Source organism: Squalius cephalus (genome assembly GCF_949319135.1).
Source record: "Squalius cephalus genome assembly, chromosome: 4".
NCBI classification, from domain to species: domain Eukaryota; kingdom Metazoa; phylum Chordata; class Actinopteri; order Cypriniformes; family Leuciscidae; genus Squalius; species Squalius cephalus.
Window position 1 is genome coordinate 50,795,703 of NC_137125.1, and position 144,179 is coordinate 50,939,881.

General features: G+C 38.4%; 1 protein-coding gene and 2 long non-coding RNA genes across 4 annotated transcripts; 2 read left to right on the forward strand and 1 right to left on the reverse strand.

The window, feature by feature from the left end:
• Positions 1-25,637: 25,637 nt before the first annotated feature.
• On the reverse strand, positions 25,638-27,480 carry LOC307156810. The gene is made up of 3 exons (XR_013820816.1): positions 27,430-27,480; positions 27,167-27,194; positions 25,638-25,709 (listed from the first exon to the last, which is right to left on the reverse strand). It is a non-coding gene; the product is annotated as an uncharacterized lncRNA (long non-coding RNA).
• Positions 27,481-49,785: 22,305 nt separating this feature from the next.
• LOC307157895 lies at positions 49,786-53,614 on the forward strand. The gene is made up of 3 exons (XR_013821112.1): positions 49,786-50,012; positions 50,417-50,581; positions 53,140-53,614. It is a non-coding gene; the product is annotated as an uncharacterized lncRNA (long non-coding RNA).
• A 23,658-nt stretch (positions 53,615-77,272) lies between these two features.
• Positions 77,273-91,493, forward strand: lrrn3b (leucine rich repeat neuronal 3b). 2 transcript variants are annotated; one of them, XM_079869486.1, is made up of 2 exons: positions 77,273-77,588; positions 86,337-91,493. In XM_079869486.1, exon 2 carries the CDS (start codon positions 86,680-86,682, stop codon positions 88,798-88,800), a length of 2,121 nt encoding a protein of 706 aa, XP_079725612.1. In that variant the 5' UTR covers positions 77,273-77,588; positions 86,337-86,679; the 3' UTR covers positions 88,801-91,493. The 2 variants fall into 2 exon arrangements, with proteins under 2 accessions (XP_079725612.1, XP_079725613.1); XM_079869487.1 differs by having other exon boundaries at positions 86,341-91,493.
• The last annotated feature ends 52,686 nt before the right edge of the window (positions 91,494-144,179 follow it).

A 144,179-nucleotide genomic window follows, 5' to 3' on the forward strand; every position in this document is an offset into this window, starting at 1 on the left:
CTACAACATGAAAATGGCGTTTTCAGATTCATCCACTTTGGAGAGAGTTTTCAAAAAGCTTGGTTTTCGTTCACAAAAAACACGTCTCAGTGTGGACGGAAGGCCAAAACGGAGAGAAAACATAATAGTGTGGACGAGGCCTGAGCATCTGTGGGATATGCTGGACCAACAAGTTTGATCCACGGTGGCTCATCCCACAGATGCCCATTTGGTTTGAGATCTGGTGAATTCGGAGGCCAGGACAACACCTTGAACTGTTCCTGCTGAAAAAGGACACTTCCACCAGGGAGCACCATTGTCATGAAGGGGTGTACCTGGTCTGCAACAATGTTTTAAGTAGGTGGCACACGTAAAATGTATGTCGGACCCAGGGTTTCCCAGCAGGACAGAGCATCACACTCCCTTCACCGGCTTCTCGTCGTATCACATTGCATCCTGGTGCCATCACTTCCCCAGGCAAACGGCACACACGTACACAGCCATCCACATGATGTAAAAGAAAACGGGACTCATCGGACCAGACGACCTTCTTCCACTTCTCCAAGGCCCAGTTCTGATGCTCACTTGCCCATTGTAGGCACTTTTTCGATGGTGGACAAGGCTCATCATAGGCAGATTGGCAGAGCGCGATTCACTTTGTTCTGTGACACATTCCTCCCATAACCATAATTAAAATTTTTGGTGACTTTTGGTTCTGTTGGCTCGGACCAGACGGGATAGCCTTTGTTGCCCTCATGCATCGATCAGCCTTGGATGTTTAACACCCTGTTGACGGTTAGTGGTTTGTCCCTCCTCGGACACTGTTGATAATTCTCACCACTGCTGACCGGGAGAAACACTCAAGCCTTTCCGTTTCAGAGATACTCGGACCTAGTCGTCTTGCCAAAACAGTTTGACCCTTAACAAAGCCACTTAGATCTTTATTCCTGCATCCAACGCATTGACTACAAGAGCTTATTGTTCGCTTACAATTAATTATTATTTCGTTTATTACAGAATTTGACACATCGAGTTGTGAGTCGCAAGTGTTCTGATAGTCTTTAGGACAGGAGGGAAAAACAATGCTAAATGCTAAACATAAAATGCAGTTCGCCATATAATTGTGCATTGGTTATGACAAAAATAAATACACTCACCAGCTTTAACAATGGAGGAGGCTTTCTATTTCTTCTTCTGCTGCTGCATTTCTGGTGAAAATTCATCTGTAAGCTAGTCAAGATTGCCAGATGCTGGTGTGGACAGGTTGTGACATACCTTTATCCTCAAAAACTGTAAAACAAAAGCATACAAGTTAAAAGATAATACGTCACAGGATCACTTGCAAGGATATGGTATGCATGTGTGTTTTTGAGGCAAATTGGTGGCTGCCAAGGGCAAGAAACTATTTGCAAATGAAGTTGGTGCAATGACCCAAACCACAGATGAACGTAAACATTATTAAATCTTCAGTCATCTCAAAGGGGAAACCAGGGTTTACTGTATATGGATGATTTTTGCATTTTCTACAATTAAATGGATGATTGACTTCCAAAGCAACATATGTAGAGTAAAGCCCAATCTTGCCTTAATCAACACAATTTTTTTAGTGATTGCACCAAGTTCTTTTGATAGCCTGACCTCAGCTTCTATATGCAGGGTGCATCTTGAGCCCTGTTGATGATACATTACGTTCCCCAGAGCGCAGTAATTACCATGACTCTGTTAGAGCGGGGTGACATATCACCAAAGCAGAAGATCACATTCATCTAAATGCCTGTCACAACAGGAAATGATTGGTCATTCCTGAAAGGAGACTGGACAAATGCCATGATATCACGGGGAGCTCAAGGGAATTACCTTGCTGAATGATATTGCGCATAATGAAAAATCACTCATACTGTATGAGCACCACTATTATCATGTTAACATGCTTAGGAAGATGACTGAAGTAAAGCAGGAGAAAAGTGATAAAAGCAACGCTCGCAGATTTGTAAATGTGCCAAATTCCCATGATGCTTCTTCCTCATGTCTATCTACAGATGCAAGCACTTTTTTCACTTTCGTAACATCTGGTAATGTAGGATAAAGATATGATTAATTCTGTTGAGACTTGGCGTATCTCTAGATATAGAGATAGAATAAGATATTACTGAAAGATATGATAAATTTAAGTTTTGTTAACCCAATAAACTTGAATAGTCAGTATCATGATGGATGTCCAATGACAGAATTATACTATTCTTAATCTTTCATGCCCAACGCCCTTATCAGGGAACAAATACATTCTAATTCATTTGATTTATATTCTTGATGGTGTATATTTGCACAGAATAATATCTTATTACAGTACAAAGTTAAAAAGCCCTTCAGAGTGGGGAAAGTCACTCTGTGACCTTCTTTTTCGCACACTTTTCATTTTTAATGCATAATTTAATCAATCCCCCCACTCTCTCTCTCATCTGCACAAAGGAAATTGCCATCTCTAATGAATGAGAACAAAAAAAAAATGACTAAGTTAGTTTTTAAGCCAAAGTAAACACTGTTTAATTTCTCAGTTAGATTAAGGGGAAGTGTGGACCTGCATCACAATGGAAGAGTGACTGACGGTTAGCATTAAGGTCTGAGGTTCAAATGCAATGCTTGAAAGTTATGCATAATACGGATCAGATTTCAGAATATGCATTTCTAGGCTGGCACTGTGTCACGGTTATGTTTAGTTTCTTTGTGTTTTAGTATGGTTTTCCCCATTTCCTGATTTCCTGTGGTTTTATTCCTTTCCTAGGTTTCTGATTAATTACACATGCGTATCATTTAGCTCCCATGTATGCTTCTCTGTTTATATACTGTACTGTTTTGTTGAGTTCATCGTCCGGCGTCGTCAGTGTTATACGTGGTTGTTATTGTTTCCTCCTGCGATCTCCTGAGTTTTCTGTTTGGATGTAATAAAGTTTTTGTTATCTTTCGCCGTGCGTTTCATTGCAACAACCCACTGTGACACACTTTGTGTGGGTTTGAAATAAATTAGGAGAGTTAACATGAAATTTCAAGCAGTGACAGAAGTATTGTGTTGTATTTTAAACAATATGTTTCTAATTATTAGGATAAAATTAGGTAAATTAGGAAACTTTTAGACAGTCATCACAAGGACCATCAAAAGTGGTACAATTAACCTGAATTCATTATACTTCATTATTTAAATTACTTTCGTGCTTATATGCCTGCATGATAATTGAAAGTCTAGATGGAATGTGTCTATAAACAGTTCATTTAAATGTATTTTCCACACTGCAAACTAATCAAGTACACACAAAAAAAAGTAAGAAAAAGATTAAAAATAGGGAAAGAAATGATGTCAATGCTTTTGAAAGGTTTGAAAATGCAAAAGTTTCTCATGGTAAAGCAAATGTTTTACAAAGGAACACAATGTTTCTTGAGGGAACGCAAATATTGGTTACAATTTATTTTAAGGTGACGTAGTTACATTGTACTTACTCCAGTAAGTACTGAGTAATATTAATTAACTAAATGTACTTACTGTGTAGTTACGCTTAGGGTTTGGTTTAGGGTTAGTTACTTGTAATTATGCATCATTTCTGTTATTACTAGTAAGTAAGTACATGTGAAAACAGTTTAACTACGTCACCTTAAAATAAGGTATTATATAGCTCATATAAACATAGTAAATAAAATAAATGAATGCATAAATATAAAAGGGTTTTTAAAAAAAGTTCATGTCCATGTTTTTCCATTAAGATTAGCAACAGCAGGAGACGTAACTCAGGGACTAGACCCGACAGGTGTCCCATGATGTTTGATCCTATGATCTTCGCATTGTCCATCATTTCAGCATATCAGGTAGTCTGCCAATTATTGTTTGATTTCAAAATCCTTTCTCATAATTTCTACGGCAATAAAGACAAAAGGTAAGTGTTTTTCTCACCCTTGTCATAATCACTACATTCATCCTCATGCTAATTAAAATCCACACAAGCTTCAACACAGACGGAGAGTCCAAACATCTCCAGTGTTCAGCTGACTAGCGATACTGACAGTTGGCTGTTTCAGCTCGGACTAATCAGTTAATTAACTTAGAATACAGATGCTGAAATTTACAGAGGGTGTTGAAGAGGCGAATAAGTCCTTGTCCTTGTGCGAAAGCGTTTAGCATGTTTCTCACAGCTGTCGATTTGCATAGCTGGTCCTGTTGCGCCTTTTGACCCTATTCTATTCGCTTGACGTGCAATGCTTGAATTCAATATGCGGCGTGGTAAAACAGCACATGCAGAGCTGACGGATACCGCATTTCTGAGATCAGCCATGCGTGCAAGGTTTACTTAAAATTCAGAGTAACATTACAGCGCTTAGAGGTTTATTTTACCCTCTTTGCATCTCCTCGTGAGCACGCTGTCATTGCCGAGGGGTTTGAAATATTTATCAGAAGTTCCTGTTAATTAAAACAGAGAAGGAGGCTTCAAATGTCCTTAATGCTAATCCAATTCACTGAACCTCTGCCAGTGTTACAGCATCTGTCACTCAGTAGTAACCTAAAGCATCATGGGTATCAGCTACGTCCTTCCAGCTGAGCTTGGCAAGGAAAGGACGGTTTGTTCTGCCTGTCGTTTGCAGTAGTTGTGCTGCAGAGAAAAACAATTTTGGGGTGAAATGGCAGACTGGAACGCAAGTCAAACAAAGTAAAAACAAACTGAACAGACTGCAGAAAACAAAGTGTTGACTAAGAGCCTATTAAAGGAACGTTAAAGGGTTCAGTGCAAGTTGTGCTGAACTGAAAGCACTTGTAGCACAATGTTGACTATATATATATTTATATGTACATACATATTGAGCTTAACCTGTATCGAAACCAAAGCATTTGTTGTGGGCTGAGAGGTCATGTTTACCTTGCACTGTATATAAAACCTACAGTTTATGTTTTTTTTCCCCATTTCAGTTTGTTATGTAACTTATTTACCACCCATAAACCTGCACAACCCCCCTGCAGTAACTCCGCTATAGTGTGGAAAAAAGTAATTATAGATAAAGACAAGCTATGAACAAAAGGTCAACACAGGATTATTGGTACAATTATCCCTCTTTTGAGAACAAAATGTCCCTTCAAAGGTGAAATGGCCATTTCTAAAGTTTTAGTCCAGGCAGACAGTAATAACCTCTGGACAAAATACAACTACTGATACTGTATATGTGTGAAAGAGGCAGAGAAAGAGAAGAGAGAGCGGTTTACTCATATCCTCTAAGCTAATTTGTGCATACATCCATCTCTACGCTTTGTTAGATACGCTGCTTTGATGAAAGAATGGTCAAAGAAAAAGCAAATCACATTAACTTAGTTTCCTGCACCTCATCTTTAGAAAATGTGTGTGGTGTGGATTATGAAATACTGTCATAAGCAATTTAATTTTGGCTCTAACTTGCGCTGTACTCTTTATGAAGTAATTTAGATGATATTTACTTTAATGCAAGCATTGTGTGGTGTAAATCTCAAAGCCTGAAAGCAAACAGGCTAAAAATTCAGAATATTCTCAAGCTCCCACAGCAGATGTGGAGCTCAGAAACAGTTTCAAAAATTGAGATGGGAAAAAAACAAACATGAAAAGCTCATTTCAACTGAAATATAGAACAAAATGAACGTACTGCTGTGAAGCCACATCTGCCCATCTGTCTCGCTGCATCTGTCCGTCCATCACTGATCTTCCACACTTGTGCTAAATAAAACCCTGGTCTTGGATCCATGAATGTTTCAGCAGTTCTAAGGACAGAAGAGCATAAAACAAAAAAGCGTTAATAAAATACAACATGAAAGAGTCTACTGAGAACTTTGTTGATTTGTCATTCCCACACTATGTTCTTACAAGGCGTGCCGCAATAAAACATCAAGCAGTAAATCACTTCCACATTAATTTCAATCATCCCTGACCACCAACAAGGTCATGTGTTATGACATTTTGACAGATGTTTTAGATAGATAGATAGATAGATAGATAGATAGATAGATAGATAGATAGATGGATCTTTACTTTTTATAACTGTTATTCTATTTATTACAATTTTCTTGTCAAAATGTGTCTGTATATCTCCCAAATGCAAATTTATTACTTATAAAAACTTACTTACTTTAAATTTGAACCCGTTTATGGGCTTCCAAAATCTAAAAATGTAGATTGTATAAATTTATACTATGGTACCACAGAACTTTCATATTTTTGGATACATACCATAGTTATCACAGTTATATGGACTTATTCATCTTTAGTTTCACTTTCATGGACTTTCAGTTTTTCCTTTGTTTGATTTTCCTGCCACTCAGCAGTTTTCATGGACACTCATCAGATCATCACACCTATTGTAACAGTTCCACTTAGCACAATCAAATATACTTAAACATATCTTTAGTTTAGTTGCTGAGCACTATTTCCAGATAACTAAAGTGCATTAAGTACAAAATAAGTTGTTCGAATTTAGCAGACTTTACCAGTATACCAATTTAGTATACCAAAAGTACAATTGCAGGGTATTTATATTAAGTACATAAATATGTAAATATATTAGCTGTATACTAAAAATAAATGTATTTAAAATACATTTTGGTATATTTATTTTTCAGTCAGTGCATGAAAAAACAATGATTTTGCTCACACATGTCTTGCCTTAAAGTAAGTTTGAGTAACCTGTTGACCTGTTGTATCATGGTATATTAAACAGTCTAGCCATCATTCTATGCACTTCCTGATTTTGCCGAGTTAGATGCGTTCCTGGGTCAACATATTTGGTTGATCCTGAAACAACATTCCTGTCTGAAAATGTAATAATAATCTTCCCTACCCCTAAACCTAACCCTACCCATAACTCATTCCTAAAATCAGAGGGAAATTATGGGTGAATAACACTGATGTAGAAGCAACTAACCCTGTTTGTAAGCCTAAACTTGAAAAGTCTCTCAAATCTGATTGGTTTATTGAAATGTTTCTCCAGGATCGACAAAGATGTTGATCCAGGAATATGTTGCACTTGGCCAAATCAGGTTCTGCTAATTGCACCACTTTTTTTTTTTTTTTTTGTAAGGGACTGAATCTTTCTAAGTTCCTGTGATGGTCATCTTGTGGTCCAATCAGACTGGAGGTTATGCTAGGCGATAGTCAAATGATAAATGTCCTTTGAGTAGATCATCTGTTGCAACATACTATATTCTCAAACCTACGTTTTCTTGGACAGCCAAGTAAAAGAAAGTCTTCAAAGTCACCCGTTTTCACCCACAGTAGCATTGCACCCTTGATGATTCACATCGTGGGTCGTAATTACTGCTGTGACATTTCCTATTAATTAGGTTACTGGTGAGTCCTTGCTCGGATTTCTTTGTAGCAAAGGTCAACTTTGGCAAAAGTCAAAGGACCGCCATGCTGCACTTTGCAACGGAGCGACTATGAAGGTAATTGCTTCGATTGCCAATAGTTCTCGCAACTGCATCACAGGAACAGTCCATATTATAAACCATCTGCAAGCCACCTAACGCTTCAAAGAAGCCGAATGTTTGGGTTTAATACCCTCATACGAAGGGTCCTGCTCACAGTGAGATACAATTACAGCATACATCCACACTAACACAAATATATATAAATAATGTCAAACAAACAGCAGGCATAATGTCTTACGCACATGAGCAACTTTGAGACACGGCTTTCATTAGCGCCATCCTGCCGCGATCTAATCAAGAAATGGTATGTGAAGATGTCTCCATCGACAGCATTTGTGTGGCATGTGATTAATGAATTTATACTTGAAAGCGCAGAGTTTGTCTTTGTGATGGGAATCGAACAGACTGCGATGATCAACGCCACTCCATCTGGCCATTAGTTATTCTCAGTGCTCTGATTCAGTCACACTAACTGGAGTTCAACTTGGACCGTAAATATCAGATAACGGAGAACTGTCGCTGGTCTTGTTTTGCTGTCTGAATATCCCTCATTTGCTCTTATTGTGAACAGAGTTACATGTCTGTGTGTAACAAAGCCCAGTTGCTATGGAGAACCTTCTCAAGGGAGCGATGCTGCTGTACAGGCAAGACCTTTATCAGGTGAAATTACAGGAGTGGACTGTTGGCTGCCACCAGCTGAAAGCATCTTGATTCAAATAACATGGATAATGCGCTCTTCTCACCGGTCATTAAATTATCTGTCTGCATAGACTGAGTATATTTGTAATTTGACTGTCAAGAACATGTCAAATCATAGCTTTGTGGGCAGCGATTCAAACATATGGCGACCAGAGTTTATATTCCGGCTCTTTCTTCCCTATCATGTTCCCCCCTTTCTCCTCTCCATTCATTTCTTGTCTCTCTTCTCAAACTGTCCTATAAAAATAAAGGCAAAAATATTCTTTAAAAACATAACATGTCTTCACCCCTAAATTCAAAAGACAGAAAACGGCAATCACATTTTTCCAAAAACAAAAATAAACCCTATTTTTAGTATCATGAAGATGTTTTGCATTGTGATATCATACTGATGATCCTTATCGGGTTAGGGGTTATGTTAAGAAAATGCAGAAGAAAGATATATTAAGTTTTGAAGGTAATATTTTTGCTGCATTCACGCCATATCATAATTACCGTAATTTCATGATGACTACACGTGACTCATTCAGAATTATGCATTTCTATGGCAACACTATCAATAGCCAAATGAATCTGCAGTGGTCAGGTGGTACAAGTAGGAGCTCTCAGAAATTTCCCAGGTTACAAGTTGTATTTACGAGTTCTATGAGGACTTGAATGCTTTTTACAAGTTGGAATCCCGTCATTACAGCAGTTACGAAAGACAGACAGACAGACATACAGACAGATACAGTATATAGATAGATAGATAGATCTAGACAAAAAAAGCAATTGAAAACAAATAAACTAACAAACAAACATTGAGGAGGATGCACTTAATTGTCATGTAAATAATACAATGCAAAAATGTATAATGGCCTTTATGCTTTCTTTGTTGGCTGGTTTTAGAGACACTTTGGGCACTTTTCAGTTGGTCACTCTGTAAGACCGGCTGGACCAGCTGTTTTTAATGAAGCCATTTTACTGTACAGCTCCTGTGATTGGATACGTCCAGAAAGTGGGTTTGTGGTGCCAGGTACTTGCACCATTTGCCTGATTTTTCTGTCCTGGGTAGTGGATTTGGTGATTTTACTCAACATTTTGTTTACTTACACAATTAACTAATCAGTACAGCAGCTGTGGGAAGCGACCTCAAGGTGTTGCCTAGCAACTTGTGCACTGTGGTCTGGCTTCACGCTTGATGTGTGCGACTTACTGCAGCAGTAAAACTGTCTTCCCAACATCTCTGATTTGTGCCTCGCCAGGCCTTACGAGTGTTTGCGGTTCATAACAGCACACAAACAGCAAACAGTTCGACAGCACACTCTTAAATCCAACAGCAGGGCGCACACACATACACACGCACGCAACCTCTGCATTGTCACAATTTTCCAGATTCAGCTCTGACCTTTGCATTAATAATACGAAACAAAGAGATAGCTCGAGCCGAGATGATGTCCTCATATACCGGCGAATGATTTCAGTAAGCAGCACATAATTCTGTGTTATGGAGCATAAAAAATAAAGAGCTATTATTGCATTCCCCGCAAGCCGTAATCACATTTACTGGGCTTTGCTCGCAGTTGGACTTGCTTACAATGCTATACGCTCAAATTAATGAGCAACTGCAGAATCAAATGATCTGTAGATAGATGAGGTTTCAGCGCTTGGCTAAACGACTCATAATAAATAACCCTAGCCCACAGGTTAACTGAGAATTAAAGGGCTATTTTATTGCATTTGGATGTTATAGCTGCCTCTGTCAATAGAAAATGCTTAAGTGATGCACTGTTGACCTTAACGCTTTTGCTGAGATGTTGCCCATGTACGTTTGGATTCAGTAAGGTCACTTCACCTAATTGAATTCCCTGGAAAACCTTCTGAGAACATTTACGGTTGCCATTTCACTCAATTTACCGCAGAACGAGAACGAAAGCCCCTCGAGCGATCCAGAAATCCAAGGAGATTCATTTTGAAGTTTGCATTAAGTAAGAGAGAGAGATGAAGAACCATACGGATTCATGCGGTTCAAACCCTCTGTTTCCTGTCTGGAAGCTTCTCCTTCGATGGGCGTCCCTGCTGTGACTGGCACTGTGCGCGGACTGACAAATGGGAGTCGTTCGAGAAATTCCTTCTGGCTTTATCCCCAGTCAGCCTCGGCTGTTTTATTTGGAGATTACAGCGCTTGTTGATGTGATACTCTGTTCCGACATCAAAGTTTGACTGATCTCGCAGGCAGTGTTGAAATCATCCTGTTAAAAAACTTTCAAAAGCTCTTGAAACACCAGAGTATTGCTCCGGCTGTAAGGTCCCAGGCGGTTTTGCGCCTTCTTTTCTTTTGAGGTGTTCCCACGTACAAACATCTCATCTTTGATGAGAACAATTACGAATGGACCGCAGCGCTCATAAACAACAGCAAAATGATGAGTGAGAAGACAAGAGTTTGAATAGTCTTATTCACACTCCCATGAGTCATTGATGTTGTATAGAGTCAGGACTGTTGTAGATCCTCCCTCAATGCCAAGAACAAATTATCTGAGCTATATACCATTATATCCTTAATATGTCGATAATTGTTTCATTTGTGTCTATTTTTATTTCTCCTGTAAGAAATTTAGGAAACATTTCATAATTTTCTTATGTGAAACATAAAAAAACCAATGCCAATACAATGGATGTCAATGGAGTCCAAAACAACATTGGACCCCATTGACATTCATTGGATGGCCAAAAAAGAGAGACATTTTTCAAAATATCTTTTTTTGTGTTCCACAAATTTTTGGGAGAATTATCCCATTAAACGAAACATGACTAGAAATGACAACATAACGACTCCTGAGCCATTAAAGAGCAACATTTGAGCAATAGAATTAAAATCTATTTGTGTGTCTTTAACCCAACATCCCTGTATTTATTGCCATTGAATTACAACACAGAGAAGATTACATGCCTGTTGATCCTCTTCAAAACCGCTAATCCCAACAAACGTGCTGATACAATCACCTTGCTGTGATCACTACAAAAATCAAAGCTGACTTATCTTTCTGTGGCCTAATGCATGAAGGATCAGGGGTCTGTATTAAGAAATAATCAAATGAATTGTTGTGTAAAACAATCATTTGATGCATACTGACGGTATGACGGATGAAACAAATCCCGTTACTGTCGGTTTGCCAGCGCAGTCGGTACATCTCCAGATTTGACATGTGTCATGCCGGTGCACTTTCCTCTTGTGTCCATAGCAACCAAGCACATCGTAGGATCCACTGCAGTGCTGACAGCTGATTGGTGATAGCGCTCTGATGTTGCGTTGACTCCTCTCATGATTTGAACCTGAGAATTGATTATCATCAGTGAAGTGGATAGAAAACATCAGCTGTCAGTTTCCACTGTACTGGAAAAATTGTGATTTCACATGTAAGTCCTCCTCACAGGTTATGAAAATATATTTACTTTATTCACTTGAACATGGCATGAGGTCAAGACTGTTTCCAGAATCATTTTAAACGCTACATTAAATGCTAATGTAATTAGTTGTGTTTGCTAAAGCTCATAATTTGAGTTAACAAACCATACTTATGAAATCTGAATATCCCCGCCCCCCCACCCACCCACCCACCCCCACACACCCCCACACACCCCCACACACACACACAGACCTTAGCAACATCATACCAATTTGCTAAAAACCATTCAGAACACCTTTGCGACCACAAAGCAATGCCCTGCCAACTGCCCACAACACTAGCACTGCGGCAGTGAGATTTGTGCAGGCAAGCGCCACTCATATTTTGGGCATAAAATGTAAAAGTCTAGTTAATTATACAGAAATTCCAACGAGAGGCCAAATGCCAACCCTTCCCTCTGAGATATGACCTGTGTCTGCTGCAGACCACTATTTTTACATCATTTTCAATTATCATCTAAAACAGGCCAGAGCCCCTGAGGAAAGGAGCCCGATTTCCATGCCAAGTCCTTTTTATGGAGACACATTGCAGTTTTCCACTTTCCCCTTTTTTAGTGACTGATGCAAGGGAACAGCATGGCATTCATGAATGTGAAAGGTAAGCAGAGTAAAATGAAGTAACATTAACTCTAGCATCACTATTATTATTACGCAGAACATTGCAAAGTAACGCCAAGGTCATGGGTTTGATTCCCATGGAAAGCATGGACTGATAAATTGTATGAAAAAACATGAAAAACTATGAAAGTACTTTGGATAAAAACATCTTGCAAATGCACAAATTTTATTATTTAAAATTCTTAAGTTTACAGCGTATCTACACAAGATGTGAATGGCACGATGTAAGCAAATAGAACCCATTATAATCAGTGATGCTGTCTACACTAGATTGGTGTGGCGTGACATGAAAAAATCCAGACAGTATGAATGAATGAATTAGGTTAGTGTTATACTACTGTATGTACTACTGTACACCCAAAGCGCTTTACAATCATATCTCCCCTCAACCACCACCAGTGTGCAGCATTCACTTGGATGATCCGATGGCAGCCACAGAACAACGGCGCCAGTGCACTCACCACATGCCAGGAATAGGTGGAGAGGAGAGAGCCAACTCAAGGGATGGGGATTATTATTGATTGATAAAGGCCAATGGAGGGAATTTGGCCAGGACACTAGGGTTACACCCCTACTCTTTACGAGAAGTGCTACGGGAACAAATGGATTTGCAACGGTCCAGTGTACACAGCCTCAAGCTGTTGCGGCATGGTCCGACGCACGGTGTCCAACGCAATATCTAGAGACTGTCTATACTGGACGCGACAATGCAACCATTGCAAATGAATTTGTCCTTCCTATGAGAAGTATCGCGAGTGGTTGGAGCGCTTCATAAATAGGACGAGGCATCAGTTTACTGTCAGGGATTTGTAATGTCGTGCAACGACAACATCACAGATTATAATGGGTTCTATTGTCTTTTGTCACATTGCATAGCGCCGCTCGCATCCGGTGTAGACACGGTGTAACACTAATTATCAAACTTCAATGTATAATTGAAGCCATCTGACTTATGGTTTAAAAATTATTTAAAACAATTCAAATGTAGCATGTAACTAGCCATATATCTAAGGACCAGAATACCATATCATCTCTTTGACTTCGTTCAGTAAGCAACCACCTAAAAACACCCAGAATATCCAAGTAACTACACAACATGTTAGTAATCAGATAGCAAACATCCTGCCAACCTCCCACAACACATAAACCCCTTTTTTTAGACAATGTAATCATTACTTCTGCGTATCTAGTATTCACATATTTGCCATATTTCAAACATCAATGACAAGTGAATATGGAGGGGACGGGCCCTCAAATCCCTTCTGCTAAATGTTTTTGAATGCTTGAATGCATAAAGGCATGATAAAGTGCCATTGTCCAGGATAATTATTTTAGAGAAGTGCTCTTGTTATGCACTAAATGCTGCAAAGTTTAGTGTGACACTGCCTTAATGATTTGAGACACAGGGCCTGGGCTCACTGAATGACTGACAGATAAATTAATGTTGTCAAGTCTAGGAGATGAATGATACAATCCCCTTTGAGCCATCACTGCAGGGCTGAAGGATGAGACAGCCCTCTTCTGAGGTTTTGGCCTTTCATCCCATCAACTCGACATCCGTGGAACTCACTCAAAGACAGCAACAATGCTTAAAAAACAAACACAAGGGAAAAGGGACTTAAGAGGTTTTAGAAGGTTTTGCCGAAGTACCTCTGAAGTGGAGCTGCAGCTATTAAGACATGACGCACTGACTTTTGAAAAACCCCATCGATACATAAAAAAAGAGATTTCGGTAGTAGGCTCGAATAGGTCTATGCACCTTTATTAAAATTCCACGGCTTTCTCAGTTGGAATACTAAGCAGTTACACATGGGAAATCAGATTGTGAGAACTTCCTTTTAAGAGAATAGCTGTGAAGATAATCCCAGTAGCTTCTAACACGGCTGGAAAAGTTCATCAGCTACATGCTAGTTTTTGCTAATCAAAGTGCTTGCTGAAACCTCTCTCTTCTTAGTTTTAGAGTTCATTTTTCCCACTGCATGGTGTGATAGCGCTTCTCGTTGATTTTTAATTGTATTTGGACTTCCTTCCTTAAGAATTTCATAAGGAGCTTGCTAGTAATGTTGTGCATGTTATTCTAATCCATCTTAAAGAAACAGTTACCCAAAAGTTACAAATATTTTTATTCACCCTCATGTAGTTACAGACCTATATGACTTTCTTTCTTCTGTGGAAAACAAGGGGACAAATTCTGAAGAATGCAATTCAACAAATGGGAAGCAAAGCTTTCAAACTTCATAAAAAGACAAAAGTGGTCCAAATGACTCAGTCATGCAATGTCCTGATTTGTGAATGAATCATTCTTTTGAGGCAGATCTTTTCAATGAATCATTTGATCAAGTTCACAAAACAATTCTGAATGATTCATTCATGAATCAAGAAAAAAACAAAACAAAACCAAAAAACAGTGTTAGTTTGGAATGAGACTGCCTGTTTGTTTTAACAATGGCAGAAGTGGAAAGTATTTTGGAAAACGGAAAAAAATAATAATACACAGTACAGCTTTAAACAGCTGAATTCTATTGAGTTTAGGTTGTGTTAAGTTTTACATTTCCATTCCTCCAAGTTGAGAGTTTGTATTCTCCAGCACCAAGGTGGATAAGCAACAGTGCATTACTAATGCAATCTTGTAAAGATTGAAAAATACACATTTCTCCAGACAATTTCCTCATGCCTGGTGCTTCCCTTCAAAAACAAACCATTCTGATCCACTGAAAAACCCAAAGGGCATCATTTCAGACTCAGCACAAACCCTACGGTCAGTCCCCGAATGCTCCATTTGTCCCGGATGGCTGGAGACTTCCTTGGCGCTCCCTGTGAGCCATGTGTTATCTTTATCTAATTGCTAGTTTATGTTTTAACACTTGAGTCAGTCACAGCTCATTCCAAACGGCTTCGCCTCTAATGACTTTACACCCCTCGATGACGACTGAGTTGCACTGCGTCGTAAATCACGGTAATTAAACTTACTCGTCATCACATATGAGATGGAGATGGAGGTTGAGGAGATGGGGAAATGGCCATCATTTGTCGACATTTGCTTTCTGATTTACAGCGTGTCAAATGTAATATTGGGCGTTGATGATGCCGTGTCAAATCCAATTGAGTGTCCATTACCTCACCATAAACATAATAAAGGGGGCAACACAAGGAAATGGCTCTTGACACAGAAACATAACAATCAGTCATGGTTAAATTGGCTTGTACATCCATGTTCTGTATGTGTATTAAATTACGAAATATTTATCTGCCAGTATATAGTGTGATTTCATCAGGATTAGTGTTCGGGGGCTCTCAAAGGCAGTTCTGCTCTCTGCAGCTGTGCTGAAGCCCAATATTGAAGTCCCACTGGCTCTTGGCAGGCTGGAGAGAGAGCTTGTGGCTAAATCCCTCCCTGGGCGACCGCAATGCCCTCAGCCTGACACAGGACGCCATGGTCATAATACCCTTTATATGTCTACTGCAAAGGGAAATCGTTCCTTCCAGTCCCAAAAGAATGTCTAGTGAATTCACACTTGGTTGCTTGGTCCAAACTAGAGTTCAATTCCATCTACTCCATCCCTACCGGCCTTGTTTCACATTGACATTGTACCTACTACAGTACATTCTTAAAAATAAAGGTTTCAAAGGGGATTTTGGAGCAATGCAATTGAAGAACAGTTTTGCCTCCCCAAAGAGCCTTTCAGAGAGCAGGTCTTGAGAACCGTTATTTTCTTAGTTCTAATGAACCTTTTGTGCAATGGAAAGGTTACATGGAGGTTTTTTATTAAACCATAGCTGATAATAAAGCACCCTTATTTTCAAAAGTGAAAAACAGACGTTATTGTGTATGTTTGTCTAGTAAATTAACACTTGGTTGCCTGATCCAAACTAGTTCAATTCTATCTACTTCTCCCTACCGGCATTGTTTCATTTTGTACCTACATTCTTTATAATAAAGCTTCCAAAAGGGATCTCGCAGTGAGAATAATAACCTATCAGTGAACAGTTCTTAAAAGAACCGTTATTTTCCTAGTGCAAAGAATATTATAATAATCTACAGAACCTTTTTCCACTATAAAGAACCTTTTGTACAATGTAAAGGTTCCATGTATATTAAAGGTTCCTCATGGAAACATTAATGCTAATAAAGAACCATTTTTTTCAAGAGGGACTTTGAGGTGTTTGACAACAAATGTACCATGACAACATGACATGCACGGAAGGGCCCTTGCGTTTGTTTTCCGCAGATGCTCTGCGAGAGAAGCTAAGCTGATTATGCTATTCGCTAATTATAGTCATCAAAAGCTTCACCTTTTCAACTGGACTTGAGTGCAGAAAACTGCTTTCATTGAACCAAATACATTAAGCAAAATCTTTGTTTGCACACTGTATAACGTTTTACTATCTCAAGTGCATTTTTGACTTTAATACACAAAGTAAAACTCAAGATGTTGAATGTCAACTGAAGTAAATGTAAATTATTAGCACAATAATTACATGTGAGAAGAGTCTCACAGCTGCAGAAAAATCACATACTGGAGACGCAAGAATTAACTAGTTACTTTTGTCCAAATTAAATGAGCACAATGACGCCAGGGGCGATTTAATCAAAGCGAAATAAAAGACAACTCATTTCTTGCATTGCAATTTCTCCTTCCCACCCACAATGCTAAACTTCATAACAGCGAGCCAAGCCAAGCAGAACAGACAGCTGAGATGAAAGTGACATAAGATGAAATTGAGTTAATAGCCTTTGCAGTTCCCCAAGTTTCTGGATCTCATTACCTCCTCCTAGTCAGTGAGTGTAAAAGTTAGCTTGAGTCTTGTAAAGTTAAACTGCTCTTATTGGTGTTTCTCAGTGGCTGCTGGGGATTAATGGCCAATTCCTGCTGCGGGATACTGACCCGTGTTTCACTTCCTCTCAGCAATGTCACTTCTATTGAGGGTAAAGTGAGGACGACTGTGCTAATAAGATTTTATCTGAGCTTCCCTCATCAAATACTAGATCACATCTTACAGTCTTCACCGAGGTAGAAGTACATGCAATGCACCTATATATAAAGTACAAAGAGAGAAAGGGAAAAAAAAGATCAAGAAATGAGCGTCATAAACTGAGAATTACGCTTTGAGATGTCCTTCCAATGTCCGCAGCGTTTCTAATGATGGAGCGTGCTTGTAAAAAGTGAAGAAACATTATAATTAATTATAATTATAATTAAAAATCATAATTTGACATACCTAACGTTTCAAATAATATGGTTATGTTGGTACTTTTAATAGAAAGTGACACAATAGTTACTTTCACGTCACTTACTCTGACTATCACATTCTCTCTCCTTCAGAACAGCAGTATTTTTATTTACAGTGTTTTTTGACAAGTGTTTGTTCCCAAACAATAATTGCATGTAATGACAATACCTCTAAAGATGTCACGTCGCTTGCAGTACAGCTTTGTTGCAAAGTTACTTTTAGTCAGTAGAATGTCTGTTGGAGGACCATCAGAAGTTAGCAAACATTAAACAGAGAGTCTGCTAAGATTCTAATGAGAGTTAGTTGACATGTACTTAGTAGATTGGATCATCGAAAAAAAAGTGTTACCTCTGAAGAAACTACCAATCTAAAACAATTTATTTATACAAACACATTAGATAAAGGGGCTTGGAGGAACTTATGGCCGTGACACACCAAACCGACATAAAAGAACTAGCGGGGACAAAAGCTGACTGTGCTGTTGCCTCATGTCGGCCTAAAAAAACTGGGCTAAAAAGCTGCTCTTGAACAGACCAAAAGGACTAAATGTGTGCATGTAAGGAAATAACTGTGTGCATCAACAGGGATCAATAGTCTATGTTCGTCATTCAAAAAGGGAAACCAAAACCAGGACTTCAGATATACAAACCGTAACCAAAGCAGTGCTTGCTTACCATTTTGAATTTCAATCATGCTGATCACTTTCTTCATTCCAGACAGCTCATGTTGTTATGACAATATTTGCATATTGGAATACTGGTAAGATGACACAAAATTCTGTGCCGTCTTGACATCTTTGCTCTTTCATAACATTTGCTTTTATTCTCGTGCACTGACATGTTGGCTAAGCTGAACAGCCAATCAGAGTTTTGTCTCTCACCGAAGACGTAGACACACACCAATTCGACATGCTAAATCGTCCAAAGTACCCCAGATGATGTGCTGATGGTGCAGAACAAACCGCAAAAACTGGTCCGCCCGACGCTCAACAACGGCCGACCGTCGGCTTGGTGTGTCATGGCCTTTAGAAGCTCTCTATTTAAACCAACATCTAGACAAGAGCTGATATCACAGCCAGACTGTGTTTGACCTGTTGAAGCATCGTTATCATCATTCTGATTATGCTTTGGCCAACCAAATGATTAGTCCTCGCATCTCCAGATGGCATCATGCTCTCTGTACACTGAACAGAAGAGCTTGACCAAGGGCAAACCAGCTTCCTCCACTTCAACTCACGGAGAAATCTATAGTACTGTAACTCTGTGTAAACCTTCAAAGATGATCACATTACTTTTGAAGTCCTGATCTAACATCACTCACAGTCTTGTCAGCCGGTTGATTCGATGACAAAAGCTAGCGCTGGCTTTTAATTGTCGCCATCTGCCTTTTCAGGCCTCATTAGAATGGCGTTCGATCGCACCGTGATACGCTGCATCCCGCCTCTCTCGCAGGAAAATTCAGAAGCATTCAACTCTTGGCCTGCTTTCAGGGTTGTGGATATCATATCAAATTAAATTCCTTAATTAACATCCTTTGGGGGTGAACAATTAAAAATCATTTCAGAAGCGACCTCAGTTGACTTAGCAGGAAAAACTCGACGCCAAGAGCTCAAACGCGGCCTGCTGTGTTGTACCCATATATTTCAACATGCTAGGACTCAAACAACGGTAGGGGGTGCGGTTTTGGCTGGTTGTGGAGGTTTGTCTGGTGTGACATGCTGCTCTATTATCCCAGAATAGAACACTTGAAGCTAATTATCGCTGTGTGAGCACAGTGGGCCCTAAGGGGCCGGTCCCTCAACTTTGGATATGTGAGTAATGTAGAGGAAGGCTTCAGCTAATCTCTAAAGAACTGATACTCGGATACAGAGTAGCAGTATTTTGTGATGCTCAGCACAGCCAAACTGGGCCACAGGCGGACAGGGCACTGAAATGAGAGGAGCAAATATGTGTTCACTCGTACTTACTGTAACCAATTATTCAAACCACAAGATAAAGCAGGTTATAAAAACAGAGAAATTAATAAGTTATTGGAGTTCAAAAAAGGCAAAACAATGTAAATGTAAAACTACAATTTAAATGTGCAAATTAGACTGTGGCACTGTATATATTCACCAGTTAATTTATTGATTTTGGTAAAAACATGGAATAAATTCCATGCGTTATTGTGCGGGTGTTGCCCATTTCACATACAAATGGGGATAGCCAATCATAAAAAGTAAATTACATATAAAAGTGTTAAGGCCTGAAACACTCTTATGCAAGCTCAATTTTGTGCTACGCTGCATTATAAATGTGCCTGATTTCAATTCATAATTCAATGCATTCTCTGTGTGGCCACAAGGAGTGCTAGTTAGCATGTTTCTGGCCTAAATCTTTAAGCAAATGCAAGGCTAAGTTCACACTCGTACCTGTCAGGTTTTGGGATGGACAACCACATTTACTTACAGGTGTGAGTCTTATCACTTTTGACATGACAAGAGTTCAATCAAGCTGAGTTCATCCATCAAATCTTTATTAACCGACAGCCAGTGTTATATAATATCTGGTGGACAACGGAGCATTTGAGTCACGCATAGCACACAAAATTTACAAGAACAGTGACTGGATCTAAAACCTTTGAATGAGTCCTGAAAATATACAGGTGTGAGTTCGGTTATAGAGTGCGGTTTTCAGTCCCGTAAATACCAAACTGTGTGTGAACGTAACCGTATGAAGGACTCAAATACCACTCTTGCAAATACCACCCTATTCTGTTGCTGTGTGAACATCGCCAAAGTAAGGAAAATATAAACAAAACTGTGTATTGTATTTTTTAATAAATACATATTACCTGTATTTATGTTTGGATGACCAAATTTTGGTCCCACTTTATTTACTATGTAATAACATTCAAATTTAATTATTTAAATACAATGCACTTATTGCATACATACATTTTTTACTTTGTCCTTATATTTAAAAAATACAACATAACTTGTAAAAACTGAAACTATAATAAACCACTACAAAAATAACTGCCACTAATTATTGTTAGTTTTTGGTGTATTATAAAACATGAAACCTTTACAATCTGCCTTAATTAAGCATGATAGCAACACTAAAATGTGCTGAGCAATTTAAAGCGTTAAACATTTTTAAATGTTAGCGCATTAACTTTGGAAGCCCTAAAATACTAAGAGTAGTCTAAAACTATAATGAATATGACAGTGAAAACGAACTAAATCAAAACTAAATTAAAAAGACAAATTCTAAATAAAATGTATCGTGACGCGAGTGTGTTTTGCTATAGTTTCAGCCCGACGCAGTTATCATTTTCACATCCTGTGCCACTTTGTTTAAATAGCAAATGCATTTGCGCCCATTTGTGCGCCCATGGGTGTGCTGGTCTGAAAATGAGGTGTGTTCTGGCGCATTGATGGCGTGTTACTATTTTGAGGCAACTGAAATAGACTGCGACATTGACCAACTGAAACCTGGTCTAAAGCCAATTGCGCAATATTTTTGTTATTTAAAGAGCGCGTTAGTAATGTGCGCCTATAGGCGGGCCCACAAAGCGCATACACTCTGCTTATTAAACACACAGGGACAAGCAGCAGAACACAAACATGCCAAATATTAGAAATAAAAGGATTCAAAATGTAAAAGATTATTATTGTGTACATAAAGATATGGTGGAATCCGGCTTGTCCCGTAGATGGTCTGCTTGCACACTTTAACCTCACGCACGAGCAGATTAGTTTGCGCTCTGGAGACGCGTTCAGTCTTTCCACTATAAAATTCCGTCATGTAAATAGCAATCCGCCACCTGCCATTTAAAGGGAATGGGAGATGAGACAGACTCTGATTGGTTTATTGCATGTAAAGCCCAAAACACACTCAATTACTCATAGGGACCATTTTAGACCATGCGCCTGGCGCGCCAACCATTTTTCCCATCGTTAAACTATCAAAAGTGGATTCGTACACGACCTAGGTGCACTTACGCCCTGCGCTTTAGACCATGCGCTTAGATCGTTAAAATAGGGCCCTGAGTGTGTAATTTTGTCTGTGTTCAAATATTTTTTCTCATATGCCAGATTGATTCCCCTGAAAAATGTAGGTGGGAACAACAATTTAAACAAACGTGTCTTTTTTAGTACACTTGTTCTAAAAAGAGACAAGTGAAAGAGAAGGAGTGTATATTTGAACTCTCTCTCTCATCCAAGATACAGAAGACCTCTGACTGGTAAACATTTTCAAGAGCTCTTTGTCCAACGCAGGCCTTCCTAACTGTCCACCTCGCTTCTATTAAAGAGCAGGTATGATATGCTTTTAAGCCTCATTACTCCAAGGGTGAAGAGCGTTCGTGGAGTAGTGCTGCGCTGACCCTCAACTCCACTTCCATTAGCATAATTGCATTTCAAACGATCGGGATGTCCAAGAGACATAACTATCAAAATGCTCTGAGGCGCCGAAAAGTGTTCAGCTCACCTTCATAAACGACATCTGAACACGAGAAGGAGAAAAGTAGAGAGAATCCGGCCGGCCACAGATCACCCCTACGGCCCAAAGTAATGGAGAATCCTCCATCTCTCCGGGGAGTGACGTCGCAGCCTTCCAGCCCTTCTGATGCTCTTCGGCTGCTAGTTTTCCTCTCCATCCATCTGTCCATCCGTGTTCCCTGTCAAAACTGTCTTTCCGATGGAGTGTGTTCTCCCACCAACTGTCCAATTATCTCTCAGCCTCCCTCTGTGATGCATGCCTGCTGACCGGTCGCAGTTTTGTCCGTAGAGCACCATCTCTCTCTTTTTTTTTTTGCTGGTGCCTCCATCTTTCTTTCTCTCGGAGAGTGATTGTGATAAATGGATCCAGAGGCGTGTCTGTGGGTAGGGCATCTTTTTCCCTAGAGCTCTCAGCCATCAATCAGGCTTGTCTCCCGAGTCCAGGTGTCCATAAACATGCGCATAAAATAGGATTTTTTTTCAGCAGGTGGTAGTCTGTCCTTGGAAGCAAAAGAAAGTCAAATTGGCATCCAGTATATTAGAAACATGTCCCTTATGTCCCACAGGACACAGTGTTTACAGTTATCTGACAGTCGTTTAAAGACCAGCACAGTCCATCATTTTGTCTTGAAATTGCTTTGAAAGCAAACAGGAGGCCGTTCACATTATGGCCATTGTTCCTCGTTTTGTACAGAAATGCATGCGTGATTTGCTGAAAATATTGTCATGAATAAAAGCCCAATGACGTTGTTGCAATACAGTTGTGTACTGTTGACTTTGACATTTCTGTATCACTGATCAAAACCGAATCCCTAAACCTTACGGCTTTGTTCCAGGGAAAGGGCAGCTGGTTTTGAAGCTGCTCATAAACAACATATGCTGTGAACAATCCCGGAAACCCTAGAGGCAAATCTAACCTTGAGGCTCTGGAGCAGATGTTGGAATAGAAAATACTGGGGAAAACCTGATCATAGCCGCTTTGGAAATATGACGGCATCTACCAGCAAACTTTTTTTTTTTCTGTGATAAGAATAAAGCGTACAGGTCTGAACTATGAAAATATATTAAAATTATATGGTCTGAACTATGAAAATATATTAAAATGATATGGTAAGAAATGCCAGTTTGCAATATCAAGCATCATAACTTTAAAAATCATTTTAATATGCTGATCTGGCTCTCAATAACATATCTTACTATTATCAATCTTGAAACAGTTTTGCTGCTTAATGTTGATTAACAGAAAGTTCAAAAGAACATCATTTTCTATTGAGATCAGCAAGATTATATATTTCTTTTTTTAAAGAGAGAGAAATTCATATTTTTATTCAGCATTAAATTGATCAAACTGTGATGGTAAATACATGTGTTTACATTTTTTTGTTACAGTTTACAATTTGGTAAAATTTTAAATGGCTTTACCACCAATTTAACGCTGAATAAAAGTATTTTTATAAAAGTATCTTACTGACCCCAATAGAAAATACTGGAGAAAACTGGATCATAGCCGCTTTGGAAATATGATGCACATGCACATGTATGATCTGTGTTTCCCGCCTTCATTGTGTTTTTGGTTCAGTACTGTGTCCTAGTGTTCCATGATTGTTCTAATTAGTCATGTCTATCACCTGTGCATTGTCAATCACCTCATTGGTTATCTTGTTAGTCTCTGTGAATGTTCTCTTTCAGTCTTGGTCTGTTATCGTCAATGTAAGCGTGAGTGTTTGGTTATTAAATGTTATTTCTACATATTCCTCATCTCCATGAGCTTTGTCCTACGCGTAACGTGACACATGCAGCAAGGCATCTACCAGCAAATATGATTATTTGGTGGTAAGAGTGAAGTGCACAGGTCTATTCTTTGTGAATTTTTAATAAACCTTTTCCAGAGGGTTCTTTTTTATTGTTGGGTGTTAAAATTTCATGTCACGTTATTACAGCTTTCAACTGACAATTTCAGTTGAAAGCAATGCATTTTTAATGGAAATTCTCGAACTGAAAAGGCATTCAGGTGTAAACATAATATTGTGCAAAGAGTAGGAACTATGATATATATGAGTCTTTAATTTCATGCACATTATGTTGGTCACATGAAACACTAGCTGATTGAAGGTCTGCAGTAAGAGTAAATCTGTGCTTTATATCTCAGTTGGTGTGTGCAATATCAAACTAAAATAGACTCCATGAGTATATTCACTGTGAAGGTGAAACCTCCCCTCAATGCCAGAGATGTGATAGATGGATAATGACAGATCCAATACAAAAAAAAAAAAAAAAACATTCAAAACAACAGCACAGCTGACTATTATAGAATGGCACAGGGCCAAGTGTCCATACTCACATTTCCATTCAGACTCCGTCTCTATATTTCAGCATATATACTATGGGTGAAAAAGAACCACAAAGTTCACTACCCACAGTTTGTTATGCATTTTGTATTCATCTCTAATTTATTGTCACTTTTGAAATATAATAACATTAAAGAGAAATAGATAAACACACACATATAGTACCAGTCCAAATTTGCGGTCTGTAAGATTTTTACAAATGTTTTTATATTTTTAAAGCACTTCTGCACACCAAGGCAGCATTTACATATTGAAATATTAGTACCATTCCAAATAATTTGAATATATTTTGAAATATAATTTATTCCTGCGATGGCAAAGCTGAATTTTCAGCATTGCTCCAGTCTTCAATATCACATGATCCTTCAGAGATCATTTTAATATGCTAATTTGCTGCTCCAGATTATCATCAATGTTGAAAATAGTTGTGCTGCTTAATGTTTTGTGGAAATATATATATACACACACAAACCTGAATACACTTGATATAAATCTGTGACAATCAAATTATTCATGTATGTATCCTATATATTCCAATAAAAGTTTACATTTCACAAATAAGTAATTATTGTCTTTGTAATTTTACAATGCATAGCCCTGCTAGTGAAAGTACATTACGCCATTTACTGCTGAAAGAACTTTTCTGATAGGCTGTGGTTTCCATTTTCACATATGACGTTGATAGAAAAATGGCTTGTTATCTTAGTACTCGGTAAAACAGTTCCAAGGATGTCATTGTGTCTCATTCAGCACTGACACTCTCGAAATGGCACTTCGGTCATTTGTATAATTAGGTTGCTTTCTCACTCAGGCTCATAAAAGCCAAGAGAAGGAAAAAGTGAATCTACCATCATTAGACATCACCTAGTATGCAAATGTCATCTTGAAAAACAGTGTATTTATATTTCTCTGTAGAGCTTTTGTTCATCTCAGCAGGTGTTTGGAGGAGCTCAGTTTAGAAAGGTACAAACATCAAAAGATGTTTAGCACACTATTATAGAGCCTCTTTACTTTACATATCAAACTCTACTTTCAGTGTTCAAGTCCAAGTCCCTGTAATCTACCGTGTTCTGCCTAGTCATGATCAAAAACGGCTTGGTTTGTCGTGTGAGTAAACAGTGTTGCACTAACCGGTTTGCCAAGGCGCAGAGTTGTTTGCTTCTCCTCAGACATGGTCATTTATCCATTGCATGATAGATGCGAGACAGCTCTGAAACCCTGATTTGCCGCGTTGCAGAATCCACCCATGTAGCTGAGGAATAACATCCTCCATCTCGCGCTGTCGGCACGCCAGACTGTTTGGCCTGCGGGCGATGTATTAAATGGTATATTGATAATTGAAATCTTTTCGGCTGACTCTGTTTTGCTGACGGAGCTCTTTGGAAGCAGATGGCCTTCATTACTCAAGGGTGTAGGTTGCTGAGCGGGGACGCGGATCCAGCCTGTTCCCCAGCTCCGATACTCACTCAAACATGGACCCTGATAGGAAAGAGGAACAAACAAGTAAAATGTCCAGTCAAGTGTACAAGAAAAGAAAAGATAAGCTCTCATATCTTTCAGCACTGCAACCGAGTCGTGCAGGTTCCCTGCTTTCCAACATCATGAAAATCAGACCCTTCCTGTCAGAGTATGTGGTGCAACTTCTTGTCATTTCAAGACTGGATTACTGCAGTGCTCTACTGGCAGGCCTTCCAGCATGTGACACTAAGCCTCAGAAGATGATCTAGAATGCGGCAGCACATCTACTTTTCAATCAGCCAAAGAGAAACCCATTTCACACCCCTCTTGATCTCACTCCACTGGCCCGTTGCGGCCAGAATCAAATTTAAGATTGTGACGTTGGCTTTCAGAATTGCCACTGGAACTGCACCTTCCTACATCATTTCAGTCCTACAAGTGTACGCTCCCTAACTCAAGCGGAGGTCACTGAATAAGCGACTCCTTTCTTTCACACTCTCCAAAAACTTTCACCCTCTGTGTTCCTCTTTGGTGGGATGAGCTGTCAACCTCCACCTAAACTGCTGAGGCATCTTTTATGAAGCAGCTGAAGACAGGCACTTAACCACCCCAACACCCAATGCACTTAAGAAAAAAAAAAAAACTCTGCATTTCTTCTCTTCTCTAGTTTGATTCCTAATCTAGTTGTGAAATTAACCTGGCATTATAATAATATTGTTGACTCCTTGTTGAACAAACTGCTTTAGTTCCCCTCTTGCATGTGCTAAATGCATATATGTAAATGTACATCATTTAAGTTTTTCCTTGAAAGCCACCAAAATCACCAGTGAACTTGAGCAGGTGTTCTGGGGTTCAGTTTGGTGTAGTTATTGTTAATTATAACTTTAATTGCAATAAAGCTACAATAAAATAAAGTATATTTATGTTTAGCTTATAGGTTAAATTTGTTTGCGAATAAAAAACGAATAAAATGTAAGCTAAAATGAAAATAAAAACTTCAAGCTAATTCAAAATATTAATTAATACTATAATTGTAAACAAAGTCAACTGCAAAAACATATTCACAAAATATGATTCATATATGTAATCTAATTCATATTCCCAAAATAAAATGAATCTATTTATGAAATATGACTCACAAAGGTGTATTCAGATAAAAAAAATATATGATTCACAAATGCAAAACACAATTCATGGACGCACAAGCTATTTTAATTATTTATTTTTTACATTTATTCAAAAAAATATATATTATTTGTATTATTATTAACAATTAATTCATAAATGTTAAAAACATTAAAAACTATTTGTTTTATGTGAAATTGGTTACACATTTGTGAATATATATATATGCATGTTATTTTGTAAATGTTAATTAGGTTATAAATCATGTTTCACAAAAAATTATATATATATATATATATATATATGAACAAAAAATTTGCTAAATTGCATATATAAAACAGCGTGATACTCACCATGTTGACAAACGTATCGGGTTCGGACCTAAAAGTACAAGATGAAAAGAGAACAGCAATTAAGTTTGATTCCCCTCAAACTTAGCTTCACCCAAAGTAAACATATTTAAAAGGCACTGCACTTTAAAATAACTCTTACTTGTCATTTCTTTGATTTACAGAGTCTCTCCTTTAGCATTGCACTGGATGCAGTAAAAACAGTGATAAAGAAAATGTCAAGCAAACTGCTTCTGAAGGACAAACATCAACAACCTATTACCAACCTGAATGTCCTCAATTCATCTGCCATACACAATCCCAGTGGTCATTTTACCTCTGCCCTGAATCACAATGCTGAGTGAACAGATCACAAGAAAATAGGACAAGTGTGACTATCATAAGACTCAAATCTGGAAATGAACACAAGCCTGCAGCAACGTCCGGCCCCAATTACCTCCTCCAAACAAATTTGCCGTTCACATTGTTTGAAGCACTGGTATGATGAGCAGTAATAAAGCATTCTTCTAGTTATATTGAGCACTTACTCACCATCAAGTGACACTCACTCAAAGGCAGGAAATGAAGTCACAACGCAGCTTATCATTACAGCTCAGTACAGTACACTAATTGGTCAGCTTTCCCGCCTTGTATCTCAGTGACATCCACTTTAAAGTCTCTTCTCCAGGAAGATATAAACATGCCATATTTGGTGCTCCATAATTGCAGTGCCCACCAGGGTGAAGTAAACGTTCATTTCCAAGCCGCCTGAACAGAGATCAATGTTAACGTCCCGTCCTAGACCGCTGATAATGGTAGACTAGAGAGACGCATGCGATTAACATCTCTCAAGTGCAGAGTCACTTTGAAAGGCTAAAATGAGGCAAGTAGCAAACACTCATTGAAAATGATATGATGGAGTGGTAGGATTCGGTAATTATCTGTTTTCATTGGAAAGGCTGGAATCGATGAGCCTTCGCTAGATGGCTTACGCTAAAGTCAAATGACTTTGCTAGCATGCATAATAAACAGCTAATCTCAAGGAACTTAAAGGGACACGCACAAATGAAAATGTAACTTTCCTTCTTCTGTGTAACAAAAAGAAGATATTCTGATTTTCTTTTGCCCATGCAAAGAAAGTCATTGGCGTCCAATATTGTTTTGGACCCCATTAACTTTCATTATATGGGCAAAAACATGCTTAATATTCCATTGAATAAAAGAAATCATACAGGTTTGGAACAACAAGAGGCTGAGTAAATAATGGCATAATTTTCACTTTTACGGTGAACTATCCCAATAAGATTTCTTGCTCACAAAGTGCAAACATTTGAATAATCATACATTTGCATTTCCTGCCACCAAGGGCGTAGGAATGATCTGAAAAAGTGGGTGGGAACATTATCACATTGGTCATGAATATTAATAAGGGACATGACATTCAATAGAACAGCTTCTTCTTGGTTTCTAAAGCTGTCTTTTTACATGCCTGGCTACAATTTTTTATTGCACCATTACCAAGCAAAATGATATGATTACTTACCGAAAGTAGGGGAAACGTTCAGCCAGAATTTGGATTTGTACGTTCCGGGAGTCTGGAAAATAGTACCCTTTCCTACAGTCATTTAAAACAAAGTTTTCGGTTCGTAATTCACGCTGCAGCTATCATTTGTGGGATCACATCACTTTAACTTCTGAAAGCGTGAGTAAACATTGGGATAGCAATGTTATTAGCCCATTTATTTTAGCAAGGAGGCACAATTCCAATTCCCGTCATCTACCCTTGAGATATCATGGCGCCCGGTTGTTTATGAGCCCACCCAATCTCCAGCAAAGTGGCAATGTGAGAGATTCGTGCAGATGGCAATGAACTGTGTGCTTTGCCACGATGAGAAGAGAGAAGGATGCAATCTCTGGAATGATGGCTGACTATGCCGTTGCCCAATATGCTTCACTTCGGTTAAATTTACAGCCTCTGTGTCTTCCACGTACGGCTTGGGAAGAGAGGCTGTCCACAATTTCTCTCCTCACTGCTCAATTCTTCCCTCCCTCCCTCCCTCTTACTCGCTTTGAGACGTCCTTGGGAGCAAGCGCACTTTTATATTTCTCTAGAGATGTTTTTAAATATACCGCTGTCATTGTTGGTCTGCCAATAATACCATTTTTACCTGTTCATCTATCATCGGTGACATTGCAAGTGGAGGATCTGCATTTTGTTGTAATAGCAGACAGATCTGCCGACGCAGAGCATGTCAAGATTTATCAAGATGAATCAAAGGCTTTTCGACTCTTAAGTGCTCTACTGGGGAGTCAAATGGGGCGTCTGTGCTAGGACAGTACCCATGGATACTTAGATTTGTCTAGAAGCAGAACCTAAATAGGCAGAAACAGGTTTAAAAGTTTTAGCATCAGGACTGGCTATTGAAAACTTTCACAGGATATGATACACTGTCACAAAATCATAATTTGATCGTGTCTTAAACTGCAGCAAATGTGTGGAAGAGAGACTCAGCATTAATAAGTAAGCAAGCAAGCAAGTAAATAAATGAATAAAAGCACCCTTAATGCTGAGTACAATTCGCATACTATCTGTCCTAAATAGTATCCAAAATTAGAATTAGGAGTCCCAAATCGTAGTATGTTGAAATGAGTATTCCAAAGATACCCGGATGGTCTACTTTATCCAGTAAGAATCCAAAGAGTAGATCCACGCTCACTATAACGGCTAATACTGCCCACAAAACATTGCACATTGGACGGGGATTCGATTAGAACTACAAACACGAATAAAAAAGTGTTAAAAAACGACAAACATGGTGGATGTGCGAGACCGACGGTTAAGAAGAGAAGTTTAGATAAAGGGGTTTGAGTGATTAATGATCAGTATCAAACCTGACGAAAATATATTTATTCAGTGTTATCCACATTATATTTCATCTGCATCAGCTTTACGAACTTTTATATAGATACGAACATCATTATGCAAACACATGAGGAGAGTCTCCGCATGAAAGACCCACGACTTGCAGATCAGCGTGCTAATACATTTATCTCCAAAACGGTAGGAAATGTAATTAAATTGAATGTAGAGGATGACAAGATGATTGACAGGGCAGTTTAAACGGTGACAGGATGCAAGTAACTAAGCGACAGAGCGGTCCGTTATGACGAAGTAGTATGTCCCAAAACTTGCCCACTCTTCTGATCCACACTCAAAAGAATGTACTTTTTCTTCACAAAAACTGTACATACTTTTAGGGAATAGTATAAGTAGGCGAATTGGGATGCAGCATTAGTGAGAAAAATAATAATGATACATGATTACATTGAAAAAAAAAAATGTACTAGTGTACAAAAGAATAAAAATTAAATATATAATACGGGTGCCAAAAGAAAAAAAAAAATCTATAAATTATAAATATAATTCAGACACTATATTATTCTACTGTATAAGTGTCTTCCACCCTACGTTATTAACATACAAACAAAGCAAAAACAACATATTTCCTGTACCCCTGGTTAGGACTGAATTTCCTGTAAGGTGTGTGTTCTCTCTAATCCTTTGGGAAATAAAGACGACATCCTGCTAACTCCCAGCATCCCAAGGCTCACCTAAATTGGTGTAAATGGTGACAAATTTTAGAATGACAATGATAAAATCATTTACCATCATAGTTTAATGGCAAAAGGAACAGAAAAAGGCAATTGCTTGCATTGTGAAAATGACTTACCCTGTTTATTCACAGAGTGTTATAGCAGGCCTCATTTATCAAAACAGGAGACACATTTGAGTGTGCTGTTCCAGTGCAGATATGTGTGTCACTGAAGCACTGCAGTAACAGTCATTCCCCCGGGACGACATCTCATGGGAGGGCATATGTACGGAGCAGCACGCTTTCTCTGCCCAATGAGCAATGTCGACCTTTCATGAAATGCACAATAAAACGTCTAAATGACATTTAAGGCTGTTGAACCCAGAATGAATGGCCGGAAATCTTTCTCACAGCCACATTTTGTCCTTTAACACTTAACAATGTTTTGTAAGGAGATTAAGAAAGTGGCCCCAGGAGGGCCCCGGTTAGAGTGAATCATGACCGCATAGACAAGAGAAGCCTTTTCAGAGAGCCCCGCTTTCAAAGTCATCACATCTATGTTTCATAAACCTGTTTTACATGACAGCACCGCTGCATTTGTCCTGCTCGATTGTTCACCGCAGTCAATGGAGAACGCCTACGAGCTCTTTTGATGAAAGCCGTGCACTGAACTGAGAAACTCAAGGCTAAACGCACATTTTAGTTCAAAGGGACAAGCCGTTCAATTAGGATCTTGGCAGAATACTCAAGAAAACCATTTCATTTTCACTTGAGGTTTTCATGGTTTCTTGTTTTTGCATATGTAGCCTGATTTATATTGCATATGTATTACAACAGTTTAATCTAGCAATATTATCCACATATCAGTATTTAACCTTAAATAAAATAAGATGTTCTGGGTGTTTTTTAGCACATCGCTAGCATGTTTAAGGAGGTCAAATAAGTCTAGTTGCAAGAAGAAAAAGTTATATAAACAGAACATTAAAGGGTTCCTTCAGGCACTTCATATACAGCCTTTTATGGGTTTTCATCATCATTTTATGGATTTAGTTTTAATCAATTCATTTAGTTTTAAATCAAATTTTATAAAATTTTATGAATAAAACAGCTTGTAAAAATACTTTATCACAAGGAAAAAGCTGCTAAATATGAAACTATTATGCAATCAATTTAAGGGTGCTTCCACGCTTGGTTCGATGATGCAGGAGAATGTGGCAAAATGCATAGCATAGCATTGCTCGTCTCATTTTATATTTTGGTTGTTTAAGTGTTTTGTTTCAGCACAGTGTCAATACATAACGGCACTGGCGTCTGTCTGCTGCGAATGTACTGCAAATGTTCAGAAGAACGCAGGAGTACATTTGTGCTTAAGGCGAGCATCAGTCACGCTTGTCAGGAAAAGTGAGTGAGAACACATACAAAAAACATATACAGCAAACCGTATCAGAGTTCACATGAACCCGTATCACACGAGTTCACCCTTTTTACGAGGACTCGGGTACGGTTCACGGGTGCGCACCAAGACCCCTGAAAAGGTAGGTCTCGGTCCACTTCCAACGAACTCTGGTGCGGTTCGACTGAAATATGAATGCAACACGGACCAAAGACATACTTTACCACTCTACAGATAAAGCGTTGTCGGGAAAATTCGGTGATTTTGAAAATTCAAAATTCGGAAATTCTACCCCGAAGTGATACAATTCTGTATCAAAATGTTAAGTAGTTTTTTAAGCCTTGGTTTGTAGGGAATTACAAACCTGCGCACATATATTCAAACGCGCATACCAGTAGACTGAACCCGTAATACGCATGTGCACGCCATCAGCGTTCTCACAGGTTTTGCGTTTATAGTCTGTGTAGAGTTTCCTGTTAAAACGGTGTTGTGTTAGCGGCCCCTAAGTTAATAACTAATGATCGTTGCGACGGAAGTGAATCAATCAAATTAACTTTAGCTGGAAAATAACTTTATTCAAGAACTGCTATAAAGCCAAAACAATCTCTGTTAATTTAAACTATCCTTGCATCTCTGTAAAGCCGCTTTGGAACAATCTAGAGCCTAAAAAGGACAGAATGCTGAAGTATATTTCACTGAACCTACAACTTGCTTTGATCAGTATGACTATAAAGTGAAAAAAAAAAAAAAAAAAAAAAAAAAAAATTCTTGACGACAAGCACTTTTGACATGGGCCAATTGGAAAACAACTAGCAACTACCCAGAACACTTTATTAACCACATGGTGAAAACACCCTGGCAACCATTTACAGCACCCTAGAATCATAGCAGCGACTTTAACACGACACACACCACTAACATTTTTTAGTTACCATAATCATAGTCTCCATAACCATCACTTCTCTATACATTAAGCAACATTTCAAGACTGTTTAACACATTTGCATATAAAAATTCATAATTTTCATGCTTAAAATTCACTGTAGCTTCAGTGCATTAATAGCTTCATTATCATCTTATATAACTGCATTTCGAATACATTCTTATTAAGGCATGTATGAAATGCATTTAGTCACTTAACATGTTTGTTGCTTTTGCATTTGATTGTAATCTCTTGATTAATCACTGTATATTTGCTGGTTATTTTGTAAACACTCTTTTATGATGATGTTCTGACTGCATTTCCTCTTGTACACAACTGAGAGAAATCATGTTTTAATCACAAGTAGCACATTACGTTTTAATTACCTGAACAACGTAAATCTCGACACACACCACAGCTTGCCTTGTTCCGTCCTGCGTGCAGAGAAAAGAGACAACTGTCACTTCCTTCACAATCTGAATAATGCATTTAGTGTGGAGTGTTTGTGATCTCTCTTTCTCGAGCACATCACTCAAAGTCAATCAATCATAAAAAGTGGTACTGCAGCATATGAAGAAGAATATTATACAATCCTTCTACACTCTCTGTCACTTAAGGCAGTGAAGTATTAAAACACAGCTTTTGCATACAGTATGGACATTTGTGACTGTTGTGTTACCAGTTGTGATAAATTGGCCTCATGGGATAGTAAAGTGTCCATCGTATACACACTTCAGAATCTCACCGGAAGAAGAAATCAAGGTACTTTATGCCTTCCCTTTAATGAGTACTGTGAATTCAGACATCTTTTGTCACATACTGTTTTTCGCCTGCTATTTTCAGTTGCAGTCATTGTCACTATACAGAGAGATTTTTACTCGTCATCATCGGTGACATCATTTCCTGTTCACCAGCAGTTACCATAGACACAAGAGTCTTCCCTGTGACTCAGAGGCGAGCGTCTGGGGTAAACCGTTCTAATGGAAAAGCATCTTTGCAACTGATTGGGATGATTCTGCGCTTCCAAGAACAGTGTGATACTGATATCCCGAGCCCACATCATTTTCTAAAAGCCCTCCTGAGTGTACTAGACTTAATTAAGTTAGTTAGGCTACAGATGCAATAACATTTAACTGTGATAACTCTTGCAACAAAGTTAGACACTTTTCAAGGCGTTTAGTTCAGTTTGCATAGAAAACAAGGCAAACACAAACATGATAGGTAATTGACTGTACACTATGAATAAAACATATGGAGTAGGAAAAAACTTTTAAGTAACAGAAGATGGAAAATAATTTTCTCCGATTAGCATGATGGAAACCACACACTGTCAGATTAATGCAGCAGCAAAAACAGTAATGTTATTACTTGGCAGTGAGCTCCATGCCACAAATCCCAATAAAATACACACCCATATCAGCGGCTGCACATTGACTTGCCTTTATATTCAGGTGGGAAAATGTACCAGCAGATTTATAAAGAGAAGAAACATTGCATTAGCAGGGTATTGAATTATGGCACGTAATATAGCTGAATGGCTTTCAGTTCGGCGCGGTGACAGAACAGGAACAACGCACCACTACTGTAGGTCGGACTCGTTTTCATTTTTCATTACACACAAAGAGAATCTACTTTCCAAGGTTCAATAGTTGTGCACATCACACTAGCATGGATGAAGGACAATAAAGTTTTGGCTTACACTCAGTGTTATTTTAGTATTGTTGAAATACTATTATAGTTTGTATACACTATGTAAGCCCTGCATAAGAAGAAGAACAAAAAAAAAGAAGCATTTTGTGGAAGAACATTGTTTTGGCTGTGCTTCGCCTCTGTATGACTGCAGATGAATATGGTTATCCCACTGCTCATAAAATATTATCTACTCAGCTTAAGAGATAACCAGTTTAGATGGAAAGAATCTCAAGCTGACGATGTTATTGAAGCTAATAGACACTATACTTTCTTGAAAATAAATTCCAGCAAAGCACTACAACAACCATAATGAAATGACCCTTCACAATAGATAACGCTTCAGAATGAACTCTGTTAGAGAGCGACATGTGGCATTCCCCGGAGGTTCGAGATTTAGCAGCTCCATGTCAACTTTTCTGGCTCGCTGTGACGACTTACCTCTGCCACTCTCACACCAGACACACGTCAAAGTAGCCGGAGAAACTTTTCTCTATTTACGGATATGACGTATGCTAAACCGTCACGACAGGTCTAAAATATAAATATAGCAAATCAAGGTAAGACAAAAACATGGAAGAACGATTGATGATGTATTTTAAATTTGGTTAATTTTGAGTTACATAGTGTACATTTAATACTTTGAATCAGTTTTTATTGTTATATTTTCAGATTTCACTTTTAGTTAAAGTTTTAGTAATTTTTTTTTTTCTATATAGTTCTATATAGTTTATTTTTTAAATTTGTTTATTTAGTTTTAGTTATTTAAGTACATTAGTAAGTTAAAATAAATTAAGATGAGAAATGGTGCCTTGGCTACTAACCAAAATAAAATAATTAAAAAAAAAATGTTCATATTATATTGTATTTCAGTTAATGTTAATTTTTTCAATAACACATTTTCTTTTTATGGTTTTATTTTCAGTTTTTAGTTAATTTAAATATAATAACCCCTGCTTACAGTTTAATTGCACACGAAAGAAATTAAATTATTTGTGTACTTTCCCATTGCAATATCTCCATAAAGAAAGTGAACTAAAGCTGTCCAAAGCTGACACATGATTAGTTTCAGTTCAGCGCTGTCCCAAGAGGCTTCACTCACTGATTAGCTGTTGAAAATGTATGTCTTGTGATCAGCTATCTCCCTCCTCGCACTTTGATTTTCCCAATCTTCAACAAAGCCTGTTGAGAAACTGCGGTGTGAGGTGGAGATGAGCAATGCTATGTTAATATTATACAACAACCACATCAAAAAAAAAAAAAAAAAAGCCTCAGATACCTACTAAATCACCTACAATAAGCTATTGGCTGAAGGGCTAGAAAATGCCAGAATGGGTTTAGGATATTTGAAATAAATTATTGTCTGACATTTCAATGTATATACATGTCTGACAATGTTTATAACTGATGAGCATGATGATAATCAAATTATATGGGTTAATGTGTAAGGGAAGGGTCAATAGTGTTATGTAATTACATAGTACATAGCAGTAAAAGACACTTAAAATAAAGTGGGTCCGCTTATATTTAAAGTGAAAATCAAGTTTTTAATGTTGTTTCTATGTGATGTTTTTAAAATGCTTTAAGACAAACAATGTGCAAATTCAAATTCACCAGTCAACATCATTGTTGAGTATTTCCTCCTTAAAACTGCAGTTTACCAAACACACTATGAAACGCCCCTGTTTCCGTAACACTCATGTAGCCAATCCCGTCGGCATGTGGGCGGGGCTTTTCTCCATTGACTTTCTATGATGTTCAAAGCATTTCTAATGATGCTGATTTTTAGAAGGCTGCTGTTTGATTTTGAGATGGCGAACGGGAACATGATTTGTGTAATATTAGCAACACATTATTAGCTGTTTAATAAAGTAGACAGGCTAAAGGCTAATCATATTAATTACTCTTATGTGTCAGACGTTGTAGAGAGCGATACATCAAACGCATTACCATTCTGACACATCGACTTTTAGACAATTTGCTCTTCTGCTTCTTCTTAACAGTTTCTGGTTCAAACATATATGGTTGAAATAAACCAATATTTTCACTTGCCCTTGTGTAGCGTTTACTACAGGTGACCAAGTGGATCAGGTAGTCAGAGCCGCTGTGATTGAGTGGAGGCAGGGACTAATTTGTTTCTGTTATATTATTTTTATTATGTTTTTTTTTTCCATCTGATTAATTATTTCAGGTTTGGCAGTCTCTCCAAAAACACTTCACTGGAGGAGCCAATTGAAAAACACACACAATAACATCAACATGCACATTGCCCGAATCCTTATTGACATTCTGTCATGAAAATGCTTCATAAACTGCCCACTCAGTCAACAATTAGCCTTTGCTAAATCCCTAGTGCCGCAGAACGCAGAAAGACTAGAATCATAGTCAAAGACTGACCTTGGCGCAGACGCAGGATCTTTGAGCAATACTAATGTAAAGACGCACTCAGAAATGAATGAGCCAAACAAACCTAGTGTTTTATTCCCAGGCATGAAAAATAAACCTTTGAACACAACGCTAACTGAATATATTTAGCCTCTATAGAGCATTTGAATAATAAATATTACTCCTATCTTTGCCAAGATGACAGATTCTTCAGTATGTGATTATAAAGTGGTTTTAAAACAGGGTGAATGAGAACACAATCTCAATGATTGGCATGTGATGGACAGAGTTACAATGGGCAAGGCGGATCCTGCGGCATACAGAATGATTCTGACTCAGTTTCGCACGGTGGTTTGTTGATGAAACATTACTTACTGATTTTTAGGAAAGTGCTTGTTATTTTGTAAATCTGTGGTAATGGCCAGCTAGGAAAATTTACCTCTGGCACACAATAGATATGAAAAATGAAATCAAAACAACAAACTGGTGAGGGGAAGAATGAAATCAATGTCAGACCATTTAAATGTTCACAATGAAATAGATTAAATCATTTAAAAAGTGCCACTTTTAGGTAAAATTTGCTTGAGGTCAGTACGATTTTTTTAAGCAGTACAACTGTTTTCGACAGATAATAATAAAACAATTTTCTTGAGCCGCAAATCATCATACTAGAATGATTTCAGAAGGATCATGTGACGGTGAAGACTGGAGAAATTATGCTGAAAATTCACTTTGCCATCATATAAATAAATTATTTGAAAATATATTAAAATAGAAAACAGTTATTTTAAACGGTACTAATATTTCACAATATTACTGTTTTTACTGTATTTTTGATCGAATAAATGAAGCCTTGGTGGGGTGACCTCATCATTTTGAAAAGTAATGTAAATGCGTAACTTACTGTAAATGCACTGTAAGTAATTTGAAAAACTGGCCACTAAACATCTTGATAAACCACTTTTATGAATATGAATATTGTTTCAATGTTATATTTATCACCACAGAACCAGAGCAAACCTTCTGGTTACAAGCCTAGAACCGTAACCGCTACACCACATATTTAAATGTACATAGTAGTCTAAAATTAAACTGTTTACTCAGTCATTAGACAACCTTGGTAAATAGATTTAGTCGCTGGCATCAATTACACTGAACCCTTTAATAGGTTTATCCTGGGCCAGCAGTGTGGACTAACACCTGGGTTGCTTTGTCTCATGTATCTGCGGGTGCAAAAGGGGTCTCAGAAGAGCTTCCTTCAGGCTGTTCTTTTCTCAGATTCCCTTCAGTCACAGTAAACACCCAAAACTCGCCTCGTCGGCTGCTTAATCTCCCCGACAGCCCAGGCATGACATCCTTTCCCTCGGCTCTCGTTCCTGACATTCCTGTCAAGCCATCCGCTCGCTGTTCGCACAGCTCAGGAGTTTCAGGCATTAGAAAAGAACTCTCGTACACCGTCCTGCCTGGCCCTGTGTCTAGAAAAAAGAGAACGTCCCTGCCATGACCTTATTTGGCAGATGCCGTCATCCAATGTACCCCCATGTATCCACGACAGGCTTTGAAAAGGGGTTGTTTTGCCAGCAAATGGCCTGCTGTTCCACTCAGCGATGTGAAGGCCCTGATCCCAGGCTGTGGCTCTTGGCAGACGGTCTGGCAACTTCCTCACCCATTTCCAGTGCCTTTCGGATCAACATCGCTCCTTTGGCTGGGATACAGAGCTGCTGAGACCCCTTGCTTTCACGCACCGTTAGGCCGATCCCTGAGAATGTCCAAATCTCTTATTCCCCTACTGTCCAAAGAGAGTCTTCTGGACTCATTCAGCCTTGAAAGGTACTGAGAACAGTCCAGTGGGACCAGGGCTATATTGTTCTAACCAGCCGGTTTATTTGTTTTCTTCTTCATTACTGATTCGGCTGACGTTTTTTGAAAACAACAAACTGGCATTGCTGAAAATCTGGTGCTATTATGAATAATTTCTGAATTTATTTAGACTGGTGGCAAAAACAACAGCAACATAAAAAGGAAAACTAGTTTTTGAGAAACTGTTTTTTTTGCACACAAAAAGTATTCTCGTGGCTTGATAAACTTAAGGTTGAGCCACTGTAGTCACTTGGACTATTTTAACGATGTCTTTACTAACTTTTCTGGGACAGCAAGTTTCAATAACATAGAAGCCTATGGAGTGAGACAGCTCTCAGATTTCATCAAAAATATCTTAATTTGTGTTCCTAAGATGAACAAAAGTCTTACGTGGTTTGAACAACATGAGGGTGAGTAATTACTGACAGAATTTCCATTTTTGGGTGAACCCTTTAAAGAAGCACCCTTAGATGTCCCTCCATACGAGCATGTGTGCTGTTTCCAGAGAGATCATGTATCATAGGTATATGTATCATTGGATCATTGGTATGTATCTCTGGTCACCCTGACTGACAATACGAGGCAATACCTTTGATCCTCCAGCCATCAGGACTCTTACACACGGACAAAGACACAGGACTTATACGATGCCTGTCTGGAGGACTAGCATTTCAAAGGAACACAAGCTCATGAAAATGCAATCGTATTAAATGTAATACAGCAGTTGTAAGTCTGCTGTGGCATCCAGTATCCAGGTAACAAGTTTCCAGGATGGATTTATTTCCTAATGTTACACAGCTATCTTGGATCTGAAATTATTTTATGTAATGTCCTACTTTTTTCCACTTCAAGAACACTTTTAATCAAGCAGACAACCAGCAGAGTGTCAAAATTACTGCCAAGAGAAAGGACATTAAGAGGCTTTCTTCGGAAGAGGAAGGAAGAAAAGAAAATCAATATTCAAACACAAAATTAATCTGACTGTGAACTTCTCTTCAAATGGCGAAGGAAATGGGATATGAAAGATGACCTGCCATAAAAACCGATATCCCACAATGCCATCTGTCAGAGCAGAGGAAATAATGACAGCGACTAATGAAAGTTGAAGCTGGATTCAGCAGAGGTTTATATTAACAGAGAAAAACTTGATGGCGGTGGCTCTGCTGACTCAGGGGAACAGCACAGTCCTGATTAGCTCTGTGTTACTTAAGCACCGCTGGCCGTGAGAGAAACAATTGATTCCACCAGAGCTAATGGGGAACATGAACATTCTGAGGGCTGCAGGTAATCAGACAAACTGGAAATCTATTTTTATGTAGCGCCGACCCATTTGCATTATGACATAAGAGTCTACATTTCTCCAGTCTGACACGGCGATTGCAATACTCAACCCTTGCGCAAAGAGGACAACTCTTTAGACCATAAAGAAGAGAATGAATACAATGCAATGAGTCAATGCCAAATTATTGATTTAAATGAATAATTCAGACATTGGTATTGCGCTAAACGCTCAACCCCTGCGAGGAGAAGACACCTCTTTTGACCATTTAGAAAAGAAAGAACAAAATGCCACATATCAAAGTCAAGCCTAGTATAAAAATGTAGAAAGGCGTTGATTTATACGGAATGTAAAGTGAGGTTTAAAAGTCTAGTTTGTCTTAGGATGAGATACTAAAAACTAAACTAGAGATCTATTTTTGTAAGACCACATAGCAGGCTTAGATTAAGCCAGGATTAGGCCTTAGTTTAATTAGGATATTTAAGTAGTTTTTATAAATGTGCCTTGGAAAAAAACATTACTGGTGTGCATCTTGAGACAAAACAATGGCACTGACGTATTTTTAGATATGTCAGTGCCAGTTGCTTTCAGTTAAAGCAGCTCAAACATGCATTTTATTCTGGGTCTAGCCTTCAGTCTTGTCTGTGAAACCGGGGGCAGATGTTCTTTGTGCTCAGACTAACTTAAAGGCCCCAATATACTTTGGACGAAATCTAAGAATGAACTGGTGTTATGTCATTCCGAACAAAATCAGGCCAAAACGAAGTTTGCTTGGAAAGTTCAAAAGCAATCACCAAAGCAAACTTTCCAGGAAAGTTTTTTGTTATATGTTTATTTTGTTATTGAGAAGAAAGCATGCAGCACACATTTACATATTCATCTACGGATGTCTGGATGTTGGCTGACAGTATAAACTTCTTTTTACCCCTAAGTGAAGAACAAAAAGAACTTGGCAGTGAGTATGTTGGGGCCTTAAAGGGATAGTTCACCCAAAAATGTCCCTTTTTGCATTCAAACTACAGTATGTAAACTCATCCATCCACCCTGTCACAACAGTAAAGTTAATCACCACGCTTTGAGAAAAATACTCGAGTCTCCTGTCTGACATTATACCGGCTGTGATAAGGTGATTCTGAGCAACGGTCCTCCAGGGTCTTCACTAAAAGCTCTATATTTCATTTTCCAGCTGTATGTAAAGTCAGTGGCCTCTAAAATAAACTATCAATCCACAAAAATCTCCTATGTCACACTGCAGCGAACACAAATCCTTACTCTTTCTTTTTTGTTTTATGCTTTTCCTCAGATGGAAGATAAAAAGCACCTTGCATGACCCTTTTCTTCCTCCTCACCTTCCTCCTTCCTCTCTGCCACCATCAGAACAGCAGATTTCAAAATTGATCCATGTCATCCAGACGATTTCCATTTCAATCTATTTTTACACCTCATGGAAGGAAGGCCATTTGCACCAGGGAATCACTCATGTGCTTTGCTCCGAATGATGATAAATTGAAGGGCCGCGGTGAATAACGATAAAAAGTTACCATTCTATTCACATTGGCTTTCCTGTAATGCTGTCAGGCTGAATCATGGCTCTGTGTTTTCCACTGAGTCACATATGGCATAAGTTTGATTTAATCAGTGCATTGGATATTAAATATTTGTGATTCCAAATCGGCTTTTACAATGTGGAGGGTAAAACGCAGATGCTAAGTTGCATGCAAAGTTTAAATCCCTTTTCCTGATGCCTTTTCCAAGGAATAATCTCATCTGTGCACCAAGGTCAAGGTTATAACAGATTTTCAAATACACAATCACATCTATGAATAATAATATTAATAAAAAGTATGATGGATGAGCGTTTGTACAAACCCAGTGTGGGCTCACACACCTGGTCAAAAGATTGAAAGATTTCCATTACAAAGATTACATTTAGACTGCACATGAAATAAATATTCAAACCATCCCAGAATCATTTACCCAGAATCTTAAAAGCAAGAAAATGCCAAATACATTAATATTGTAAAGGTAGTGAATAATTAATGTAACTGTAACACAGTGGCGCCTTAAAGTGAGACTTGTTAAAAAAAAAAAAAGGTAAATATGATAAAGAATGTATGAGAAGATTATTATCTAGGTCATTGTAGAAGGTCTAGTTAGTTTTCAGTTATTTAAGTAATCTCAGTCTAGATGAATGTCTCGATTGGAATGCAGTTAAACTGAGAAACATATAGTTCAAGCAAGAAACTACCATGCAAAAGAAAAATGCAATAACTTCACAGAACAAAAAAAAAAAAAGTCACAAATTTCAAAACGGAGAGTGCAAAAGCCACTCAGTTTCAGTGTTTGCTTTGTTCAGAGTTTCATTTGTAGGGCAGTGTAGTCACAACATACCGTGTTCTGTTGGCTTAACTTGTAGAGCCTACTGGTAGAAAGACCAAAATATGACTGATTTTCAGTGAAAACATATACTAAATGTCCACCTTGAATGCACTGTGTGTTGCGGTTACCAAAATAAATTAATTCTTTGAGAATAACCGTCTTGCAAGAACACTTCCTCAAGGGTCACTAAAAGACATGGTCCAGTTGAGTATCACTGCTGATCAATGTCATAACTAAACTGTCTGAAAGTCACATGGCTCAAAACATCCTGGCAGCAAGACTGAGCATCCATGAGCAAAAATATAGTAGGCTACGTTTCAAAGTACACTGTAAAACTTTACTGTAAATTTACAGCGAATTTCCTACAGAATTGTACTGTATTTCCATAATACAGTATTAGGCTGTATATTTTACAGAACAGCTGTAAATATACAGCACATTTCTGTTTTCAACCCGATAAATTCGTAATACAGTATCATACTGTAAAAGCACTGCATTGTGGGATTGATTTCTTTCGCGCTCAATTCAGTTCAAATGTGACGCGAGCCGACATGTAGCTACTACAGGCAAACTTGATTTGTCAGCGGGATTCAACTGAACAGAATAATCATTCCTGTTAACAAGATAAACAGTGTCTGCGAATCTGTGAGCAATTTTTAAGCTTTTGTGAGCTTCGGTTCGTGTTTGAAACATTAGTTGTCTGTAGCCGCGTTTCCTACCCTTCAAATTGCGCAAATTGAAATTGCGAATTAAAAATACGCTCAATGGAAACACGTCAATTTCGCAAAAACTCCCGTTTATCACAAAAAAGTTTTTACGCTCTCATGAGGTGGTTTTTCAGGCAATTCGAAAAAGGAATATTTCGCAAAACTGCAATGGAAACAGTTTTTGCGCATTTACAGTCACCTGACTTAGAAGACGCGGTGTGTTTGAGGTCTATGTATAGCTACGCAAATAGGCCTAATAATTATTTTATATTATTTTATTTTAACATTTAATAGGCTATATTTAGAAGACGCTTTTATGCAAAAAAAGAACAAAGCTGAGTGTGGAGCGCGCACTGCATGGCACGGAGGCGCGGGCGTGAACACTTGCATTTTCCTATCAACAGTGGAAACAACTTAAAAATACTCTATCATTTCTGGTCATACAGAAAATAATAATACATTATTCTCAACCACTTTTATTTGTGTAAACTCACAATAACAAAATAAAACGTTGTGCTTTTGTAAAGTAAAAGAAAACAATCAGACGCACTTTCATGATCTCCGTAAACTGGAGCGCGAGAACTGAAACAAAATATAGGCTAAAGCTTGAAATGTTCACTTTAAAACGAACAAATTCGAATCGAAAGCTAATACCTTCTGATTTTGTAATTCGTATGAAAGGTGCATTTCTCTCTAAAAGCGCATCTGCTTAACAGCGGAGCGGAGATGGAGATGTGATTTTAGCCAAGAAAAACAGTTTATTAATAGCCTAATATTAATGGCTCTTCTCATTCAGCACTGCGGGAAAACATCAATTCCAGGTTCTAATTTGGTCTTAGAAAACCAGTAAAATCGACATGTTTTCCATATTAATTTGTGACTATTTTAAATGTTAAGGGGCAAAAAGTCATAAACAAAAATCTGAAAATTCGTCGATATTTACTTTTTTGCGCAGCAGTTGGTGTAGCCAGTTCAAATTAAAATTTTGGTGCTCAACTTTGCGTTTTAAAAAGACAACAACCGTTCATTTTCGTTTTTCAATTACGGGTTAAAAAAGGAAAAACGAATGGACACAAAATAGCCCCTATGGATCGTTTGGACAGAATACGAGACAGAGTTCTTTATTAAATTCATTAAAAAAATAAATAATTAGACTATAGGAATTCTGGATTCTAAATCTCAAAGAAATGCCACAATCAAAACCTCGGAGCAGAAATGAGGGCGAAACACCCAGAAACTCCATGTAGTCTAGTAGCCAGCCCATAGAGCCCCATTGTGAACCCGGAAATGTTGAGTACACCAAAGTTTTATTGCAGAAATGTGAAGTATGGGTCCCCAGCATACAGAAACTGCCGGATGCTAATTTACATAGGTTGAGCAATTTGCATAATTTGCATAATTAGCATTATTAGCTTAATCGTCCATTTTGACCACATAATTTGCACTGTATGGGCAATTTCTACAATGTGTGAGTGGTTTTAGAGGATTTAGAGGATGCTGATTTCATTTCTGGCACTTTCAGACTTCAAAATGGTAATTCTATAACAAATTTGGATAAATTTAGACATTTTTTATTAATTTCGGCCAAAATTTTTGGTTATTTTCATGGTAAACACAATAATCTCACATTTCAGAATCACAAGAGCTCTTGCTCTTTGATGTGAATGTTGCTAACCTAAATTTGTTTACATTTCTTGAGGTCCAGTTATGTTTTTATGCAAATAAGCTGTTGCAGCGAGCTGGTGTAGTTGTAATAAGTATGTTGTAAAGCAAGGGAGCATAGTCTAGTTTTAAAGTTGAAATTCACCTTGCAAATATTTTTTTCTTATATCACCTTAATATTCGTAAAAGTCAGTCAAGGGAAATAATGTTGACATTTTAATGTTGATATTACTTATGTTTTCACATTAAGATAAAAGGTGGACAGAGTTATAGTGACAGTATTGTTCAATACATTGTAAATTTCTAGTCAGATCCATTTTGTGGGTGAATCTGGTGTTCTAAAATTAGTTACCATTATTTAAAAATTTCAGATTCTTCTTTTTTTTAAAGACTTCTTGTGGTTTGATAAGGAAAGGATTAAAAACATTCGATATTCAGTGTTATTGCTGCTTTCTCAAGTTGTTGTGGAGGATTATTTAACCATTCAACTCTAGGGTTAAGTACTTTCAAAACAAAGAGAGATGGTTTGATCAGGTCGAAATGTCGGGAAAGAAGTGTCTGTTTGCTCCATGCAGTGGAAAAGTTGGCAACTTTAAAATATCTGGGTCCAAAGGAATCGCTACTATGCTAATTAAGAGCTCGGAGACACAGCCATACATGAGACTTTGTCAAACATTATTGCTTCTGATGGTGCTTCATCAGCTTCTGTGCTATGTCACAAATCTTGCTACAGCTCATATACTACTAGCTCTAGAAACGTGAGCAAACGCAAGTCAGACTCATGTCAGAGTCAGCCAGGAAAGCGAATCATTCGTTCGCAACTCTCTGCCTTTGAGTATTCAAAACAGTGCTTGTTCTGTGGTCTTATTTGTGAAGAAAAAATCCTAACAGGTGGAATCCAATTAAAAAATGTCAGACTTTAGATAGGCCAGGCCTTCCACCCTTGAAAGATGTGATTTTGTCTAAATGTGATGAACGGCTAGCCTAGAAATCTAGATGCACCCTAGCGGCAGCAAAATTTATTTTGCAGCCAGTGCAGTCTAGCAACTCTCCGTTGACTTTCGAGCTGGAAAAACCAAACTCTAGTCAGGCCAATCAAATCATGTATAGAGTCGGTGGGCGGGCTTAACAATGACGGCAGAGTTGTGATGGTTCTGCGTGAATTCCCTGCTACTTGGAAAACAAAGAATGGCGGCTGCTGCTGGCGAACAGCGGTCTTTCCAATCGGCTTTGGCCGCGACTCTGGAGGACTTGGAGTTAAGCTTTTCTTTGAGAAAAGAACAAAGTACGACACTTAAGTCATTCTTAAAAAAGGAAGATGTGTTTGTAGTTTTGCCGACCAGATACGGCAAAAGTTTAATCTATCAACTAGCTCCACTGGTGGGCAAACACTCTGGTTGTAGCACTATCCTATTGCGTGAAGAGGGAATTTGAAAGACAACCATTTATCTCGCCCCTCGGATTGAGCCGTGCCAATGGTGAGTTGCCAGACCTAACATCTTGATGTAGGTCTGGCTTTCCAGGCTAATGAACGGCAGGATGATTGGGCAGAAGTTGTGAAGCTACGGGTGAATGGCATCATGGACCTACCTGCAACTGATGCTCAGTATCACTCCAAGTGTTACAATGCTTTCAGAAAGGTACCTATTGACTCTAATGCAACTGCTAGTAAACCAATTGACAGCTGCCTAGCTTCGGTCATAGACTACATGAGTGCAAACAAGTCAGTGACTTGGACTGTCTCCAAATTACATGATGTTTTTGTAGCTAATTCTGGGAGTTTGTGCCGGAAACAAATGCTAGCACACCTGTGTGATTATTATGGTGATGCCGTTATTGTACTGAGAGTTGAAGGATGTCAGACGATTGTTGGCTTTAGGCCGTACATTGCTAAATAACTCAAATTAGTAGGACAAACTGGCCTCTTCAATGATGACGATGATGATGTCGACAAGTTTGTCAGAAAAGTGCGGTGAGAGGTCCAGAATATTCCATTGCCTCGTGAATACGACCGTGGCAGCTTTAGGCATGAATGGGTCATTCAATATACAAGTCCAACTCTCCTAAGACTTGTCTCCAGTCTTGTGTCCAGGGTAGAAACGGTGACCAAACCAGCACTCAATGCATCAGCACATCCGTAAAATCTGGAATCACACAACTTTGGGGCTAGCTGTAAAACTTCATCATAAGGTAGTTCAGAACTGTTTCGGGACCTAAATGAGCATGGTCTTGTTGTAACATATGATGAGGTCCTCCGGGTTCCGGAAGTCAGCGGCCAAATACGCCTCAGATGATGCAGATACACTGAAATAAATGATTCGTTGAATTTAATCAATTTTTTTATCGTAAGTGGTTGCATTCAATTTATTTGACCTACATTTAAACAAATGTGTTAAGTTGAACTAAAATTGATTAAGTTCAATGAATAATTTTTTTCAGTGTAAGTACCTGTGGGTATGGACTGATGAGGTGCATTGGCCCTATTCACAGTTGGGGTGATAACTTTGATCTTGTAGTCTTCACACCCAATGGTTGCCACACAAGACATGCCATGGCCACTCAGTTTGTGCAAAATCCTGCAGGGATCCTGTTCCCTGGAGTGGCGACTCCAGACAGTGGGATTACGTCACTAAAAGTTCCCCGTCTGACAAAGCTCCAAGCTGAGAAATTCTGTCCGGTAGCTAACAGCAGTCTTGCCATTTAACATTATACAGGCCCTAAGAAGCTGACTCCACCCGCTCTGAAAGAAGTGCCAAGAACAGCTACTGTCCAAGAGAGCATCCGAGAGAGGGCTTCTAGAGCACAGAGGAGGGATGATGCTTCCATTCTACTCCTCTTCCCCTGGACTGGTCAGCCTACAATGTTGTGCACAGTGATGAAGGTGTGTCTAAAATGAAGAATATAAGTGTCTTTGGACCATTGCTCGACTCACCAGGACAGACGAGGATAGTGAAGATGATGAGGCTGCCTTTTGTTAATTAGTTGTGAGGCATAGCAGTTTGCCTGAAGGTGGTAGCCAGTGTGTGCTTTGTGTGGTGCAGAGGTGAGGCCCTCTTGGTTAGCTTTTGGTGTGGCGGGCTGACCCGGGTTGGCCAGACTCAGTTTTAACTCTTGCATCTGGCGGAGTTTTAACTGGGTCCCCGTTGGATCTTGCGACTTGCGGACCAACCTGGACAGCCCTTCTGCCATTCGGGAGTTGCCCTAGCGACTTGCGTGGCCTGTCTTGAATGGCATGTATACAGTGAATATTTGTACATAGTTTGTTGATCACACATGGTGATGGGCTTAGGTGATGTCATCTCATTGGGTGTCTTAAAGAGCTACCCCATTAATATGTATCGTACAGTTGCAGGATCCAAGTTATGTCAAATACCCGCATTGCTTTTCCCTCCAGAAATGCATAACATTCAGCCTAACAAAGATTCATCGTTTATCCAAAAAGCAATTTTGAATCTTCAAAAGTGTCAGGAGGGGATTCAGCCTCACCACACCCTAAACAATGCATCAATATTCACAAGAGCACTCAAGATTCTGAAATGTAAGTTATTTTGTATACCATAAAAATAACCTAAAATTATAACTGAAAGTAATCAGAATTTGCCTAAATAAATCAAAATATGTAATAAAATTAGCTCTTTGAAATCTGAAAATGCCAAAAATGAAATCAGCATCTTCTAAAACCTCTAAAACCACTCACATATTGTAGAAATTGGCCATACAGTGTAAAATATCTGCTAAAAATGGACGATTAAGCTAATAATGCTAATTATGCAAATTGCTCAACATATGCGAATTAGCATCCGGCAGTTTCTGTATGCTGGGGACCCATACTTCACATTTCTGCAAAAAAACTTTGGTGTACTCAACATTTCCGGGTTCACCTAGTTGGCTACTAGACTAATGTGTCGTTCGCATTATAAGGGTCTTTCCCTGCCATTAATGCTTGGATAACACGCCACGTGTTAATAATAATGTTCCATTAATAATAATAATGTCTAATGCGGTGGCTGTGATATTATATAAACCAACGTCAGTTGCCGTGATTTTTGGAATGACTTATCGCGAGAGAAAAAATGACGTTTTAGTCGCATAACATCGGTTAATGGAAACGCCGTCATTTCGCAATAGTTTTTTATCGATGTTTAGATAATAGCGCAAAACATTTGCGCAAATCTGTAATGGAAACGCGGCTTGTGACGCAGCAGAAAATGGGCGACATTAATGTTACATGAAGACGGATGGAAGAATTTGTCATCTGAATAGCCTGCGCCTGTGACGATTAGTGGGATTTAGAGATTTAGGGATTTAGGAAATTGTTCAACTGAGTGATACGGTAAGCCAATATATTTTGTTTTTTTGCGTTCGCATTTCTACATTGTTTTCACAAATGCTTATTTGGTTTGATTTTGCGATCGCGGTTTTCTACCGCGGCCGCGCAAACAATTCACTCTGTTCCACCTGTTTACCAAGTAAGTTAACGTTAACTTCGATATTTCACATAATAGGCAACATATACCATGTTATTTGCATGACCTGCTTTTGATATATATTTTTCGTTTCAGGCTTTGTAATCTGATGACGGTCCAGTGCTAATGTAAGTGCTTTTAGTGTTACAGTTATAGTCTATGTGGTAAAATAAAATAAAAAATGCTATCAAATGCTGTCAGTTCTGTGATCGTGCTTTTGAATCGTTGTCAGAATTTTCAATTTTGCTAGCATAAAAAAATCCATGTTAATGCTGTTTTCAAATGTAGTATTCCTGATTGCCATGCCATATGTTCCTACAAATTGCCTAACAATTCAAAGAGAAGTTAGACGGTGTTATCCTTCAAGCAGATAAGTAGATGATATTCAACAAATCTCATTAATCTGTAATATATGTTTTATGTTTTGGTTCTGTTGATCATGGTTGTGCTGTCCTTTTTAAAAATTGTTTCAGGAATTTGCAACGCTGATGTCCAGCAATCTACATTTGCCAGAGAGTCCACGCCTTATTTCCTGGTACATTAAAGGTTTAAGTTTAAACCTAAAATGAAAAGCCATCATTTACTCACTCCACTGCAAAATATGTTTTTCTTAATTAGTGTTTTTTTCTTGTTTCCAGTCCAGATATCTAAAATTCTTACATGAAGAAGCATTTAATTGACAAGTAAAAAGTGTCTTGTTTTCTGAAAGAATAAGTAAAAATTTAGTGAGTTTATGCTTAAAACAAGCAAAATAATATGGCAGTGCGTTTTAGTGTTCTTCTAACCCTAATCAATTTTAATTTTTAGGTGAAAATTTTAATTTATAGAACTATGAATAGATAGACAACTACATCGAACCACAGTGGAACCCACAATAGTTATTTAAATTATTAATATTATTTATTAATTCATTTTATTTTTATTTTTTTTCAATTACAGGTCAATCTCTAAGCAACCAGTGCTGGACATTACGTTTGGAAGGTCAAGGTGTGTGTGGAAAGGATCACAGCCTAACTTCATCGCTGGCCTGGCAGCGCTGTTTGCCTCCTCCTATAACTTCAGCTTGCAGTACAGGAAGAGGCAGCACCTTGAGTTTGTTCAGAGGTTAGTCATTAGCATATTTGCCATTCATATAAATATTAGACTGAATTGTGACTTGTCTTGACAGTATTTATTAAGCTGACTGACTACTGGTATGAACAATATGGCCCTGGTTTCCATACTGGGCTTAGCTTAATTAGTTCACCCAAAAATGAAAATTATGTCATTAATGACTCACCCTCATGTCACTCCAAACCCGTAAGACCTCCGTTTCTCTTCTGAAGACATCTTAAGATATTTTAAATTTATTCCGAGAGGATTTCTGTCCCTCCATTGTAAGTGAATATATACATTTTGGTCCAAAATGAACAAAAACTACGACTTTATTCAACATTGTATTCTCTTCCGGTCTGTTTTCCATCCGCGTTCACGAGTCCACATTGACGCTGCTGACGTGTTATCTGGTGCGTCAATATGGACTCGTGAATGCGGATGGAAAACAGACCGGAAGAGAATACAATGTTGAATAAAGTCGTAGTTTTTGTTCATTTTGGACCAAAATGTATATTCGATGCTTCAAAACATTCTAAATAACCCACTGATGTCACATGGACTACTTTGATGATGTCTTTATTACCTTTATGGACGTGAACAGTGACACGTCCATTGACTTACAATGGAGGGACAGAAAGCTCTCGGAATAAATCTAAAATATCTTAAGATGTCTTCAGAAGAGTTCAGAGGTCTTACGGGTTTGGAGTGACATGAGGGTGAGTCATTAATGACATCATTTTCATTTTTGGGTGAACTAACCCTTTAAGACAGGTCTAGGCCTTAATAAAATTAGGGTATTTAAGCAGCTTTTATAAAAATGTCTAATAAAAAAAAAAACATTACTGGTGTGCATCTTGAGACAAAACAGTGGCAGTCACATATTTAAGATATGTCTGTGCAAGTTGTTTTCAGTTGAAGGATTAGTGTAAATTCTATCATTAATTACTCACCCTCATGTTGTTCCAAACCTGTAAGACCTTTGTTAATCTTCAGAACACAAATGAAGATATTTTTGATGAAATCTGAGAGGTTTCTGAACCAGCCATAGACAGAAATGTCTTTGCAATTTTCAAGGCCCAGAAAGGTAGTAAAAACATTGTTTAAATAATCCATGCAACTACAGTGGTGCAACCTGTTTTGTGCACAAAAAAAAAAAAAAAATAACGACATTATTCAACAATCTCTACTCTTTCACGTCATTCTCCTACGCTGTTGACGTAGTGTAAACAGTGTCAAGTCACCTTCATTTATATAGCGCTTTTAACAATATAGATTGTTTCAAAGCAGCTTAACAGTGATAATAGGAAATTACAGTAACATAGATTGTTTTGGCTTTACAGCAGCTCTAGAATAAAGTTATTAGATCGACTATTTTTGACTGTCAAAATGCAGGCGGACACAGCTTCCGTGAGTTGTTCAAAATCTTTATTTTTGGTAAACTCTGTGTACACAAACAATGTTCTCAATGCTCTGGAGTTCATGTGTAGAGCCCCTGGTGATACTTAGAGCACAGTTTCATGTTGTGTCGAGCCTCCTTAGTGTTTTAAAAAATAGCGATTTTTAATGCTATCATAGTCCAAGCACTCCCATTCAAAAGGCAATTAGACCGAAAACGAAAATACGGTCAAACTTAAGTGGCGTTTCCATCCTAATTATGCTTTTAAATGAAAGTTTGCCTCTGGTAGATTAACAAAAAGACCCTAGGTTGCATTTTGGCGAGAGTTACCCTTTAATACACTCCGGCCTACTCATCCTCACAAAACAGTGTAGGAGAATGACATGTAAGAGAAGAGGTTATTTTGGGGTTATTTTGCGCACAAAAAGTATTCTCGTCACTTCATAATATTAAGGTTGAACCACTGTAGTTATATGTTCTATTTACCAATGTTTTTACCACCTTTCTGGGCTTTGAGAGTTGCAATGACATTGATGTCAATGGAGGGACAGAAACCTCCCAGATTTCATCAAAAATATCTTAATTTGTGTTCCAAAGACGAACGAAAGTCTTAAGGGTGAGCAATAATGACAGAATTTTCATTTTTGGGTGCAAACATGCATTTTAGTCTGGTAAATGTCATGTTTAACATTATCATGTAGTCATGTATGCAATAAACATTGCAAGGCTTGCAATTAAAGTTAAATTATTTCTGTCACAAAGGTTTGGGCTGGATTCTGGCAATGTGTGCTCTATATAAACAGAGTCTATGGCTGTCTTTCCACTGATACTCTGATGGGACCTGATGAGGGGATGATATTAAAAGTTGTAGAATAAAACTTTAAATCTGGCAACCCCACTTCCAAAAGTTTAGTTAGTTGACAGTGCGCATGTAAACAGACACATTGAGTTGATGTATTTTAACCAGGGCAGAAAAAATATCAGTTATTGATCACAACATCCAACATTGCATTTTTTTTTATGTTGTTCAGTTTTATCCAAACAGATTAGTCGTTAAAACCGATATCTGTTTTTTATTTACACATCTTTTGTGCTGTCTCTCTCTGTCAAAATATATAAACTCAGTCCATAATATTTCATTGTTTTTTTTCCTTTCTTTTCTGCCTTTTAGACGATTTCCTGACATCAATCCTGAACGTGGATCAAAAACAAAGAAAGGACAAGTAACTTCAAACAAAACTGGCCAAGTTGTGCAAAAAAAGAACACTGTAAGCCTACAGGTGTCCTCACTTCTGCGAAAACTTGAAGACTTTGAATGGGATTTCGTTTGCACTTGTATGGACTTCAAAACAGAAACAGCAATTCACTGCCATTATAAAGCTTGGAAGAGCCAGGACATTTTTTAATATATCTCCGATTGTATTCGTCTGAAAGAAGAATGTCATATAGACCTAGGATGACTTGAGGGTGAGTAAATTTGAGCTAATTTAATTTTTTGGGTGAACTATCCCTTTAATTAAGTGCTAAGTGTTACCTGTTTGTTGTTAAGTGTTAAAATTGCATTTTATGTTTAAAAAAAATTCAGCCAACATGTTCACAGAAGGCAATTTTCTGATCTTTGCTTTTAACCAAAATAAATGTTTTAAAACCCAGAAAATGTTGTTTTCTTTTTCCTAGTGTGACTACTATACAATTTATTGCTGTAGACAAGTTTAATATTGTAAAAGTATGTGGTGTATTTGGTAATTACAGTGGAGTACTGTAAATGCTGTTTACTGTACTAGTGCTGTAAAAATACAGTATGTGGCTGGCAACCCAGCTGCCAGTATTTTACTGTAAATTTACAGTACAATGTTTTACAGTACAATACTGTAAATGCTGTCTACAGTACTAGTTCTGTAAAAATACAGTATGTGGCTGGCAACCCAGCTGCCAGTATTTTACTGTAAATTTACAGTACAATGTTTTACAGTACAATACTGTAAATGCTGTCTACAGTACTAGTTCTGTAAAAATACAGTATGTGGCTGGCAACCCAGCTGCCAGTATTTTACTGTAAATTTACAGTGAAAAGTTTTACAGTGTATGTACTTTCGTGGAATCCTGTGCAAGTCAAGAATCTGCCATAGAAATGAATGGGAATGCTAATGGATAGCTTTCTCCAGGTATTATAGACCTCCTTGTGCTATATTAAATCATGTCTCAATTACGGGAGGATGAACAAATTCTCTTCTTACCCATCTGAGCACTATAGTCTCCCCAAGGACTGAATTCAAAATCCACTGCAGCAGTTCCTCAAATAGCTAAAGTAGATGATAATTGGATCCAAAGTTTGCCGTGAGGGGGGAAATAGTCTTAACCTGTTCAGTCTTTAAAGCATTTACTGTGTCTTTCTGACAAAAAGAACAAAATTAAAGTGAGAATAAGATGGAACTTAAGACAAAGACAATGACAATAAGACGCAACTTGCTAGTTCCACAAAAAAAACAAAAAACAAATGAGAACTTGTCCCATCAAGATTACCCCTTCAAAAGTGACTGCCCTCCAAATGTTTTACACAATGGCCTGCCAAAAACTGGCAAAACACCTCAAGCGCAAATCAGCCTTTATGCTGAGATGCTTACAGAAACCGTGCCAGGTTTAACTGCATAGCAATGAAAGGAAGAGTTTGCCAACATCATTGACGGTACACAAACTTTGATGCATCATCCTCTTGTCTGTTTGGAAGCATTCAGAGAAAATGTTCCCATGCTCTCTGTTTGCATGCTGAACGGATCGTACGTTGTCTGGTTAAATTAATGAATCCACATTGCTTCATTTATTGGAGGAAATAACTTTGAGTGCTCCTTGCAATAACCCTGTAATTTTTCGGAGTTGATGTAAAGTTCAAATGAATAATGAACACATCAAACCATAAATAAAGTACATCTGGATTATTGATAAACCAAACAATTTCAGAGTTTTCAGAGATTCCTACAGTACATACTCTTCTTCTAGGCCTGTTAGTGGAGGCTGATTGTAACGTATTGTCGAGGAGGAAGGAATATAAATAATGGGTAACACTTCAAAATAGACTTTTGAACGTTCAGTATAACACATTACACAAAACAATAACTGCCAAAGGACTGAACAGAACGGGGAGTATAAATACACATAGAAAGTGAGTTAACTAAACAGGAACAGCTGGACGATTAACTAATCTGTAGCCATGGAAACTAATGACAACTCATATAACAGACATGACAGGAACAAAACAGAACATAATCGTGACACCCATGCCAGTTGTAACAAACAAGAGTGATTACAATTATTCACCACATGCTCAGTAGAGTCTTCTAAATGTACATAATATTAATATATTTAAACATAATAATATTTAAAACATATTTTTTTTAATTAAAAAACACTGTACAAAAGTAATTACAAATTATTTAACAAATTAAACAAAAATACATTACAATTAAAAATTATTAAAAAAATGTAACATTTATTTATTTTAAAATCTATTTAAAAAAAAAAAAGAGAAATATTTAAAAGAGTTGAAATAAATTATATTATTATTCAGTTTCTACCAAAAGATGGCAGGAGATTTAGTAGTAGTGTGTAAGATGATGTATGAGATGATGAAAAATGTAAAACATGTTACAATTGCCCCCGGTCTCACGTCCATGGTAAATAACTGTGACAAACGAATTCACACTCTGCCAAACAGTTCTGCTGAAGTAGACAACATCTTATTTGAGATTATGCTCAAAAACTGTCACTATTTTTCATTCTGTATGGGAGAATGGGCTTGTTGAAGCATCTCTTATTTCAGTAATTGTTGAATTGGTTTTGCAAGTCAGTTTCTTAAAAGGCATGAAAAGTTTACATACATGAAAGTCTTGTTATATTGAGTAATATTGACTATTAAAGGGCCTCTATTATGCTATTTCAAAGGTTCCTAATTTAGTTTAAGGGTGTCTAAGGTTAGTTTAAGGTCAAAAAACACTTTCATTTCTCATAATATACATTGCACATCACCTCATTTCTCAAAGAGTCTGAAATGGTTTGTTCAAAGATTCATTTGCTCAAAACCCCTCCTCTAAGGAGCCTACTCTGCTCTGATTGGTCAGATGGCCAAGTCTGTTGTGATTGGTCTACCGCTAACAGCGTGTATCAGAAACAAAACACACATTACCATATCTTGATTTCACAGTGATATGAATAATGCCTTTCTTTTTTTTCCAGATCAATACCAGAGCAAGTCCTCATCCTTTGGAAGCGCATCAAAGTGGAATCATAGCTTCTTCTCGACATGTCGACATCACAAACCAAACACTTCCAGGCATCAGCAACAAATACAGTGTTTGAGGGAGGGTCAAAGTAGATGTTGTTCATGGCAGCCAATTAAGACCATAGGCGGGCATTATGCAAATTTATTACATTGTTACATAGACTGGAATTGCTGACGACTCGTTTCAGCAGTTCAGAATCAGTTCTTTCTTTAAGGAGACAATAACTTTATTTGTACCTTTACCTTTAAATCTTTTCAGACCTTTTACCTTCACGAACAGCTATATTACACAATGCATGAAAGGTAATATCCGAAAAAGCATAATAGGGGCACCTATTATGTTAAATACATTAATTAATTAATTAATTAATTCTTTAAAAACCTAATTTGGTGCGGTTTTGCAACACACATTACTCCAATGTGATAAAGTACATTACCAGATGTTTGCAGTGTGTGAAAATTTTCAAATGAGGACACAGGCCTTTAAATAAAATGTCCAATGGAAGTCTAGGGAATGCGTGACTATTTATTCTGCCGGTGTGGAAAGTTTGCCGCTAATGAAGCTGGGACTAAAGCCTCTCTGGACTGTGAACACCTTCTCTTTTAATCTTTATTTATTTAATGAGCGCCTATACCCTGCAGTGTTAGTAATTAGCCCTCTTTCTCCTTCTAACTCCTTGAACATGAAATCACAGAGCAGAGGCCACACTCAGTGCTGAGGGCAGGGAATACACAACAGCAAAGGAGAGGAAGAGAAGAGCGAGCGTTCTCTGGAAGGCAAAAACAACGTGCCGAGATTCTGGCGAGCAGCTTGTCTGATTAGTGCTGATTAGGGTCTAATTGTAGTTCTCCAAAACAAGATGACCTCTGCTTTGTTTACTGATGGGATTAATCGTGGCCTGGCAGAATTAAAAATCCCAGCTGAATTAATTCCTTCCTCATTAGATTGAAGCTTTTTAAAATGCAGACTGCATAAAATGTGTTCCATGTCCCCAAGGAGTCCGATTAAAGTTCAGAGGTGTTTTTGAGTTGTTCTGATACTTTTTTGCCATTGACGAGTAAACATTTCACAAATTCACAGGGGAGGACTATGCCTAGACCTTACATGGCACAAACAACATCAGAGCAACCGCAAAAGAAATAATTCGAATGAGAACTAATGAGATATTTTGGGATGATTTGTATCTCTTGGCTATATAGTGAGTGCCAGTACCACATTTCTCATAGTTACAGTACGCTGGACAGTGTGTCGTCCACGGCCTGCGATTGTGAATATGACTGAAATAGGAAGTTTGAATCTGATTGGCTGGATTCAATTCAACAGAATGCAATTATTGTGACCATGCACTTTTTAGCAGCATTGCTGAAAGCATTTCTCCTTTTAATTCCTCAGTCTTAGTTCTTGGACAAACCTACGTAGGTTTGTCACAAATTTGCATAGTTTGGTTTGTGTTGCCGATAAGATGCTGTTTTCTTTGCATGCACTTCCAAAGGACGAGGACTCGGGCTCAAATTGATTCAGTAAAACCGACACCATCTTTACTGTTCGTATCACTGTGTATCAAGCGCTGAGGAAGCCTCCGGAGCTGAAAGTAATGGGCATTTTGTTTCTGACACATGCTGTAAGCGGTAGACCATGGTCACTGTGATTTTGCCAAGAAAGACATGTTTCTGGATCAACCTATTTTGTTGATCCTGGTACAACATTCCGGTCCGAATATTCTGTCCATATCCCTATCCCTGGTTGATTGGAATGTTGTTCCAGGATCAACAAAGATGTTGATCCAGGAACATGTTGTACTTGGTGAAATCATGTTCACTGTAGACCAATCACAACAGACGGGGCCATCTGACCAATCAGAGCAAAGTACGCTCTCAGAAAGGAGGGGTTTAGAAAGACCAGATCATTTATCTAACTGTTTCAGACACTGTGAGAACAGAGGTGATGCTGCAATGTATATTATGAACAAATTGAAGTGTAAACCAATTGTAGCAGACCTCCAAAACAAAATTAGGAACCTTTAAAATAGCATAACAGGGGCACTTTAAGCACAGAAATCCTTCCTCAGCAGTACACCACCAGTAGTTCCTTTAAGCTACGGACATGGCAGTCTTCTCCTTCACGGTGCATAAAAGATCCCCGTAAATGCCAGCAAAAGGACCTTAATACTCTTACTATATCTTTAAGTCCAGCTGTTCCTGGTGAGCAGGGGGGGATTGTTTGGATCAGGACAAGTGCTTATTGTCAAGGTTTAAACCGCAGACAGGTTTGCTGATTGCCATTGATGTGTTACACTACGGGGACCCAGTAAGTGAGCTGTCCTCAGCCCGAAGAAATGTAGGCCTAAGTTGTCTAAAAGATTCTCTGTAGGGATATGCTGTCCCTCAGCATGAGGCATGGATTTAATCACTTAACCTGTCAGAGCACGAGTAGTAAATAAAAACCTCTGCTCCCACAAGCCCATTCTCTGAAACACACAGAAACACACACACACACACACACACACACAGGAACATATTCCCATTAGCACTGACAGCCTTTCTTAAATGTTTAATTTCACTTCCCTCAACTAGCATGAACACTCTGACCTAAGAGCTTGAGAGAGTTTATTACTTCATGGCTAATGGTCTAGCACAAGCACAGCATCTTTATCTCGGCACATCAGCATTAAGGACATAATATACAAACTCCAAATGTGACGAGACAGTTAATAATGATGTTGCAGCAGCCACACAGATGCACATTAATAATACAGTTGGCATCAAAGACACGGTACCAGAGCAGACGCCAATGACACAATTGCACATTCCTCCCTGTAGCCTACACAGATACCCACTACATATGACAATGTACTCTGAAGCTCACCTTTAAGATCATTAAAACCACCAAACCAGTGATTACTTTGGAAACATGTTCGATTTATATTGCGATTGTGTGATTTTAATTACTCCAGTCCAAATCACATTATCTGTAGCTTACTGTAACAAGATGGGAAAATTCATGTAGCTGTCAGCACCTGGGGCTCCTGCGATTGTTGCTGGATGAAAAGGTGGAGACAGAGTTTGCTGACAGGGCATCCAAATAGCCGTATTTGCTCGAAATCACAGGGGAACTATTATTATTCTAGCAACAACAAATCTAAGTGACAGCCTTCAAATGCACTGCGGCTCACTGAAGAACATTTCATCATGCATTTAATTCAGACTTTTACCAAAGAATTTGCAGTGTGGTCACAAAGACTTTGGGAATTTAAGTTGTCATTCTGAAAAACCAACCTAAAGTAATGTAGTGTATTATATATTAAATCACTGCTTTGTTAACTTAATTTTGTGACAAAATACAACTTGTTAACACTTTATAGAAAGGTTCAAATTGTTTTAACATTTCAATATGTACATATTAACATATTAAGATATTCTGAATCGACATGAAGGAACATAAATATTTTTGATTAACATTACGGCATTACAAATTATGCATTAACAGTCATAATTTATCAGTTTAAATATTAAGTCCAGGGCTTGATTGCTGAAATCGAAGCCAATAATTGTGCATTTTAACATTTTGTCACTGCAGCGGTATGGGAACTGCGTTATGGTGCTCATTAGATGCCCAGCATGACATTAATCTTCATTTAGAGGGCCAGCGAGACAAATGAACTGAATATTTCAGGCTTCAGTAAAACAATGCACAAAAACAACACAGAAGAAAGCAATATTGCAGAAATGAAAGTGTAAACTCTCCCGAGTGGCTTTCTATTAGTGGAACTGGTTGTTCTGTTTATGCATATGTAAGTTTTCATTGACTGTTAATAGTCAGTGTATTCTGGATGTGAGCAATCTAGAAATTGTATTCATGTTCAGTCCTAACATAATTACTGCTATGACTACTTCCTGTGTTTATCTGGGGGAGAGGGAGGGGGGTCTATTCTTTCTTTAGTTTTCTCTAGATACAGTGCTGTATCTATAAAAAAGACCTGCGATGTACAGCCATAAACAAAACCATTAGCTATTGGAATGCAACGCATTTTGTAAAAATATCCATTAGTAGGACAGCACTAACATGTTATTGCAATAGCACTGTTATTTAGCTGTTAAAAAGCAATGACATTTTGAAGAAAACATGTTTTTGTGGGCAATACTGTGCCTCTGGGATGACAAAGACTTTGTGTGGCACAGATTGGACAACAGCTCGATTCGCGGATGCCTGCGATTGGGAACGAAGGAAAAGAGAAACAGATTGAATTATCATCACATCTGAAAACAATGATTTTCTTTCCCCATTCCTGTCAGGATAAGTATCCCAGCGTGAATCTGGGCCAGATGCCCACTGTACTCGAGTTCATTTGAAAATTTGCACGCCATATTAGTGGCGCAGCTGCGGTAAACATCAGAGGTGATGTCTTGTGCCACACTCTCAAAATGAGAATAGCTTGAGTAATTGGCCTTTAATGCGAAATGATTACTTATCTTGGTAATCATGTCCTCTTGCAAAGGCTTTTGAAATTTTAGATCAATGTAAGTGCATTTTGATCATATTTCATTCTTTATCAGAATCTCAATTTTTGGGGGTGATTTTTTTTTCTTTTTTTCTAGATTTGATCAATAAACAATATAATTTAAGCACATTCTTGACATTATTTATTTCACACAAAATAACTCTCCAATGCTTAACCAGCTCAAATGATCTCACATTGGGTCAATTTTGGTGTCTCTGCCGACCTCTTGTAGAAAAAAATAATAATATAACATGATCTTTCATGACTCTTGCCTCTAGATGGCCTCTAACTTTATATGAAGCAAATAAGCTCTTCCGCTGGGTCCTCAAGTCAGTTCTTGAGTTTCTCTCGTCAGTATGCATTCAGACACACATGCAGACATTATAAAATTTGGTAAAGGTTTTGATAAAGTTTTAACATTTTTAGATTTAATTTAAATTTAGATTTTTTTTAAAAGGTTTTTATGTATACTGAAGTATTCCTAGCATTCCATTCATTCCTAAGGGGGTCGAACTGATCCGCGAGGGAAGGATTTGTTACTATTTTTATTACAACCACATAAACTCCTCGAATCCAGTCAATTATTATTTTATTTTTTTGTGTATTCATGCGACAAAAGTCCTAAGGTCTTAGACCACTCTAATAAACACAAAACATTTATTTCGGGTCAAAATGACTCGAGGACGCAGAACTGCAATTGCTGCAACTACAAATTCAAATTCCAGCTCATGAATTCAATAGCTAAATTCTGAAATTTGCCCAAGCATGTCAATCACACATCCCCAGCTATGCCATCACCAAGAGAGAATGGGTAAGTGCGAAGGCCCTGCTGGCTGCTGCCGACCTCAAATCCACAAGCAACCCAACCCAGCATGATACTCGGTGCTCTACGCTCTGTATGTCACTGCATGCTGGGCTAGCCCTCTTTTCTTCTCTCCTTCCAATGCAACACTCAATCTCCATCTCCAACCTCACGGCTGTCTGTTCTAACTCACCCACGCCAAACTTGCCAGAAAAAAGTCTTATTTATCTGTGAAATGAGGTAAAGCCTCACGGGATTCCACTGCATCATCATCGGCTTATTAAAAAATAAATTCACGCTGTCCCAACCACACAGATGACGGCACATGTGCATCTCTTCAACAACGCACACTCTTGTTCTCTATCACAGCTGAAACATATCATGTGACTTTCTTGGGTCGTGGTAAATGAGGCAGTACTTCATGCTGTCTCTCTGAAGAGCATCTTACTCTGCTGTTGCTGAACTATGTAACCATAATGTGTTTCTTCTCCATAGGAAGGAAACAGGCTATGTGAACATATTTATCACTTATCTTTCTACCATGCTGATACAAGACAGCTAATGAGAAAATGCTGGACACAGATACCAATGATCTATATATATTTGAGTGGTCTGGCACATAAATGCAGCTAAAGTGGAAACATTTGTTATCTGTATTTAATATGTCTTATTTATTTATTTTTTTATCTCTATAGAGAAAGTATACTGTGCACACTACGCACATTTTGCTGATATATTCATTCTACTCGAGCGCACTGTATCCCATAATAAACTTAACTTGACTTTACATTATCTGTGATTTTAAACGTCTTTCTTGATTAAAATCATTTGATTAGACTTCCAAAAGATTGGATAAAAAAAATCCATTTTTTGAAATAAATTTCCAATTATAACTGAATTCCACTCTAAGTGTGGTGAGGTAATGTGACAATACTGATTGAAAAGCGGGGCTGTGTCCGAAATCGCACCCAACACCCTTTAATAGAGCACTATTTGAGGGGACAGCCATTTGGCGTCAGAAACCAAAGTGGATGTTAGTGCACTCATTCAATTCCATAATGCACCACAATCACGAGTGTACAACTGATGTACTCTCAATGGCTAGAGAATACCCATAATGCACTGTGAGGGTGGCGCCGAATGAATTCCTGCACCTCGTCAGAAGATGGCGCCCTCAGCTGAATCATTCATCCTTCTATTTTCCAAACCGCTAGTCCAATGTGGGTATAGTGTAATACCATACAGGTATACATTCCTTTTTAATTGATTATTAAATTGTTTAATTAATGTTTATAGTTTCCATGACAGAGTTTAAGATCAATCTTTTCATTACTACTGGTGCTGACAGTTTGCTAAATTTTAAATGAATATTAAACAGCAAGCACAAACTACGAAAAAGTGGCAGGCCACCCAGTATTCAAATTCACTCACTCGTTTTCATTCACTTCTTCAAGTAGACTATATTAGTGGAGTACTGTAGGGAATAGTGAATGAGGGTATAGGGGCCGATTTCAAACACAGCTTGTATCATTAAATACGCCATGATATACATACTATTTAGACATATAAATTAAATTAAATTAAATATGTTAAAATGTCTTAACTTTGGGCAGAATTGATCAGTCAAAAAAAAAAGAAAAGAAAAGAGTTGACTGATTGTGGCTGATTTTACTTCCCGGTTCATCTGTCACACAGGAAACGAAGGGTCAGGTTGAACACAATGCATTGTGGGGTACGGTTTTAATGGCAGTATGCTTTGTCTAATACTCAGTGGATAAACTGTGATTTTGGAGGTGGGGGAACCCTAAAAATTAGAATTTACCAACAGCCAAGTATACTGCAAAAATAGTAAGAGTAGTATGCCATTTTGAACATAATCTCATCTTTGATAATAGCACAATGAGCATGTGAAGGTGGCACATTTTCTCCAACATGCCTAGCAACAACTTAGCAGGAACGCAGCAAGGAGGTGGATTCAGCTCATGTGCGGTTTTAGCCATCTCGCTCTAAAGAGCTGATAGAGAAGCTCCTTTATCCAGCCTCTTAAGGGGTTCACGAAGGACGTCTTCTCCTACCATGTTTGAGCTTTGCTAGGAACCATGATAATGACTTCATTTTAGGGGCCAGCTCTGAACAGAAGATAAAGGAGGAAATTACACACTCAAAAGGCAGCGCTCATCGGGATGAGTTTTTAGGGGGTTTTTTCTGACTGAGGATCGAGTCGGTACGAGATGAAGGCAGATGGGTGGTGAGCGAGAAGAGGATCTCTAGAGGGATTATGTTGTATTTCTGATTCTCGTCCCTGGTCTCCCCATGGTTTAATATGCGCCAGAACTCAATCTCACACTCTGAGTGCTGTTGATAAGCCTGAGCATGGTGGCATCAGACCCCAGAGAGGAGTTTATGTGGAGCTGGCGCATGGCAGAAAATCGAATTTCTCCATAGACAATGAGGTCCATTTGTACAGTCAGGCCGGATGAAAAGAGTGTGTTCTGTAGTCACTGTTTCCCACAGATTCACACATTGTTCTCCCTAGACTGAAAAACATTTTTAATGGAAGTTGAGGAACTTGTTAAGGGCCGATTTAATTAAATGGCAAAACCTGCCGCATGTTTTGTGACTATCTTTAGTTGGAGAGCAGACTCTTTTTTTCTCTTTTTTTCCCCTGATGTTTAAAGACAACATGCTATTAAAATAGACCCTACTTCCTAATAAAGATTCCTGGTCTTTCTGTGAACAATGCATTAGTGCACATTTTTTAAATGAGAAAAAAAAAAAAATTAATTAACTTGCACAATAATCAAGTCCCAAGTTTTTCTCCTCATTATCATTATTATTTTTCAGTATCATTTATTATTAGCTTACCTAAAGTTGACGTCATGTTCACATCAATCTCAGCTGTGAGAACAGATTGGTTTCTGTGGGTTTTCCATTATGACTGCTGTTTTCTCGACGCATGGGTGGCTGTCAATGAAGTCGGTGCCAGTGACGATCGTCTCCAAACAGTCACTGATACATTTTTTCATTACCGTGGACATCAGCTTATGGAGGCGGCAGACAGTGTATCAGCTCACTTGAATCTCTCTGATGATTGGAAACTGATTCCATATTATTCTGTAGGTTATTTGCAAATGATTTACTATAGGACCAAAAATGATGCCAATCAGCTTTAAAATTACTCATAAACATAGACCTGAAAACAATTTACTCCCTCAATTTGTTTGTTAGACTCAACTCAAATAGAGCATAGGTTTCATTTGAATGAAAATAACAGTTTATATGTGCTGTTATTTAATTTAATAGCAAATATAAACTGAATGGCAACATCTAGATGCATTTAATGTATGGGGGAGACTATGGCTAGTTGTCACACTTTTAACTCCGGGTACTATTGAAAGTCAATTCACTCTTCGCAGGAAGTTTGATTGATAGGCGGTCTGACCAATCATAATCCGCCATCACCCGAATCAGCCATTTTGTCCAACAAAGCAGGTGAGTTAGTAGATTAACGTCGGTGGACTTGAACTTGAAAAACGGTGTGTACTGACATCTTTCCGTGGTTGAAACAACATTCCTTCTGATGTTCATTCATGTTCATTTGATTCTATAATTTAACTAGAAGAAAGAGATGATCGGTTCGCGAGCAGCTTTAACTGAGGCACTACATCGATCTGTTACGACACATTAAAGAGCCAAAAAACAGTATTTATTGTTTAATTTCTTTAAAAAATGATCAAATTTGAAATTTTTCATTGTATTGTCAGTGTCCTCTTTGCTCCACAATGTATTTTTCACTGCGTGAGAACATGACGTGTGGCATGAGAGGGGCAAGGCTTGTCGGACATAGCAAAGGTAACTAAAGTGGGCGGGTCTTTGCGAAAGGTCAATTTTTGTAGACATAGGCTATATCTTAAAGTAAAAAACATTTTTTCCATTGAAACTGTCCATTTAAAAAAATAAAACAATTCACTCAACACACTTTGACTTTTGCACCAATAGAAAAAAAAAAATGATACCATAGAGGGAAGGTTGTCACAATAATGAGTTCTCAGCTAAATTTAAATAGCAAAACAATTACGTAGTACAAAACGATGAAAACATGGAAAAGGAAACCTACAGCCCTTGTGAAAACTTGCCCTAGTCTCCCCTGCTGTGTAAAAACTGCACTGAGAAAACTTAATGCAGCTTTATAACCCTCTGCAACATCCTTTTTTAACACATTTGTTATTCAGTGTAAATTTTTATCTCACACATCCTCCCCTCTTCGCACAATAAAAAGCGAAAAAATAAAATGTGTACACAACATAGAAAAATTGAGTACGAATAAATGAAAAATTCACAGATAACAAAAATGGCCTGTGCAGCCAAAAGAAAGTCGATTCCCAACACTATGGCTTGTGTAAATGTGCCTGTCCAGTCGGACTCCATCTCTGAGCTGATGGATTAATAATAACTAAACCCGCTGTTTGAGAATCACTGTGGTATAATTGCGTAGCAACACAATCTGCTTTCAGGGATGACGTTAATGGGCAAAGAGCCTCGGCCATCCTTTTATTTGGCTGTCAGCATGTAAAAGGTTCCCTACGGCGCAGACCCCTCACTGAAAACCAGTCACCACTGTGTCACATGGACAGACACCAGAGGTTCACAGTTTTAACAGCCCTGTGAGTCGCCAATGATTCAGATCAATCTCTCGAATGTGTTTTACCCGCGCCTGTGTGAAGCGTGGGTGTCACACACATGGCATTATGCAAGCATGGGTGTCTCTGCCGTAATCCAACATCTGAGATGGCAAGACTCGCAAAAAGAAACAGCCTAATTTTATTATCATTGATTTGAACATTATGCTGTGGATCTTTGGGAGATTATTGCATTAAGAGGAGCATGTAATTCAATTAAAAATGCAGGGCTGAGGAACGCACAATGTCATAATCCCATTTGATATGCGATCAGTCGCAAGAGCTGCAGCACAAGACTCTGGCCGCCTGCCCGTGAGCTATGAACTCTGCTGACTGCCCCGACAAATGCACTTTTATTTTCCTGAGGGAGCTGCTTTTCAGGACATGATTTATGTGAGCATGTTCTCCACAGAGACCCGCACGTGTGCTTTTCGGAAGGCCTGCACCGTCGTCTCTTGTCACTCGGCGCAAATCTGCAGCTATTGTTTTCCACGAACAATGGGGGATATTTTTAAATCAAACTTTACTCTGCAGAAAAACTGTTCAATTTCCAGCAGCCGATGTTCGGTTAGGTGTGCAGCACAAGAGTCAAGGCTAAATGCAGAGGGCCAATTTCAAGAGGTTGCAGTTTAGCTTTAGCTACTCTTCTTATTGACCTTCATTACAGTAGATTGTACACAGTAGGACCAGGTCCAGGAGACTCTGCTTTCACCAGAGGCACTAAACTTGCTTTGTAAAATAGATTATCATGTGTTGATACCTGCATTCTTTCCCACCTCCGGAAGGTGAGTCAGTTCACTAAGCGGCTATTTCCAGTGATGCCAATACAACTTAAAACGACCTGAGTGTAGAAAGAAATATACAAACTTTGTCAATGTTACATTTAAATGACATATTTCAAATAAAATATAACAACAATAGTATGATAAATTGTGGTTCTTAAGTTCAAATTACACAAAAAAAAAAACACACTTTTTTTTTTGGGTAGGGGTCCAGCAAATGCACATGCACATTTGAGCAAGGACATACACTCACCTAAAGGATTATTAGGAACACCATACTAATACTGTGTTTGACCCCCTTTCGCCTTCAGAACTGCCTTAATTCTACGTGGCATTGATTCAACAAGGTGCTGAAAGCATTCTTTAGAAATGTTGGCCCATATTGATAGGATAGCATCTTGCAGTTGATGGAGATTTGTGGGATGCACACATCCAGGGCACGAAGCTCCCGTTCCACCACATCCCAAAGATGCTCTATTGGGTTGAGATCTGGTGACTGTGGGGGCCATTTTAGTACAGTGAACTCATTGTCATGTTCAAGAAACCAATTTGAAATGATTCGAGCTTTGTGACATGGTGCATTATCCTGCTGGAAGTAGCCATCAGAGGATGGGTACATGGTGGTCATAAAGGAATGGACATTGTCAGAAACAATGCTCAGGTAGGCCGTGGCATTTAAACGATGCCCAATTGGCACTAAGGGGCCTAAAGTGTGCCAAGAAAACATCCCCCACACCATTACACCACCACCACCAGCCTGCACAGTGGTAACAAGGCATGATGGATCCATGTTCTCATTCTGTTTAAGCCAAATTCTGACTCTACCATCTGAATGTCTCAACAGAAATCGAGACTCATCAGACCAGGCAACATGTGGTACCCGGTGGGGTCTTCTGCTGTTGTAGCCCATCCGCCTCAAGGTTGTGCGTGTTGTGGCTTCACAAATGCTTTGCTGCATACCTCGGTTGTAACGAGTGGTTATTTCAGTCAAAGTTGCTCTTCTATCAGCTTCTCCTCTGACCTCTAGCATCAACAAGGCATTTTCGCCCACATGACTGCCGCATACTGGATGTTTTTCCCTTTTCACACCATTCTTTGTAAACCCTAGAAATGGTTGTGCGTGAAAATCCCAGTAACTGAGCAGATTGTGAAATACTCAGACCGGCCCGTCTGGCACCAACAACCATGCCACGCTCAAAATTGCTTAAATCCCCTTTCTTTCCCATTCTGACATTCAGTTTGGAGTTCAGGAGATTGTCTTGACCAGGACCACACCCCTAAATGCATTGAAGCAACTGCCATGTGATTGGTTGATTAGATAATTGCATTAATGAGAAATTGAACAGGTGTTCCTAATAATCCTTTAGGTGAGTGTACATTCTACAGTTTATTATTATTATTATTATTATTGCATTAACTTAAATAAATTAACTGGTTATTGAATTGGCCCAAAATATGTGGAAAAAATATTTTTAACCCTCATTCTGACCCGATGATCCGTTTTTATGGGGCGGTTCCTTGGCTAACGTCATTGCATAGGAAACAGTATCAACACCCACTTGGTGTTGCATGTGAGTGTTTTGAAAACATTGCGAACTCTCCATTACACTGAGCCTCGTTTACAAAAAGAAAGGCTCTAAACCAACATATGGATGCAATCTAGGACGTCACAAAGATAAACCATCCACTTGTTTTTGACATTGGGATCATTCTGATATCTGTACAGAGACGCAAAAGAGCTGTTTAAACTGGACGCATCAAAGCAAACGTTTCTTTTACTCTTCCAGTAGTCCTGTTGCTGGCAGACTCAAGCGTGTTGGATTATGTCAGAAACTGAACGTGCATCTGTATACTGTATCCAGTGTAGACAGCATCAGTGATTATAATGGGTTGTATTTACTTCTGATGCAACACAATGCTCAAATCCAGTGTAAGCAAATGTCAGCCTTTAAAGGAACACTCCACCGTTTTTTCATATTAAACTATGTTATTCCCTTAACTAAGACGAGTTGATACATACCTCTCTCGTCTCAGTGCGTGCACTTAATCGCTCTGGCGCGCGGCGACACTTTGATAGCACTTAGCTTAGCCCAGTTCATTCATTAGGATCCAAACAGAGATGAAGCTAGAAGCGACCAAACACCTCCACGTTTACCCTATTTAAACACAGTTACACGAGTAGTTACACGACCAAGTATGGTGACACAAAATAAAACGTGGCGCTTTTCTAAGCGGGTAAAAAGGATAACTATAATGTATGGCGGAATAGCACTTGGAACTCGGTGCAGTAAAAAAGTCACGCCTGAAAAATCCTCTCCCCTTCTCCCTCTCACTTCTGTCATAAGAACCAACGTGACTTTTTACTGCGCCGAGTCGAAGTGCTCCCAGTGCTATTCCGCCATACATTATAGTTATCCTTTTCACCCGCTTAGAAAAGCGCCACGTTTTATTTTGTGTCACCATACTTGGTCTTGTAACTACTCGTGTAACTGTGTTTAAATAGGGTAAACGTGGAGGTATTTGGTCGCTCCTAGCTTCATCTCTGTTTGGATCCTAATGAATGAACTGGGCTAAGCTAAGTGCTATCAAAGTGTCGCCGCGCGCCAGAGCGATTGAGTGCACGCACTGAGACGAGAGAGGTATGTATCAACTCGTCTTAGTTAAGGGAATAACATAGTTTAATATGAAAAAACGGTGGAGTGTTCCTTTAAGCAACTGAATGCCTATAGTGCGATGATGTGTAACTATTCAGCAAAGTCTTGCTCTGGAGGCAGTCAAATTCAAATGTATTTGCCCATGTAATGTCACAGATCCCGCAATAATGCTTTGTTTATATATAGACCTCTTATATGTCAAAAGATCAAGGCAAATTTGATTTCTCATGCCATGGCCCCTTTAAATGATTGAATGGATTTTTATTGAATAGATAGGATATGGATGGAAACCCATCAATATAGTACATAAGGAGACCACATACAGCTTTCCAGTAGCTCTAAAGCTGTTACTGTTGCAAAGCCGTGAGTATTTTTCTCTTCTTACAGTGTCTCTATGGCAGAGGGAGTTTTTTTTCCCCCCCAAAGCCTATCCACAACTGTGATAATTACCCATGCTTCTTTCCTCTGGCTCATTTGCATAATCAGCACCAGTCATTCACTGTGGTGGCACAAAGGAATATAATGAAACAAAAGAGTAACAAGGGAGATTTCAGATGCCGGCACAATGCTGCCACATCTCCGTATTCATTTGTTCTTATAGTCCCAAAGTCATAAAGATTTTCATTTCACAATAGCATTAATGCAAAAACTTTAGGATGTTCCCACACATGTTCTGAAGTTTTATTGTTATTCTTCTTACTTTTTTGGTGAGCTTGAATGGTTTTTGTCATAAATGGACAGTCTGAGTGGCATTTTTCCAACACATTCAGTGCTGAAGTGTAATAAACAAATCTGAAGGTCATTGCCATGTCTGTTCACTTCAGACATGGTCTTTATAGCCATTTTGTCTAAAAAAATGTTGCTTATTCCAACACATCAAAGGGAATGGAGAGAGCATTGATCTGCAGGGTTTCAACATCCAGCCTGAGTGTCATACACAATGCATGCCCATTTTCATGTATCTATTGAGCAAACTGACATACGTGCTGAAGCTGGAGAGGGTAAAACATATAATAGTTTCTATTGTTCAATAGACTTCAGAAAGACAAACATGCATGCGTATAGTCAAATTTACGAGATAAAGATCAGCATGTTTAAAACAACAAAATCCAAAGAAAAATAAATAAAATATTTAGCATTTCTTTAAGAGTGAGTCACTGAATCAATCACTTATCCGATTTGTTCAAAAACACTCTGAAACGCTAACACTTATGAATGAATGAATGAATGGATGTGTATGGTAACATAACATTTCTTTTGATTTCTCAAAGTATTTTATCAGACGTACTGTAGTAAAGAGAATATTTAGAAATCTTCTAAATGATAAAATAACTACTTAGCTTAATAAAGCTGACATTTGATTTACAACAGGATCATGGTTTTAGTTACCTCAGCTAAGAAACATACTGTACAAAATGAGATGAAATATAAAAGAACTAAGAGGACATAGATAACAGTAAAGAACAGAAAAAATTGAACTAATCAAAGAGCAGATATGAGAAAAACATCTAGAGATAAAGAAACGGACAAAAGAGAACTGCAATAAGAGAACTACTGAGTAATATTCAATATCGTAAAATTGAATATTGGATTTGAACTCGGGTCGTCCATGCATAAGCTGCGCAGGGCAATTTATGAAAGCACAATTCAACATGCACCATTCCATCAGGCTGTATCTCTTCCAAAGAAATGGCTGAAAAAGAGGTAAAGGGCCCAGAATTTCAAGCTATGGCCCTAGGTGGAAATCCCAGGATTCAATTTAAAAATCATTCTGCATCTATTGCACACAAGCATAAAAAAAAGTTTTCAACAATGGACAGCCAAAGCTTGTCATGAATCTGTTATTGAGCTTTTGTAGTCTATGCTTGCAATAAAATGTGGGACTCGATCAGTCATCACACTATCTTATCTATGCTCTTTTCTGTCTCGGTTTCTTATGTATGTCACCCTATTCTCAACACTGAAGTCATATTTCAGTGGAACGGAAGCTCCGGTACTGTATATGCGGTCACCCTCTCCTGGAGCCTGGCCTCATGATCGGCGGAGACGAGAGAGGTTAACCTCTACACTTCAGAACTCAGAACATCTCAGAACAAACAGAGGAGACAACAGAACTCCTCAGAGAGGCCCTTGAACATCTTGCGGCTAAAACTGCAGTCTCACTCTGCTTTTTTGTATAACAAAAAAGAAATCTATCCTTTTATCCAGTCAACTTTTGTAGCATTCAGAGCAAAGCTTGAAAAGATGGTGTTACACAGGTGCTGGAAAGAATACTAATAATATTGACTTTAAACTGAGGGAAACTGGATGTGTATAATGACTGCCTCTCAGGACGTTTGCGCTTTTAACAAGGACTTTTAAAGAGCATTGAACATCCGTTTGGATACATAAACTAAACTGCAAGCATAGCTAGTGTGCTGACACAAGCTTCTAATCACCGGCTAATAAATCTCGCCTTTCTCACTCTTTTACTTACAAATTATGCAGCCTTTAATAGCTGAAATAAATTTTGCAGTCCACCTGGCTCGTGAAAAAGAAAGAAAGAAAGAAAGAAAGAAAGAAAGAAAGAAAGAAAGAAAGAACAAAAGACCACTCAAATAAACAAATGAAAGAAAGTATGAAAGAACAAACGAACAAAAAACAAACAAATAAACAAACAAATAAATGAAAGAAAGAACAAACGAACAAAAAAACAAATAAACAAACAAACAAATGAAAGAAAGAAAGAACAATCAAACAAACAAACGAAAGAAAGAAAAGAAACAAATAGGCTAAACAAACAAACAATGGATAAACTAATGAACAAATGAAAGAAAGAAAGATCATGCGTAAAAATAAAATATGAAAGAATATGAAAGAAAGAACAAACAAACAAATGACTGAAAGAGCTAACAAATTAAAGAAAGAACAATCGAACTAACAAACTAAAGTAAGAAAAGAAAGAAAAAAGAAAAAGAACAAACAAACAAAAGAAAGAAAGAAAAGAAAGAACAAAAACCAACAATGAATAAAAGAACAAACGAACAAAAGAATCAATAGAAAGAATAAAGAAAACAAACAAACAATGAATAAACAAATGAACAAACGAAAGAAGGAACGAAAAAGAAAGAACAAGCGAGCAAATGAACGAAATAAATAAATATTAAAGTAAGAAAGAAAGAACATAAACAAAAAAAGACTGAACGAACAAATGAAAGAAAGAACAACTGAACAAACAAATGAAGGAAAAGAGAAAAAAACCCAAAAAACAAATAAACAAAAGAGAGAAAGAAAGAAAGAAAGAAAGAAAGAAAGAAAGAAAGAAAGAAAGAAAGAAAGAAAGAAAGAAAGAAAGAAAGAAAGAAAGAAAGAAAGAATTTATTACATGACATACAAAAGAAAAAAGAAAAAAGCATGTTCTCTTATGATTTCCATAGATTATTACTTGGCAGAAGAGTAGTCTTGTTCATTAGCCTGGTGGCCGGCAGTTTATTGCTAAAAAGCACTGAATAAATGTAACATTAATATATTAATCAGAAATGAAAATATGAACCGTTTAATAATACTTACAACTTTGCAAACACATATAATAATGTTTTTTTTTGTTTTTTTTTCAGAATCAATATGCATGTAGCTTTAAAATGACTTTTGTTAAAGGCTCTTCGGAAAACTTTACAGGTTCTATGTCTTTGTCAGAGGCTGTAAGAGCATCTTCTCTAAGTTTCTTGTGAAGAAATGTACATTGGTAAAGTAACTTGAACATCATGGGCGTGTGGAGGCCTAATGAGGAGAGCGAGATGTTGTGTGTGGTTGGCTGCTGGCAGAATGTCTCTACATCAGTCTTAACTAAACGAACCCCCAGCTGGGCGGCCTGTTTACTGCACTGCAGGCACAGACAGCCCCTTACTGCAAAAACTCGACCGTTTGAGAGACGCATTCCCAGGAAACTCACACATCTCTGCAGGAATGCCACTGTCACGTTATGTTACAGAGAGTCACTTGTCCAGCAACTCCACCAAACTGAAAAGAAATGTGCAGATGCAGTGACTATTGAGAAATGGGATTATGTCAGTGGCTTATATGGAACATTGCTTTTACCCATGTTTTATTGTATAAAACAGCATTTTTTTTCATGAGAAAAAAGCATCTCATCATTCGCTTACCACATGAGTTGGTTGGCAATGAAACTGACCACATGTTCAGAGTCCGTGGAGTGTCTGTGAAAGTTGTAGGCCGCTTCGGACACTGATTTAGAAACAGTCTACCACTGACGGACATAGAGCTATTTCAGCTTGGGTGAGTCCCTGATCAAAGTAAAAATGAATTCGCTCATCCGTAATGCAGGTCTAGATAAATGCCTTTGTCATTTCTAGACCAAGCAAAAAAAAACAACAACAAGAGAAAACAACTTGAGATCTCTAGAAAACAACTTATGGCATGTTGAGTTCAAGAAATAAGTAGTAAATTTTTTTTTCAAAAAATAGTGCATGTTCTGATTTCTGAAGATTATTAATTGGCAGAGGAGTAGTTTAGTTGATTAGCCTGGCAGTGGGCAGTTTATTGCTGACAAGCATTGTGTCACGATCACCTTCACCGTCACTGCCTTCATCATCTTCTACGTCGCTGTCATCGTCACCTTCACTGTTTCTGTCACTGTCTTCTGTTAGTCTCTGTCCGCACTACAGTTCCCAGCATCCTCCTTAACCCACACCTGCATCTCCTCTACCATTACCTACACCTGCCAGCGATCATCATTATCATCACAGCTGTCTGTCATTGTCTAGTCATCTTCCGTGTATTTAAGTTCCTGCTTGTCCTGTCATTCGTTGTCTGGTCTTGAATGTATTAAGTTGTTGACTGTACTTATCCTAACGGTTTAATAAATTATCTTCTTCATCGTCTTCGTGCCTCCATTACAGAGCAACCCTTACACATTGACTAAATTTGACATTAATATATTAATCAGAAATTAAATTCAGAATCATTTAATAATACAACTGTGCAAGCACATCTATATTGGCCATAATGGAATAATGGTGGTTTCAGAATGTAGCTTTAAAATGACTTTTGTTAAAGACTCTTCAGAAAACTTTCCAGATTCTATGTCTTTGTAAGAGGCTGCAAGAGCATGTTCTCTACGTTTCTTGTAAAAATATTTATAACAGTGGAACTCCAGTCAATAAACTGCACTGCCTCCAAGTCCTTGTCAGAAAACAGATGCTGTGAAATGCCACGAAGAAACCACCTCACAACTTGTGAGTATTCCTCTACATTTTTCATAAACAGGGGCATGGACTGATGAAAAACGCGGTACTTGCTGACATCAACCAAAACCCAGATTTATGCTTTCATAGTACATGCACATTTTTCTTTGGCAGAGCAGTCTCTTAATGCCAGATGTGGAAAAATGGACCAGTGTCCGACCCTATCGGGAGTCTTTTATGAGTTATATCCCTGTTTTCTCAAGGTGTCTGCAGTCTCGAGGGTGAGCTGTGAACGACCTGGGCATAGGCTTCAGGAAAGCACCTTCACAGTGAATTCATCCCTGAAAACAGGGTCAGCTCACTGCAAAGAGGACGTACTTCAGTCAAAGTCCCTGAAACAATGAAAGGATTGGATGCATGGAAAGAGTACCTTCTGCTTCTTGATTATTTTCTTCCCAAAACACTGGTTGTTGGGCAGTTCTGGTCCTAAAATCAAGCCACTACACCTCATCTGCAATGATATAAAATATATATTTAAAAAAACACAGACATTATTTAAGCAGTATCATACAAGTAAAGAGCGCTAATTACACTTGCATGTTCTGAATCTGTGTGCCAATACAGAAATTATCTTTATAAAAGTACACCAACACTCAGAAATATCGCGTTGGAGTACCTATTTCCGGGTTTCTCAGAAGCGGAAGTCGTCAGAAGCCGCGTTCCCATTACCCTTCAAATTGCGCAAATTGAAATTGCAAATTGAAAATACGCTCAATGGAAACACGTCAATTTCTCAAAAACTCGCTTTTATCGCAAAAAAGTTTTTACGCTCGCATGAGGTGGTTTTTCAGGCTATTCGAAAAAGAAATATTTCGCAAAACTGCAATGGAAACAGTTTTTGCACATTTACAGGTCACCTGACTTAGAAGGCGCGGTGTGTTTGGACAGAATAGGAGTCGGAGCTCTTTAATTCATAAAAGACAAAAGAATGACAGAAATACTGGATTCTAAACATCAAAGAAATGCCACAATCAAGACCTCGGAGCAGAAATGAGTGAGAAAAACCCAGAAACACTTCATATGTGCCGCTCACAGACACAGTATAAAGGTCTTTCCTTGCCATTAATGCTTGGATAACACGCCTATGTTTCCTTCCATTAATAATAATAACGTCTAGTGCGGTACGTGGCTGTGATATAACTTACCAACGTCCGTTGCCATGATTTTTGGAATGACTTCACGAGAGGAAAAAATTACGTTTTAGTCGCATAACATCGGTTAATGGAAACGCCGTCATTTCGCAATAGTTTTTTTTATCGATATTTAGAAAAAAAAATCGCAAAAGTTTTGCGCGAATCTTTAATGGAAACGAGGCTATAGTTGGGTAAAAACTTCTGTCCACCTTATTTTTCAAGTGGAAGTAAGGTGTTTTCTGTGAATATGCGAGGCTTCCGATTTATTAGCTGTTATGGAAATAACAAGAAGAATATATCAAAGTGCAGTAAACTGTAAAACTGTTTGCACTACAAACCAGTGTGTAGCCTACATGTTTATAATTAAGAAAATACATTAAAATAATATGGTAAGAAATACCTGTTTGCAATATAAAGCAGCATAACGAGCTGTTTTGTACAGCTAAAAATAACTGGAAGCAAATGACACTGGAAGACACATTAAAATTACAAATGGCCACACCCCCTCTTACCTGAAAAATAAGGTGAATAGTGGTGAAAGAGAGACTACATTAAATATATGTTTCGGGTTCCCATTTTCTCAAATAGCAAAAGAAAAACTCCACAATAGTTATTTCACAACTTTCGAAAGAAGAAAAAAATAGAGAGCGATTGATAACAGTCGGAAGGGAGAAAGATATCAATTTTACTGACATCACAGCCGCTGTTTTAGAAACACCCTCACAGCAGCGTTAACTAGTTTTTATTTTATTTTATTATTTGTTGTAAATGTAATATAATACAATGTAGGCCTAGGCCTATTGTGTTATAAATGTAGCCTACATAGCCTACTAAACGTTGCAGGATTTACGACGCTGATGACCGTTAAAACGCATCATCAGTCTGTGAAACAATTTAGTTGTAAGTTATTGTAATTGTGTGTGACTAACTAAAAAACTAACCTTATATTTTGTTGTAGCCAAACAAAACTTCAGTTAATTACTGTACAAACTTTCTCATAGCCTACTCCCTGTTACTTTTATACATAATGTCCCAAAAGACAACCCAACACACTACGCAATCAGAAATTAATACCAGCATATCCATTTTCTTAGTCTCTCTTTATTTCTCCAACGGTTCCTGTCTGACAGACGTTGCTGTTTAGCCAATCAGATGCGAGAGTTTCTCTCCGCCCCGCCGCTATTGGTTGTTCTCTGGAGACTCGGGGGCTGTTCCGATATTAATGACCGCTGGGCAGAGAGACAGCGGCATGTCAATGTGACAACCGAACGAGCGGCTGCAGATGCGCCTCTGAACGCGGAGGAAGGAGGAGGTTGTCAGTGCGAGGGACTCTAAAAAGCTTCCACACGGCTCTCACCTGCTGGATTTTGCCTCATTTTCAAGGCAAAATCTCAACGTTAGGACCGCTGTTATTTCTCCATCTGCGTTAAAAGAAGAACACGCGCGCGTATTTTCATTTGCGTGGCGCGCGCTTCCCGCTCTCTGGAGCACTGCGCTATAGATGAACGGAATACATGTCGCTTTATCAACCGGAATGACATACGTTGAAACGGTAAGTTGTCATATTTGTCAATTCAACCTCATCTATTTTGTTCATAAATATACATTTCAGTCGTTTTACTGCATGCCTATCCACATTCAAGTTGAGAGAATATGCGCCAGAGTGAGATAATATGCGTCAGAAGGAGCAGAAATGGAGGGGAAATGGATAACAAGCACGTATGGTAGTTGAATAAATAGTCATGTCAACCTGGACCACTGCACAGAATTCCTGTTGCTGATATCGCGGTCGGAGAACCAACGCATGTGTGCATCAGCAACAGGAAATCTGTGTTCCAGCTTGGCATGCGTATTTTTTGGACACAAGGCACGTCCTGGACGGATAGCCACAGGCATTCTTGCATCTGGCTGTTCTCAATCTCACTTATATCACCCTGTTGCCGTCCAAGATGTTCTACAGCACCCCTATAGCACATGCATTTAAAATGCAGTCGCCTTGAGCATCCACTGTACAGTAAGGATCGTTAAATGAATCGTTGAATGGAGGCATTGTGATTCGGATCCATTCGTCTGATCTGCATTCACTGCTTCAGTCTACTTTATACCATGCACAGCACAACATCTCCAATGCAGATGATGACATTTTTTTTAACCCAGCTGTTAATCACACAACCAGGGAGTTTGTCCTCCCACATCTTTTTGTAGACGGAGGCGGAGGGGAATCGTTGCACACGGGCATCGTACTTTCTGATACACAAGTCAGAGATTGCAAATAGCATTTTATGAGCTTGCATCATTGTAACAAATATTTTGGATAGTGCATCAAATTAAAATAAAATTCAAAGGAGATTGCATGCAGTGCATGATGCATCCTTATATGTAAATATCCATATGTGACCCTTATCTACTAGTAAATAGATACCAAGTAGATCAACTTGTTTCAGGGGCAAAAGTAACGTGGCCTGGAATAAAAAATATGGAAGGTTTTGGCTAATGAGTAGGTTTTACCATAGAGGACCTTGTCCTGCGTGACAACCATTACCGGGCCTGGGGATTCACTGACGCTTTACAAAGCAAAAATGTTGAGCAAAAATATTGTGTAGGCTATACAGTAATATATATAGTATATATATATATATATTATTGTGTATATTTGTGTCCTTGGAGTCTCTTTCATGACAAACTCTACAAACTTAGGCCTGAGTGGGCAATTTTTAATCAAAGATGTAATCACATGGGCCATTTGATGGCTGCTCTAATTAACAGACAATAAGTAAAACCCTTGATATAAGGATCTATTAGACATGGCTTTTGTGAGCACATTGAAGTCTAACTGATTTTAGTCCCTCTTTATATGATGAGGTGCTGGAAAATTGCTTTCTCTGATCGTTACATCGTACCAGTTGGAGACACAAAGCAATGGTCGATGTGCGGTTTTGAAATGTTATTTATGCATTAAATATGCTTGATCTGGCAGATCATAATGCTCGTACACTTATCATAAAATTGAGCAAAGACCATTTATCTTGTTTAACACATTTATTTTGTCATTATATGCTATATTGAGGAATGTAAACCCATCAGATTCAACACTTTCGATTACCAAAACTAAGCTTATTTTTCTAGTCAACATTTAACCAGCTGCTAAGACATACAAGTTTACTAAGATAACAGGTGCCAGAGAAGCCCTCTTCTTGTGCACTATGTGTGAGTGAAAATGAGTATCTCACATGGTACAGTTGAAGCAGGAGTTGCTAGATATTTCTGTGCTAGAGATGAAACGTATGAAAAGTTAATCACGATTATAGTAAACAAAAAGTTCACGGTTATCAATATAATCACTGTGTTGTTAATGTGCTGGAAATATTCAAAAAGTACTGATATACATTCTCAAACTGAAATCATTTCTCAAACTTTTACATCGAAAACCAACAAACTGCAAATAAAATTAGGAGCTCTATGCACTTTTTGTTTGCATAAACAAGAAAATTCTACAACACCCATTAACAACAACGGCCGGATTTTAAATGAACAATCAATTTTGCTTGGGTGCCTGTGTGATATTTTTGCTGACTTTGCTTAATGGTGGACAGTATTTACCGTGAGTTTTTCAAATTGCAGGAATCAAATCATTTCGGCCTACCAGGGTTACAGGTGCTTGAGCCATTGTAGATGCTCAGTGTGATAAATTCCCAACTCCCAAGGTCATCTAACTGTCTAACTGTGTTCAGTAATTTATTTGCATTATTTTTATTAAATTATATTAACGCATCAAAGATTTAGAATTACGCGTTAATGCGATAATGTTACACACACACACACACACACACACACACACATATATATATATATATATATATATATATCAAAAAAGATAACTACCTATGACTTATCCTAAATTTCTGTCTATTGAATCCTAAATTTCTGTCTATTGAAAAGGTCACCACACTCCAGATTCTTTCATTGTTTCAAAAGCCTCGACTAGTTCTTTTTCAAACTATAGATTTTGATAAGAGAATATGATAGCAGCATATGCTATCTGTGCTTTCAGGAGTAAACAGAGCAGAACCATCTGAGGAGCACTGCTGTGCTCTCCATCTGTTCTTAGATAAGAATGATACCTGTAGTAGAGGTATCCGGTGCGGTATAAAGCACATACTGGGAGAACTGGGATCTCATTATGCAAAAACAGTCAAGCTAGAGATGTTAAGAAAACACTAAACCATGCACAGCTACACCAATAGATCGACTGACACTTGCTATTGGGAACAAGCTTTCAATCAATCAGGCCCAATTAGAGTGAAATGCTGTATTTGTACCCTGGGGAATTTTATTGGTTTTCATAATTAGGTTCTTCATATAGAGTGTAGCTTAGTGATGCAGTTATCCTGTGCGTTGTGCACGGTATCCTTCCCTTAGGCTAGGTTATGTACAGTATGTTAGAGCAAACAGCAACGTTTCATGTCTCTGTATGAGCAATATGCAATAACACCGTGGATCAACTGTTAGGGACAGATGAGTCCGAATGTTCTTACAGCATATTTAGAACTCAGTGGAAAATGCTGGAAAACTACTGAAAACTAAAAGAGAATGCATAATTAGAGATGTAAAATTATGAATTATCTGATTATTAATGTCAGTGTGTTATGTGTTTAACTACAAACTACATTTGCACCCAGAGAATCAGTTGAACCCGACTCAATACAAGCAGTAATGACTCAGTAAAGACTAGGGCTGTAACGATATGCGTTATGAAACCGAAATCGCGACACTCAGATCCATGAACCTGTGTCGTGGTGTGAGAAGGCAGAATCGCGACACACTCCTTCCAACTCCCAGAGTTATCCTTCCCGTCCAGATCCAATGCGACCCCATCTTTAAATTACTCTTAGTATCATTTGAAGTTAACATTATAAAATCAGAGGCCTAGACCTACACCAGAAAACTAGTTGAGGATAAATTCTTTAAAATTGGGCAATTCCAGCGTTATGGAAGTGACATGTGCAGTAAAAACTTGAAATATAAATTCTCAGAAAATGCATTTAACACCAATATATTGAAACGTCTGTTTATATATCCATACTTCCTTTACAAAGGAGTCCAGACATTAGAAAAATATCAGTCTAAATATGTGTTTTATATTTAATATGAGGGAAATACACATGCGTTACAGAAAAAATCTTCAACTTAGGTGGCAAAATATTTTTAGTAATTCTGTGAATTACTAAACGCAAACCAATACTACCCACCAGATGAAGAACTTGGCTCTCCACAGAACATAAGTTAAAAAAAATATATTTTATTTTTCTTGTTCGTATTTATTAGGAAAAAACAATGTTATGGACGTGACAGTTCTCCGTTACGGACGTGACCGCTCTGAAAGTAGCACTAAAAGACTGCTTTAAAACTTTCACAGAGACCTCAAACAGAAAGCACAAAGCCTTTCATCAATTGCCTGGACTTAATAAATAATAAGTAAATATAGCAAACAATAGATAATCAGGACACGGAGGCGCCGGCGCGTGGACTGGAGCTCGTCTCATAAATGAACCGAAACTCAGCGTATAAGGTAGACTACTTGCCTCACAGACCTGAGAAATATATCTATAGAAAGCTTGAAATGTCTATTCTATTCAGTTCAAAACAAAAGAAAACAGACTGCTCTCTGCTTATGTAATCCGTATGAAATGTGCATTTCTCTCTGGTGCGTTCACTACTGCGAAGATCGCGAGTCAGCATCGTCAACTTCATATTTGCAGCCGACACTGACACAGAAAACACTTGTTTATTAATAAACAATTAAAATGTCTACTTGCTATATTTGACATATTCATAATCATTACTTTTGCCGGTTCTATGTGACAGCTTTTAGGTGCTTTATTGGCAGCGCCACCCTTACATGTTATATGAACGCATCACAACTGCATTAGCACCGAAAACGTGGAGGTTTTTTTTCAACCCCCACAGTTTATGTTCACTTGAGACATAACTGGTTGTGTTTATGTAAACCATGTGTGTATTTTAAGTCCAATAAGATGCGAAAGATAACTTAGTTTAGTACTCAAGGGCTGTTTGACACTCTTTTAGTGTTCGTGTGGTTGGGGTGTACACGCTTAGAAAAGCATGTGAATAAAATGTTTAAACGACAAGGCTTTAAAACACATGTAAAGAATACACTTTCATGATTGTGAATAATTGCAATGTCACGTGTGCGTAACTCTACCTCTAAATTAACATGTGATGTGAATGTATGTCGCGTTGTACAGTATGTGGGACGGAGGCGCCAGAACTGCAACTGATAGAATGCACTGTAGCTTGATACTAGCATATTTCTTCAAAAGCAGATTGTGGAGACATTTCACGATCAAAAGTCATGATATCGCACACCCCTATGTGTAAGCATGAATTTGATTTTCTTAAAAGAGAAAATCAGCATCAAACAGTCAGTTACACATTTTAGAAACTGTCATGTACACTTGTATTCTTTGAGGGAAAGAAAATACGGCGGTGGAAAAGCTGAAACCTGTGGGGTCCATCGGTTAATTTGGAACATTGATTCTACATTAACCGTCGACTCTGCGCTGATTTTGTGAGCACATAGGAGCAGGTGCAAAGGGAAATGTTCCTTGTGCATTGCACTGGAAACAATATGCACACACATTGCATAGCAAAGCCTATTTAATGGACTCGTCCCTTACCTTTTAATCGCAAATCAATGAAGTAAAGGGCAGGGGGAGGAACAGCGAAACAGACTATGCCTCCCACTGAGAGGTCTATGCAAATTGGTTGGCTGCTAGGCCCTTTGCGTCTTCTCCAGGCCTGATTGAACAACTTACACTAAACATACGAAGAGAGGTGGAAACAAAATGAAAGCTGCAGTGAAATACAAAGAGGAGACAGAGCATGGGTGTAAGAGTAAGAAGAGGGGTGTCTTTCTGTAGACATTTGTGTGAACCGTTGCCCTACTTTCTGTACGTGATCTGTATGACACAAGTTTAACTAGAAATGAAATTCTACAGCTACAACATTGTATTTATTAAAATAACCCATGTAAGTTTGCTGGTTACTTTTATGTTCTTGGCAGATATGTTCTAATCCAAAAAAGTATTTTGTGCTTATGACAATTAACAAAAAATTAAGTGAAGTAGTATAATGGCTAGGAAGTGGAAAACTAGTTGTTTGAGACCCGTAAAAAATAAAACATCATAAAATCAAAATACATAAATGCACTTTCTAGAAAAGTGTGCTTAATGTGTATAAAACTCCAATTTAATGCCAATATAACTTCTTAACAGTGAAAAAAAAAAAGGGTTCTAGGGGTAGATATCAGTTAGGTACAAGGACGGGTCAATACTACTTATTTCAACACATCTAACAGGATTACCACAAATTAAAGTAAAAAACAACAACAACACACACACATAATGAAGAAACAGATGCAAAAAATAAAATAAATAAATAAACAAAAAACAACAGCATAATCCCAAGAGCAGTTTGCACTGAGTTGCTACAGCTATTTTCCAATACCCAGTGGGGCTAGTTTGAGCTTTAAGAGGACCTCAAGCTTAGTAATCAGTCCCCAGCCCAAGATTTACAGCCCATCTCAAATAGCACGGCCCAAAGCAAACATTGGAGCCGGGCTGCCACCGTTCAGCCTGAGTTACTTCCCAGGGTCAGCAGGCCTTCTGCCCACCGGACACATTTATTCAAACATGCCCCTATATTTCACAAGCCCAATCAAGATGATGCTAGCTCTGTGATATCAGGTCTGGCAAATAACGACGGGCAACGATTCTCCAGCTCTTCTCCCTCCAATTTCGTTGACTTACTCTGCAGTACATCAGGACGGTGATTAGAGGCATCCATCTTGAAATTCCATTTTCTCTGGTATTAGTTGCATTTCTCTCTGTCTCTGAAAGTGTGCCGCACTATGCAAGGTATTGCCACTTACGCTCTATGAGCCACGGTGTTGTTCCAAGTCCTTAAGTGTGTACGTTCTCACCTACACTTAACTGGGTTAGGCCTAATTTCCTTCATTTGTCTTTGACTGGAGTTTTGAATGGGTGTGCAGTACCTTTATTGCTGTTACACAGTTATTGGAGGTTAATACATGTTTAGTCGTATTAGTTTGTCTCCTCTCCTGGGATTTTTTTTTTTTTTTTTGTGGATACTTTAACAGAAACAGCCTCTGGAACACAATCATGCCAACCATTACATGCAAAACAAGACAGTATTTACCATTGCAGAATCTAGAGCTTTTACATGGTTATTTCTGGAGGATAGTGTAATGATTTTGTAGTCTTAAAATGAATAAAAAGTTCTTTGATTTTTTTCTCACTTCACAATATACAGTACATGCAATATGCCAAATAGTTTTAGCTACCTTTTTAGCTGTAGTTGAATAATCAAAATAATTGTGTTCTGAAATATTGTGGACATACCAAACAGTTGCAGATAATTCTGTGGAACTATTGAAACCTTGATGTAACACACTCAAAACAGTGCCAAATTATTCAAGCCTCATTGAACTACGCCTTTATTGTGCATTGGTAAATGGTCCTATTCACTATGTGAAACACTGAAACTCTGGCCCTGCATCAAAAACATAACCTTGTCTAAAAGGGCAAGATAATAAAAACAATCCTGCATAACAGAAAATGCAAAGTAGTACAAAAACATATTGAATGTGAACTGTCTCTAATAAGAGAAACACTTATTATTACATTTATTATGCACCCTTAAATTGTTCTACACTTAAATTATATTAAATACTAAGGACTAATTTAAATCACTATTAATATCTTGTAAAATATCTGGAAAAGGTATCACAGGTCCAGAAATATCCCAAATCAGAAGAAGAGACTAGAAAGATCAAAAGAATAACTAACTGCATTTTCGCCTTTTGCACATTAACACTATGCTGTTAACATACAAGCATGCTTACGCTCTGCACTAGTAGTGAACCAGCACTACCATAGAGAACATGCAGGTACTGCAGGAGCAGTGCTCCATTTAACACCTAGGAAAATAGGCCATTCGTGTCAGTCAAGAAAACTAGATGCATTTGGCTGACACAGGTATTGTGAAGCATCCATTTTCCAACCACTGTGAGAGCAGCTGCACACCTACAGTATGAGGTGTAATAAACACCCAAATTTAATAGCACTCATTACCCGCTAGACTTTACAATTTGCAATTAACAATTTGACTCTGTCTATGGAAAGAGAGTGTAGTTCTCTGTTTACAACACAAGTATAGTTCAGTGATGGCGAGACATTAACAGACCAGATACTCTTTTGGAATCATGATTACCAGACAAAACTGAAACGGAGAAGGCCCTGTATACCATGTATTTCAAACAGATTCTGTTGCCACAAATATTAGTCACCAGAAGGTCCCTTTATTGAAGCTTTTTCTGAATGTTCTTGGCTTTATGAAGAATCTTGTTGCCTTGGAAAATCACACATTTCGCCCCCTCAAATACTCAACACACTCATACCTCCACAGAGCATTGAGGGATGAACTCCCATTCCTCCATGTCTGCAAAGCTTACTGCAGACTTTTTGTGGAATCCTTACTTACTCACCACCTTCCTTAGCCACTGAAGTTGAAAAGAGGGATGATGATTTGATGGAAAATTCTCACTCCTTTTGTCTCACTCACTTTCTTTCTGGCTACAGCTTCCATGGTAACCTTGGTGATGCAGAGAGCTCTCACAGGATTACTGTTTTACTACCATTTTAAAGGCTCTTCTGCATAGCAAAACAAAGATAGTTGCTTTTAACAGTAGGAAAATAACAAACAATTGATATAATACTGTTGAGACAGACCCAACATGGCATGTGCAGATAAAATATGTAATATTCAAGGCCATGGTATATGTTGCTTATTGCCCAGTTGCAATATTTTCACTAAACAGGAGTGTAATAAGAATGTTTTGTGTACACAGCTATAACATTTCATCATGGTGCATTGCATTAGGAATGTACCCTTTTGAAAAATAAGCAGCAATATTAATGCCTACAACAAGTCAAACACACTAAGCTTTGTAATTCCCATATTTTAGGACAACTTCGGCTTTAGAATCCCAAAATAATATCTTGGGTGAAGGACACCCATATCCATATGTCAAAGGCTTAGTGTGCAAGGTACTGCTGAATAAAATGTCAGCAGACATCAGAGTGCTTTAATGTGGCTTTTGTAAATGTCAGCATGCCTCTGTCTTGCCTTAGTGATGCCCTTGCATTTTTCGATAATTATATGCTAATATTTTTCATCTCTTTCTTCTTATTTTCCTCAGGTAGAAGTGGATTAGGATGATGATGGCACCATCCATAGTATTAAATGAAATGAACAGCCTTGCGTCTGCCTAGCTGAAACCACCGCTACCTGAAGTTTAATGGTGACCTTTTCACCTTTATCTGCCCAGCCAGTAAAATTCCATACACCACCTTCAATCTGAATAACGGGAGACTTAGCAACGGGACATTGCATCTGTTGACAGCACATCGGTCAGGGCCTAGGGAAGGCCCTCTGTTGGATTCAATAGTGATCACCACAAATGGTTGATTATTTTTGAAGTGAAGTGCTTTTGCTGCAAAATCTTTAAGGACCAACTCCTTACTGGTGGGAACTGTGCCAATATGAAGGACATATCATTTGCGGATTATTTGCTAGTGGGCCTTGCAGTGACTACTTTTGTTCTTGCTACAGAAGAGAGAGTCAGTTGTCCAAAACTTTGTGTATGTGAAATTAGACCCTGGTTTTCCCCTAGCTCCGTCTATATGGAGGCTCCTACTGTTGACTGTAATGACCTGGGGCTTTTTAACCTGCCCATGAGATTGCCATCTGATACACAAGTCGTTTTACTTCAGACCAACAACATTGCTAAGATTGAGCACTCTTTGGATTACCTGCCCAACATCACTGAGATTGATCTCTCACAAAATAACCTGTCATCAATAAGTGACTTCAACATTGGCCACCTCCCTCAACTCTTATCCCTACACATGGAGGAAAACTGGATATGCGCCCTACCAGACAACAGCCTTTCTCAACTGACCAATCTTCAGGAGCTCTACCTGAATCATAACCTCATCTCCTTTATTTCTCCAGAGGCTTTTCGTGGCCTTCAGAGCTTGCTGAGACTGCACCTCAACTCCAACCGGCTTCAGAGTATAAAAAGTGAATGGTTTGAGCCATTACCAAATTTGGAAATTCTAATGATTGGGGAAAATCCTATCCTTTCAATTCAGGATATGAGCTTCAAGCCTCTAAGAAACCTGCGCAGTCTGGTTCTTACTAGAATGAACCTCTCACAGATACCAGATGATTCACTTCTGGGCCTTGACAATCTGGAAAGTATCTCATTCTATGATAATACATTCCCTAAGGTACCCCATGGTGCTCTCAAGCATCTTAAGAGCCTGAAGTTTTTGGATCTCAATAAGAACCCCATAGGGAGAATTCAAAGGGGTGACTTTGTGGACATGCTCCATCTTAAGGAATTGGGCATTAACAGCATGCCTGAGTTGGTGTCCATTGATAGTTTTGCCCTCAACAACCTCCCAGAACTGACCAAAATCGAAGCCACCAACAACCCTAAACTTTCGTATATACATCCAAATGCTTTCTATAGGCTACCAAGGCTGGAAACTCTAATGCTAAATGGAAATGCTTTAAGTGCCCTGCACCGGATCACAGTAGAGTCCCTCCCAAATCTTCGGGAGGTAAGCATGCACTCTAACCCTATCCGTTGTGACTGCGTTGTACGGTGGATGAACATGAACAAGACAAACATCCGTTTCATGGAGCCTGACTCCCTGTTCTGTGTGGAACCTCCAGAGTATGAAGGTCAGCATGTGCGGCAGGTTCACTTCAGAGAGATGATGGAGATCTGCCTGCCTCTCATCTCTTCAGAGAGCCTCCCCACACAAATCAGTGTGGATAGTGGGAGATCTGTGTCCCTGCACTGCCGTGCCTTTGCTGAACCTGAGCCAGACATATACTGGGTGACTCCGTCTGGGAGAAGGATCATCCCAAATGCAGTTTTTGAGAGATTCTACATGCACCCTGAAGGCACCCTTGATATTTATGATATCACTGAGAATGAGGCTGGATTGTACACGTGTGTGGCACACAATCTTGTTGGGGCAGACCTAAAATCTGTCTCGGTGGAGGTAAATGGATACTTCCCACAGCCTGTCAATGACTCACTGAATGTCAACATCCAATCTGTACAGACCAACTCTGTGTTGATCTCCTGGAAGGCCTCTCATGGTAGCCTGGCACCAAACATTAAGTGGTATACAATGCCCAGTGCAAACCATCCAACTATGGCATTCACAGCTAGGGTACCATCTGACATGACTGTATACAATCTTACACATCTCAACCCTGCTACACAGTACAAGGTGTGTGTGGACATTCACAGCATCCATCATAGACACGACACCAAGTGTGTCAATGTCCTAACTAAAGGATTAGAACAAGCCGTAAAGAACTCAGAGAGGTGGGACGTGGCACTGATTGCTGCATTTGGTCTACTTTTCATTGTGATCTTAGTGGCTTGCTTTCTGATTTATGTCTTTATGAGGAACCACTGCATTTATGGAGAACTGAAGCGATACCCTTCCAAAATGGCTCTGATGTCTGAGACCAGCCAGCAGTCTCCTTTTACAAGGCTCTGGATTTCTGGGAAAGGGATGCCAGCTGCTGTTGAGGTTAAAGCTACAGTCATAAATGTGTTGGACAATGCCTTTTAAGCTGCACACGCAGAGGACCACAAATACTACAAGCAAACTGACAAGGCAAGAGTGGAGAACATACTGTTCCAACTTGCCATTTATCTTTTTGCCTTGACACAGACATCAAATTCAAATGGAAGGGATGTCTGAAAATCTATAACTAGCTCTATATCCCCTCATCATGAGCTGTCAGATGTGGCAAATGGCAATGGAACAGTGGTAACTAGCGAGAAGTAGAGGGAGAGACTTGCTGCCAAAATATGCAGTGTGATATTTGTAGGCCATTCACTGAAAACAGATGATATTAAGACCTCAAGAAGGTGTTGTTTCTCATACCTGACTGTTACATGTGTAAAGAGTAGTGGAACAGTCTTTGTGGTCCCAAGCAATACCGTCTGTGCTGTACGACAACCATAGGCGCGTTAGAGACCTGACTGTTTGTTGAGAAGGAAATCTAGTAGAATAGAAGATCACGGTGATTATGATGTGAACTTTTGATGAAATATGTCGTTTTTCTATTTAAAAGCAGATCTGTCTTTTCATGGCTAAAATTGTTATATATTCTATCCAGAAATGTAACAGGTATCTTCTGTGCAGTAGCCAGGCAGTAAACAAGTGTGAATTACTTGCAGTATGACAGATACAACTTAAGCAACGAGACCACACATTTGCTGAATAAAACACAAATGTACATTTTAAGGAATCTATATACATACATATATTATATTTGATTATATTACTATCAGGACTGGATGTTGTTGAATGCAGACGCTTTAAAAGCATCTCTCATATAAATTGCCGTAGGTTGATCATGACAGGGTAAGTGCCTACTCCTGAATCTTACACCAGAAAAAAGAAAAAGAAAAAAAAATCACTTTTGAATGTTACTTCTAATGGTTTCCTGAGAGATCCCTGGAGAACAGAGCCATGATTCCAGCCTCACGCAAATTTGTGCAAATACTATATCAGTATTTCTAGCATAAACATGGTTTAAAAGCATTGCGTCCTTGCTTTGAGTGTGAAAAAGCCATTTTTATATTGACTGTCTGTTCTACCCTAAACACATTAGTCAATCAGACCAATGTGCTTAAGGTAATGTAAAAACTAAATAAATGTCAGCATTTTTTTTCTCATGTTGGAATAAGGATGTTTACTGATCTAGTTTCTGGGGAATAAAAAAAAAATCATTTACCATTATGAACACGTGTCTTGAGAGAATAGTTCATCCAGAAAAAAAAAATTCTGTCATCATTTACTCACCCCTCATATTATTCCAAACTCATATAACTTTTTCTTCTGCCAAACACAGAATCTCCAAGCTGCTCCTATCTATACGATGAAAGTGAATAGGGATGGATGCGGTCAAGCTTAAAAGACAAACAAACAGATGAACTTGGAACATGTTGCAGTGCAAATTGAACAAATATCATTGTATGGAAAAGAGCAGTTCAGACGTTCTGCTAAACATCCTAAGTGTTTACACCTAAGTAAGTCAAATGTGATTGAAACAACATGAGGGTCAGCAAATGGCAATCATTTGTAGGTGAACTATTTTTCCAGTGGTATAAGGAGGGGACTGCCAGATTTAAATCTAAGACAGCCAAACCAGCAGCAAAGAATCACATTGTATTTGCTCCATTTAAGATCCAGGACAGACTCACAACCCAAAAAATTACAAACATGATGAATGCTCGTCAGTCACTGACTGACACGGAAGATTTGTCAGACAGGTGTGCTCGTACATCAGCAAGGCTTTCAGCAGTGCAGACAGGCCTTTTAGAGGCCGGCTATCACTCAAACACAAGGAGAGCTAAATTATAACTCAAACTCTATACCGGCACTGTTCAGGCAGGCTGGAGTCCACCAGCCTTTGCCCTCGCTTTTCAGTCACATTTCAGGTTGAGGTGCTTCTGTAGCTACAGACAAGGTCACCATGTACTGTATCAAAAGAGAAATTACATACCAGCAGAAGTACGGGACTATTCCTCTGAAATGGATTGTGGAATCCAGATAAGACTGTAATATTAGAAAGCATTGCCACAATTCAAAATTCATTGAGTAATCATACATGATTATGATTGTCCAGATTCCTGTGACTTTAGCTAAATTACATTGTTCAGTGGCAGCCACATAAAAAAAACATCTGTATTAAACTTTATATACACTGAATAAAAAAAGTTAGTGAGATGTCGCGATTTAATTCTTAAAGAGGACAAAACAAAATGAAATCCACAGATGAAATAACTCCAAGGCCATCTAATATGGTATAAGAATGCATCTGTCTGCATATTAAACCATTTCTAGACAAATAACATTAAGGAAGGAGTATGAAAGATTTTGCCATTGCAATTCATAGAACCTGCAAAAGCTTAAGGGGCCTAACAATGATATCCTAACAATTTCACTAAACACATTTTTGTTGAACATACTACCTAAACTATCTAAGACAAATTCAATTCCACAATGCCTGAAAACATGTAATATCGCAGGAATATTCCTAACAACAGTCATTTTCGCTTAGGTAGTCACACTAAGGAGAGATTACATTTCCCATAGTCCTGTTTGTTTATTAGCCAAACCCAGCTGGACACCTGAGTTATTGGCCTATTAAAAACTACATATTTGCTCTTGGGCCTTTCCTGCTACAGGTCACCATTGCAATAAAAAGCAAAATGACAACAATCATTTATAAAAAAATAAAAATTCATAGGCACCCAGAGAATTGGATAATCACAGCACTTAAAATCTCTGTGAGCTCACCCTGATGTGATCTGGCCTGCAAAATGTGGCTATGCCACAACCCTCAGTAAAATGCATATAAAATAATGTGTGATGTAGTGCTAACTAGTTCCCTGTAATGCAGGGGTAAAATGAAAAGGTCAGCAAAATTATACAACTGTAACTACTGAGAAATCAACATAGGATCAAATTAAATTAAATATATTTGACATAGTATAGTTTACAAAAAATGCAGTTGAAATCGCTTTTTCCTTGAAAGACAATCTTGCATTTAACTAGACAGTATTCAGTTCTGAGTGGTGACCACACTGAATGCATGTCCTGAAGAGACTAAATGTCAGGACAAATATGTTTCTCGCCCATCAGAGCACCACAGCCTCCAGATGCATTTGTCATGAGGTTAACAAAATGTTTTACTCACAGATAAGCAATCATGAAAAACAATAGTTCTTTGAATGCACCCGTAAAATGCTAACAAACACAACCACATTTGACAACATTTATGAATGTACAACATTTATCCGTTCATTCATTTTGACAAGCTTTCAAACTTTACAAATAATATATTGGCAGTCAGACCTGTTATGGCTCATTAATACTCCTCCGTTTCTAAGATAATACCTCTGAGTGAAAATGAGGACAACAACTAATTCCTTAGGGAGCCTTTTAGCCAGTTGGCACTCAGATTCCTGCATGGATCATTGCCTTCCTGATCATTGATCGATTGCTTTGCCTTTTAGCCCATGTGTTTGCAAAAAAGAATTTCACCAAGGCAGCTGAGACGCCCAATCAATGGATGGGCTAATGAGCTATTCACACCAGTGTCTGCACTCAAAGAGATGGGCAATAAAAGAGATCCCTCACATTTCTAACTGGACAGAACCGACATAAACAGGGTCACAGGTAGCGTCAGAAATTAAATTCTTTTATTAAGGAAGGATATTTGTCTCCATGGAATTGACTTTCAGGGACAATTTTTACTTTTATGAGAGCAAATTATAAACCGTCCATTTATGCCAAATACTTGTATAGAATTAATTAATCTGAATGTCACTATAGTGTCTAAACACCAGATAGACCTGTTTAATAATAATAATAATAATAATAATAATAATTATTAATGTACGGTGTATAATTATTTTCTATATATAAATACACACACATGCATGTATATATTTAAGAAATATTTGCATGTATATACTGTGTATATATATTTATATTATATATTAATATTTTATATATAAATAACACATTTTTCTTAAATATATACATGCATGTGTGTGTATTTATATATAGAAAATAATTATACACCGTACACACACATATATTATGTAGAAACAAACTTTTATTTTGGTTGCGATTAATCGTTTGACAGCCCTAATATATATACAGTACAGGCCAAAAGTTTGGACACATTACTATTTTTAATGTTTTTGAAAGAAGTTTCTTCTGCTCATGAAGCCTGCATTTATTTGATCAAAAATACAGAAAAAAATGTAATATTGTGATATATTATTACAATTTAAAATAATTGGTTTTCAATTTATTATACTTTAAATTATCATTTATTTCGGTGATGCAAAGCTGAATTTTCAGGATCATTACTCCAGTCTTCAGTGTCACATGTGACATCCAGTCAATCACATGATCCTTTAGAAATCATTCTAATGTTCTGATTTATTATGAGTGTTGGAAACAGTTCTGCTGCCTAATATATTTGATGAATAAAAGGTTAAAAAGAACTGCATTTATTAAAAAAAAAAAAAATGTTTTTTAATATAAATCTTCTTTATTATCACTTTTTATCAATTTAACACATCCTTGCTGAATAAAATTATTGATTTATTAAAAAAAAAATAAAGAAAAAAATTACTGACCCCAAATTACTGACCAGTAGTGTATATTGTTGTTATAAAACATTTCTATCTTGAAAACTTTTGCTTCTTTTTTTTTCTTTTCTTTTTTCTTTTTCTTTTTTTTTATTCATCAAAGTATCCTAAAAAAGTATCACAGGTTATGAAAAAATATTAAGCAGCAGAACTGTTTCCAACTTTGATAATGAATCATCATATTCAAATGATTTCTAAAGGATCATTTGATAGACTGGAGTAATGATCCTGAAAATTCAGCTTTGCATCACCGAAATAAATGATAATTTAAAGTATAATAAATTGAAAACCAATTCTTTTAAATTGTAATAATATATCACAAAATTACATTTTTTTCTGTATTTTTGATGAAATAAATGCAGGCTTCATGAGCAGAATAAACTTCTTTCAAAAACATTAAAAATAGTAATGTTTCCAAACTTTTGGCCTGTACTATATATATATATATATATATCACTGTCCAAAAAAATCTAGAGTATTTTTGTCACTTTTGTTCATTCCTGGCCCTGGCCATGTCCCCCTTCCAAGTTATGTCAGCATCTTCAATGTTCTTTTATAACGTGCCATAAGCAACAAACACAAGTAAATGGAGACAGCCCAATTTAGCTCAATTCTGTCTAGGATTACAAAATGGAAACTGCACTTTGAGGGAGAATTTAGATTTGGCCGTTGTGATTTAAAAATGTGTATACAGCAAATATCCACAGCGTTCCATTTTTCAGACTGACGATCCGGAGGGCAGCTTTTAAAGCAGCGTTGCCAGGCAACACCAATGAAAATGGCAAACAGTGTAAAACAATTTTGCCAATACTGAGCCTAAAGACTATTGCTTGCTACTGAACTTTTTGCCAGTTTGTTGCATGTGTCCCAGCATCATTTTAAAAGAATTTACAATCAAAGGCTTAAAAGGACACACCAAGGAGTTCAATAATACCTGGATAAAACTGTAATCTTTGCTCATGGGCAACTTTGTGAGCCAATCATTTGTGCTAAGAATTCCATGTGACTAATCACTTTAAAGCTGCAGGCATACTGAAAATGTTCTGACAACATGCTGATGGCACTACAAGAACACTGACCCACAGCACAGACCCATGTGAGATTACTAGTGTCTTCTTTTCTCTGGACAAAACTGCTTTCCAATTAAACTGATTGATATGGGAGAAAAAGCATTGCATGCTGTAGTAAAGAAATGTAAAACTATAAAATAGCCAGTACAACGGAATCTCCCTTTCAAACTGAACCAGTTTAAGAAATAATAGAATCTGTTATTCTCCAACTGGTTTGGAGTGTTGTCATTTTTGTTCATTTAAATTAAGCTGAAGTAAAATCTAATTATTTAAGTGAAAAACTTGACTAAAACAAATGTTCAAAAAAGACAAAAGCACAAAACCAAAATATTAAACCAAACTAAAATATGAAAAAGCAATTTCTAAATATTAATAAATGCTATTATAGTATATAAATAGTACTTAACATGGGTTAGCTACAACATTTGTTGGGCTGAAAAAGGGGGGAAAGCTTGTAGTGAAAGTAAATCAGAAAAGTGTTGCTGAAATCTACTTTTCTACAGCCTCTTTCTCTCTCTCTCTCTCCACACACACACACACACAATTACGTAGAATGAGTGTCATTTACACAAACTGCCAACACTTTATTTGATTGTTTTATAGGTTTAAAGCAGCAAAGTACCCCCTGAAGAACACGTATCCCTTGTTGGGAATCACTCAATTACACCATAACCTGGTTATCAGAGATATAAAGAACAAATCAAGTGTTAAGAGTTTGTGATCCATAAAATTACTATTTTGGTTAAGATGGAATTCCTACAGTCCATGAAAACCACAATGCTGATGGTCATGATAAAGTTACATTGAAATGTATACAGAAGCCGCAGCTGATATTAAAGTTTGTAACCACTCTGAGTGACATTTTCGTATGTGAAAATCGTGAACCATACATACAGTACTTAATACATTGAGGTGTGACAACATTAGAGCTGCCTTTCATTTCCATCTTTAAAACTTGTGCATTCCACATAGTCCTGCTCCTTGTGGCACATCAGAAGATTAGAAATGCCATATTCCCTCAGTTCATTACACGCTTCCTTGAGAACTACAATAACAATTGCCTGCGCTGCAGAAAAAAAAGTATTTGATGTTCATTATACTTTCTGTTGATTTCTCCTCTTTCCTCTCTCGCCTTTCAAGCTGCTTCTATTATATATTCCTCCCATATAAAATGAATCTCCCAAATTACAGCGACACTGCAAAAAATGTACTTCATATTGATAATAATTGCATTCATCATTAATTATCTATTTATATTATTTCGCAATTGCGATGAGGCATGCTGGTTGTTAGCAGCTCTAACTGTTGACAGTCTGCGCCACATGCTAATCTACGATTATGAAATGATCTGTCATTCCAATTGAGTTACTCTATAAGATACCTAAGAAATGATGCACTACCCATTCTGGAATTCAATCTTGTAAAAAGCTACCAAACAAATTCTCTTAAAACACCCATTCATAATCATCTGATCTTTCAAAACAGCCCCATTTAATGAAAAAAACAATGGCTGCAAGATTCAAGACAGCCGTCTCAATTACACTGAGGGAAAGGCCTGTTGTCTACTAGGCGCTTTACCTTTGGAAGAACATTGGTGATAATGAGACCTGTCCAGCTCCCTTTGAAGTCTTTCAGGCCATTAGGGAGATCCGAAGCAGGCCTGGTTCATCACACATGGATCCTGGTGCTTTAGCCAGCACCATCATTAATATCAGACCTGAGCTGACTGCTGTTATATGCCATTTCACAGTTAGCCACAGAGATAGAAGAAGTGTCTCCAACACAACCTTCACCATAGGTTAACAGGATGGAAGTGAGACGTGCAGGGGCAACTGGAATGCGTGAGAGCGTATCCATGCATCTAATGAGAGGGATCAATCAGGAACACGGTCGTCTCTAAAGCCAAAGCCTCTCGCTTTGTAGAGACACTGTCAGGAGCTGCTGTTCTCGAATCTGCCTTGTTCAAACTGACTGCTACAGTAACGCAAAGATATCGCCACAGGGTAATTTTTCAAAATGAGCACAAACCACATTATATCTCAACATCTTCCAACAGAAATGCATCATATCGATGCACTCTCTGAAGCAATCTCTTACAGCTGAAGTTACTGTTCCACGTCTCATAAAACACCCCATTTTAAAAGTAGATGGCCTACTTTTTCTACTTTTCTACTCAGACATATTCTATGATGCTGATGCAATGACTAGCATTAGATCTATGACTTGCGACCAGAGTTCAAGCCACAGAGACGCACCCGCTTTGAATACCATGATGCAGCAGCAAGCCGCAAGCCACTGGAGCACTGAAGGACTTCAAAACCAATCCCAGCGATCTGTAGTGATGTCACTAGACACTGTGCTTTCACAGCAGAACAAAGCCAGCGTCATATTTATGTGGCTCTTTATGTGAGCCATGCAGAAAAATTGATGGCCTTGAGTGGAAATTAGCTCCGTCATCAAAACAGAATGCTGCCAACAATTGACGAAGTTCACGAAAGCGTATGAAGCAAACAAAAACATACCAAAATAGACAACGACAGAATATCAAATTGTTTCAAGTCAGATTTGAAACAAATCAGTTTTGTACACCAGTGCTGACAGAAGTGAGCAAAAACACTCCTTCTGAATGCTCTTACAAAATGCACTGCAGTGGTACTGGTGCAGTGATCAGACAGCATTACCATGGCACTTTGATTTATCGATTTCTTTAAAAAAAAAATTGCAGAAATATTGTTGCATTACATAGAACTCCAAAATACGTCCAAGAACACATGGTATGACTATGGTTTAAAAAACATGGTACTATGTCAGAAAAATATGGTAGCTTTACTTTACTAAAGTATGTTATTTACATATTTTATGTTATTTACAGGATACTATTTGCAGGATACTACATAGAATACCATGATACCATGGTGCTTGTAAAAACATGTGCCTGAAAGTGCATTGAAAAGACAACATCCTCACTCGTCTCTTGTGTAGTCTTCCTCAGTCAAGAAGTCTAATTTTTTAAGTGCATCTCTTATAGCTAGCAGAAAACAAAATTAGCCTCTGTTAGACAGACATGTGAGACATTTTGTATTTGTATTTTGGATTCTTCAAGTCAGAACCCACTTCCAGGTGAGTGGGAAAAAAAGCAATGGAATCAGGAATGGAATGGAAACGGCAAACAATCGAGTTTGATCAGATTCAATCATTTTCAGCCATTGCAGGCATTTTCATTTGCACTCTTCAGCTGACAGCATAAAATACCTTTTCTTGTTTTCTCTGCACCATGCGGCAGTAACAGCATCTTCATCACAATCTAAATGGCAAACGCAGGCATGATTGAGTGTGCTTCTCTGACAGTATTGTGTGCATGCATGCAATCTGATTCCTTCTGAATTCCCACTCATAGATCAAACACACCTTTTATTTGTATCATGATAAAGCAGTAAATCACATAAATCTGCATACTGGCGACTCCACCCATGCCTCTGTATCCGCTCTCCACGATTTCCCTAATGCTGGTTTATGGGGTCAAACACAGTCTAGGAGAGAGGCAAGAGAATGATAGATTACACAAATTAAACATCCAGAGGATGATAAAGACGCAGACTTTCCACAGCACCCTGTGAACTTTCTTACTTAATGATGCTTCCTAGAAGCCAAACAAACTTGTGCATAAACCTATTACAGCGCTAACCTTAGACCCTCCGTGAGCCTGTGATAATCCTCCCAGTGCACCGAACATGAGAATTTTGAAAGAATATCAACCCTATCCTGCTGGAATGGCAGCTAATCAATCGAAATCTTATTTTGAACAAGCACTACATTATTTTTCTTCCCTAAGGGAATTATTTGTTGAGGCTAGCCGTTAGCAAAACAACCCGGTGCTGCTGCTGCTGCTGCTGCTTTGTACCTAAATAGAATTGAACAAGGTAGTGAGGGTAATCAATTGAATTGAGCTATATTTCATGCAATATGTCATGCTAAATTAGCCCTGTATTCAATAGCCATGCTAGATAATTATACATCCCGGCATGGACCATGTAAGTAATTTAGCGATCCATTACTTAATTCAGTGCAAAAATAACTCAATATCTAGATGCCGGAGCATGCATCTTGTAGAAAATAGCCATATTTGTTTGCACTAACCATGAAAACACTGAAAGGGATTGTTTAAAACCAATAGTAAAGGATATGCTACAGCTAAATATCCATATCTGCCACAAGTTTAGATGAATTCTGACCTCCACCAACGGCCTATCACACCCTGAACAAGTCAAGCGACAATCCTCCATTTCGATGTTGCTCGGTTGATTGACTAAAATGATGCTCATCTCAGTGGGCCAATCGGACAGTGCCAGAACCAGGGCAGTCCAACACTGGCAGATGGACAAATGAGTGGTCAGGTGCCTTCACTAGGCTCTTTGAGTGATGATGATGATGAGCCTGTGTTTGGCAGGTCACTCGCACAGATGGTGAGAGCCTCGCCTTCCCGCTGCTTCCCAGCCGGCTTTACTTTTTCATTCGACGCCTGACATCAGTATCATGTCTAAGCGAATCGGCTGTTCATGTGGAAGAAGTCGTCAGAGTAGCTTAGAGAAACAACACTTGTACACACCTGCTCCCCACAGAGTGAGCTAAGTTCAGGAGGGAACAGTGATGTAGCAACTTCTTAGCTAACATAACATGCGAAAACACGACATATCTTACCAGCTTGCCACATGTCTATGTGCTGGAAACAGTGACAGCATTAACTTATACACACATTAACTACCTCTCTTTTCCCTCCTTACTAAACTGGTGTTCAACTCGACAGATGACTAAATGACATTATTTTCCGCTGAATAGATGCTCCATCTTGCTCGCATAATGACAGAGGAGCGAGGTCATTGTGCGCATCTTTGGTATGCATCAAATACAGTTCTGTGGGAATGGAGCTGCCTATGACTGGAATAGCAAATGACCTTTGTTGTATTGATTCTGGCGTGGGCTACACAAGGCTGTCAGGCCATCTCAGAAGCGCTTGGGGCCCTTTATGAAGCCGTGAGCCGCTAACTGAACACTCTGCACCATGGAGTTTTGTTGGGAACAGCTTTTAAAGGTGCTATAAAGACTTTAATGCACATTTTGCTGCATCAATTAAGCTTACGGCCCCTGCGCAATGCTCTATATTGGCATGTTTAACAGAATTATACATTTATCCTTTACTATGCAAATGTTGAACCTTCAGTTGATGGTCTCCTGGAAACAGATGTCATCAGTTATTCCACTACTTTTCAAAGTTTGGGAGAAAACTTTCATCTGTGTAATCAAAAGAGTAGAATTCAGTCTACATGTTTTAGTTATTCTCATCTGTAAAACATTTCATTGCCTAGAAATTGCTCTTTTTGAGTGCTTTTAATAAAACATCTAAAAATATATATTTATACAGTAATCACAAATGGTTGGAAAACAAAAATGGACACAAGCTGTACACTGTACACACACTTTAACATAGATTCATTCTAGCTACACTAGATGAATTTAATTCATTGTTGCATTCAAAAATGACAGTGCCTGGTCAGACCTTCTTCTATTGTCATTTTCTGTTCAGTGCCTTTTATAAAGATAATCTTGCTAAACAAGTTAGATCTCATAAACATGTTTATAGCTAGCTAGCTACCAAATAACAACACATGTGGCATAATGGCACAGACATTTGAAGGCTACTATCGAGACTCTCGAGTACAATCAAACGAATGCTTTGTGGTCTCATTAAACAAAAGATAACAAAAGTAGAGGTCCTAATTAAAACCGATGTGGAAGCAGTACATGGAGAAGGTGACATGTTTTGGCAGATCTCAAAATGCTCTTATAGACCACAGGCAGAAAGGAAATTACACAAACATGCCTCAGACACTATGGAAACGTCAGAACAAGTCTAATCACTTTGTTGTTTACTATACCTTACGACCACGCTCGGAACAAAACGAATGGGAAACACTGAGAAAGCAGCAAATTAAACCCCCGTCTGAACAAAGCCGTCCTCTTTCGTGAATATAATATTGATCTTTTGACCGACAGCGCAAAAGACTGCTTGAAGCTTTAAACACCCCCTCCCCATTTTCAGTGCAGTCAAGATTTGTGATTTCACCACCAACAAATCCAATAAGGTTCAACCTACTTATACACGAGCAGTCCTACAAATCAGTGTGGCTTGGGATACAGCATGAGCGTGGTGAAACTCTACAAGGATCAATAGCACAATAACACACCTGGAATGAGCCCAGGCGTGACACAAAAGCAACATCAGAACACAGCTTGTTTATGCCGTCCAAAGAGATACGCTGTCAAAAGCCTGTACGCGGGTTACAAAGGAAAACTGCAGAGAACAATGAGGAACAAACGGCACATGTGAAGGCAATGGTAAACACGTTCTTCCACTTGAAAGACAGACAGTCCTGAGTGTAGCAGTTTATTTACATCCCTGCAAACACAAGAATTCAAGGTGGACTCTTCACAGATTGCATGCATGAATTATTTGCGCTTCATAAATTAAATATTTGCGTCTTTGTTGCTGCCCGTCTTGGCCGAGGCCCCAATCTTATTCAACAGCGGGTGTGGGGCGAGACGTTGTTTGGGCGCACGTGTGACGGGAAGCAGTACTGTACGTAAGCGCAAGCGAATTGGTTTAGTGAAATCACAAACGTGTCTCTGCATGACCTAATAATTCAAAGAGAAATGCAATGGAAGTGTCCTTTGAAAGTAGAAAGTAACCTATCTGAAATTATTTTTCTCCTGCTGTCTGAGCGTAAAAGTTTTGGAGGGGGGAAAAAATAATCACATATTTATGAATGCAAATATAGTTTTTTTGGAGTGCCCTGCATTAGGCATGGGTCTCGCTTGTGTATGTTCATAATCTGCTTTGCTTCTGTACAAACTAGCTGTCTCAATGAAGCAAACCATATTGATCTTTTTTCTTTTCAATCCCTAGCTCCCATGAGCCTTCAAAAGAGAGCACGATGTTCCATGCGGTGCAAATGAATGGGGCTACACCTGCATGTTCCTCTGTCCCATGTCTCTTTGTGACCAGCGTGTTCCTTCAGGCTGAGAACGTCTTGTTGTCTTGCGCTTATCTTCCCCAGGCACTCACCGTCACGTGGGGACAAACCTTTCATCCGTCTTCTCACTCTGGCAATGCGGCCATGCGCATAAACTACCAAGTCCTTGAGTCTCTGGCGGTCCTCTCCTTTATAATCATCTTGTTATCCTTTATCGTAACTAACAGGCAATACGGATGGTGAAGTTTGGCCTTCGGAGATATCAAACACATAGTTACATCAAACCGAGAGAGGTTTGCCTCCTGTGAGCAGTAGCCAGATACAACTTTCATCATTTCTTTCTTGCAAGACTATATGGTAATACGAAGGGAAGCAGAATGGCTAAAGGAGCTGATAAAAGGCAAAACCTATCAGAAGCCATTTATTTCAGCGCACGGAAACTCATCATATTCACTGCACATTATTCAGAGGCAAAAGATCCATGTGTACTACAGCAAGTCACGTCGTTCAACACCCTAAAGCAAAATGGCCACCACATATCAGCAAGGCCACGTGCCTAGTTTCATATCTCAGAATCAATCCGACAGGAATGTCTGAGCAACGCTGCTCTCGGTCGAAGTACAAGCACATCATCCAGGTCTGATTTGGCCCTCAGGCATTGCAAGACGATCTGCCTTCAACATCAGAGCGAAGCGTATTTAGTTTTTCATCTCTGTTCATCTGTATGCAGAAACACGTGCTCAGCGCACATTGGTTTTTATTCATTCGGTCAAGCTAAAAATCAAGCCAATTTTTCTTGTATCAGGCCCTTTTATTTAAACACGTGCATTTGTGTAGAAATTTCATTTCGAGCGTGGGTCAGAAGTCAACATTTAATCAGTATAAAAACTGGACAAAGTGCATTTATTAATATTCAGATTTGCTGTGCTGTTACCCCACTGATGGGGCTGGTAAACACATTGCCGTAATTGCACAGATCTGTCCTTCAAACATACTAACCATTATCTAACCGGGCAAATCATGCATCAGGCTTCCTTTTGTATACTCCTCGCCTGTCTGAAACACACAACACCACACACAATTCTAAACAGAAATGAAAGCAAGGAAATTGCCATTTATCCATATTCTCTGAAACACTGCCACATTATACTCATGATATGCAGCCTTCGGTCATCAATAATGCATTCATGTGGAGATAAAAAAATGTGGCTGTTAAAATTCAGCAGTGTGTTCAATGTATATGCATGAAAGCTGAACCCTGTAGAGCAATTCAGCCTCTTAACAAAACTAATGTGAGACAGAAAAGACAGTGTGGAAGAAAGAGCCAAATCTGCATTATTATACACTGCCAGCAGCCACGGCTGAGCTCTGTCTGGGTTATAAGCAGATCTCCCAGTCAATTATGGGTGATACAGAATGACAGAAGCACATTTCTCCATATGGCTATCATGGCATGACTGTACACATTGTCTCTCATTCGCTCTCTTATTACACAAGCGTATGTTTACCTAGAAGTGAATTTCACAAAGTAATGCCAGGGTCATTGTTCACCCTAAAATAAAGAAATTATATTTTCATGACAATTAAGCAAATTGCCATTACTGTAGTGAAATAAAAGAGGAAAATATTAGGCTCCACTTAATAGCCCATGCGTCTTTAACTACTATGTGCGATCATTTGAAACAATGCGCTTTATGGCCACACACACGCACTGCCCTGACTGCAGCTAAATTTGCTTGTCAATTCACCTTTTAGTGCTTAATCCTGTTCTGTACACACACAGTTCAGTAATTTACGGGAGTGACAACCGCATTCTAGAACCGAATTTACTCCCGAGAATTGCAGGTAGTGACAACCGCATTTACAAAATTCTATGCATTGTGTACGGAACCAAACTAGTTGTTAATGACGTATTTTAACGTGCATCAGAAAATCTGGTACGAGCCATGACTCATTTGTGTTGCCAGATCTTGCTAGAAAAACAGCAAAAAAGAACAAGCCCATAATAAACCGAAATAAATCCAAATGCTCTATGCTGAAACAAAATTTCACGAACACACATGCTCACTTTAATAACTCCATATCTCGATCATTGATTCAGTTTTTTTAAATTGATGAATATGGAATAATGGATATTTCTTGACTGTTTTAAAGATCCTAACTCTGTGTTTTTTTTTTGTTTTTTTTATGTAACCATATATCACCGCCTACATTTTATCTGTGAGGCATGAGTGATGTGCATGAAAGCTTCCTAAGAGCCAGCGAGGGAGAGATGACACAGATACTCTAGAGCAGGTCACAGGGGCCGATAAAGCTCAGCTGTGGGGAAGCGCTGGGCTCATTTGAAGACCGTGGCATAATGGAGAGCCATTCAGATCAAAGGTGACAGGACTCAGCAGGAAGAGTGGAGGGGGGCTGGATAGCCGTCCTCAAAATAAAGCACTTCCTTTGAGTAACGGGAGGTCAGATCTGTCTGAATACTGAGCTAAACACATACAACCACAAACAGGCATAAACATTCAGGTGTACAGAGGTTAGAGGCTATATCATTTTTTTTCTCCTTCAGATTCAAACTTTACGACAATTTTATTGAAATTTAATTTCTAATCTTACATGTACACTACATTTTTGACATTTCAGCTCTAAGTGTTAAAAGATAAGGAGTAAAAACTCACATCTATATTCCGAAGCAGCATGTAACTTATGGCTTATGAAAATTAGGCAGCATCTAAGAAGATTACATATCAATGTCAGTGCAAGGTAATTCATATTCATGGGGTATTTACCATACAGTCATGTCACTACCCAACTATCTTTGCCCCTCCACTCTAAAACATCCAGCACCGCTGACTATGCTGCATATTTACATTCGTTGCTATTATATAACAACATCAGAATCACCACAATGTCAAACAACTTTAAGTCATTAAGGAAAGAGGAAAGAAATTTTTACCACTTTTATTGTTTATCATCATGTGATGTCCATCATTTCACCATGGCGCTGAACTCATAGGACCAACTCTGGTTTTCCAATCACCTAGAAAAATGGTTCGATTCAAGTTAGTAATAATTCGATTTCAGGGATTTTTTTTAGTGTATAAAGTGGGATAGCCCAAAAAAACAGGCTTTTTGCTAGGTCTTTGTGATTATGCAATAAGTGAGAAGGATCCGGAAAATTCTTTTCTTAATTTTCACACACATTTATCTGAACAAACTACCACGTGTGAAATGTAGTGAATGTATTAAAGTCTAAAGAGTCTCATTCCACTTAAAGAATGCTTACAGGTCACATTCAGCTCATGCCTCTAAGTCAGGCGCCTGAATGCCTGTCCTCCACGTTTGTATTCGAAATTACCACATTATGCAATTTTATGCTCCATAATCAACTCCTCAGGGAGGGTTTTATTCAGTGGCATTGGCTTCCTTTTCTTTCCCAATACTTCCTCTCTTTTCCTCTCTTCACTGTCCTGCCATAGTGGTGGATGAAACTGCGGGAGAGATCTGTATAGCAATTTGATTCTGTCCAGTTTTGATCACTGATTGCACTGTGATTTTCCCTTTTTTTTTTCTTCTTTCTTTTTGTCAGAAGAGAGATTCATCTCTCAGAAAATAATTTCACAGTTGTCTCACAAATCAAAGAGGCTCTAGTATACATTTGGGGAAATCACTCTCAGAAGACAGACGATTTTACATCTTCCTTTTCCTAGATTGGAAAATAAAACGTTGCGAGATTGGTAACCACTGGACATCTTGAATCTAAGCTGAAAATTGAACCATTTGTTGTATAGACATTCAGATAACTCATTAAGCATGAAGTTTTAATAGCATCTTTTATAAACTTCAACAGCAAAAATGACAATGGAGTTGGAAAGTTCGATTCATTTCTGTGAACCACTTTAAACTGTTTTCATAAATTGATTCAAAACTCAGATTCATCTATTCAAGTAACTAAAAAATGTAAAAAAAACAACAACTATGTTTCGTAAATACTGTTGTGTATTACTATTCATTTTTTATAATGGTGCATTTTAATTATATTTACAGAGACAATGTTGTGTAATGTATGTATAAAGCACACCTAGGGCTGTGCGATTAATCGTAATTGATTTTCGATTTTGATTTTGGCCTCCAACGATTATAAAAAACAAGAGGTAAAATGATTATTGTGCCGCTGCCAAATTGCTATGCGCTTTTGCTCCTCCCTAAGCCAAACTTAACATCCAAATCAGCCAAATAAAGTGAGTGTTGTAAACTGCAGGATGTGCCTGTCATTAAAAGTGCATTAAGCTGCTAAAGAGACACTGTTCCCCAGACGGCTTTCTGTGCGCACGCTCCGAGACTGAGAGGAACGTACATGAGCAAATACTGTGGACTTACACCTAGAAGGTCAAATAGAATGTGAATGTAAACAGTTGAGAAAGAAAAAAACGTGTGTAACAGTGCGTGTGTGTGTAACAGTATATTGGATCGGTGCATTCGGTCTTAAAGTGACAGCAGCCTAATATTACTGTTTTAGTCTGTGTATTATGTTATTCAAACAACAGAAGACAACTATAAAATCGCTTACTGCTCTTGAATGAATAACTTTTGTAGCCTTAATAAGGATTCATCTATATTTAATGTATACAGTGAAGACTATGCAGTTATTTTACATTTGATTACTTTATTAAGTGTCTGTTGAGGCTGTTACAACTGTTATTACCACTAAATAACACTGTTAGCACCTCTTCCTGAAAAACCTAAAGTACTGTTTATTTAATTTGTATTTTTGTTCTGTTGCATTTATCTGTCAATTTTGTTTGCAATTAGTTTATTTGTTCTTATTGTATGGCTGACAGTTTACTTGTATTTGTTTATTTATCTGATATGTTAATGAACATTAGTATCAAACACAATGTAAACAAGCCCAATTATAGCAACATTGCTAATTTACATCTGCAGTTCCTAGGCAGGTACACAGAAAGACACATACCTGAAATATCCATACAACACTACATATAAGACAAATACTTCAAACACATTATTTAAAATTTCTAACTAAAAGGTTTACACAACTGACTCGTCATGAGCCACTTTTTAAGATGATCTTTAACAGTGTGATAAGTTAAACATTGTCTTATTGACTGCTGTAAACTATTCCAATATTTACTCCCTATTACAGACAATCATTTTCTAAAAGTCCAAAAGATGTTCACCTATATGGCACCTCACCTTGTCTTCTGTAACTGATTTGAGGACCTTTTACTAAGCTACATTAGTTAACTGGTTTTTGCTGAAAATCAATCAATAATTGTGAACATGAATGTGACATTTAAAAGGACTCATATAATGAAATAAGACTTTGATCACACTGCCTACCAATAATCATGTTAAATAATCGTGATTTCAATATTGACCAAAATAATCCTGATTATGATTTTTTTGTGATAATCGAGCAGCCCTGTGCACAACTATCAAAAATAAATAAAAATCATCGCTACATGGCCCAATTCTAGCACCATTATGGCTCTCAACATTTGATAACTGAGCTCAAACAGATTTCAAAACAGTCCCGAGGCAGGAGGACAAACAAAGCAAATTGCACTGGATGAATAATGTAAAGCATGTGTAACTCCCGGTGCAGGTAACACGTACAGGCAAAGCCTTGTGTTCCGCCAGCCTGAATCATCATCATGTGGGTCATTGTTCTCTGATGAATCTAGCGCTGTTGTCAGAGTAAAGAAGAGATCCAGGGGTGGATGTGTGTATGTGTATGTGTATGTGTATATTCAATGTGAGGTTGATCTTAGGATGGGGCCGACTGGTTTGTATTCTGCTGTCGGGCTGAGGAGAGTGAAGCGGAGCGTCTTCGCTCATTCAGGTGGGGGGCGAGGGGTAGCGAAATGCTGGCAAAATCGCCTAATGAGGCATGAAGGCAGGGCGGACTCAAGCAGAGCAATTACCCATTCCCAGGTAGCAACAGCTGCAAGCTGACTTAATGGAGTTGGTGATCCAGTGGCTGAATTATGATGACAGAGTGATTACCATTGCTGTGCCGGGCCACTGTCCACTTTAGGGGCCTCAGGCCTCGGGGAAAAAAAAGTGGAATGGAGGTAGGAAAGTAAAAAGTAAACATATAAATGATACCTGCTGCTTCCCTGAGGTGTGTTTGCTTTTGCCAATGAAATGAATAATTATGCTCCATTTGAGCTATGGCCAAAAAGTAGCAGGTAATGGACATCCTTTACGCCTCACAGTGTGCTTGATGAGCCACGGATGGATGGAGGCTATTTAGGAGGGTTTTAGCCCCTCTGCCTTTTATCACCCCTGTGATTATGAGAGATCACTTTTTCTGCAAGATCATTATCTAAATGTAACCGGTCCAAGCAGGATTTGAACCGGAGTCTCCGGGATTGGCCAGCGGAGTGAGGTTTACACACACAGCGCTTACTAACTTGTCTCTGTTACACTCACCCCCCTAAACCTCACTCCCATCCTTGTCACGGCACCAAATGTAACCGGTCCTACTCAACCCGCTCCGAGCGGGATTCGAACCGGCGTCTGCCATTACCGGTCATTAAACAAATTGAATGATGATAATATAACATTTGTTACATTAATTATTATTCTAAACTCTAGTCAGTGGCAGACTCGCTCAGAGGCGATAATGTTCAGTACAGAGCTGTGACAGACATCTCTCATCTGAATGCTATCCTTTGAAAGTGAAACGACAACATAAAACACAGACAAATATGCCAGTTACTGATAAATCTTAAAATAAAACTTAAATTCGGCATGAAACTGAAGTTGCGATAGGCTTTCTTTATTGTGACGTAAATCCGGATAAACGATTCTCGATCAAGAAAAAGATGTAGGGTAGGACTTGATTTTTTTTCCATCGGGAATTGATTGAATCCTTTGGATTATTGTCATTTGGTATAATTGCATTCTTATTAGAGTGCTCTCGCTCCCGTAAACATGCCATCAGAGAAGAGATGCTGCTGCAAGTTATTTTGATAAAAGATTACAATGGTATATAATGATGTGCATGGATAAATCATTAAAAATAAATATTACAATATTTCATTATGGATGGGATGGAATGGGATGGATCCCAAACTTCTGAAAAGTAGTGTATGTATCTGGACTAATAACTAAAGTATTGCGTGTTTAAACCCCATAAGTTTTTGGGTTACCCATGAACTACCACCAATTTGCCCTTCAGCACACATCTCCATGGTGTCTGACCTTGTAACCTGCATCCACAATGTTTTGTGGCAAGTGTTGAATGAAAGTTGTTAAAACAAATTCCCCCGGGCCTAGTCCAGTCCAGAGAAAGCAGCTACCACTGAACTAGTCAGAACCCTGTGCTCCAGTGCATTTGTAAAAGCATTTGACCTTCCTCTGCCCTGCACTTGTAAAACTGCCAACCTTCATTTAGTATCAGACTAAATCTCCAAAGCCAGGCTACGCCAGTCACATTCTGTACAGAAACATAAAAGTGCCCGATTTCTCCGCATTAGTGGCACAATTTTAACCGCTTCAACCAGTCAGTTGTTTGGTTGACAACCATCATTACTTTTACACTTCTGTTTTTTTTTCCTGCTAGTCAGTGTCACAGAAATGAAACTGTTCATCTTTAGATTGCCACTGTTCTGAAATCTATACGCATTACTCATATCTGCCAGTCTCCCTATAGATGTCCATAGGAGACATCAATAGACGCCATACCTTCTCCACTCGAGGAGAGAGATATTCTCCCACTTACAGAGTTGAGAGGTTAAATTACATGGCATTAGAGTGAAAGGGACAAAATAGCATTAGAATGAAGAAGTGGAATCCCAGAGCATTTTCACCCTCCCACGTCTCCACCAAACTCCTGCAGTCTTGAAAATCTAAATACCACGTGGAGAACAAGGTGGGAGAGTTTCTATTTCTGAACTCCACAGAGGCGCTGAGGTGGAGGTAGAGTCCGCTCACGGTTGCACGGATGGAAAGATCTCTTGTGTTGGGCTGACCAGACACGACTGAGATGTTACGGTTAGGGCCTGGTTTTCCTTCCTGATAGGATTTCAAAGCTCTAAAAGCTATTTTCTTAAAACTGTAATCACTGCGGGGCAGGTGGGAAAATTGGCAATGCTGAATAAATCATATCTCGCAGGTATCCGCATGTCCCGTGGGGAGGAATCAGCCTCAGGTATCCGAAGATGTGCGCGCTTGGCGAGGCTTCAAATAAGATTTTCAACCTAAAGCTTCACCTCTATCCCGCAAACGGTCCTTGGAGGATCATTCCGAGCGCAAGCGAGATGCATGACCTCTGAAACCTTTCTCTTTAAATCAAACGCGCTAACGTGAGCGTGGTGGTGTGTGGGAAGGTGTGTTAATTACGGTGTTAATGCAAACACTAGGAAGGGGTGGGTGGTATAAGGGTGGTGATAACTCTGGCTATAAAGCTGTCATTGTCACTGTAAAGATTGACCGTGTGTCCTTGGAGCCCACAGCCAGTGTTTGTATGTGAGAAAAGATGCTTGTATTGCCCCCCGGGAGGTTGAAGGGTAAAAGAAAGCCTCTCAGATCACAGGGCTAGAAGAGATCTGCGCTGCCAGGAACGGAGGTTTGGTCATATATCTGTAGATGGATCCATATGGAGGCAAACAAACGCAGGCCGCCTAATGCACACAATATCTCATTCAATAAAGGAAATAAATAGACATCTTCCGTCTTCCCGGTTCTGAAGATTGCAGTTAAAACAGAAAGCCACGTGAGAAAATAGGCTTTGCTAATCCTCCCTGGGAGCGTAGGGCTGTTTGCCACAGATTGCATTCTCGGCACAACGCACAAGGGCATCATTGGAAGGTCCTGAGGAGGTACTGAATAGGCTTCAAAAACATCTGATAACGACGGTGAATCCAGCCAATCAATCGGCTGATGCGCTGCGGTCATGGGTCAGAGCCAGAGCCGAGGGCTCCCACGTAAACGCATGCTTATGACAGCAGATTCGCTCCATGCCGCTCTCCACTACAAAAGACAACTCTAAACAGCTTTGAGGGAAGACCTGACTGATAACAGCCAAAAATAAATTAGCATACTCTGCATAACTTCCAAAAGAGCACCCACAGCGGCAAAGACAGCTAGATGAACCCATGTGGTGCCCTTTCTGAATCATCAAATGCTTCATAGTATGTTTCTTTTTCTAGTCTAGAGATTTTAAAGGAATATACCGCTAATAAAAATGAAGCATATATCCATCCAAGTGGTTATTTCAACCTAGAATTTTGAGAAAACAAAATCAACACAATCAAAAGAATAAAAAGCAATATTTTGCATTAATTAACTCTGATCTTTAATCTAGTCTATTCTTTGTTTGTTTATATCAAGAAATTATTTGCATTATTAAAAACTTTATTAAATGATTAAAAGCTAGTTAAAAATATGAATAAATACTATAATAGAATTTAAATAATAAAATGCAAAAAAACTTAAGGGCCTAAAAGGTCCTTTTTGTTTTCCTTATGAAACACATTAGTTCTTTTGATTTGGCGGTGAAATATGACTCATTTCTTCAAGTGATTCTCCCAATATTGTGGTAAAAAAAGATGTTACATACAGTGTTGTGACCTTTATCTTCTCCTATGCCTCACTGGCAACCACACAGTAAGCCAAATCCAGCTCACACTCCACACTGACAACTGTGTTTTCATTGAAAGCGTTATTTGCAGAGATGCTATAGCAATTTTCAACTTCCTCGATCTGAGAGCCTATTCATGAAGAAAGGGAATGGTGAAGCAGGAAAAGAAAAAAAAAAGTGTGCCAGGCTTCATTAAAAAACACCAGGATATAAAATGGAGAAAAACCTCTCCTGAGCTGGGCTAAATTTGAAAAAGCTCCGGCTTCCTGTAGAGTCTCCACTCTCCACCGCACACGCAGTGAAGACGGTGTGAATTCTTCATTCAAACAGGCCTCAGAGGAGAAATAAAAAGAGACCTCATTCCACAAATCAGAAACGGTTTGAAAAGTCATGTGAGATGAGCGTCGTGAGAGAAGCTCGAGGAGAGAAAACGATCTGTCCTCTTTTACAATCGATGTTACCTCTGAGACCGAAAACAGAAAAGGCAGCTGATTTGTTCTGAGCAAAAGCCAGCATGAACAAAACCCACATGACAGGTTTGATGGGTAACGTTAACGGCCGAGCGGACAAGATGGACAGCGCTCCATTTCACATCAGCTAAGATCAACTAAACTGCCATCTCCAGCCAGAGATGGAAAAAACAGTTACAATGAACTAAAGAACACAGCAGATGAAGAGGTGTGAGGGAGTCACAGCAAGAGAGGAAGAGAGAGAGAGAGAACAGATGATTGGGGTAACTCATCCAGCACAGCTACGGACATAAATGATGCTTTAAATCATGTGACAATATTACACAATATTAGAGCTGCACGATTAATCGTTAAAAGATTGCGATCTCGATTCAAACACCCATGCGATCTCATTCCTAAATGACAATGATTCGCCTCTGTCTATTAAAAAATGACAAAATCATTCCGGAACATTCAAATCTGCGTTGGTGCTGCTGCTGACCCGCAGTTTAGCATGTTACAAATATTCAAATAATCACAGAAGTACTGAAATAAACGTTTATATTTCAGAAATAAACACGAATGTCTATGGTAGTGATCAAAATAGAGCAACTTGCCGCTTCAAATAACAATTGTATTGATTACATGGTGATTGAATCATGCATTCAATTAATCTGAATCGGTTTGAATGAATGATTCAATGACTCACTCATAAATGCTTCACTACTGGATGAATCTGTTTTTGAATGAATTTCTTAAACATTCTAAATAGACTGCAGTAATTAATATTTTATCATAACTTCAAGTAAATTACATGCTATTTTGTTTAGTTGTCCATTCAGAATCGTGGGAGAATCAAGCATCTCTGTTTAAAAAAAAAAAAAAAATTGTGATTCATTATTTATCTAGAATTGTGCAGCTCTACACAATAATAATTTTGTAAGTGATCAAATGTCAATAAAATGATAAAACAGCTAAAGAATACAGGCAAATCACACACACACACACACACACACACACACACACACACACACACACACACACACACACACCTTTAAAACAATTAAAACTTTGGAAAAGTCTTTATAATACTTTATAGAATAATGAAATCAGATTTTTACAAATTCAATTAATTTGGTTGAGAATCTAATTAAAAGGAATCTAATTGTTTCAATCATTCACCACCCAGAACATTTTAAGGCCAATTCACACTGCACCGGCAGATGGTGACCATCACTAGATTAGTAATTACAGTATTATTTCTCAAACCGGCAAACACTGAACATAGGAGTTAATGTGTGAAATTTGAAACCTGAGCAATGGTGGCAGACATAGACCAGGATAAACTGATTTGACAAAACCTGACGAAGTGTCTTGCTGTTGTTCGACATCAATCTGTGCAGTGTGAATTGAACTTTAGAATTCACCCAGATCACCCTAGCAACCACCCAGAACACCCTAGCAACCACCCAGAACACCCTAGCAACCAACTAAATCACCCTAGTAGCAACTCTGAACAGCAAACATCTAGATCACCTTATAGCAACAACCCAGAAATCCTATCAACCACCCAGATTATCCTACAAAAACCCAGATCAACCAAGCATCTGTTGTGATCGTAACAATTGTCCAGATCACGCTAGCAACCAGCAAGATCACCCTAGAAACAACCCAGGATATACCAGCAACTACCCCCATCACCTTTGCAACCATCCAGAACACCGCATAGGAACCGCCAATATCACCCTAATAACAACTCAGACCACCCAAGCATCCACCGGGATCACCCTAACAACCACCCATATCACCCTAGCAACCACACACAAGCAAACCATTGCTTCATTCATTGCTGTTCCAAACAAAAGTAACCGTCTAGTGTTGAGCGAATCAAAATTCAGAGCTCAACACTGAATATTAGTCAATGAAATGTGTTTTTTGGTCTTTGTGGATGAGGGTTGTTTTGTTTTGTTTTGTTTTGTTTTTATTAATTTTATTATCCTTTCTAACAACACTTTAGAATGTCTCAAGATAATAATAAATAATAAATACATTTTAATTAAATTAATTAAATAAAATCAGTTGAAGGCCTTGAAGCAACAGCAACAAAAACAAGTGTAATCAGCAATAAAAAAAAAACAATAAAAAAAACACTTGAATCAGTTAATTAGCCTTCGAGTGTTTATTTCAACAAGCCCGCTCTACTTCATAATGATTGGCTAAATCTGCTAAATTAATTCGACAATTCTAATAAAATCAATGTTGCATTGCATGTCATAAAAAGCACAATGCCAAATGATTAAAAAAAAGGGATGTAAAAGTTTGCAAGAGTAAAGAGTGAAGTAAACGAATGACTAGCTCATCTCTTTCACACATTAACTTACTGCTAAATCTGCAGAACAATGTGCAATAAAACATTTTCAGGCCAAACAAATGTTGATTTGTTGTTCAACATGATTGCTTCTATAGACCTCACATAAGTGAAGACGTCAACATTCGACCCCATAGCACTTAGGAGTCGAGCAGGTCTCTATATCTGATTCAATTTGGCACGCATGTCTCTGTATGCGCGGCATGCACTATGATCAATAAAGAAGGAAATGACATATCAAATAAAAACATGGAATATAAAGCTACTATGGAGGATGCTGGGGTAATGAAAACGTGCTGTGGATCCACTATTGCTAAAACAAGACTTTGTCAAGTTTTCTAGCTCTCCATTATTAGCTTATACACCAATTCTGCAATTTTTCAGCTTCATCTCATAATCACAGTCTATTCATTATCTGCACCGGGTTACTTTAAACGCATCAATAACGCAATCAGGAGCACAGCTGAGAGGCGTTTGATTTCATGTCCTTTATTCACCTCTCACAATGTAAAAATCACAGGACAAGACAAGCCCAGGCCCGAGGTCTCTAGCCAATCAGATGTGATTTTGTATAGATGGACAAACAATGCTTATGTCACAAAGCATTATTAGCTCAATTGCTCTGATTGCTTTCTCTCGCTGCTGAACACTGGCAGCATTATCAGAGACGGCAGCTATCGAGCGCTAAGTTACAGTCTGATCAAGTAAACACACTCGCTTACACATACACACTCCATCTGCACCGTTCTGGGAGTAAGAAGGTGCTACTTATTGAACTACATATTTAAGTGGCGTGAAAGTAGCTCAGCTGTTTAACAAATAATCGTGTAGTAAACAAACAGAAGTGTAGCATTATCGCTGTGCTCTCAGAGTGTGGTGTTGTAAATATGATTCGTTTTAGCCAATCAGTTCATTTGGTTGATTAATTTCAATGAACCAGTTCAAAAATAACAATACACTGATACATTGGTATCATTAAGTTATGTTCTGCTAAGAAAAAAGTCCATTGTAATGCAGAAAACATTCCATTATTGTTCTTAAAGGACAAGTTCGGTATTTTACACTTAAAGCCCTGTTTACAGATCGTTTCTGATGAAATAGAACTGTTAAGATTAAAATTTGGACAGATGCTGCTGTCCCGAGAATTTTAGGTTTCTTTCGCGTTCCCCAAAACCTCCAGAATGGGTGTATAGGTGCACTCGAACAATCCTTCCTAATACGCATTAAACTTTCGTTTACAAAGACGTGAAACTCACCGAGTGGTCAGGGGTGTTCACTGATATGTTCACACAAAAATCGCTGCAAAAGATGCTTTCCAACAGGTGTTTTACCATTCGTTGTAAAACTGTGGACCTATTTTTCCAAACGTCTCACACCCGTAGATTCTTCCGTTGAGAGCTTGAATAATAGACACTCCAGCCCAGTTGGTGGTGATAATGCACCTTTGCAAGCAAACCACTGGCATTTCAGTTTGCGATCCGCCGTAAAAAAAAAACACAAGAAGAAGAAGAAGAAGAAAACAACCCCATTTCAGTTTCTGCGCGGAGTAATACCGTACCTCACATCACATCCAATACAAGTCAATGGAGGAGACAAAAACTACGATAAAACCTGTTGGAAAGCATATTTTGCAGCGATTTTTGTGTGAGCATATCAGTGAACAACCCTGACCACTCGGTGAGTTTCACGTCTTTGTAAACGAAAGTTTAATGCGTATTAGGAAGGATTGTTCCAGTGCACCTATACACCCATTCTGGAGGTTTTGGGGAACGCGAAAGAAACCTAAAATTCTCGGGACAGCAGCATCTGTCCAAATTTTAATTTTAACCGTTCTATTTCATCAGAAACGATCTGTAAACAGGGCTTTAAGTGTAAAATACCGAACTTGTCCTTTAAGATGCCACCATGTAGCTACTGTAACTTGCACTGATGTGAACAGAAAGAGAGAGACAGCAACATAATATAGGAAACATGAAAGTAGTGGCTGTACGTTGCCACTGAAATCAGTGAAATATTTAGTTGAGTGGTCATTACACAAAAATATCTGTCAGCTCAATGTCGTAATCAAGTATTCCAATGAGTAATAATCTAAATTAGCCATCACAATGAATGTAATACAATACTTACAAGTACATCCAAAAACTGGTACAAACAGTTCAAAACTGACTCGACTGCTTCAATTGATACGCTTAAGTTTCCTCAACATTTTATCTTCCTTTATCAATGTCAGATCACTTCACCACTTTTGATAATGTGTTTTCCCTGATGTATTCCAGCTGTGTAGAATCACCAATCAATTAATAGCATAGCGACTTGTTTGCTTGTGTTATCAGGCCGGTTTGCAGACATAAATTACCCTTATTTCTGGGCATTACCCTGGCATGGCAGCTGGTTTTGTGCTCAGGTCAGGCTGGTGAATAAAACAGCCTCATTAGGGAACACCTGCGTTTAGAGCCGCAAGCGACTAATGTGCACAAGGTCTTTGCATTCTGAAAAGAGCTGGCCAGCATTAACAGACACAAAACCAAACCTGCACTTAGATTGGTGTTACCTACGCGTGTTGACTTGATAATCTGGTGCTTAATTATCCAACGCTGCCTGCGGCGGTGCGGGCAAACCCTGGCACAACACATTTCCCTGACCGCCAACCCTCAGGCTTAAGAGCAGAAATACATGGGCAGAGTTAACAAACAGAAGACATTGAGATCGTAGTCTTAAAGGTCTGTTTTTAGAAAACACATAATTGTTCAGTCAATCAATGAACGAATTGAAAACGTGCATGCTACTGAGAGGAAGTGTACAGCATAAACAGATGAGCCAAAATATTACTGCCAAAACAGCGCAGGCACACCGAGGCATGGACTCTACAAGATCCATGAAATTGCCCTGTGATCTCTGGCAGCAAGACCTTCAAGTTCTGTAGTTTGCGAGGTGTCTCTCTCCTCGGACCACTGTTGATAATTCTCACCACTGCTGACCGGGTGCAACACTCAAGCCTTGCCGTTTCAGAGATACCCTGATCTAGTTGTCTTGCCAAAACAGTTTGGCAATTATCAAAGCCACTTAGATCTTTATTCCTGCCCATTTCTCCTGTATCCAACACATTGTAAGAATTGAGAAATTAGAAAATGCCGGACAGTCTGGTTGAGGAGCGACCAGACCCTGAGAAGACAGGATCTTGCTGGAAATTACCATTTGAACTCAGCATTTGAGACAAAAGTCTCACCTCAGAATACATCTCTTTCCCTCTTCCCCCACCCTCTCTCTCACATGTTGTGATCACCTGAGATTTACACAAAATCTATATGGTTTAAATGTTAACAATTATCATACAGTATTACACATGTTTAGTATCATTTGAAATGTCTCAGTACGACTAGTACAAATGTCTCATTTCCAAATAAGTAAAACTAAAGGTAATGAAGTTTTTAAGAGTTTAGAGATAACTGGCGCACAAAGGAAGGTGGTCTCTCAAAACAATTGGTCTCACACCCCTAAAAGGTGTAACCTCTGAATGCAAATTCCCATTGATAGCCATGTGAAAGAGGTTCTGTCTATATAATGAAATGCAACTAGAAGATCGGGGCCTTTCTGTACTTCAGATTAGCCTGTGAGGCTGAGAGCGGCCGAGACTCTCAGCCTAATGTATTTCTTAAATGTCGGGTTCGCATCTCTTTTCCTTAACCCAGAGCTTTTGATGTTTTGTATTGATTATCTTTGAATTGATTATGTAATTGGCATGATACATTTACCTGACATAATAAATTGTTACATTTGATTATTCTAACTGACTTTGACATTATTTTCATTAAAGAGTTAAAAAGAATAGTCAAACATTCGCTCACATTTAATGATGCAAAGATATCATTAAATCCTTTTCATTTATGGAGTCAGATGAAATAACGAGAAAATACATATGAGAAAATGTATTGCATTTAATCAAAAATACTTTGCCACGAGAAAAGACAGTAACATGTAAAGACCTTCCGCGCTGGTCGGATGCCGGACTTTGGGCCGATCGAGTGCGAGCTTACAACGTTGACTACGAGAACTGATTGTTTGCTTGCAATCTAATCTACGCAGATATTAATATGTGGCCTTGTTAGGAGATGATCAACGTTATTCGCTTCACCTGTGACTGGTCATAATCTTTGGGCTTATAAGTGTTCACCGTACAGTATATTCCCCTATTTTTAAGGGAAGAAATGTGCAAATCAGTATGAAACAAAAACATTTTATAGAGCTGCACTGATGCAACCTGACATGAATTAGCATGTTTTATTTAGCATCCAGTTATCAAAAAAGTTATTTTCCCTTTTATTTATTTATTTACTCTTTTTTGCATCAATTTTGTGTAAAAAATAATCTAACTGTGAATCTGTGCATGAAGGATCACAAATGATGTTACTTCTGGTTTATTTGTCACACGTGAAACAGAAGGTCACATGATTGTATTGTGGGATGCAGTATTCCTGTTTCAGCCAGATATTTCATGCAGAAAGTATATACTGTAATGCAATACACTGGAAAAACAGAAAAGAGTAGTATACTAGTATTCTATATAAACATTCCATATACTGTAAGCAAGGATTCCAAGACAGAAAGAAGACACATTACAAAGAGAAGGGCACATTTGCGTCAGATGCCAAGGGATGCAAATATCTCCAGATTTATGAATGATGGTGATGGATTGTTTCAGGCAAACTCTGCAGCGTAAGCACACACACGGCTCTACGGAGTGATACCTGAAGCCTCGTATATCACAGCATAGACACGTTACCACAGACAAATAAACTCTCTTTGAGAGTTCATCCTTTATCATAGTCAAATATTTGAGTTATAAAACATTTGCCCCAGCAAACGTGATAAAGTATGAATGTGATTTAATAGTTCAAAAAGCATTGTTTTTAAAACTACGGATTTTGGCACTGGTATTCAGTAAATAAATTGCACAACACGTTTGCTCTGAACACTGCATTTCCCCTTTGGCGTTGTATTCACTTAGGGAATTTTAGATTTAGATTTGTCAAACTCTCGGACCCCTGTGAAAACACAAAAATACATAAACCATTGAGGAAAAACAAACAAACAAAAACATAGAAGCTCCTTTCTGCAAAGTCACAGCGTGACAGAAGTGAAAAACAACAGAACTGTTGAGGCCTGCCACAAGGTCACAGTAAAACACGTATTAATAATCATTCACCGGCTTACAGCTCCATTTAACTGAGTGATGCTGTTTGACAGCTCGCTGCAACGGATTCGGTTAGCTTCCCTGAACTTCAATTAGAATTAAAGTTTAATGCCATAACTTGGGAAGCCTTGACACTGGCTAAAGCCTGACCCTCATCGTTCTGGCAAAACGAGGACACCTACAGCAAACCTCCATAGAGACCTTTTCCAGCTGCAGTCCAGTTTCTCCACAATAGTTACATGGAACAGGCCTCAAATGTGTAGGCAGGTGGGAAATACACACTGTGGTGACAGGTTAGATGTGCAGCTGCCTGCCCCTGTTTTCTTCTGCTATGACAAAGAGAAGGAAGTTGAAGGCCGAGCTGTCACACTGTTTGATGACAGTGACAGGTCCATCGCCTCTCAACGGCTCGGGCCGAAGAACCCACATCTGGCCTACCTGCACTTGATTTACACCTCAGACTCATGAAATTACCTTCCCCTCCGGAGACTGAGCCTATTTGATTTAGTCTGGGGCAATTAAACTGAGCACTGCGGGGCTGAAAGAATGTAATATGATCAGCGCGCCGATAACGCTGAGTTCTGCCTCTCCAGCTGATTCACCCGTAACCAAAACCCATTAGACATAGAGAATATTTGGAGAAGTTCATTTTGATTAATTAGTCATGAGCGAGCTGAGAATTTAATACAAGAATCTCAAAACTTAATTCATGCGCGAATCCGTGCAATTGCTGTGCAATGAGAGTTTGCTTTCTGAGAATTATTAACTCTGTCCCAGAAAACTCTTACAAATATTTACCACAGTAACCACAGATTCAATCAAAAATAGCGTAACTATTATTACTGCTTTAACTGCCCACTACTGTCATCAAAACATGAAATTAATTCCAGAGCGCATAGGTAAGTTTGCATAGATGTTTCAAAGCGCATAATAAACAAAATTAGATGCATATACTTCATAACACTTCTTGTCAATGAAATAAGTTGGTTAGAAAACTGATTGTAAATCATTAGAGATGAAATTTTATTCCAAAAGGCTGCTTACTATTTTACAAAATATAAATTCAATCATGAAGATTTTACCATTTTGCTAATATGATTTAACCTGGTGCTAGCATGTTTTAGCATAATTAAGACTACTAGAATGTTTTATCATGTTGCTATAGCATGATTAAGAACATCACTAGCATGTTTTTAAAATGATTTAACACACTGCTAGCATGTTTAGCATGTCGCTATTATGATTAGCAATTTGCTAACATGTTTTTAGCATGATTTAACACATTGCTAACATTATTTAGCATGTTGCTAGCATGTTTCTAGCATGACTTTCCAATAAAAAGCAATCTAGCACTTGAAGCTCTGCAGTTATAATCACTTATAAATCTTCTGGGACATTATACATTTAAAATAATAATAATTTAATGCATCCTTGCTGAATAAAAGTATCAGTCTTTCAAAAAATACATTTGAATGGTAGTGTATGTAAATTAGGCCTAGTAAAACATTTAGCTCAAATCTAACAAATATGAATTTAACAAAATGATCCTTAAAAGGTTTTTACACTGCTGTAGTTTTATAACAATAACTGTTTCGACTAAAGTATTTTGGCAGAAACTATGATGCATTTTTGTTATGAAAAATAACTTTATATAACATCGAAATAAAAACATACATCACGCTAAATTCAAAGCATTCGGCTAGACAGTGGTGTGTCAGTTGTGTGACAGATGTTTGAGTCTTTGATTCGACTCAGAAGGGGAGGAGGAACCATTTGATCTGAGTCCCAAACTAAAGAGCGTCTCCCATGACAGGAACATCTATCAGCCGCTGTACCTGCTAACCCAAGTCATTATTTACATTCAGAGCACACTACACAAAAAGAAAACTCCCTCAACTAGTCTGAGGCATTTCTATCTTTGCATTGAGTGACATGCAGACAGAAGTATTTGAAAACACGGGGGGGCACAAGGCATTTCTTAAAATGCAGCATGAGTAATTGAACGAATCCCAGCGGTCTTTACCAAGAGCAGCAAATGTGTGGCTGTACGCCCCAGACTGCTCCGGGTTGCCTTGGTAACGCGGAAAACCTGGAAGTTGGAAACATCCTAATACTGAATCAAAGACATTTAGTTACATGTATGCAATCCCATTTAAATTCAACTAACTTCTCCAAATTATTAAGATTTTATGGATTGAGGTGATGCATTGTAACAAATGCGCTAATTAAAACAGAGCGAAATTTGTTCCAAGGAAAATAATGAACGTGGGAAGAAAAAATAAAAACACGGCAGACAGTGACTATATATAAAATGCCTTCAGGCTATCAGGCTGAATCCGCTGCAGGTGAAAAATGTGATGCCAAGACAGAAGCTCCGCTTAATTTAAGACTATCACATGTGCTAATTCGTTTTAAATGAAAACCTTCCTCGCCATCGTGTATGTCCAATTAGTACGGCGCATCATCAGGATGAGGCACTTCCTAACGCATTTGCCAAAGCAGACAGCTGAACATTACTCACAAGCTGTCAATTATCTCCAGCTCACGTCTTTTTTAAACGCTCCTTCCCGTGTGCCATTACATTCTGGGAATAGGTGAGAAATTAGCTATACCTCTCAACTTATTTTTTGACTGTTTTCACAGACTAAAGCCAAGCTGACAAGTTGAAAATGATGCAAGAACATTACAACCCAGATCTGTCTTCAGCAGAAAGCAGAACCCTACAAAACCCAGACAAACATTACCAATATTTTTCAAGTGGTGCTCACTAGAGCAAAATGAGCTCTCTGGGCATCATGGGTTGAGCTTGACCCAGTCCAGTTCCATCTCTGTGGATCTAATGGGTGGAGGGATGTGGTTTTGGGTTGGTATAGGGTGTGGTTGGACCTTCTAGCTCCACACATTTTGTCCAAATTACATCCAGAGAGTGGACTTCACGCTCCACTTATATTTTTTAATGAAATGGCACTGGGGCTTGAGAGTCGAGCGATGTCAAATTTTGATTATGTAACCGCATTACCTGCCCACAAACAAACATGCTGCATTACTCATCTTTGTTAATGAGCCGCATGCTTTATGAAAACCAGCCCTCATCCCAAGGCATCATATACTGACGCTTTTGACGTTTCGTCTACATCCAACGCACATGGCACCCTTTATAGTCAATATGAGACGCAGATAGATATGGGCCAGAAGGCGCCTCCTAGCGGTCTAACCCTAACCCTACCCCAGACCTAAACCTACCCATAACCGAACAAAGCTATCTGCGTCTCATATTGACGCTAAAGGGTGCCATGTGCGTTGGATGTAGACGAAATGTCAAAAGCGTCAGTATATTACGCCCTAGGATGAGAATGTGTTGATGAAAACATACACTACTGTTCAAAATACCCCATGTTTACATGTTTTTGAAAGAAGTCTCTTATATGCTCACCAAGGCTGCATTTGTTTGATCAAAAATACAGTAAAAACAGTATGTTGTGAAATTATCTAATAAATATTATTATCCTATTATTATCATCAATATTGAAAACAGTTGCGCTGCTTAGGTTAATATTTTTATGGAAACATAAATAGAAAAAAACAGCATTTGTTTTAATATAATAATGACTGAATCATTTGATCAATTTAATGCATGCTTGCTAAAGAAATTAAAGTAAAAAGTAATATATATATTTTTCAATCCTATATACTGATGAACAGTAGTGTAATGTACCATCCAAAGCAATAAAATTCATCTTTTGCTGCAACCATTTACAGCTTCTTCGACTATAATGAGAACGATATAGTTGTGGGAGTAATTTAGGGTGTGTTCACACTTGTAGTTCAGTTATCCTGCACTGTAAAAAAAGAGTTGCTGACTTAAATTTTTAAGTACAGTCAACTTGGATGTTTAAGTAATTTAAAATCAAATTACGTTAAATTGACTTGACAAATTATTTGAATCTTCTATAACATAAAAAAAAATTGCTTTATGAATTTTGATGAGTTAAAGGTCCCATATTGTCAAAACTGAAATTTCCTGGCTTTTTTTCATGATAACAGAGGTCTAGGGGCTATGAAACTACCATATAAGTTTCAAAACAGTCAATCCACAGACAAATGCACACAGCCTGCAAAAAGTAGCTGTGCCTTTTCACGAGCCGCTGTGACTTCCATTTAAATGTGATATCAGAACTACTCAGTCACCGCCTTCAGTCACCACCCCCACCAATGGTGGGTCACTCAGAAAACAATGTCATTTTTTACACTGAATCTAAAGAGACCGAATGTTTTATGAAGTATATTTTGCGACAGAACTTACCAAACATCAAAACATCACTGTCTGCTGAGCTAAATGCACTCACTCTATGTGTACATATGATGGTATTTTTACCAGCTGAGAACTCGTGAAGAGCTTATAAGTCAAAACAGCACCAGAAATTCCTCCGTTGTGCACAAATGAAGATCTTCTGCAAGGAGACTGCAATTCCAATGCCTGTACTGTACCGAACTGTAATGGGCAACGTAGCTCCTATGACGAGAAGAACCAGGTACCCTTGAGCATTCTGTCCTCATCTTGTTACATCACATTCTGGTTTTGGTTCATTTCGATATCTTTGGTCTGTGTTGCGTTCATTTTCCCCTCAAACCGCACCAGTGTCTGTGTGGAATAGGGCTGAGACACCCTGAAAATGTGGTCGGATGGCGTTCACACTTATTCAAATGAACCGCACTAACAGCAATCGCACCAGAGTTCATTTCATTCTAACCAAACCTGCCAAGTGTAGACACATTAGTGACAAGAGATTAATACATTCAAGACTCCAACTTTAAAGTGAAGTTTGTAAATTTGCAACTCTTTTTACTTCCATTATCTTTCAGAGTGAAACAGGATATGGATTTTATAGTTTATCCAGTAGAAATCGATTGGTTCATGGAAAATGGCTTTTACTTACCAAAATGGAGCCAGGTGATGATGTCTCCTAACAAAGCAAGTCATTTCAGAGGGGAAGCAAGTTATATTTATATTAACAAGTTACATTTACAGTGAATTACATGTTGATGAAAGCTTACAAAGATGATAATCATGTACAACAAACCGAGGAATGTGCATTATAATGTGCATTTTTGATTTCATGTCGACTTTAAATAGGGTCCTGTCTATTTAGAGCACTTACAACTTTGAGAATTTTGCATAATTTCTTCCACACTGCGTTTGGGAAGATGGATCGTATGGGAGAATTTAAAGTATTCTTTTTCCAAAGCTGGCATATGTCATAAATTAAACAGCAGGAGAATTCAAGAAAATGTGTTTTATAGATGAGTGGGAACAATGCTAGAGAAAAATGAGAATGGATAAGCCAAGCTGTATTTTCTTTTTTTCTCTCTTTTGACAGGAGTGAGTTCCCCTTACACATGAAAGACCTCGTTTATGAGAGATCAGGATACAACCGGTGTGAAATATGTAAAGCTGAGAATCCCTCAACACTGAGTGGATTTCTGTCCCACTGATGGATGAGATGATCAGAGAGAGGTGCAAGTGAAAGAGAGAAAGAGAGATGGAGAAAAGCTAAATAATCAATGCAAACAGTGCAATCCGAATGCAAAGAAACCTGCTGTATTACTGAGTGTACGAATGAACAGATTGCAAAAACATTGGAAATTAAACTGTTTCTGAGCCATTTTTTCCACATTAAAATATGAACAGTGTAAAAATAAAATAAAAAAATACCAGTGCGAGTGGTGTTTTATTTGTGCAAAACTGTCTTGATGCAAATCTTTATGCTACTTATTTATTTGATTCTTATTTTTAACTTTTTGATGTGCTGTACACTGGATCTCTTAAAGGCTCCTTAGGACACACACCTGTCTCCTATTTTGCATTGATTTTCTCCACTACTTATGCTTCTCTCTTTCTTTGCTTCTCTGTCAGTGTGTCTTGGTTATCGTCCGTTTCACTACTGTCCTAAAAACCAGTCTTGTTCATGCCTAGCTTACATGCCTTGTCTATTTATTTAATGTTGTTTTTTCCCTCTGATTTGCCTAGTCCCTGTACTCAATCCTACCCTGGAAATCCAGAGTTCTCTTGAAGTTGAATTTGCTCAGCGAGTTTACTCTGGTGTCGAGTAATGATGCTCATTAAATATGCCCTTGTATCCGAGCTCCACCAATCACATCGGGTTATCTGATATAGGCGGGCCAGAGGCGAGCTAAACAGAAGACGACAGCGCTGTGACGTCGAAGTCATCAGTAAACATTGCAAGATGGCTATGGATGAACACCAGTTGTTTGAAACGGCTTTGGCCGCTACAATGAACGAGTTAGACTTGGCTTTTTATCTAAAAGAGGAACAGAAGACGGCGCTCAAATCGTTCCTTTGCAAGAAGGGCGTTTTTGCTGTTTTGCCGACCGGATACGGTAAGATTCTAATCTACCAGTTAGCTCCGCTAGCTAAGCGTATGGGGCTTGTTGTGATTGGTCGTAGTGTTATCCAATTGCGTGCAGTGAGATTGTCAAATGCATGCTTGGTGCCGCCCCTCGAGCTGGCCGATTTTCATTAGTCGATGCCAGACCATTAGTCTTTCAGATTTAGGTCTGGATTTCCAGGCTAACTCAATCCTGTTTTGGCTTGCTCACCCGGTTTCGATCTTCTGCTCTTGTTTTGGACTTTTGCCTTGGCTCTACCCCAGGGCTGTGGATCGGCCTCTGGTTTTGACCCCTGCCTGCCCTTTGGATTTCGCCTCTGTCCTGCCCTTTGCTTGGTGGCTCGGCTGCCATTTATATTTGTGTTTTGTTTTTTTTCTTAGCTTTTTGGACAATTAATTGAGTGATCTGCTAATCAGCTCTTGGGTCCATTTTTATCCCAGCCCCCGTAACAGATTTCTACTCTTAATTAACTCGATCAACTGACAAAATATGCAAATTATCTTAGTCATCAAAAGAAAACAATAGCCTTGTTTGTCTTTGATAAAGACTAGATCTTCATATCCATTTATAAAAGACATAGTTTTGACACAAAATTTTAGTTTGATAAGCTGCTTGGCAACCGCACATAGGCCAATGAACACTATATTTATGTAAGAACTGTTTATTCTAGTAATAATAATGGTATCTTTTTCATACTACAGTTGCAGCTGTTTGTTTATTAAAGCATTAAGCCACATGAGGCCATCATTTACAGTAAACACGGTAAACAAATTTTAACATCACATTTATTTTATAAATAATCCATCTGTGTATCAGAACACTGTGTTTTACTTTTCGTTGACGTGAACAAATGGCCGGTGAACAGTGTAGCGCAGCATCACTAAACTTTAAGGCTTGATTTTGCTGACTTGGCTCTCTGCATCAGTAATGATGCTGTTGATTAATGAAAAAAAAACATGAGGTTCACAATAAAGAGCATCATTTTTCTGACGCTTAAGGCCTCCCCCATCTAGCATTGTTTAAAGAACATTAGGGTGAATCAAAACATTAAACTAATTTCCTCTAACACACCCTGGTTCTCAGTAGCTGTACATCACGGGACGTTTTAATCATCAAATGCTCCCACAAAACCACTTCATCGTCAGTCGGAGGTGGAAAGCAAACATGCCAATTAAATTGTATTGCCTGAAAAAAAAAAAACCAAAAAAAAAAAATGAGTTAGAGTCAGCAGTGTTCGGAAGCAGCGCGTGTAATCCATCATGGAAACATTAATTATGAAGGAGGTTCTCTCAGGACACAGATGGTAATGAAGCGACTGTCTACGGGCCCCTGGAATCACACAGAGCCTGTTTACACCAGGGAAACCCCAGCTCTGAGGACCGACTGTCATCTGCCTGCATTTACTCCACAGATACTCTCATTATACGAGGACACAGTGCCGAGAGTAAACCGCCTTCTGTGACTGTTCTGACACAATAACCACAATCTCATGGCAGTCCTGACAAAATGATAGGAAGGAGGCGTGGAGAAAAAAACATGCGTGATATTGTCAATTTATTCAATCCTCATTCCAAACCTGTGACTTACTTTCTTCTATTTAAAAAAATAAATGTATATATACAGTATATATATATATATATATATATATATATATATATATGAAAGTACAAATTATAAGTACTATTAGTTCTATATATTAGTTAATGCAGTAAGTAAAATAAAAAAAAAACATTTTAATATGTTTCCTTTTAATTCACACTTAAAACTAAAAAAAAACCCATTGTTTCTATAGATATATTCAAAAACTTTAAATGAATAGTTTTATATTTCTCCTTTAGTGGGATTGTAGTTCTTTCTAAAACCGCCAAGTACACAGTCATGTACCTTTAATTTTTGTCCAATATTTAAATACTTTTTTTTGCCTCAAAACAAAGTGTGCAGTGCTGTGATTCACCTCGTATCTGGATGGTTTGGTTCATGGCTTATAACTCTTAAACGAAGACATTTTAAAAAAACCCTATGGGAAAAATGAATCAAAAAATACTTCATAAAACAATGCTGCCGAAAAATGGTACTAATGCAACAGTGCAACAGTCGGGTTCCAGAAGTAAAAACTTCATTCAGTTTCTCAACAGGGAAATTGATTTTTACTGATAACTTATAAACCTTTAAAGATAGACCTACTGTGAGCTACGAGCTTGTTTATCGATGGTATTTGCTTCTGTTGAGTTCTTAGTTTTAAATAATCATGTTTCATTCGTGGTGAAAACTACATTAAGTCAAGTCAAGTCATCTTCATTTATATAGCGCTTTTAACAATGTAGATTGTTTCAAAGCAGCTTTACAGAGATAAACGTATAATTTAAGGTAACAGAGATTGTTTTGGCTTTATAGAGCTGGTAAGTCCCGCCCATCCGTAAAACCCCAAGTGGACCCCCAGGCCGAAAAATCGCCAACGCAAGCGAATGGGAGAAAACAATCACTTTCCGGTCCCGCCCGAACATTACCCATGATGCTGCACAGAAAATTCCACCAATCAGAGAGTCGTAACAAGCAAAATGCACCAAAATATCTTGTTAGCTCCGCCCACTCCCAGGAAGCACCGCAAATGGCGTAATCGAGTCGATCTCTCTGCGCTCTCAAAATACTTCAATATTTGAATATATATATATATATATATATGCATATTTTACAATAAACTTAAAAATATATTGTTTCTATAGTTTTAATCAACAACTTTAAATGAATAGTTGTATTTTTCCCGTCGTTTTCAATTCGAGTATGTTGTTCGCAATGCTTCATGGGATTGTAGTTCTTTCCCTCATTACAGTCTGTCTTGTACCTTTGTCTTTTTGTTCCGATTTATAAATAGATTTTTTTTGCTTCAAAACAAAGTGTGCAATGTTGTGATTCACTTTGTAGCAGCATGGCATATAACACTTTTTTAAAAATCCCAATGGGAAAAATTAATGGGGGAAAAAATAGGCCACTGAAAAACGGGTGGGCACTAATGCATTCCATAATGATGCTTCCTTCACGTTCTGTCGGAACGATCATAAATATAATTTTCCTAGTGGAAAGACAAGAATGCTCTCTCAAGTCGTGTTTACTACTGAGATGCTAATTTGGATGCCCATGTTTCCGAGTTGGGCGGGCCACATCACCTTGTCTTGTCATTAAAGTAGTGTATATTTACATATATGAATAACCATTTGAAGCATATTGTATGATTTATACACAGCGAAAATAGCCTGGATTCAACCAAAAAGTGTGGTAAAGCTATACAGTAGGATGTATGATTGAGCACTATTGACATTTTAGTCAGAATCCGTAAGCAACCTTATCTTGAATACATTCTGAAATTCATGTGAATGCTCTTTCCAACAACAAAGCTCTTGAACGTGACAAACTCGTAATTGGGAAATTTCCGATGAAGCACGTGAAGGCAGCATGAATCCTATATGCTCCCAACAGGTCAAGACTTAACTAATGGGGTTAAAGCAGGTTAGTCTACCTCTCTCCACATCTGATGTCCCTCAAGACACAGTTGAGCACAGGAGAGCTCCGTTCTCAACGGGTCATGCTGCTCTGAGTGTGGGGTATAAAAGCTTTTACCTTTTAAACCCTCATCTGCATAAGAAGCGGCCATTTCGGCTCGCAGGAACCCACTAACCAAAAGCGCACAGAAACAACCGCATAGCGCGTCCCCCGGGATTTACCAGACAGCCCGCTTTAGCCTTAAAACACTGAGTGAAATGCAAGTGCACCTGAGTGCAGCGCTTAAGTAATACACTTGTGAAAAATGAGCATGAAAAATGAGCATGTGACACGTGCAAATAAACAACCTGCCTCCACGCTGGAAGTTTAACGGGTGTCTGGAATTCTGGAATGCGCCGTGAAATGTGACTGCGGCAATATGGAAGTGTCCTTAAAAGAGCAAAAAAAAAAAAATCTCTGAGTGAAATGAATATTATGTAAATGAAGAGAGGTCTCACGTGGAATTGTATTTCATTAATTTTGGTGCTTTGACATAATTGCAAGCTCTAAATGTATGATCGCTCCACAAACGCAGGCCCATGGGGAGTCTGACATTTATTGAGTTTCACCTTTGTGGCAGCGGAGAATGAAAAATGGCTCGCTCGCCCCGCAAGAGAGGGAAGAACAGACGAAAATAGCACATATAGGAAACGACCGAACGGAGGAGTCATGCCGTGAGGTTACGCCACCTGGATCAGGGGAGGAGACTATACGGATTGAGGGAAGGTTTAATTAGACGGCTGATGTTGATGAAGGAGGAGAGCGTGCGAGAGGCTTTTCTGGAAGTGTTTGATGTATCAGAGGAGATTTATTTTTCCTCTCGGTTTTTGGCTTAGTTAGCGAGGGGAAAGTGGAGCACTTAAGCAAGGAAACTAAAGAGTGTTGAAGAGTTCTCGATGTTCATCATGACTCATTGGTCAGAGACGCGTCAGATTTAGCACTGGCTGTCTTCCTTTTCAAAATCTTATAACGAGTCACAACAAGCTTTAGCTTCTCTTTATGCGAGAGCACCTTGGAGACAGGATTTAACTGCTAACATATTTAATTGCTCTTTACGTGTTCAAATTTGATTGGCCGGAATCAGAATATTACAGTGAGAGGGGAGGGGCATCCATTCTTTAGAATAGAATAGAGTATAAAAGAAACACAAATAGAAATTGATTTTACTGATTAGACTTTTTAATGTTTGTGAAAATATGAATCTCACACTCACTAAGACGGCATTTATTTGATCAAAAATTCAGTAAAAACAGTATTTATTGGAATATATATTTAATTTTTTGTAATTTATGTAAAAGTCTTCACTGCCACATTTGATCAATTTAATGCATCGTTTCTGAATAAAAATTGTTATTTCTTTCATAAAAAAAGTCTTATCAATCTATTGAATGGTAATATAGGCACATCCAAAAGTATAAACTAAACATAAATATCAAATAACTAAATAAATAGGTTGAATTGCTGTGATTTATTAGTATTTATTAATCACATTTGTACGGCATACAAATTAAAAAAAATTAATAAAATAAAACAAAACAAAATAAAATAAAATAAAATAAAATAAAATAAAATAAAATAAAATAAAATAAAATAAAATAAAATAAAAATAAATACATTTAATTAGGTGTGTATTTACTGTATGAACTATGGATGGTACAATATAAAAAATAAAAAAAAATAATAAATAAATAAAATCACCCCAAAAAAGTTAACCTATATGAAAGTTTTTTTTATTTATTTTTTTAAATTTTTTTAATGATAAGATCATGTTTGTATCTTTATTTTAACTTTACTTTATAAACATTAATATTAGAGTTATTCAATTATATATTATTATTATTTCATATTTCAAGTAAAACCTAATTTCAAGTAAAGTTTTTGTTTGGGTTTGGCCTTTTCCCTACTGAACACTGAGTAAGTGAACACATTTGAGCAGTGGTTTTCTCTTGCAGTCCCCTTAAGCTCTTCTCTCTGGCTCACGACTCCTCACTGTCCTTCTTGCTGGCTCTCTGGCCATGATAACAGTCATTATCACCAGCAAGAGAAGCCCTGGCACCCCTGCAGAGGAAGACAGATGCTTGCCATTGGCTAAAGGTTATCCAGAGGGGCGGGGGTTTGGGCCGCCCATGAGTATTCAGCGGTGGGGATATCGGCGTCTATGAAAACAAACCCACCCACACATCAGGTCCAAAAACCAATAAAACACACCTGCCTCTTTTTTTTATACAGCTAGCATTGTAACTGTCAACTGTAAAAGCTGTTAAGTGCCTCATGGGTCAGACACATGCTGACTTACTAATGGAGGTTCCTTCCAATAAGTGAGAGTGAACCTTGGCAAACTTGGCAAACATAATGAACAATAAGCAGCAGCCATTTCAAGCTTTTAAGAGTAAAACAAATGACTGTATTAAAGCAATCGATACTATATAGAAACAGAAGAAATCATGCAACAATAAACATTTTAAACTGTAGTGCCCAACAGTGTTGACCCACAATGAGTGTTCATTTTGGAAGTATAAACTAACTTAGCATTTTTTAATTATTTTAATAATATTTTGACAACAAAAACAACATTATTATTATTATTATTATTATTATTGTATTAATTAAATAATTGTTTGATGCATCAGTTATTATTATTATTAATAATAATAATTATTATTATAAAATATATAAACACAATATAAAAAAATTAAAAGATGTTTCCAAGATGAACAAACAAACAAACTAACTGACAAATAAATAAATAAATGAAAAGTTCACTTTCAGTATGCAGTAGAAGTGTGCAAATTTGGATGCAGCCTAATGCTGAAGTCAGAGAGACCAAGGAAAGAGTGTTAAGATGTGAACCGCCTCCATCATAAACATTTCTAGTGACTAATAAACTTTATGGACATCTGCCGCTCATAAATGAGTTCATAAGATGCCTTAATTTCAGACTGGCATTTAAAAATGCCAGCGTTTATGCAAATTATGCCTGAGGTGAAATGCTGACATGCCAATGTTGGTCCAGATGTAATAAATAATGTAACAGTGAGCACAATTTTAAGTACTGACCAGATTTGCATAGTAGTACTATACACAATCAAAGACACTCAAACAAACAAACAATGAATATCTAATTGAATATCTAATTGTGGTTGCATCTCTGAGGTTTGAGAAAAACTTTTTTCAAAGCTGACTAATGAGTGAAAAATGTCTATAGTGTGAATTTCATACTATCCAGTGGCTTAGATAAAAGGAAGAATTTATAGAAATGGAGGAGATCATTTATCAATAATGTATGTGGGTATAATCCCACACGAAGCCTCAGACGTCGCCAAAATGAGGCGTCATGGGCCTCTCAAATTGGAAACAGGTGTACTCCAAGATTATTTTACCTATAATGACATGTCAGATGAGCAGCTGCTTTGTATAATTCATCCTGATTCCATATTTAATGTGGAGTGGGAGCAGATTTCGCAGTTGAAGGCGTTTTTGGAGAGCATCGAGACCTGCCTCCTGTAGTGGCTCCTTAAACAGGATTAACTCAGGAGAAGCCGGATGTACCATGGCAGAATTCATAAACAGCAGCACCTCAAGGGATAAAGTAGTTGGTGCACTAGAACCAATTGCAGTGTGCTTGTTCAGTGAGACATTTGTAATCAAGGAATTATTTGTGATGTACAGTTAATTCAAGCACAGCCATGATCAGTGGGTCCTATTACATTTTTGGATGGATGGGTGGGTGGGTGGATAAATGGATGGATGGATGGGTGGATGAATGGATGAATGGATGGATGGGTGGGTGGATGAATGAATGGATGGATGGGTGGGTGGATGAAGGATGGATGGATGGATGGGTGGGTGAATGGATGGGTGGGTGAATGGATGGATGGGTGGGTGGGTGAATGGATGGATGGATGCGTGGGTGGGTGGGTGGATGAATGGATGAATGGATGGATGGATGGATGGGTGGGTGGATGGATGGGTGGATGGGTGGGTGGGTGAATGGATGAATGGATGAATGGATGAATGGATGAATGGATGAATGGATGAATGGGTGGGTGGGTGGGTGGATGAATGGATGGATGGGTGGGTGAATGGATGGATGGGTGGGTGGATGGATGGATGGATGGATGGATGGATGGATGGATGGATGGATGGATGGATGGGTGGATGGGTGGGTGGATGGATGGATTAGTGGGTGGGTGAATGGATGAATGGATGATAGGATGAATGGATGAATGGGTCGGTGGGTGGGTGGGTGGATAGATGGATGAATGGATGGATGGATGGATGGATGGATGGATGGATGGATGGATGGATGGATGGATGGGTGGGTGGGTGGATGGATGGATGGATGGATGGATGGATGGATGGATGGATGGATGGATGAAAAATTACTTTAATTCATAATGAATAAAATCAAGTCTAGCCATAAACAGTTCTTATTGAAAATCCCATTTAATTAAGAAATACCTCAGTCAGATGGCATTTTACACTGACTTTATGGCAGTCTATGCTTCCCTGATATGAGCTAAAAACCACATAAAGTACCAGATTATTAGAGATGAGCCTTTATATCCCCATGTTCTGCAAATTCCCAGTGATAAATACAGAACGGATCCTATCTTCCCTCCAATGAGAGCATATGGGTATGGAAGGCCTAGATTACAGAGATCAACTCAATGTCTGCCAATGTGTTCACTAAACCTGCATTCTTTTGCTAAAACTAGCCTTTTTTTTCTTTTTTTTTAAATAAACTAAATCAGAACTAGATTTGAACACTCCACATGCATCAAGCAAAGCAGTGATGATAGAAGCAGGCAGTCACACAAACAATGATTAAAAGCTTGTTTACATTTGCTCCTTATAATTACTACTGAGACTCCAAACTGCATGCAAATTTCAATCACTGAAGTAAATCTCACCAGCGTAATGTTTGTTAGTGCATATTAGCTGCACCTGTCCCAGATGATATTCATTAAACGAGAGGGTACAGAGACACACCAGTTACTATTTATCACAAAATTTTATTTTATTTTATATTTTTATTATTTTATTTCACATTTTATATCTTATTATTTTATTTTATTTTTCATTTTTTATTTTATTAGATATGTGCATCCATATAATTTCCAGTGTCATTGGTGTCATTTTAGTCTTTTGCATTGACATCAGAGTCAGAGTCCACACCACTATAACAATAACATCACAGAGAAACAATATTTGGAATCAATTTCAGAACGATTTTCTTCCAGCCGATGAATGAAAAAAGCAATGACAGCCAATCAGAATCCACCCTGCTTTAAAGAGCTTGAGCATTTAAAGCAGCAGACGAGAAAACTGCAACCCACGCTTATTATAAACAGAACAACATCGTCCTCTGATGTGGATGCTAATATAGTTCCCTTTTGAGAACGTTCACTTCGTATTGCGTAGCTATACGCAGTGGGAAAACTCCTTTTCTTGAGAATATTGAAGCCTTTATTTTAAAACGCAGTGCAGCTGCACAGCCAGCACAATGCAGAGCTGACTAGCGTGCTAATTGGCTGGGCTGCGGGAACTGCACGAACCTATGGCAAAGCAGATAAGACACGCAAACCTATCAGGGCGCTTCGCGCCGATGCGCGCCAGAATGGGCGTGGCTACAGCCTATATAATCGACCCATTTCGCCATAGAAATCACATTTAATCTTCTTCAGCGACTGACTACGTCTTTGCTGACTCTCCTGAAGCCTTCGCCTTGCCGTCGACTAGCCCAGCAGTGGAACGAGCCACTCTGCCTCTTTCACTCTTTCACTTTCAGCAACTCGGCGCTGCTCTCCTGATTTGGTGTTTCCCTGCGGCCATCCGGCGAACGATATCCTTTGCAAGCCTTCAAGTGCTCGCTGCGGCAGCGCTTGTAAAAGAGCAAATTTTCTCTCGTGGCGTTGTTCCAAATGTCACACGCCGACTGCGCGACATGCAGAGCCCCTCTGCATCCCTCAGATGGCCACCATGAGTGCGATCCTGCCTGGGCCTCGGACACGCTTCAACAACACTCAAGCAAGGCGGCTGCTGTCACTGCGAGAGCATGTCAGTTGCCTCTCTGCACTCGCGGCTAGCTCTCCTTACATCGGAGAGCGACACCACCCCTCGCGCCCTCCCGTTTCCCGCCCTCCTCAAAACGGCGGGGTCAGAGGATGCCTGAGCGGATAGAGATGAGCTAGCCCACGTCGGCCCCATCCCCGCGTGCCTCGCTCTCTCCAGAGAGAGATACCTCGCCCGTCCTGTTCACTAAGACAGACCAACGCCCCACTCTCGAAGCGGCAGGCCTCGTTTCATTCGGCGGGTCAGAAGAGGACCACGACGACAGTCTTTCTTTGGCTACGTCAGAGAGCGAGGAGTGACCGGGCTCTGTCAGTCCCCATCTCAGACAGGCGGCAGCGGCGCCAGGGCTAGTTTGGACGCCGAACTCTTCCGCGTCCTCACCAAAGTCGTCGCGGACCTCGGCCTCGAGTGGTCTTCACCCGAGGAGCCCACCAGAAGCTGCCTTGATGAATGGTACCCTCGACAGCGTCCAGCCCCGTTTTTCCCAGAGGTGCACGACGAGCTCCCGAAGTCGTGGCGCACCCCATACTCTGCACGCCTGCGCTCGTCGACTGCACGACTGAAGAGAGAGGCTACGAGAAACTGCCCCCTCTGGAGGAAGCGGTAGCCGCGCACCTTTGCCCGCCCACTGCCGTTGGATGGAGAGCCAAGGCGGTTCATCCATCAAAGCCCTGCAGGACCACCTAAGCTCTTACCAGCCGAGCTTATACCTCCGCTGGACAAGCTGTATAAATGAACTGTATACCTGTATAAATAATAATGTCAAATTATAATACACTGTAACAATAATAAAATAAAAGATCTTATGAAATGGTACAAAGTACATGACATGCGTACTGCAGCATGTATTCTATCATGCAGGCAATGAGTCTATCATGAAGCTAAACTCTACAAATTTCTGTAGCATGGGTCTGATTTCCAGATGAACACTCCTCATCCACACGAGAGTCCTTAGAAGACTCTGTCATTTCCTGAGCAAACGGCACCAAGCGGTTCAAGCTCAGCCACCTGCTGACATCAGCAGATGTGCTCACAGCGGACTCACTGAGCGCTCGCTCGCCGGCTTACATCCGATGTAGCGACTAGCGCACATTTGGGTAATAATGAAGCTGTAGTTTTGATGTTACATGTTTTGAAACTCATGCAGTGACCCATGCATTTGCTCATTCTCTGAGTTGTATCATAATATGACCCAGAATGCCATGCAATGTGCGCTATTAAAATGGAACCTCATTAGGGGCTCTATTTACCTAACCTTCCCTGGCCACATAACGACCTCATTTAAGCAGCAGATTATCATTAAACCATCTCTTTTTTCTGCGCTTGGCACAGGCCCATGTCATCTTTTCTCGCAAAATGTCAAAGTCTAACCTCAGTCAATTCAGAGTGGCCTATCGAGAGAATACGAGAGAGAAAAAAAGCCTCCATTTCGCTCCTATCAATCGTGAAAAGCTTTTATAGATAATTACAGCTTGCATGCATTTGCTGCCGCCATACTTTTTTTTTTTATAGTGCTTGTGGGTGTAAATGAGATTGAGGTAATTAAAAAAGCTCGCTGGTGATTCACACCCAGGCAAGAGCCAAAAAGCATTTCCCTTTTGTGAGGTCCAGTCGCGCACTCCAAACGTCAATGTGATGGATGTAAGTCAAGGTCACGTATGAAAGGCCTCTTTAAAAAGCAAGAGCTGCGATATGAATGATGGGAACTGCGGGAGGTGGGAAAGTAAAAGCACTCCGCCTAAAACCACCCGGTAGCATGTAATAAATGTCGGCGGTCAGCGGTCTATGGCGTCGAACTAGAACACAATGCTGGAGAGGCTGAAACTACAAGTCAGAAGGTGCCACCTGTCTTTCCACGGGAGCAGAAATACTGTGTGAAATTCACATTATAGGCTTTGTAATGAAATGTCATAAAGCCAATTCTTATTACCGCCGACACGTAACTCATCCTCAGCTGTAATAAGACTAGAGGACTCAATGATGACAGTGCTTCAACTGAAGTAATATGCTGTCATGTCAATCAACTAAAGCAGCAATGAGCACTGTGAGGGAAATATATAAACTATAGCCTGTTGCAAACCAAGTCAGCAAGTCTTTTGAAATGGAAAGACATAGTCAAGGTGTTTTTGCGTGTTATTGACAGAGATATTTCATTGAGACCGTATATAACCCTGCTCGTGTGAAAGGATTTGGTACTTCTGCTCTGAACATTGTTGTGTTGGTCTGGAAATGTTGTGACAAACTTGAAAAGACTCCTTTTGATTGGCCTGAGGGAAAGCCGGAGAAAAACTTGTTCCAGGAAGCCAACAGCCAGCTTTTCCTCTCCCCGAAAGATCACGGCTAAACGAAGAGCCCCAAAACCTGCGGAAATTACTGCACACACACCAAAGAAAGTGAGAATGTCAGAAAGAAAAAGAACTGAAGACACTGTCTGACCATCTGTCAGCTGTGAAATGTCACTTTCCAACAGAATGAAGAGAGAGAAGAAAATGGCAATGGTTAAATCTTATTGCCGTGACCTCTTAGAAAAAAGTCAGAATAACGTTAACGTATCATACACTACCAATCAGAAGTTTGGGGTTGGTATTATTATTATTATTTTAAATCTCATGCTCTGAAATATTACAATTTCAAAAATATAAACATTAATAAATTATTAAATTATATTAATTCAAAACTGTTTTTTTTTTATATATTTTAAAATATAATTTATTAAAATATAAAATAGAATTAATTTCTCCAGTCATCAGTGTCACATGATCCTTCAGAAATCATTCTAATGTGCTGATTTGCTGCTAAAGAAACATTTCTAATAATAATCAATGTAAAAAAATAAATAAAAAAAAGTTGCTGCTTAATATTTTTGTGGAAACCATGATACCTTTTCTTTCAGGATTCTCGTTTCGGCAAAAGAAGAGCATTTATTTGAAATAGAAATGTTTCAGTCACTTTTGAACAATTCAATATACCCTTGCTGAAAAAGTATTCATTTCTTCATCAGTTCAAAAAAAATAAATAATAATAATAATAAAGCATTCCTTTCTCTAAGAAAAAACAAAACAAAAAACAAATTGGATTTCAATCAAAAACTGTAATCAAATGAATTATATGTAATGTCAGTGTCAACACAATTAATTGTAAAAATCAATATTAGCTGGGGGAGGGAAGCCCTCAAGCCCTCAAGCCCTCAAGCCCTTAAATGCACACCTCTCCTCAACAAACTGCACAATTTAAGGTATCGTTCCAAATCCTTAATCTGACAAAGATAGGATTATACTGTCTAAAACTTTACCCAAAGGCTGATCTTGCATGAGAGTAAACTGTCCTTGGCACAAGTCAATCTAAACAATGAGCCAGCTAGTGAAAACCTGCTGCAACCCAAATGTGTTCCATCTGCCTTTAATGAATATGCTTTGCACCAGAGTGAAAGAAGCCTTCGGAGAGTGTTTTACAGCTAAAAAATAAGTAAGAATGCTATTCAATTATCTCCCTCTGTACTCGCAGAGCCAAATAGCCTTTCTCAAATTGAAGACGTTGTGAGTTGATTCAGGCAAATGGACTGAATCGCACTCAAGTATTTAGAGTTTCGAACGCTCTAGTGTACATCCTCGCGGTAATGTAAAACTGTTATTTAGCCGTGAATGAGGACACATTGCCGCAGGAACAAAAATACTAGCTATAATGCCAAGAAGCCAAATGAAAAATGTTTCTCACAATGGAGATTTGTACTTTTCAGTGTTATTTTACATTGTAAAACCGTACACTGACATTAACCAAGTGAAATGAGTTTATTTCACTCAAATAATACTGAAAGTTCACTGCACCTAATAGAAAAAAAAGTTAAGTGAACTCAATAACTGATTAAGCTGGACTTAAAGGTTTGGTATAATACCCTTTTCACAAGATGTAAAATAAGTCTTTGATGTCCCCAGAGTGCGTATGTGAAGTTTTAGCTCAAAATACCCCACAGATATTTATATATAGCATGTTAAAATTGTCACTTTTTGAGGGTGAGCAAAAACGCACCGTTTTTGAATGTCCCTTTAAATGCAAATGAGCTGTTACTCCTGGCACAGGGGGCGGAGCTTCAACAGCTTGTGTCCTTTTACCTCATACAGACATGCACTGAAAATTTCAAAAACTTTCAGCCTTTTATGTTCAAACCGGATTCAGACAAAGATGGAGAGACTCAAGAAGAAGTGGCAACATGTAGAAGCAACAGGACATTTCTGAATGGTTAGTTGATGAATTTATGTAGCTTATGTGTAGTTATCTTCTCGTCATTGATTAGCATATTAGGTCATGATAATCTATAAATTGCATTCCCGGGGGCGGGGTTTATGTAAATTCTGGGGTTGGTGATGTCACTAACCCGGGAGGAATGTCGTGTAGTCCTTAAAAAGCAATTTCTTTAAAAGCAAATATCTTCCGTTGCTTTGAACTTTGAGCTTCATAAACTTTACAGATGTTGTTTATGCTCAAACAGCAATATTACACACTAACTAAAGTTAAGAAAGAGAAATCATAATCAACCACCCCTTTAAACTGAATGTGTGCAGCTAGTTCTAGTTCCCAGCACTCCATAGGGAGAATACATGTTTAAAATTAAGTGTTATTTTGTGTGTTTTTGCACAAGATTAATATAGGGAGAGTTGTGTTAGTGTTTAATTGTCGGTTATGTTGGGATTTAAACAGAACAGGTGAATATTAGAGCCTGTGTTTTGGTTGATGGACTGCAAAATCTGGAGACTATGTACAATACATGGCATGTTGCATACATGTACCGTAAATATATACTCACAGTCCTTTTACCTTGGTGCCTTGTTTTTCTTTCTCTCTTCATATCAGCCAATCCGCCGCCAGCAACCCTGAATGTGCAAAATAAACAGAAATTACACACGTCACTTAAAGATATATTGTTGTTAAGATTATCAATATTTTCCAATGATCTAGAATTGCAATATTGTCATATTGTAATGATATTGTTTATATTTCACACTATAATGACCTAAGAGGATGTGAAATGATGACCTATAATGACCTGTTTATGCTTTTTATGTCTTCTTTTTATGCCAACCTCTAAGGTGGATTTAGGAATTTAATCCTTCAACATGATTTAAATAAAAAACCTTCATAACATTGTACTGTCCTTTTGTGCTTGTAAGTCTCAGATTCCCCTTTCTTTGCCGATTTTTCTTCATTCCTGTTCGGCTGAGTTTAACATGGCTGAAAATGAAGCGGTGAAAGAGGAAGCGGCTCCCCTGGTCTCTAACCAGCACATCTGTCATCTCCGGTCTCTGGCTCACCTCACCCTGCCCCAACCTGGCAACCATTAACAACCCTCCATTTAGGAGGCCAAAGGATGACGGAGAACAGGAGGAAGCGAGAGAGATAGATGCACGGGACGTCCCTCAACTGGAGGCCTTCGCATTCTTCCTCCCCATTCCAGGTCATTACTCCTCCTCATCATCCTCCTATTCCGGCTTTGCTCAAGTCTTCCATTTGTTCCTTTATTGGACTGGGACTGAACGAGCTGTAAAAGAACATAAATACGTGCAGATGCTGCCAGCATCGGATGAGAGGGATTGTGACGTCTCCCCATTTGAGGGGAGAGAGGGCAATTTATTTGCCGAGGGGAGGTGGGTAAGTCATCCGTGCATTGCTGTGGAACAACAGGGACATGATGGCCATAGATCACCTGCGGCCCACCTGCTTCCATGAAAATGCCAGGGACATTACCAGCTCCCTCACATGCCCAAATGCAATTCTGTTGAGGAGAATTATGGATTATTACAGTATGTTTGTGACACAATGCGACAACCAAACAATGTAAATGGCTATAAAATATGGATAAATGGCTACCTTGAAGTAGCGCTTTCCATAATGCAAAAACAGCATTCTGGACTTCATTTCCACTGATGCATGAACAAATGTGCTTGCTAATATTAGATGACATTGCCTAATGTTTGTAAACAGAAGCAACACCAGAAGCATATATTTGCAAGGAAGAATGATGTGCCCATGAAATATTTATTTATTCACCTACACTATTTTGATTGGGACGTACACTATATGGTCAAAAGTATGTGGACACCCTTGCAACTTTGGCTCATTCGAAAAACGTGCCTTTACTGACATTTGTGCAAAATTCCAATAAACTTACCTATATAATTCACTCAAGTTTCCAGCTCAAATGAACACTAGTGGCAGTAAAACACCAACAACTTTATTTTGATGGTCAACTTTAGACATTCAACTAACTATAAGTAACTTTGTAACTACATATCAACTTGCAGTTAGTAGAACATCTAAAGTGGACCAAAATAAAGTGTAAGCCAACTTTTACACTTACGTCACAGGTGTTTCTATAACTAAAATCGCTCCCAGTTCCTGCAGTGCAAACACGCCAAGAAGTGGGTTCTACCGTCATAAACTACTATATAGGAATTACGAAACGTTCCTCCAGAGCGAAAGCCCCTATAAATGATTGAGAGGCCGATTAGAGGAGATTAATAAATACTTATTTCAAATGTGCATTAAAAGGAAGTGCCACAGATATTGATACACAGATTCCGCCTGTCTGAACAGCCAACAACCTGTTTAAACGGAAGTCAATGAGCATGTTTACTGTGCACACCGATATGCTGATAACTCCCAAAAATCAGCTTATTGAATGAATCTATTGTCCCGGTTTGCATGTAACCAATAACCCAGCTTTATTGCAACCTTTATTCCCTGGTAGTGACGTCAAAACCTAGGAATTTGTGTATCTGACTCTTAGTATTCCATTTGTTATGTGAGATTTGATATTAAATAAATCAGCAGTATTTTGACTGCTCCACTTCTACACATTTACACATTTACAAGACCTATGCATTGTCGGCTTAAGCATAATCGTGTTAAGAACGTGCATGAAATCATGCTCATTGAAGATGTCTGATTAACCTGCTTTTGTTGGTAACAGTTCATCATATATTAAAGCAACTGCCTGCAAGCTAATCTAAACATACTGGGCATGGCGTAATATATTAATTAACAATTTAATTATGTCATTCCAATTTACAACAAACATTCAAACTAACATTGCAATCAAACTTATTGTAGTTGATTCTGTATCACTAGATTATTTTCTGACTTCTGATATTTATGATCACTAGTCCCACTTCTTCAATTAGGAGTTTAAAGCATTCAGGCTATGCTCTATGATGATCAATATCACTTACAAGACTGTTTTGCCAATACTCCCGTTAAATTTTGATTTTCATATGATCTGCATTATGCAGAATCGCCTAACGTGTAAGACCAACCACATGTGAAAATCTGTTGGAAGAGGCTGTTGCTGCCTGTTGCAGATCACATCTGTCAATACGTTTTACAGGCTGATTTTGACATTTCCAATATGGCGGACACATATTGTAGTCATCAACAGTTGTTAATGTGGTCTCTATGTATTCTTATCTATGTTTGGTGCTTCCTTTGCTACACTGTTAAAAATTTGCTGTAGTTTTGCAGCTGTTTGCCAGTAACTTACTGTAGATTTAAATTTATGTTATTTACTGGCAACAGTTTGTTCAAAGTTAAATGAACATTAAACATTAACAAGTCTTTGTCTTTAAAGAATAAAATTATAAAATAACAATCTAATGCAAAGCATTCTGGGAACCTGTTTTTTTCCTTCAGATTTTGGTTCCCAGAATGCTTTGCATGAGGATGTTATTTTAGTTTTATTCTGTAAAGATAAAGACTTGTTAATGTTTAATGTTCATTTAATTTTGAACAAATTGTTGCCAGCAAATAACATAATTTTAAATCTACAGTAAGTTACTGGCAAGTAGCTGCCAGTAATACTGTAATTTCTACAGATTTTTCTAACAGTGTATGTTAAGAAGATTCATTAAATAGCCAAACTGCTAATTATACAATTGGCTGTGTAGTATGAATTGTGAAGTAAAAAAAAATAATTTGTGATGTGCAACAGGGTCAAACTAAAGATTTTATTTCTTCAAACTGCAAGTATGAACTTTTTTGGTGATTCAGTATTTACTATTCAACAACATGCTACAATTAGCCTACTGTATAACTGTGCATGCTAACAAACCTCTATTCCTAACCCTATAGTAAGTACATGTTATTACTCAGTTCTTAAATGGATAATTACACTGTAACACAGACACTTTAAAACAAAGTGTAACCGAAAATTCTCTAGATGTCAAAGACGAGATAGTAGGCTTTAGCATCTTGCAAATGCATTACCTTAAATTTATCACAAAATGTGACTATAAATTTCTGATCACATTCCTCACCATATTTTTACCAAGTCAGAAGAGAATGATTGCAAACTTCCTGTTTTATATACAGTATAATCCAAATAATGCACTTAAAAAATCCAGTCAAAAATCACTTTTGGCATAAAATTTTACATACGTGCATATTATTTTAAACAGTTCATAAATGCACAAGACTTTGGGACATTTTCCAATCCCATTCTCACAAACTTGACAGTAGCTATATTTCCATCCCTATTTTTTTATAAGAATTTTGGGTTAACGCATAAAAAATGTGGGATGGAAAAGGTAAGATGTGCATACATTGATGATGTGACACTCGAGTTGACCGTGTTTTAGAACAACAATAAACAATATATCACTACAGTTGATGCGCTGAGCAGCCATTTTGGATTCTGAAGGGGGGGGGGGGGGGGGTTAAAAGTTAAAAGTTCCTACTGGGAACTAGGCATTTCCCACTTCCTAGGACAAATGGAATGCACCATTATTGGCAAATGTTTAATGTGATATTCTCATTTTGCGCATCATTTAAATTCACAACTTTGGATGTAAACATAGCTAGTATGGCTCCTATGCAAAATGGGATGCAGCCAAAGTTTATTATTGGCTCTGCCGGCTGTTGATTCCTGTTGCTTTTAAATCTCTGCACTATAAAGCAAACCATCTGTGAACAGTGAGTTTAAATTGCATCATTGCTGTTTCTGTTTTCTGTTTCTGAGCATTTTCTGTTTACTGGTCGCAATAGGTCACA

Excerpts from the sequence above, each read along its gene's own strand:
- lrrn3b (XM_079869486.1), top strand. The coding sequence starts at position 86,680 with ATGAAGGACATATCATTTGCGGATTATTTGCTAGTGGGCCTTGCAGTG.